The sequence below is a fragment of the Centrocercus urophasianus genome, unplaced genomic scaffold (genome assembly GCF_019232065.1).
Source record: "Centrocercus urophasianus isolate 14NV4802_14NV808 unplaced genomic scaffold, USGS_Curo_1.0 seq_12, whole genome shotgun sequence".
NCBI classification, from domain to species: Eukaryota; Metazoa; Chordata; class Aves; order Galliformes; family Phasianidae; genus Centrocercus; species Centrocercus urophasianus.
In genome coordinates, this window is record NW_024884364.1 from 28,645,375 (window position 1) to 28,789,553 (window position 144,179).

Genomic DNA, 144,179 nt, shown 5'->3' on the forward strand with positions numbered 1-144,179 from the left:
CCTTGGGCTCACAAAGGAAAGCTGACCTTCAGCCCTTGCTAAAGTAAGCAGAAGTCCAGCCAGAGAGGTTTGGAGCCCTGCAAAGCACTACCAGGGTTTTCCTCAGAAAGCCAAATGCCGGCCTGGGAGCAGAAGAGTAACACACAGACTTTGTTGAGGTGTGGTCCTGATGTACTGCGCAAGTCAGTGCCTGTGATGCCCCATCCAACCGGTGCTCATCACACTGTGGTTCTGCAGCACTGAGGCACTCCCTGCTCTGCTTCCAAGGGCAGCTTTCCAGCATCATGGAAAACTGCAGAAGCTGTGGCTTCACATGGAGAGAGAGCAAAATCCCAGCTGGAAAGCTTCAGTCAGAGCTTGCACCTTTGTTAGACAACCAAGCCAATCAGCCTGAGAAACTTGGTTAAGTTCAGAGACAACAGAGCTGCCTCTTCTGGTTTCATTTTTTAACATCTGAATGCTCTGGACACAGCAATGCGTGGTGGCTTTGGAGCTGTATCGTGTTTGAAGGAAGGCCCTGCTCAGTGTGCGGTAGGACGAGCAGACCTCCAGGGGTCCTCCCAACCTCAGCAATTTTGTGAGCCTCCCAACAGCTCTTACCACAGCTCTGATCACAGCACGTGGAGTTGCAACGATTGCAGGTTTGGGCCTTGTGATGCTGCGCGTGTCCCTACCGCTCTGATCTACCCCAAGCAAAAGTTCAAGATGGAATTGTTAAGAATATCCCTTTGGTGAAATGTACATTTCTGAATGAGGGAAAGGCAGGAAGAAGCAGAGCTCCAAAACGGTGACTGGTCAGGGCACTGTGGAAAATTCTGGGCTAGATCCTAAACTACACAAACTGTTGCTATGATAAGAAGCAGAGCTGGTATGGAACAACATAGCTGTGCCCACAGCCCCTGCATGGGGATGGTGCAGCTGTATACTGATTACTGGGGAAAAAAATCCTTCACAACTGGGTTTGACTACACCATTATAGATATTTAATCATAGCTGGCTGGATTACTCTGCCTTCATTGAGAGCTGCTCTCATATACCTAATCCTTGAAATACAACAATAATTGCCTTTTTTTCTTTTTCCTTAAGGAAGTGCCAAATTTCCTATTTTTGCTATAAACTTCCTCAGTTTGAAGGCAATCCCACCATGGTTACTGCACAAGACACACTAACATAATGCGAGGACAAGCACTGTCCTTGACACAGCAGGCAGGTGGCTTTTGGGTAAGGTGCTGCTGTGGCCAGCGCAGGGCAGATGGGACTAGGCTGTTCCCACTACCTCCTGGATTGGGTGGAGGGCAGCTCAGAGCTCCTGCTCTGAATGATGGCTCCTAATCACAGCCAGTCCTTGTGCCATTCCCAATTGCAGTCAGATAATTCAGTTCATTATGGAATTGTTGGGCTTATAGATTGGTAGAGGTTAGCAGGAACTTCTGAATCCATCTGGCCCAACCCCAGCTCTAGCAGGGACACCTCAAGGAGGGTGCCCAGGGCCACATTCGACTGAGGTTTTGAAGATCTCCAAGGAGGAGACTCCACAGCCTCTAGGCAACCTTTGCCAGTGCTCTGTCTGCTGCACAGCACAGGAGTGCTGCCTGATGCCTTGACAGCATAGTCTCCTCCTCTGGCCTGATCAGGTCACACCTTTGCCAGATCCCAGCTGTCAATGTTGTACAAAGCAGGAACACAAGCTACACAAGAGCACAACATCAGCGCTGCCAAAAGCATCAGCTCCAGCTCCCTGCATCCCCTGGGCCTCTCCATCTAGCAGGGGATCGATGTCTACATTCCCTCTGCAGCCTCTCCCTCCACCACACATCCTGTCATGCCTTCTGCTGCTTGGGGAGCCCACAGCAGTGCATGATGTAGGCTGCAAGAAGGAGAAAACAGAGAGGGAAAACAACCAGAAAATCAATTTTAAAATCCACTGGCTGTGTTGGGTTCTGGCCACTCCATGACTTTGCAGTACAACAGCCAACCCACAGTTCCCTGGTGGCTTTTGTCCATGGCTCTCATGCAGTAGAACTAAGCACAAGACCACACTTGCAGAAGTCACAGCAATTCAATGCAGGGGTGAGAAATGACCGTGAGGACCTGCTTCATCTTTCAAGGCAGAGCAGGCCTTCCTCTGTCGCACTCTAAAATGCTCCTTCACAGGGAACCCTCAGTCTGTGCCAAGGACTGCAGTTACATTACCAACTCCCACGATATGCAATATAAATTTCCACTAATCAGAATGGCGATATGGCCACAAAACAAACATTTTAGCCAAGCTGCACTGTATGTGGCCTTTGACAGATAACTGCTTTTCCCTCTAGAAGGGCATGTCTGCTATCAAGCTCCCAGAAATTAGCAGTTTAGAAGGAAGATAAAATGCTTTCACAAACCTAAGAGCAGCGTTCATATCACACAATTCTGATTCTTTGGAGCAGATCTTTAAATGCTTGCAGTCCTGTGCTTTGTTCTAATGCTCTTTCATCTTTTTCCAGTAAGTTCATTCAATTTCAGTTGTAACAAACGAGCGTAGCAGCTCTACGGATGCTATCATGAGTACTATGAGAGCATTGTGTGAGCATTAAGAAGGGAGAACAACAATCAAAGGTATTTGAAACACAATGCAGTTTCTTCTGTGTTAATTATTTCCTATACCAGCTTTTCCTCACTTTAAGAAAGGAAATGACAACACTACAACATAACCAAACGCCCCCCTCAGAGATCAGAGCCCTCCATCTAATATAGCTGAAAAGGATCTTTTTCACTGAAACAATAACTCTCAACGAGTCTTGGAAATGTAACAAAAGTCCTTAGGCTCCTTTGACACAAACGCCAGAGGGCTCTGCTGGGAGGACACTACCAACACAGTGTAGCTTCTTCATGGAAAACTACCTGCTCACAGTTGTGGATGTGCTGTTTAATGAGGGCAATCCAAGGAAATATAGATACTGAGCTGTTTGTTTTTTCATGTTGTCACTGCTATTGGATACTTCTGGTATCAAGGATGTTAAATGAAATGGCCACAAGCCAACAGTGACTTCAGCTGTTTACAGAGTGGGAGTGTACTAACAAACTTCTCGCAATAACACTGATCTGAGATGAAAGCTCTGCTTGCAAGAGGGATTCAGGTGGGTATTTCCGAGCATTCATTCCAATGGATCCAGAACATCTGGGAAGCTTCCTGCCAAGGACACTAATCTCAGAGCAGTTATGACAAAGTAACTGTAAAAAGTTGTTTGCAAATGAAGAGGAGTAGGTAAGTGCCTCCCCTAAGCGTACTAGGGTGCATCAATAAATTACTACCATTGGTTCAGTCATGTCACAAGTGCAATCCCTATGTTATCATAGAATCATAGAACGGCCTGAGTTTCACCAAAGATCACCTCAAAGATCATCCAGTTTCAACCCCCCTGCTGTGTGCAGGGTCACCAACCAGCAGACCAGGCTGCCCAGAGCCACATCCAGCCTGGCCTCGAATGCCTCCAGGGATGGGGCATCCACAGCCTCCTTGGGCAACCTGTTCCAGTGCCTCACCACCCTCTGTGTGAAAAACTTCCTCCTAATATCAGCCTACCAGAACGAAAATTCTCTGGACCATTGCTGGAAAAGAAGGAAGCAGCTCTGCAACAACTCTGAATTGCTAACGAAAAATATAGTCATTTGATAACTCTTTAAAACACATATATAAATACATAGCTGCCCAAAAAAACCTTCAGGGCAAAATCTGTTTTTAAGTTTATGTCTTCAAACACTCATCAACATCCACATGAAACTCACCGAAGGAGAGCACTGTGAGAGACGGGAGATGAGGGAGGGGGGGGTTGTGTCTGTAAGGAGCACTTACAACAAGCAGGAGCTATCAGGAGCTGGCTTAGTAAATTTTATAAGAAATCATTTTTATGATTTTACACCAATTTCAATGAGTGTTACCAATTTTAGTCATGGACTGAGAGCACGCATCGTAACAATGCCAATGATATTAAAAAATGAAGTGTTTTCAGATTTTCTTCTCTCCAAGCTTTGAAGACAGCAAAGGCACACGTTAAGAAAAAAAAGCCATGAGCTGTGGGAATGAATTAAAACCTCTGCAGAATTGTACAGGACTCTTATTTTCATCTGAGCAAGCAGCAGAAACAGGGGTTCTTTTAAAACCTGCTCTTGCTTCTTGCCACAGAGAAATAATTCCAAGTAGATTAAAATATGAGGATAAAATATTGACATACTGATTCTTTTCTTGAAAACATACTATAAATTTGATGCTTGGAAAAAACTACCAAACAACTTCAATCGCTGTAGCAAAACCACCATTAATACCTTACTGAATTACATTATTTCTGGTTTTTTATATTGTAGTTCTCAGCTACAAGTTGAAGAAAACATTGAAGTTGAACTTGATCAAAGTCTCTTCAACGATACTAATAGTAAAGAAAATTGCGATTGCTTCGTAGTAACAGAAAAACATTTAGCAAAGTACTTTGTTATTCTACAATGACTCAAACAAGCAGGGAGATTGAAGCCAGGGTTACTGAGAATTGCAAATCTGGAGAGGAACAAGCAGGTGTTTTTAGTGGACAGTCAATGACCACAGAATTTACTCCCCCCCTTGTTGCACTGGCAGGTTTGGCACTGTAGGAAGCTTCCAGTTGATAATGTGTCAGACATTTGTCTCTGCAACTAAGCCCTTGTGACAAGAGGATTAGGGTGTGAATAAGACCAAAAAAACTAGCAATGGAAAATATCAAATGTGGGTGCAAATTCGGACAGCAAACACAAGCACTCTGTTAGAACTGGGCAGCCCTAGCACCACAGTGCCAAGATGAGGCACCTGCAAAAAAATATTTCAGATTAAAACCTGACATAAACTATGTGCTATGAGCAATCGCCTGTTATTAAGATCGAGGTCACTTGTGAACATAATCTAGCCTGCTCAAGCAGAAGACAAATATACATATGTAGGAGCAACTTGGCACATGGAGTACGATAAAAAACTACAACACCAAACCAGCTGCTTTAGCTGGCTTGCCTTTCTTCACTGCAGAACTGAAAATGACGACTGCTCTAGGTGTGAATGAAGATACCATTGTTGGCTGTAAGTGTCCACAGCCAGGTATGGCTCACCTCTCTTTAAAACACCCAGCTGATCCTCATGTAAGATTTTCAGGGCAGTCAGGCTTTGTGCTGCACAGCTTCTGGCATGAACGCACACCTGCCTCAGTAGAAAAGAATCCCTATTGAGCAGACAGAAATCTAACATGTAAAACTTAATGTTATACATAAAACTTCTCCTTAAATAATTGCTAAGTGGTCAAGTCACTTAAAAATGAGTTTAAAATCAGCTCTGAAGAAATGATTACATAGACCTCTCTTTTAGTACACATTTATTACCTATATTACCTATGAAATATGTTAACATCACATATTCAAAATACAAGTTTCTAATAAAATAATCAACTCAAACAGGATTTATTCCGTTCTTTGCAGAGACAAGTGCTGCTAAAGTTGCATAGAAATGTAAACAGGTATCAAAAATCTAAGGCTGAAACAGGCATCTGCTAAGGAAGTTAGAACTCCAGCTTCTGTCAGAAGAATCTAACACACAGTAACAACCCTCTTTGCAAACCAAACAGTGTAAAGAGGCAAAAAGTGCTTGTGGAGCTTCATCTTGGTCCCCATTTGATGTCTTTCACGCCATGAAATTGTCTTTTCAAAGCATGGCTGTCTGCCCACTCAGCATTTAGAAATGAATCGTCGTCGTCCTCTTCAAGTTTCTATGAACAGAACCAACAGGTTAAGGCAGCGGTAATGAAAGGAACTTGTGCTTAGTCTCTGTGCTACCACAGCTCAAAGACAGTTAAAAATACATTGTTACCTTAAGTTCTTCTTGCTTTTTGTAGTAATACAGCATCATCTGTTTTTGCTCTTCATGGCTAATCAGAGGCTCACGTCCTGGAGCTCCCTGTCCTTTCTGAAAGGGAAAGCATACATTTCTTTCAGATGGTATTTATGATACAAATCATAAAATCATAGAATCATAGAATGGCCTGGGTTGACAAGGACCACAATGATCATCCAGTTTCAACCCCCCTGCTGTGTGCAGGGTCACCAACCAGCAGACCAGGCTGCCCAGAGCCACATCCAGCCTGGCCTTGAATGCCTCCAGGGATGGGGCATCCACAGCCTCCTTGGGCAACCTGTGCCAGTGCCTCACCACCCTCCGTGTGAAAATCTTCCTCCTAATATCTAACCTAAACCTCCCCTGTCTCAGTTTAAAACCATTCCTCTTGTCCTATCACTATCCGCCCTCATAAATCTCCTTCAGGAGAAGCTGCTAAGCAGAGATAGCAAAATCTTTCTTCAGACAATAAAATCTCTCAAATTTAACAAGATTTTCAGGACAGGAAAATAAATGAAAACAGGATTACTGAGTCTGTTCTACTTAAACTTCTGCTCTGAAAGACATCAGAAATCTCTCAGCTTTAAGGCCACTCCCAGTGTCTCAGGATGGGCCAATTCATCTTTAGCTCCTCTTTTAACATAGACTCAAGATGGCTTACAACTTGGTAAAGAAAAACAGCAACAAAACACTACAAATAAAAAATATTTGTTCCTACAAATAAAAGAAAAAACTTTCCAGTCAATTATCTTCATGGAAGAAGTGATGCACGCAGCAGAAAATAGCTGATGATAGCTATTGTCAACAATAGCAAACAGAACAGTTTAAATAAAGATGCCAAATCCCCTATGGAACAAAAATGGTCTGGCTTGCTTTAAATTAGCTCTGCAACTCAAGAATGCAGGCATCCACTGCGAGATAAGAAAAACACCATACTACTTTGCATTCTCTGAAGAGATCCCTCAACTGATTAAACAGTAAGACAACTTTCCTGGAAGCCTGCATTTCGATGGCTCTTCAATAGCCACAGCATTTTTCAGCCAGTCAGATAGAAAAGAGAAAGCAATTCCGGTTTTCCAAATGACAAAAACATGTATCACTTGATGAATCTTTAAGGAATCCAATTACACACTCTTGCAGATTGTAGCCATTCCTGCTTTCCGAGGCAGAGAACCTTTCACTGCCATAAAAGTGAAATGAATCTCAAGAATAATTCTGAGCTATGGGCAAGTACCGCCCATAGGAAACGTCAGTCATCTGATATTCATAAATGCATCCTTTGAATGGGATACACTGAAAGTGAACTGAAAATCCAAAAGTTCTTCCCTTGAGTAAGGCTTTCTCACCTGAGATGAGCAGAACTGCACAGTTCTGCACTACTTTGTCTAGAAAATTGCAAACGGCCCCATCTACTTACTACTTAGTTCTGGTAATGTGAGAACATGACCATGGTGTCAGCTGCCAGCACACACTTAATGACAGCTTTTTGCTAAAGCATCCGGTCTATAAACTGAGGGGAAGTGGGAAATCTTCGCTTCAATTTTTGCTCACTATGTCAGAAGTCAGCTCAGAGCTACGTTCACAAGCTACATGTGTCACCACATCTGTCTGGAAAGTCTGATCTCCTTTACGAAGTTCAGCTGCTTCAGAGCTTTAAGAAGCACAGCTGACAGCACAGCTGAGCAGTACACATGCAGCAGCTGGTTTTTTCCTTCTAGCACTCAGTGAATTCTCACTGATGACTCTGGGATAGCCTATGTTTGGGCCCCAAATATACAACCTGTGTATTCAAAGAAGACAAGTTCACAACGCAACCAAGACAACTTGAGGACCTGCCATCAAGAAACTCAGGGCACCACATTTAGGAAGGCACAGAGTTGCAGAGATTTTCTCTCAATGCACAGACATAAGAGTTAACAAAGGTATTCTGCCTAATGCTCTGCACTGAGATGGAACTGAGAGCCAGTTGAGTTTTTGTGTGTGTTTTAAAGCTTTTCAGGTTGTGTTCAAACAAGTTCTAAGTATGTCTTTGGTGCACTTTCATAAAGTGTTATGGAGCAGGTAATAGGAATTAGAATATTTAACTGATAGGCAAAGGAATTACTAAAAAAATTAATTGAGATATAATAAACTAGAAGCTTAAAAAAAAAAAGATGTTATTTTAAGACACTTAGGCTGGATCTAATTCTAAATCATTTCATACACCTAATAACAGTTCTCTACCATAGAGAATTGGACTGCCAAGAAGGAATAACAAAGAAATCAACTGGTGATACTCACTTTCTGTATCTTGACAATGATGGTGGTTTTCTCATTTCTGCCTACATAGTCAGAAAGCAGCTTTGTTTCTTTCAGCTCTTTTCCTGCCCACCATAACTGCACTTCGGATTCTTCTATGACTTCAAGCCCAGCCTGTGGCAAATAAACAAGGTGAAGGGTGTGCATGGGAGAACTTACTGGGGTGAAGGAGGAACAGACAAGCTATTTAAATTGGGTCCCAGGCTTACTTGAAGTCAGCTTTTATGTAACGTTGAAAATACACTTCATTCATCTTACGACTGCAGCGAAGCTGCTGATGTGCTTTCATGTGAAGTATCAGATAATAATACTTAACAGAATTTCTCACGCACATGGAAACAAATTCACCTTAACTGATAAAGTGGGGAACAACAGCATAGCACAAATGGAACCCAGACACAACATACAACACAAAAACATGACTGCATACGTGAGTTCCTGCCAAGTCTTCCTTATCTTCCAGCTCCATCCTAACTGGATCGTATGGAGGCAATCCCATTGGATACACAATCATCACAGCCCCGCGGAGCTGGTCCAATGCATCTTTCACCATCTCCAGATTAACACACACATTGGCCTGAACTTGTTTCTGAAATACAGGCAGGGGTCATGGATAATTTTTTATACACACACACACACACGTAGACACAGAGATATATGAAGAAAGACCTAGCTTCACAGTGATTTTAAAAGTTTATCACTGGGATATTCGAACACAGCTGTCTACACAGAGATATTAGGCATACAAATATACATATATATGTAAAATACTTCCTAAGTTGTGCAGAGTGCACATAGTAATAAATGTCTGTGGAATACAGGCACTCAGGTATGTACACATATGACTGCAAAAACTGGATGGGAAGCCTTTTGTTCCAAGTACTTGCAATTCACCAACAAGGCTCAAGTCAAATTAAAGTGAGGACTAGAGAAAGGATCCAGAACTTGTGTCTTCAGTAAGATGTGGGGTGAACGTGAGTGAAAGAGTAAAGTCTGGCATATTCATGACCTGAAAGACCCTGAGATTATTCCAAATCAGACTGCCACAGACAAAGGGGGAAAACAACCAACTAACCATACAAGGTGCATCTAGAAAAGAACAATAGAAGCTTTTTCCTCAGTGATTGAACAGTTCCAATTTGTGTGAGACAACAAAAGAGTAAGAGAATGCTGCCTCCTGGTGGCCATTAGTAAGCTCATTAACTGAGTCAAATTGATATCTCAATCTCAGAAGATTAACACACTTATCAGCAATGGAATTGTCAAGAAGGCCAATTCAAGCTCAGAGGCAACACTAAAAATTGATTAACTATCTGCACATGGCTTAAAGCTGTTTTAGACTTCCATACCTATTAATTCCCAGAAGCAGAGGATTGAGAAGAAGAGAAGAAAATAGCTTGAAAGTATTTACCAAAACATTAATCTGATAACAAACGTTCCTGAATTAGCATTTCAAAGTTGTATGAAAGCTGAGACACTATACAGAACATCCACACATTTGGTAAGGTAAGCTGAGACTATAGTCCCATGAAAGCATACTCTCATGCTTACCTTTAAGCACACAAAGTCACAGAGACCGAGTGCACATCTGATTGCTTGTAAAACCAAGGCTTAATCTTGGAGATAAGAGTGTTTCAGTTAGCCACAGGCAACAGTCAAAAGACTGTGTTAGTGAGCAAGAGGTATTTTATTCCAGGAACATCACAGTACACAGTTAAATTTTCACCAGAAAACACGACAAGCATTCACCTAAAGAATGCATCAGTAGCAAATTAGGAGTGTGTGGATGAAATTAAATGCAATTTAATCATTCAGCGAGGTCTCGGCTGCCAGCATTTGCTTGGTGTTTAATACCTGATTCCTTCACTCGTTGAACCAGCTTGCCAGAAGCCATTAAGAAAATCATTAACAGAAGCGTGAGTTTCTGCTAGATTATTCCCATCGCTGCAGGATATTAATCAAAAACTGTTTGCCTTTGCACTGAAAAAAGTCCACTTTTAATTAAGCTGTGTAACTACGCGGCCCCTATTAGGAAAGTCCCATGTATCACATGCTGCTTTGGAAAACTTACCCTAGAGATTAATGCCTTGGCTTCCTCTATGGTCTTTCTTATAACCTGTTGCATTTTTTCATTTGGAGCTAGAAAATAAGAGAGAAGTACTCAATAGTCTATATTTGCTATAAAAACAAGCTAAACAAAGCAAAACTGAAAGAGGGAACACCAACCAAAACACACATACAACTCCCAAAGAATCAAGCAAGCTGCCTGTCCAGGTTATTATCTACTGCAAGCAAATGAAACATTGTTCAGCCACAAAGCAAGAAACATACTCACTGCTAAACTGTAGTCCATTTACCACACGGATGCTTTAGTATCAAGTTTCTTACTAACTTAAGAAACAAAATAGCATTTCTCATGGGCACAGTAAAACGCCGTGTTCCCTGGAGACATCTGACTGATACTGGGAACTTCACCAAAAACAAAAATACTGAGTGAAAAGCAACAGCCATCACCTCACACTCACCACAACCCAAAGCAAGACTCTCTCTCATCTGACTACTGTGGACTGTACTGGCAGATGTGCTTTATGGAATTGCTCAGGTTGGAAAAGACCTTCGAGATCATCAAGTCCAATCTCAACCCAACCATACTTACCTTAACTGATGAAGATACAACAGATGATAAGGTTTTTATGTTTTGTAGTTGTTCCTGTCTCTAGGCTCTGGATTCTGCCCTGGCTTTGAAGGCTTTCCCAACAGTTAGCATTATTCTACCACGCGCAGACTAAAGTTAACTCTGCATAGCAAAAGGGATCATCTCTGCCTCTTGCACAAATAGCTTTAATCAGAAACAACAGCTTGGAGCTTGCTGGCTTTTTTTTATCCTAATTAAAACCTCAAAGTAATTTGCAAATACAATGCACATTTTACATCATAGCTATCTATTTTGACTGCTTTAAAAATTGTCTCCTAGCAAACAAAAATGCAATTAAATCATACTCATTTGCAGCTACACATTTAAACGCATCATTTAATTTGGCCCGCATTTGCATACTGTTCAGTATTATAACTGCTAATATTAAGAAGCTGTCCACCTGCTAACAAATAAATGCCTTACCCAGACTACAAGTCAGAGTGGTCGTATCTTCATGTTAAGGCTGACTGCTAATTTTTGCTATAAGGCCTGACAATGCTCATAACTGTGGTAATTCTGAACACAAATGAGCACTCCAAGGCACGTGAGAGAGGCTCAACCACTTGGCTGAGGTAGGAGGGAAAGCATCCCTGTATATTACAATTCAGGAGAGGTTCAATTTGCTTGGGGAATGTATTGCATTAGAAGAACTATTTACCCCCAAACCCCCAAAAGATATTAAGAACAAGCTACTCGTGGATGTCAAGTCAAAGCTGCATTATTCAAAGATTCCTCCTTAACTGAACCGCCCTGCAACCCATGCCTACAGGGTTGTTGAACAGAGCGCAAGAAGACAGAGCCTCTGCTGCACAGACAGCCTTCATCCTCTTGTCTCCAAAGTGGAGGGGGAGTGGTGCTTGATACATGCACCATGAGTTAAGGCCAGAGTACCTGGAAGAATTCTAGCACTTGTCTGCTTATTTTTGGAATTTACTTCCAAGCGTCACAGTTGTGAAGTTAAATACCATATGTGCTGAAGAGATGTAACATCACTTAGGCTTTTAAATCAACATTACGTTAGGCCCTAATCTAGGATTTAGGTATGTACAGAATCATAGAATGGCCTGGGTTGAAAAGGACCACAATGATCACCCAGTTTCAACCCCCCTGCTATGTGCAGGGTCACCATCCAGCAGACCAGGCTGCCCAGAGCCACATCCAGCCTGGCCTTGAACCTGTTCCAGTGCCTCACCACCCTCTGTGTGAAAAACTTCCTCCTAACATCTAACCTAAACCTCCCCTGTCTCAGTTTAAAACCATTCCCCCTTGTCCTATCACTATCCACCCTTGTAAACAGCCGTTCCCCCTCCTGTTCATATGCTCCCTTCAAGTACTGGAAGGCCTCAATGAGGTCTTCCTGGAGCCTTCTCTTTTCCAAGCTAAACAAGCCCATGTAAATGATAGCTTTGCTGATTCATTGTGAAAATAGGCTATTAAATAGATACCACTTAACAAATCTATGCCTTTAGCATCCTTTGTTCATAGGATGACAGCAGTAATTGGCAAACAAACATTATCTGGCTAATCTGCTGGCCTGATAGATATTAAGTATGCAATTGCTGATTGGTTTTATATTCTTTTCAGGATAGCAAAGCAAAAAGATAGGTTCAGAATCACAATTTCCACATTCGTGATGACATCAGCAAGTGACACCCATCTGTACCATATTTACCATGCCCGTTCCTTCGTCCAATCTCATCCTTCTTGAAGACACTCCCACCACTGGGAACGCATTTTTCTGCCCACTCGTCCTTCAACTTCAGTTCTTCAATCTGCTCATCCGTCAGCCCTTGCATATTGAGCGGTAAGTACGCACCGTGCTCCGCCAGCTCCTGCATCTCTTGGTCAAGCGTTTAGAGCACAAGGTTAGAAATCTGCCTTACTGAGAACACACCGCTTACAAAACCCTCTCAGAAAAACGCGTACGCAGCCAAAGCCCGCACAGAGCCTAGGATTTGAGGCGGGGATCCCCGCTCCCTTGAATTCGGGGACGCGAAGCCCTTCCCGACACCCGCAGGCCCAGAACCCGCACGCAGCAGCGGTGCGGCGGGCCGGTACCTGCGCACAGCCGCTGCACCTTCAGCCTGCCGTTGTAAATGCGGGCGACGAGAGGCGCCAGCTCGGCGAGGCGGGTGCCGCAGGCCGCCTCCAGCAGGAACTGGCTCTCATCGCCGCGCTTCACGTGCAGCCGCACCATGGCGGGGCCGGGCCGGGCCGGGCCGGGCCGAGCGGGGAGACGACGGCGGGACTCTGCGGTGGCTCCGCGGTGGCTCCGGAGTCGCGACGCGCATGCGCGGGGGGCCGTTGGAGCCTCTGCCCGTCTCCCCGCGTCCGCAGCAACGCACGCGCCTCTCTGGATACGGGCGGGGAGACGGCACTTCCGCTTCCGCCCTAGGCGGGGAGGGGGCCCTCATTGGGCCAATCAGGGCGGCGCAGTTGGGGCTGTTCAGTCTGGAGAACAGGAGGATTAGGGGAGGCCTCATTTCTCTCTACAGCCACCTGAAGGGAGGCTGTGGTGGGGTGAGGGTGGCCTCTTCTCCCGGGTAACAGTGATAGGAAAAAGAGAATGGCCTCAAGCTGTGCTAGGGGAGGTATTAAACGTCTGTTGGTCACTTCAAACCTAGAGCTTAGGTTGATTTAAACAAGATACGTTGCGAATGCATTGAAAGAAATAGATTCCTCACATCCTCATTTATTTATCTTTCCATTCTGCAAATTCAAACTCACTAGATATCACCCAAATATGTTTTATCCAGCCTTCTAGCACTCAGCAGTGCAACCTCTAAAACACCAGCAAAGGCAGAGAAAGAAATTAGGGTCAGAACATTTACTGCCATCCCCACCCTCTCTATTACCAAGGCTTACTTTATTGGACCTTCCGTTCCTCCCACCAGAATGCTGTGAGATTTGGTGGAGCAAATGATGTACCTTCCTAAGTGCAGCAGTGCCCCTTCATCTGCCCGAAATGCAGGAAGCGAGGGAGATCTTACGCAGTCATGTTGCAGCAGGGTGAATTAATTCCCATGACGCTGAGGAATGAAGCCATTCATGCTGTCTGCCCCACAAACTCTGAAAGGTCCTTTCCTTCCCAGTGCTTCCACCTGAAACAGTTCTTCATCAATTACACTGCAGTTCCCACTGTAGCCCCACTCAAACCAATCACTTCCAATCAACTTGTTGCTGGTCCTGCACAGAGCCACAGGTGATGTCATTTGATTCAAGGAGCAAACAAAACTGTCTGCAGGAGACGACTCCTCACCCAGATCTCGTTTCCCCTTCCCTGTGTGGTCCCCAGGTTGCTCCCTTCTGGCCTCCTTGATGTTCCTCTGGTTCTCCAGATGGGAGTGGACATCAGTTTCCCAAGCAGTGCTAACACAGAAAAAAATAGTGATCTCTTCCCAGTTTGTCACTATTTCTTTTACATGCTCTTTTACATGACTTAAACAGCACAGCTTCTGCAAGGGAGTAGCTGTGTGTGCAGGCGATGTGCTGCCATGTCAGCCATCTCCCAGAGGCTGCTCTATGGGTCCAACTGGAAAATCACTGAGTATGTTTTCCTGGTGGCAGAAATGGGAGATGTGCAGTCCCTCTTTTATTTCATTCCTATGCTGCTATTTGACATTTTAGAAATCTAGAAAGCAATCCAAGAAAGTCAGTGATGTTCTCTAAGCCATTTAAATCACATCTCTCTCTACAGGATCAAGTGCTCTATCTGTAAGGGAGAGGTTAGATCTAGAGAAGGTGTCTGGATGCAGAATGTAAATGTATGCTAACTTTTAGATTGAAAAAACTAACCTTGAGGGTAGGTAGACCTTACAGAGAGAGCTTGACAGATGGGAGGGCTGGGCAGTCACTGACTACATAGAATTGAACAGGAGCAAGTGCTGGAGTCTGCCCCATGACAGGACATCCCTGGGTGTGTGTACAGACTGGGGGTGATGAGCTGCAGAGCATCATGGAGAAGGATCGGGGGGTTCTGATTGATGGTAAATTGAATCTGAGACAGCAGTGTGCCCTGATAGCCAAAGAGCCAACCATACCTACGTGGTATGAAGATGGTGAAGGGTCTGGAGGGTAAGAATAAGAGGAGTGACTGATGCCCCTTGCTGTGCTCAGCGCAGAGCAGAGGAGCTGAGGGGAGGCCTGATGGCGGCTGCAGCTCCTCGCAGGGAGTGGACGGGCAGCGCTGAGCTCTGCTCTGTGTGACAGCGACAGGGCCCGAGGGAACGGCATGGAGCTGCGTCAGGGGAGGGCAGCTGGGGGTCAGGGAAAGGGGCTGCACCACAGGGCGGTGGGCGGGGAACGGGATGCACGGGGCTGTGGGCACGGCCACCAGTGATGGAGCTCAAGGAGCGTTTGGACAACACTCAGACACAGGGTTTGAATTTTAGGTGGTGCTGTGTGGAGCCCAGAGTTGGACTCAGTTGTTGCAGGTTGCTTTTAACTTGGGATATTCAGTGATCCTATGAAGCAGGAGCCACCATGCCAACAGCCAAGGCAGCACAGTGCACAGAGAAGCAAGGCAGTGGTGGAGACCCTGGGGCCTCCCTGTCTGTGCAATTTGGAGCCTGGCCTCTTGGGCATGGAGCGGGCTGCAGCTGTCCTTCAGCAGCAAAAGGAAAGGCCTAGTCTTTACTGTCAAATTTCTTACACCTATGAGATCATGGAAAATAAGCACTGCATGTGTTAAAAGGCTGTTACCATTCATAGGGTTGAGATGAAAAAGTCATTTTGCCATCCAGTTCAGCTTGAACAAGAGGAGGTACAAAAGTGCCAGTGCAGACAGGACCAACCCTGACCTCAGCAAACACCAGGTGTTAAGCAGCAAACTCATCCCACATTGCCTTGTATCCTGGCCATTTTACCAAGGACTGTGTTTTACATCACGTCCATTTCACAAAGCAGTCAGAGCATTTCCAAGGCTCTGCCAAGTGACTACAGCTGGCCAGGTCTCTGCCATTGCTCTGAAGGAGAGCCAGAGTGATCTCTACCCCAGAGCAACATCTGAGAGCTGCTCTGATAAACAGCGCCCCAGGAAAGTATCCAGCACGAGAAAATAAAAAGGTGAGTTCTTAAGGGCAGTATGTTTATTTGGTTAATACAACACCGCCTTCCACAGGGTATATACGGAATGTTGTACGCCACTGAGTTTCAATACTGCAGTTCTGTAAAGTATACAGCCATAGATATTGTGTGCCACAAGCAATAAAACTGTTACATTTAACAGAGCAGTTTACCACAGGGAACATGGAACTCGTGTGAATGTGTTGAGCGTTTCTATTTTTAATTCATAGTATGTTCAGAACTTCTGCTAGTAATTCTTTTTGTTAATACACGTTACAGTGGTTAGCAATATATATATACACACACTACAGTTTTTGGAGCAGTTCTCGTGATCTTTGCAGTACTTCGCTGTCCATCTCCGTAATCCTGTATAGTGCAGAGGTGCTGTATACCAGGTGCATTTTAGACAGTAGTTTTCAATCACTGTAATTAAATATTCAACAAAGAACATATTTATCACGTAACTCCCACTAGGAAAAAGTTTCCCCCCCAAAATGTTTTGCTAATGTAAGAATATACCAAAACACTGATCACACAGATGTTTATAGCAACAGTGTAAAACAAGGTAATCCACATACCGAAGCACAAAGATTAAAGTAGCACTGCTGTTTAAAATGTACAAGTACTGTTTAATGAGCTGAACAGAAAAAAAAGCACAATATAAAATTCACTATAGTCACTCCTCTATCCAACTGCAGCTCATGGCTAACCAGACGGTGTCAAAGAAAAAGTGGTCTATTTTAATAAATAATCTTTTTAATAGCATTTGAGAATTTTTAAAAAGTACTGTCACTGTGTATTTTGCTGCTATAAATACAATGCTGATACGTTGAGTTTCGGTCACTGGTTTTGCAGAACCAGTTGGCTTGTTTGCAAGTAAAGCCAATGAGCGTAGTAGGCAGGCGTTTGCAGTCCCCCAAGAGATGACAACATTGTGCCACGTTCAGCTTTTGACAGAAGTACACAACTGCATGTAGAAGTTATGTGCCGAGATAGCGTGACTTGTAGGGAGAACGGCAGGGGGCTCTTAGCATGTGTAAGTAGAGCGAAGGATATCAGTTATTTTAAATTGCCTCAAGATAACAAAATATTAGATTTTATGTAACGTTATGCAAGCTTTAGAAAACATAAGAGCACAGAGTTGCCTTTCTATAGCATAATATGCAGAACCATGACTTAGGCTTTGCTAGCCTCAAAGCAGCACCAAACGCGGGACAGTCACCGCCTCTGGGGGATGAAGGGTCACTTGCTCAGCTTAACTGCAAAAGTGACAGAATGATATCATTCAGCTCAGAGAATGTTCTCTTCTTTGAAGGCAAGGTTTCGAAAATACAGCAGTAAGTATAACAGTAGGCAGGAAGGATGCTGGGAGGACAGCCCGAATATGTAAGGTGACTTTCTCCTCTGCTGCTGAACACGACTGCCAGTTCCTTCACCCAGGTCCTTCTGTAGGACAAGAAAGCCCTTCCAACACATGAAAGAAGAGTGGGACGAGCTAATGGCAGTATGCTGTCTGCAACTGGTAAAAGACTGCTTGATTTATCAAAATTCAAGGGGATTTTTTCCAGAGGTTGAGGGAAAACTTATATCAGTTGTTTCCAATTTGTGGAAAAAAAAATATTTTAAAATAGCAGTGAATAAATGGATGATATGGAACAGTAATTCTTCATTAATAATGGTGAATATATGTCACAATAATATTTAACAGCTGAAATGTACTGACACAGAAAATTAAAGTCAAATATTGAATATATTAATATACAAAGTATTGTTTGTATTTTGAAATTAAACTATTCTTGTTGTGCCTCAAATTCAAATATAAGCCTTACAAATCTATGTAGCTTCTGTTATAAATTAAACAACTTCTAAACAATACTTGTCAACATTCAAATCTCAATAAACTTTGGCAGCTCTTTGGTAAATACTTATAAATAGCAATTAACAAAACAGTAAAAAGGGAGTGGGAAGGCTACCAGCAGGGAGCTCCCTTTTTTGAAATTCCACAAAGGGGAACTGAACAGAGAGAGCTCCCTAGGCAAAAACTATTTCCAAGATTGGTATATTTTACTGAGATTAGTAGCTCATCCTTCTTTCTTTTCCATCTATTCAAATACTATTACACTGGGATTTTAATAAACTTCAGATCATTTTTTGTGCTCTACCATATATACATATTCAAAATCTATACACAAATAATAGTGGCTGTTTACGAGTAAAGTTTCAGTGCATTTGACAAGTAATTATTGCACACAGAATAATCTCAAATGCCCAATTATTCTACTGGATAAATGTAGCAACAAATATAACCTCTTATATTTTTTGAAGATCTATCTTTCTGTAAAATCTTGTGTTGGTGACACCTTAGGTGCCAAAGAAGTGAAAGGATCTGCAGGGGATCTGTTGCTGGTTACTCTCGATGGGACAGGAGGTGCAGGCGGTCTTCTTGCTGGCATTGTATAGAAACAATCAGTAGAACTTTTATTCCAGTCATTACCAAAGGTAAAGTCTGAACCAAGAAAAGTATTTTTTTCAGTGCCCAGCAAATCTGGAGATCCAGCTGACTGCCTGGAACCGATTTGCTGAAAATCTGGAACACTTTTAGATGGCTTTAGCTTTACGTGGAAATTGTCATCCTCCTCGTCAAACGTTACCCATCCTTTTGGCTGTACATTTTTTACCATGAGAGATCTACTTCGCAAGCAAAAACTGTTCTCAGGTGCATTAACAGAAAATACAGGCTTGCTCGTATTAGAACTGGGGGGATTTAGAAAAGGGAAAGGATTGAAAGCGGCGTGTCCTTCCTGTGAATGTGAAGTTATTTCAGATTCTTGAGTTTCTGTTCTAAATGGGTTTCCAGCAGTAAGCGTTCTTTCAGTGAATGGATTTGTGCGGTTCAGTCCAGTGACAAATGGATTTGGAGAGCTGCGCGTGCGTTCCTGGGATATGTTCAGGGTTGGAGCAGGAGGCATTGCTGGCATGCAACTTACAGTATTCAAAATATCATTTCTTTGTGTTGCGGAAGGCAACTGCATCGATTCCTTTTGGTTTAAGGTTGGAACAGCTGATGTTTGAGCAGATGTCTGCATCTTTGACACAAGCAGCTGAAATGACAAATCTTCAAAAGGGTCGCTATTTAACTGTGTTTCAAGTTTAGTGCCATAGGTTCCATTTGTTTTAATCTGGAAAGAAAACAAGGTGCTTAGTAATCACATGACCGTCTGTTTTTAAGATTATTATCAACTCCCCATTTCTCATGGGAAAAAAAGAAGCTCTTGGGCTTAAACTGAATCTTCAATACAACTTGGCTGCAACTTGTACAATGTGCTTACTGTAGAATGATTGCTTCTTTTCAGGAACAAAAAAAAAACCCCTTAGCTCCTTCTCCAAAGAAAAGCTTCCTAGTAGCTCAAGTTAACTCCCCAATCCCACAGCTTCATGCAGCTCAGAACCCTGGCCAGAAGCTCTGTTGGATATGGTATTGGAAACTCTTCAAGAAACTTGTGCTATATCCTAAACAAGTGATAACCAAGCACAGATGTAAAAGAAAATCTCTTGTTTTCATTATTGGAGAGTTTCTAACATGGATGTTAAAAGCAATATTTAAGCATCACAATGAAAGAGAAAATTAGTGTTATTAGTGTATGTACTTTAGGCATCTCTATGTAGATGTCTATTTTGTAGGCATCTCCAATATTTCTTGACATATGAAGCTACAATCATCATCCTTGTCAGGAGGGGGAGGGACTTTCTTTTAAAACACATTATGATTTAAAATGGCAAGTTATCATTGTTTAGAATAAAACCAGATGGAGAAGACAGTTTTCTCCTTATCTTTTAAAACCAAACTTTTAAACAACAACGTGATTATTATACCTTGTTTCAACTGTCCAAAAAGGCAGAATATTTATTACCTACAGACTGTGTGAGTCACAACACTGATGGAACAAAGTTTGGAGTTCCACCTTATTAAGCTAAAGCAAAGCAATTAAGGCTGTTAAAATAACTTCTGAGAGTTCCAATATCATGAACAGCTCTGTCACTTTAACACATTACTTTAACATACCAAAACAGTTTAGATCTTTAGCATGAAGATTGTTAACTACTGTTTCACTGAACTAGGATGCTAGCTAAATCAACTGAAATGCAGTATTAAGTAGCCTAACCTCAGCCTTTACAAAAATGTTTTTACTGCATTTCTTTTGTCAGCAGTTTAAAGCACAACTCCATATATCCACTTTCTAATATTAAAAAAAAGGGTGATTCAGTTTAAAGACTCTCAGCACTTACAAAAATATTAAAGTTTTGTGTTGTTATCAGAACAACATTAGTTACATAACCCTCTGGCTTAGTAGTACCAGAGATGTTCTAAAATAGATGAAGCTTAAGGTTACCAAACCATAAACAGAATTATTCATCTTATAAGGATAGAGTGTTTCAGAAAACAGTACTAAAACAAAGACATCAAGTAACAAAGGGGAAATATGTAAAACACTGAACCATAGGATGAATCCAAATTAGATACAGCTTAGCACAAGTTGGTTAAATCCTATGTTCATTCACCAAGTAATCAAAAAGTACAAAATCCCAAAGAAACTATGAATCCCAATTGCTCTTTACTGTAGGCAAAATTTGGTCTGAATAATTCTGGAAACACTTGCTTTTAAATTTTCCACATAACAGCATTTTAATTGTAACATTCAGCTCATTTTACTATGGGTAACAGTAAGATCTCCGTTCTTTAAGAAGTGTGAATCGTAGAATTGCTCAGGTTGGAAAAGAGCTTACAGATCATCAGTCCAACGACGACCTAACCATCCTACCCTAACTCTAACAGCCCTCCGCTAAATCATGTCCCTGAGCACCACATCCAAATGGTTTTTAAACACTTCCAGGGATGGTGACTCAACCACCTCCCTGGGGAGCCTGTTCCAGTGCTTTACAACCCCTTCTGTAAAGAAGTTTTTCCTGATATCCAACCTAAACCTCCCCTTTTGCAACTTGAGGCCACTTCCTCTCATCCTGTCATGAGTGAGAAGAGACCAATCCCATTCTCTGTGCCATCACCCTTCCAAACACCTACTTGTTGGTTTTGTTTTTTTTTTTTTCCCAAATAGACTATGAGCAGCAGATTCAGACTAAACAGCATATGTAAGATCTAACTGTTTCATTAAAGATGATGAAGCAAAATTTTTGCTATGTCACTAGTAAATACAGTTAACACTATCAATTTTTACTGCATTATGAAAAGAAAAAGCAAACTATGGTTTGACAGTCAATCCATTAATGTGGACAGGTGATTTTAATGTGGATGAGACTGCAGATGTATGAAAAGCAGATTCATACATCTTTTCTGCTTGAACAGATGGAGACCACATACAATATTGGTAAATAGGCAGATACCTGTTACCCTGACGGTTGCTCCTGCTTGTGAAAGAGAAACAGACATCAAAGGAAAGAACATTAGGGAGAAAATCCAAGTAACAAAGCAATCTCATATTAAAAATACTTTGTTTTAACAACAACATATTTTCGTGATATGAAAATGAAATAAATCTTCAATTTATTTTACTGTAATATTTATAAACTTCCCCATTAAGAGTTCAAAAAAACAGCTCGAGCCAATTCTAATTTTATTTCCATATGAACATTCATTGTGCAGCTGACTTGTGCTTGTTTGTGAAAATAGTCTATGCAGAAATTTGCATTTGGATGGTCTAATTCTAATCACCCATTAATACAAAAGGCACCACAGCTTCCTTCTGGGAACTGTGTTGATATAACCTTCCAGCTACAGTAAAAGCATTTGAATCTGAAAAACTACAAAACTTCTTGCTCAATCAAAAACCAAAACCGTCTTAATTTAAAATAAATAAATCCTCTCTATTTACAATAACTACTTTGCTCTTTTAATATATTTCTTGGTGACCTATCAAGTCCCAAATATGCATTCTGTATAGAAGCAATTACTTTTATAAAGCAAAAGTTTAGTTTCTTAAATATCACAGTCAAGCTCTGAATCAAAGCACAGGCTCGGAATCCATCGCCCCTCAACAGAGACTACTTTTATTTTAACACCTTTTCTGAGAAAAATCCATATTTGTAAATGGTAATCAAAAATGAAAGAAATATCACTTATCTTACTCTTTTTAAAAAAATGAAAAAAGAAATTAAGAACTCTAAGCTGGAGACAATAAACAAAACTCAAAGTGGGCTTTCCTTGTGACTGCATAGCCTGTGGTAGTCACAGAAGAGTGACTGCAGAGAAAATTATAGCTACCTGAATTAGTTTTAAAGTGTTTGGGATATTATTAACAACACAGCTACAGCGTTAGGCAGCTCAAAAACCTGTTGACAGTGCTTTTAAGCATAATAGTGATTGCTGTAAATGTGCACAGATAAATGTAATTTCACAGTAATTTTGAAAGAGCAGCTTGCTTTCACAGAACTTTCAGAGGTAAAGCTACATTTAGAAGGTGTGCAGCTTTAGCAACACAATGCTGTCTGCTTCTATTCATGACAGTGGTACGTTCTCAAGTACCTTATGCCTACATGTATATTCTCTGCAGTCAAAAACTTCATGCTTTCTAGCAAACTTCACAAGTCCTGATATGCTACGTGTATATTCACAAACATCCTCCTCCTTCAGCCAAAGTTAAAAAAAAAAAAAGTTAACAGGTAAAGAGAGAGGTACAGCAGAAATAAAGGAAGAGCATTTAAAAATGTTCTAATAGAATTCAAAATCATCATCTCAGGGAGGCTGCTGTGCTGTTGTACAAAATAAGTATTGCCAAACAGCTTTTCTGAAAGTGGGCTTCAGGTGTAGAGATGAGGTAAGATGTAAAATGCTGATGTAAAACTTATGTAGTCATAAATATCCACAGCTGAGTGTAGGCTAAAAAAAAAAAACCAACACATTGCCAGGAAAAAAAAAAAAAGTAATTTACTCTTGATAGTAGATGCCACAAATCTATCAGCTTCAATGAATGCACACATTTACACAAGTGGGGATCATCTGGCCTAACACTTGATGCTGCAGAAATTGATACCACTGGCCTTTAGTGAATACGTTTAGACATGACAACATAATTGTACGAACAAGTTGTTCATAAGTTGTCTTAAGAAATCTTAAGTTAAAAGTTTAGTATTCAAGATCTTAGTTATTTACAAGACAACACAAAAGCCACTAAGTATTACTCAACCAGAAGCCGAATTATGGATCCAATCTTATGACCTTTCTCTTTGCTTATTTGTTTGAGTTTCTCATAAATCTACAGCATGCAGTACAAAATGTTAATTTACTTAATAAAAAAAACCAAATAGACTTTTTTTTTTTTTAAACTTACTTGCTGATGTGAAGGAGCAGATTCAGAAGGCAAAGTGTGGGATGATCGACTACGGGGAGGTGGTTGTGGGGGTGGTTCCAGACTTGGTGGGGCACTTGTCTGAGGTGGATGTGATGCCACAGGTATCAAAGGCTCTTGCATCTTTAGTGCAGATGGTGGCTGAGTCACGGGTTGGGCAGGAGCAGCCTGAGGCTTTAGTGGTTCAGGAAGCAATGGGGAGCCTGCAAGTATATTTTCAGTATTGTTCAATGAAAAGAATTGTTATGGAAACTTTAAAAATGGCATGAATGAGAACGTGTGGATGTGGAAGCACCAAACAAAACTGCAGCAAGAATGGCTGCAAGAAAAAGCAGGTATTCTAGATCAGAAGTCAAAAGCCCAGCATATCTCCCTTAAAAATATTACTCCAGAAAACAGAGCCAAAAGATGTGCTATTCTTAAATGTACTTCAGTTACATTTAAGCATATTTTTGATGTCACAATTAGAAAGTGCATTTTTGACACTAGCACACACACAAAAAACCCCCAAAAGCTTTATCTTTTAACTTAGGGAGTGAAACATAATTCCTATGCCAAATAATATGATTATGGACCAACCACTGCAGAGAACAATCTGTGATAAACACCTCTGATCAGAGAGGCTGATAAGCCTAGACCAGAACGCAGCAATCTGATATGAGAGTTTCTCTTGTTGGAATCAACCTTGTGAGCCCAGACTTCCCAGTGCTGCCTACTATCTGGTAAAGGTTTACAATACTGGTTGATGATCAGCACTAACACAGACTCAGATATTGCTGCATTTGAAATCCTTTATTTGTAGTAAAAAATGAAGACGTGTGAAAAATGAAGACAGCAAAACGTTAAAACCAGAAACAGCAGCACCTCTTGATCAAACAGTGACATTTAGATTTAACTTCTAAATGTGTATACATATATATATATATATATATATGCTTTGGAAGAAATAAAACTTACTCCTTGGTGGTTCAGCTGGTTTGGTTTGAGGTTCAGGTGTCGGTCTTCCACCAGAGGGGCGGACATGGCTTTGCGGTGCACTAATAACTCCAGCTCGAGGTGGAATAGTCTAAGAAGGGGTAAAGAGAAAGGACTGTAAATTCAACTTCAGATCTGTAGTTATCTACCAGTAATTGACTCAGGATAATCAAGGGTTGTGAAAAATGAGTTCTTTGATAATAGTAGCTGAGCTATTTTTTCATGCATATATACAACTAGAGAGTATTTTCTCAAAATAGAGGGTTCAAAGCAAAGGATTTTTACAAGTCTTCTGCTTTATATAATATTTACCAGAATAACAACATTTAAATCACCTACTACTTTGTCACAATTATTAACTGAATTTGACCTAAGTCTGTGAAATATTTAAAAAAACAAAACAACAAGAACCTTATTTTGTAAGTATCTTATTTAGTAAGCACACACTGATAACACACTGTGAACACAGGTTGTAGACACTCTCTACCATTTGGGTTGTAACTATAGCCTGCAATTTGTAAACAGCAGTTACAGTTAGGTCTATTTACAGAAGGTCCAAGATATGGATAAGAGACTATGGTTATTTCTTTTAACAAATGTAGGTTTGCTAATTGGAAAAAAATTATTCTTGTTCCCCCGCAAGAAGGATTAGTGAAACATACATTCTGCATCAGCTGAAGACTAGAGTCTTCCCAAAGAAGCTTATATGCCAGGAATAAAATTGTTCTCTCAAAACAAACTAAAAACCTGCATGTGTATTTAAATAGAAACAGGAAACTACTGTAGGTTACAACAGGAGCTGAATGAGTTACTAACACTCGAAAGCCAAATGTAAAGCACTAGAATAAAAACAACAGATTTCAGAAAAAAATAATTATCGCGAGAAAAAATAATTTAAGATTTGTTTCCTCTAGAATTTTGTGTGTGTTATATATTCTCCCACAGAAGTGAGTAACAACACATGCCCTAGAAATGGTTTTCAGAGCTAATCCACAATTCTTTACACAAACATGATCTAAAAATACGCAAATAAACGTCACCACTTGAAAAAAGTATTATACCTTAGGCTACTTTTAATACATGTACATGCTAGATGTACTTTTTCTTATTTCTGAATCACCAAGCTTAGCTGAGTCCATTTAACAATGATCTCATGCTTCATGGCACATAACCTCTGAAATACCTGACTTCACTGTCATTGCCAAGATACGTGTCACCAGGCTTAATTTTTTTGTTTTAATATTTAGAAAGTAGGCAGAATGATTAATTTCCAAAACTCAAATTGAAAGTTACGCACTAAATTGAAGAGAAACTAAGTGTAAAATAATCCTCAGGACCACCTGAAGGGAAACTGAGCACGCAGCGGTTACTGTCCCTGGTCCTGAAAGCTGTGACAGGAAATGCTGCCCAAAAAACCTGAGGAAAGGACGTCACACCAACTCAAATGTGAAAGAGGGTCAAGCTTAAGCTTGAAAAACAAAGCATCTCTTAGCTGTTTTTTGATCTTTTAATCTTGCATCTGTCACAATTAAAAAAACCAAAAACCAACACACCACTAATGTAATAAACTATAGAAATACAAAAGGAAAATGATTTCGCAAAAGAATGCATACCGGTCGAGCAGTAGCATATCCAACAGTTCCTGCACTTGGAAATCCAGTTGAAGGTGGAGGCTGACTACGTACTGGAACAGATATTAGAAACCACTGACTTAGAACATATTTCAAAATCAACTTATTTCTGTATTATAATTAGTACAAAGCATGTGTCTGTATTACCTAAGTTATCTTTTCTTTGTGTTCCAGGACTTTTTTGTGCTTTGAAGCATGGGAAAAAAATCAGATTATCTTTGTTAGATAAGATACAAACAGGCATTACGCAGCAATGGTACATTATCACTAATGGAAACAGGAGCAAAGAGACATTAGTGATTTGAGTTATTACAGATTAGAGTCTATCAATCAGCTAAACTGTTATACTAGTGCACTCTTACCCCACACTGTACCTGTGAAGTAATTTGACCCTTCTAATTGCAAGATAAGTCAAATCACTTCCCGTTTGTTGCAAGCTAAAGATGTTGACTTGTACAGGTACCCTGTGTTCTGAACTTTGCTAGGAGCAGTTGTTTTCTTTGCAGTATATCCTGTAGATACTCTAACAGCAGTCTTTAAAACAAAGAGAACTCTTATAACATACTAATTCAAAAAATCACACGATCAGAAGCGTACATCTGTAATTAAGTGATTCAGCAATCTAAAGGGTCTACACCAAATTTTCTGAACCTACTCTCTTCTCTTATAGGATAAATATACTGTAGCACCAACCTCAACATTTACACACTGGTGCTCATGACAACCTTGTATTCAACATTCAGATTGTGAAGTGCAAGATACGAAAAAGTTACCTTTACTTCAGATAAGTGCACAATTTCTAACAGGTAAAGAGGTTTAGGATTCAGGCTTGTGTTTCAGTTGTCTATTTCCCAGGAAGGTAAATCACCACATCATTTACAGTAACTGGAAGGAATACTCTGTGATACATAAGACACTTTATCAAATCAGCTTCCAGATGACTAGACAATCCTGCTTTCTTAGATCCAGTTAGAATGAGTTTCTGGATCCAGTTCTCAGTAGATACAACTTGTACCCAGAATAACCTGGCTTAGTTCACCTTACTTTGAGAAGGGAGTTGGACTAAGATGACCACTAAAGGTCCCTTCCAACCTGACCTACCCTGTATATATCTTGTGATTTTTGCAATACTGCAGAATGAACCAGCCAAAATTCAATATGGCATATAGGAGTACATTCTGATTAAGACTATATTAGGACTTGCGCTGCCATACCTATGTTTACTACAAAGAGTGAAAACCTCAGACTCTGCTGTCAAAGCTAAAACAGGACCCATTCAGAACCATATGCACATACTCCAACTAGAATCACGCAAGAAAAATGCTTATCATGAATGTACGTCACATACACTTAGTTCCTAGAATTAAATACATACATTATGCTCTTAAAAAAGAAACAAAATATTAAATTATAGGCTAAATTATTTGAACAGAAATTTCTATCAAAACATGAGTATGTAGTTCTTTATGAAAAAATTTAGATTCCTAGTTTAGTTACAGATATAGTATTTATTCCAACAATCAGTCAGTTACATCTTCCTTCAAGAGTCTGACTTGAAGGTAGTCTTGATTAATGCGGTCTAAGTTTTCATTTCATTTGTCTGTAATGGAAGACTGCTTCTATAACAATTCACACCATCACTAATAAAGCAACTCACCCTTCTGAAAAGTATGTTAAATAAAAGAAAAAATACCCTATATAATATGTGCCTTAAACTGTCTTTAGTATCACAAGAACAATATCGCTCAGGTATTAAAACTGAAATTCATTTCTAGAATACAAAAATTGTTATGTTACCTTCTACTTCTCTCTTAGCTACCCCAGGACTGGGAGGAGCTCCAAGACCTTTTCAGAGAAAGAAGAGAAGCTGTACATTGCATAAGAAAAGCAGTAGATTGAGAAAGTAAAACCAGAAAGGATATTCCCCAAGATAGCTCTAAATAATTTAAAAACGGCCTACTAGATTGTAGGTATAGAACTGTTCGGAGCAGCATGGGGAAACCAGACTGATAGGAATTAGAGATCAAATAAGATCATGTTTAGAAACACTTTAAGCTACAGTTGAAAAAGATTTTAATTTCTCCAATATATGCTCTCCATGATCTTTTATAAATTCAAAATGATATTAAATGTAATTCTTGAAATTCTTTTGATTAAAACACATATCTATACTCCAACACTCGAAAGCAAACATACATCACTTATACTCAGCAACATTGCTTCCAAAAATTTGGGAGAATACTATATATTTCCAACAAGACTACATCTGAATGAGCAAATTAATGGAATAAATCAGGTTTGCATTTTTTATAGTGTATTCTATCATACAAAATTATATCGTTTCCAAGCAGCACTCTGTACATCAGAAAGCCAGAATATCTGCAGTTAGATGTTGAAGTTTACACTGAGAGAAAGATTTTTAATCATGAATAATCACACTGAATTATTTTGATTCTGTAATATGATCAGGCACACATGGAGTCCATAAGCTTACATGATATAAACAGAGCAGGGCATAATAAAATCAAATGGTATGAAAGGAGGAATCCTTAAGGCGTGCATATAAGAATAAGTAAAAGTAATATCTGGCAACTCTCAAATGGCTTTAGCATAGATGAGGGGAAGGGAGCTGGTGTTCAAGACTACCTTAAAAGCAACTTTTGCCTTAGCAATGATACAGACTCATGTGTTTTTCTAATTGTGTGCCAATGTGTGGTATCTGCTCAGGAGCTCTTTATGATCTAGAAAGAGTGCCATGAGTTTTGTCAGATATGGGTTGAAGTGTCGCTCCGAGTAGGAAGATTAAAGGCTGCAGATTTGGCTGGTATGTGACTATCTTCAGAGAAGCCAAATATCTGGTTTTCATGTACGTCTGGTTCCAAGATGTTCAATACTGGCACATGATATATTCTGGGTGAGTTCCAGGTTCTGCCAATTAACCTTAGATTTCCATTGCAAAAGTTTCTGACAGTAAACTTTTCAGAGAGAAACAGCACTGCAGAGGGATGAACAAAGAACATAGGGGGACACATAATGGGAAATGTCATTGCTTTCATTTATACACACACACACACGCTACCCAAGGGTGCATTGGGGAAGAAAAGACTGTAGTAACCTAGAGGCTATTAGACCTGCTGACTGGAGAAAAAACAGGGCAGTGGAGAGCATTCCCAAGGAGTACAGGACGCTCCTCTGACCCTATCTGTTCCTTCAAAAGTACTAATGGAAATAGACACAATAAAGCCTCTCTAGGAGCAGGGTTAGGTCTATATGAAGCTCACCTCAGCCCATACTTTGATCAGATATCTTCAGGATTGTCTTGTGAAGTAAATCTTGTTTTATGCAAGATGATTAATAAAGTAAACTCCTTTCAAATGAAGAAATGGGAGGAACCTTTGGCCATAAGCACACAGACATGTGTTCCTATGCCAATGCACCATACAGTTGAGAATTCTAATTGCAGCTTGATACAGTATTTCGCAGGTAAGTATGCTATACAGTTATTTAACAACAGTTTTAAGGAAAGCAGTTTAGTATGATTTATCAAAAATAAATCTGTAACTTTTGCCCTGACATCTTTTATACAGAACTGCATGTTTTGCAAGGATTACATTTACAGATTAGCCTAATGGAAAATAAAGCAACTCCAATCTTTCACTAAATTAAATGCATGGGTATGTATGTATGTGCGTATATACATACACACACAGATATGGGGCCTGTATACATATACAGGCACATATATATAAACAGCTATAGATAGATAGATGGAGGTCCTGCACCTGGGTAGAGCAATCCCAAGCACAAATACAGGCTGATGGGCAGAGAATGCATTGAGAGCAGCCCGGAAGAGAAGGGCTTGGAGGCTGAAAAAGTCTGCATGCATGAGCACGGAGCTCAGAGTGCCTGCTGCATCCTAGGCAGCATCAAGAAGAGCATGGTCAGCAGGGCAAAGGAAGTGACCACTGACTTCTACTCCACTCTCTACTCACATCTGGAGCACTGCATCCAGGTCCAGGCCCCCCAGCACAAGAAAGACATGGAGTTGTTGGAGTGAGTCTAGAGGAGGGCACAAAGATGCTCCAGTCCTCTGATCATCTCTCTTGTGACAACAGGCTGAGGGAGCTGGGCTTGTTCAGCCTTGAGATGGCACCAGGGAGACCTCACTGCAGCTTTCCAGTACCCAGAAAAGGCCTACAGAAAAGCTGGAGAGACTCTTTATCAGGGTGCATAGTGATAGGACAAGGGGTGATGGCTTTAAACTAAAGGAGAGGAGATTTAGGGTAGATCATGCTGTTGCTGAACATTACTTCTTCAGCAAAAGAGGAAGAAAACTTCAATTTTTTTTTAGACTGTAAAAAAATATCTTCTTCAAAATGACTGTTATGTCCCATATTCTAATGTACTCAACATTAGCTCTGTTTTTTGTTTGTTTTTTTTTTTTTTTCAAAAGTGACAGGAAAAATAGAGACGTTGAACTTGAAAGGTTTTTAACGTGTGACTGTAAATATCAATGTACACTCATCAGTATTTGCTGCTTAAGCATGTTTGCTTTTGCATTTTAGCATATTTGCATTTCTTTGCATATCAATCTTGCTACTGTATTTTCTAGGCTTATAATCTTTATTTAGAGGATTAGGATCACAGTGAAGAGGTAACACGTGTTACCCAAATGACTGTATATACTGAAGATATTGTGCATTCTCTCAGTCTTAACCCTGTTTTAATAATTTAAACCAATCATAAAAGACAACTATCAGCCTTTCTTGCATTAATCAGGAAATGTTTGAATGTCACTAATAAAGGGAAAAAAAGCAAAACAGATATTATTAACTTCAAGTAACTGACAATAGCATCTCATTTTAAATATTCCCTAAAAATTTATAATGCAGTACAGCTTCTTAATTTTGAACTATAAACAAGTGAGAGCTTACAGAATCCTCAAAATGACATTAGCAGGCAAAAAAAATCTACGCTTTGCAAACCTCTACAATTAACATGTAGTTTTGGGTGCATTATTACTTAAAATCTGAATTAATTCTGATAAAAAGTATAACCAAATTCTAAAAAAATTTTTGAATGCATACTGAGCCACGAAAAGAAACATGATGGGCGCTGAAGGGACTGAAGCCCTCAGAATACAAGGTTAGAACATAAGGGGAGAAAAAGCTAACATTTAAAATGAATGGCATTTCAGATACCTGAACAATGTTGTTTTGCATTCTATAGAAGTCATACATTTCTACAGTACACAGGGGTATTTTGACAGTGTTTTAGGAGCACACATTCCAGATAAGAGAAACAGATGCCATTTACAGAAGCACTGTGACATTTACACTCTGTTTCCAGTCCTGGGCTAACTTCCTCTGAACTAAGCTCAGGTACTGCTGAAAAGCAAAGCGTCAGTGCCTTATAAATGTAGTCCACGAGTGGAAAACGTGGAGAACAGAAAAAGTAGGATGAGTTTTAAATCAGAATAATATATGAAAAAAGAATATACTACACTCTTTTAAAAGATTGCTAAAAAGCAAGTTTTATGCAAGCTATAACTCTTTATGCAAAATGACATTGGAGAAGAGCAAGAAATGAAGGCTGGTCTTTGCACAACTGACATTGAAACTAGACAAACATGATTGAATCAATGCACACAAGGCTATATAGGACCGAAGTAGTACAAATTGAATCTCACATACGTTGTGCATTATGTACATACTATTTTCTAAAGCTTAAGCATTTCAATTAATTTGAAATATTATGACTTTGGCATAATAACCCCCTATTCTCAATTTAATCTAAGAGCTGTACAAATCTATGGCACAATAGAATGTCATATTTTTAGATTATGTGAAATGATTACTTCTTTTAGAATTGTTTTCACCAAAAAACCTTGTTTCCTACCGAGTGGCAACACCTGAATAGCCATTAAGAAAGTATTCCAGTATTCCAGAGACTCACTGTATCCCATGTATTAACAAACTGATTTAAGTCCCTGCAAGACAGCAGGGCAAGTGTCAAAAATATACAAAGATTAGTTTCAAGAAGCGCTCTGAGAACAGGTGAGTTGTTATAACATACAAAAGCAGATCAAGTTGGAAAAAATAAAACGAAACTGAAGAGCTTATAAGGCCCTCAGCACTATTAAAAGAAAAGGAATTAGGAGAGAATTATTTCAGGATTTTGTTTCTTTGTAAACTTGTATCTCGAATGCCTTTAAAGTAATTGCATAAATTCCTTTGCTAAATTTGTACTGCTGAATTACACGCTAGTTCCAAGAACTATGGATGATGTGTCATGTGTCTAGGAAAGGCTTAAGAGCACATTTGGATACTTGGAAATAGCAAATAAATGATGCAGATGTGAGTGTTCAGCCTAGAAACATATATAGCTCAGTGATTTGTAGTTCTCTGCTAACTGGTGATCATCCAGGGGAAACCTGGCCAGAGTTCAGCAGCAGTTTCAATTTGAGCAATTAATGGATAATCACTCTAAGCAACTACAATCACAACTCAATTCACAATGTGCCTTATCGTGAACAGCAAGGGTAAAAAAAAAAAAAAAAAATCTATGTTTTTCATAGCTACCAACAAGACAGCTTTCATTGAAAAGTTAGTTGGGTATGCTGTGACAAGGACAAAGAACAAGACAGAAACACAGAACAGTGCTAATCTGACTACAGTGTACCAACTTCTGGAGAAATATTGTTTTGCTAAAAAAAATCAACTGTAATTCAGCAGGGATACAAATACTGAGAAATAAAAATTAATAATTTTTAAATACAAATATAATTTCTGCCTTCAGACATCAATATTAAGTATTGTCAAAAGAGACCATTGAAATTTTGCTATATAGTCATACTTGAAAACAATTAAAATCATTACCTCCAAACTCTTTTCTAGCAGGTGCAGGACTCCTACCGCCTTACAGTATTTAAGAAATGAATGCAGCAATAATGAAAAATATCAGTATAATAAGAGGGAAGAAAAAGAATGAGAAAGTTAAAAATGGCAAGGGTCAGTGTGTTAGTAACTATGCTGCCCATATGCTTCTGGACATCCAGTTTCTCTTAACAAAATTGTTTACATTTTCGGATGATCCAGATGAATACTATAATAAGGACTTAGACATGATAAAGTACTGGTGTCAACACCAAAGGAATACAAATCAATGATTACATGTTTCTTTATCTTTTGTATAAAAATTTAAGATGCTATACAAAAATGAATTAAACAATGATTAAACAATGCTATGGGAAGCCCATGTTTTAGAGCTGTAGAAATTAGTTTGTAAGCATTATAAAACTCATTCATTAAATGAAATAGTAATTAAATGGTGCTGAATATTGTTTTACCTCAACATAATTTGGCTAATAAATATCTTATTTAAAAACCTCTGGTGAGGTTGTGTTGAGCCCTAAACCACATGTGCTTTGGGTCTGGAACTTCAAAGCTCATCTCACAGAGCCAAAACAAAATATTTCCAATCTCCCAGTGTGTGTCACCACGTTACCTGATGGTGGAGGTGGCCTCTGTGGTGGAGCAGGACGTGCAGGAGGAGCAACAGGGCGAGGTGGTGGAGGGCGCTTGGGCTCCAAGGTCTGAGAAGTGTCTTTCTGCTGGGTACCAAGTTGAGTTTCATCTGGAGAATGTGACAGAAAACAGTGCAAAAATTAATCACTTGTATTCTATTCACAGTTAAGCTTCTGTAATAATAAATTATTTCCTCAGAAAGAATGGTCAGTTCCCAGAACTGCCAATGCAGCGATACAGATGTAGCACTGAGGTCTGGAGAGAGGGGAAATAAATTAAACCAACAGTGAAAATAAGCTGATTTACGTCTCATGTGCTTTCATAAGTACATGCTTTTCAAGAATGAGGTGGTTTACCCAAGGCTACCTATATGTAAAATGCAATGACAAGAACAGCCTTTTTTATTACTCTAGAAGGGCTATTAAAAATTATCTACAAGCAAGTATTCTGCCACTAGGCCATGCCACTGCCACACCATACAGTAGCTGAGGAAGTTGAGCAACATAATACACACTGTGCAGGGAAACTGGTGGTCCAGGAGTTTTTGCTGGGGCTCGGCTCGGTCTCACTGGGAGTGTGGGTCCATCTGACAGTGTAGGAGACTGACAGGGACTGGAACGTGGTGAGGAGCTTGGGGAGGTTCCAAGGCCAGAGCTTAAGGTTGGCTGTAGGTGCTGAGGAAGGATTTCTTCTACTTCAGCACTATAGTCATCAATGTCACCTAGATAACCATGACCCAGAAAAGAAAAAAGCACGTCAAAATAAGGGAGCTATAGTTACTTATTTTCATAAGAGAGAAAATTATCAACTGACTTTGGATGTGGGATTTTCTGCAAAAAGCCCTCGAGTTTCTCAAAGAATTTGCTCAAGGAAAACACCACCACAAGAAGTGTGACTGGGCAAGGTGCCTTTGGCATCTGCTTAGTGGAAAAACTGTGAGAAAGTACATAGATTAAAAACATGCAAGTGAAGAAAAGCAAACTGCAGAGGTGTGAAGAATGCAAGAGTGATATTCAGCAGCTCAAGGATTTCACTTCAAAAACAATGGCAGGAAAAAAAAAAGAAACAAGGAACTGGAAAGCAGCAGATGAATGCTGAAGATGAGCCAGTTCCAAGGAGCAACAGAGGATGAAGGCTTCTTCATCCAGGTGATACTTGCCTGCCTTTAAAAGGTTCATCAGGTGTTTGTGAGGAGTGGGGTAAGTGTATCAATACTTAGCATGGGACCTCATTAGTCCTGTTATATGGCCCCAAAACAATTGCTCTGTAACCTGAATTTTGATATCCTACTTATAGATCGTCTCCATAAAAACATTAAAGCTGCCTGAATGAAGTGATCCTTGTGACACCACAGGACCAAGTGAAAAGAATAAAAAAAGTGAGAAAATTAGTAAAACTTATGTGTACAGTGCATACAGTGCAAAACGCCATCAGAAATGGCTCAATAACCTGGCAGGATACTATTGGAAATAAAAGCTTTTCAATTACCTGTTTCTGCTAGGTATATGCTTGTTAAATTACAGTGGTATTAAATTAACTAGATTAGATAGAATGATAAGCATTTCAAAAATAGTATTTTATTCCAACAGACCTTCCATATCATAGTCTGCAGTAACCTCAGCGTCTTCACAAAGCAAGGTGGAGCTTGTTGATGAAGGCAGCCCAACATTAATCTTCTCTAGATTCATTTCATCCTCCAAACTTCTGATCCAGTCCGGATTTTTTAAACTTATGTTTATAATCCTTCCTAGTATCTGAATTGTCATAAAGGTACACATAAAACAAAAATTGCTAAAAATAGGGATATTAAAATTCAGCATTCTGCATTAAAAAAAAATAATAAAATTTTGAAAAAAATCACAATTTATCAGAATTTATGGGACCAAACAACAACAGTGACATTTCACAGAAAAATAATTAAAATTTTAACTTTGTTTTTCTAATTAAGTGCATTTACATAGTTTAAACCATAAGGTCCCGAGCAACCTGATGTAACTGTGCATGTCCCTGTTCATTGCAGGGGAGCTGGGCTAGATGACCTTCAGCAGCCCCTTCCAACTCTAATTATTCTATGATTCTATCACTAATTGCAACTATACTTAATGTTTTTCTAAAGTAAACCAGAGAACTTGTCTATCAAGATTTTTTTCTTTTCAGTTAACAGGAAAGCTTCTGGTTTCTTTGTTGTGACAGAAAGATTACTTTTTGTAAAGGAAAATAGATTTCCTATTAAACTATATTAACAAAGTCATTATTAGACTGATAAACAGCCATCGTTCCTCAAAATGATACATGACAATGAGATCCTACAGTACATGGATTGTTGGTGAAAATCTCAGCAGATATGAAGATCCACCTGCAAACATCACCATACAGAATCTAAGTTTGAACAGAAGTGTAGTTGAGTAAAAATTTGAGCGTGAAACCTTATTTATTTATTACAAAAATGAAATTCTGGCCCTAGAGAAGTCAAAGAAAGAGCTGCAGTCACTTAGATATGTCAACGCTTCAATACAGGAACGCTCACTTCTTACAGATAGCAGGCTATAACAGTGATGAACTAGTTCCTGCCACAAATTCGAAGTAAAAGCTGTGGTATACAAATCATAAAAGAAAATTTTTTTTTTCTACATCCTTTTTTGATGAAGATATCCCTAAACATAAGATCTTAGTTTTCCTAATAGCCCTTATCCCAAAACTAAATAAATCTTATGACTTCCTTATGTTGGTTTTTGGAAGACTGTATAAATTCTATGAGGCTATCAAAAGCAGAAAAAAGACTAGATGCAACAGCCTAGTGCAGAACATGAAAATCTTGTAAAAATCAAACCAAAAACAAAGCAGTGCTTAAAAATACTTCTCTTGGTATAAGAAAGTTTAGTAATTTTTACATTACCTCAGTACCATTCAAATTCATAACATTCAAAGCAGAGCTTCCTTCCAAAAACGTTACCCACATCTTGTCTGCCACGAATCTGCAAAGTCCATTGATAAATATTTGGGAAACGATAGGCAACGATCTTTCATCCTACCTACGATCATTCGAAGCCTCTTAGCTTAAAGGTTTGTCAGTGTTCATGTATATATGTGTGTGTGTATGTATATATATACATATATATATGCATACAGGCTAATAAGCTTTAGCAAACAGACCCTTTGGGGGAAAAAAGGCTGAAAAAATTGGTAAGTATTACACAGAAACCACTGTCATTTTAAGATTATGCGACTACAGCTATACAATTCACATTCAAAATTAACTGTGCAGCTAGAAGTTAAGAATTTGTATCAAGCATTCCACATTAGATCAAACTGTGCACTAGGGACTTCTTAGGGTTCTAGAGAAAGTCAATGGGTTCCATTAACAACTAAGTGAAAACAGCAATCACAGGGATCCTCTTTCGTTCAGTTCCTTAAAAACTACTGACCTAATTTGTTCAAAATCATATATATATTAAATTTTAAGTCTAATTTCCAAAGTATGATGCTATAGCTCAAAAATAAAGATGAGAAAGTCTGAAAACTGAACTAATCTTTAGCTCCTATTAAAATCAGAGTTGAAAACTGAACATTAAAAATGAAGCAGATCAGAACTGAAATGCCTACTAAGACACTTAATTCGGAAAATAAAAAGGAAAAACGCAAAGGAATAGAGATTAAGAATAAAAGGCCTTTTTAACCTTATAAGTATAACTTCTCCATAGCTTGCAAATTTTTGAAGAAGATCATCAATCAGGTTATCATCAAAGTAGCTTTCTTCTGCTGAAGAACTTTTGATGGAGACCATTACTGTACCGTCAGGTGGGCCCTGTGTTGCAATCACCTCTTTATAAACTTTCTGTCTCTCTTCTGCTTCAATTTCAAATATGTCAATGTCAATCAATGCCACCACAGGCCTTGGGGAAAAAAAAAAACACCAGAAAAAAAAGGTTGTAAACAGAATTAAGATGCCTTAAAATTAAATTGTCAGTGATTAGGAAGTAATGTATAAAAACAACTGAAACCTATGATCAGATGTCTTCAACTCTGCTCTTCCATAGTGCAACAAAGTACCAGGATTCCATGTATAAGGGACTTTACTGTTATCATGAAAGCTGGCATTCAGAAGATCCAGGTCTTCAGCTACATTCAATATTAATGAAAACAAAAGGGGAAAGATACAGTGATTGCAGGAACATGATAAAAAAATCCAACTAGTAAAAAAAAAAGAAAAAAAGAAAAAAAAGAAATTAGACCAAAACCAAGCATTTTACAAAAAGAAAAAGTTCCTTTTGAACAAGTGAAATGTCAGTAACTATTGTCTGTCTCATGATCCACCTGTTCAGTGTCACTCTTGCGTATTAAAAATTCTGTTAGAAGCCTTCTGCCTGGTACAAAGCCAGGGAGACAAGCTCAGAACTGCTGGCACTATGAATGTCACTAAATAGATTCTGTACACCGGTTAAAAGAATATTTAAAAAAATTTAAGGAAGCACTCAAACCTGATCGGTCAAAGGGCCATTTTCTTCTTCTCCAAAGAATACGATCTGTCCACGCTGGCGTGCGACACTTTTCACTGGTGTCATAGTCATCAGAAAACAGATCATACTTGTATGTAGGAGCAAAGTTTATTTTCCCCTCCAAAAATCCCCTAAAAATCTATAGAAAAAAAAAAACAATTATGTCATGCCAGAAAACAGAAACAGATGGGAAACAGCTTGAAACTAATCAGAGCTCTCTTTTTTAACAGTGAAAACCTTTATAGACATCTCAAAAAAAAAAAAAAAAAAAAAAAGAGGCACTTGATAATACAAATCTTTTTCCAAATTTTATTTAGTGAGAACATTCTACATCTGCCACTATGACTAAACAAAAACCCAGACAGATCATCATTAAATAGAAGTATGTCAACAATTATGTCTTGAAACCCAGACTCCTCAGCAACATACTGTTCCAGCAATATCATGCAGAACTTCAGGCCATCAGGATGCTGTCCACAGCACTTTAATTCGTTGAGTAGTTGCTAATTTGTCAGCAAAGTTGGGAACTGTGATTATATTTTATTTACCTTTCTGAACGTACATAGCACATTCAGAAAGGCAAGTGCCTCATGTGTAAATTAATGAGTTAAAGAAAAAAACAAACAAAAAAACCCCAACAGACTTTAAAATCAATACATCTGACACGATATGAAAGATTAAAGAAATGCTATCACCATTCATTTCCTTCAATCACCTGCCCAGCATGAACAGATAAAGCTGGCCAACATAAGACACTAGAAGGCCAGAAGATTTGCGCGCTCCTGCAGCGTTCAGATTAAACATAAGCTAAGACCCTTTAGTTAATGGAATCAGGTCAACCTACAGTCTATTCTTGCACCACCATTTGACTTGACTATAAACCTAATATGGATCCTATAGCCAAGTCTATATCAAACAACAGAGTGCTTCTCCACTATTCTTGAATGTGACAATGTATTTAAGATACCTGTCCAGAATTTTTCTGATTGATAAGCTGGTCTCCTGCTATAAGGGAATCCCAGTTTTGTTGTCGGATTAGTTCCTTAACCTCCTCATTAGGAATATCTATTCGATAATTAAAGTCACCACACCAAAAGATGTAGTCATGGGAAAAAAGCATCCTTCCCTATAAGAGAGAAGCACACGTTGAAGTTAAAAAATAATCAAGTGACAGAAATTTACTAGTTTCAGGTACAGCTGTTTAGGAAGCATTAGTCTTTTTTTAATCAAACTATTCATTATTTCTATCCGATTTGGACAAGTGTTAGTGTTTAGCATCCATACAGTTAGAACCAACAGCCACAGGTATGTTATTCACACATGCATGATAGGAAAGGAGATAAACACTTTCTATGCAGCTGGCATTTCTAAAGAAACATGAATCATCTGAACTGGATCCCATGAATTCTTCATCTGCTGTCTGTGCCACAAATACTATCCTGAGATCTTCTGGCAGAATATCCTGGCACAAACTGCAAGCTGAAGGGTTTATTATTCAGATTTAATTGCAAATTTTTCAGTTACATACAATTTTTTGAGGCTAGGAACAGACAGAAGAGCTCTTTCAGTACTAAGAAGGCCTAGGCCTTGAGTGAAAATTATTACTTTGTTTTGATTTTTTCATTGCCCTTAAGTAAATCAAAGCAAATGCAGTAAATTAAAACAACAGTATTTACAAAACTGTTTCTGGAAACTCTAAAAATACAATACATTCAAGAAAAACTAGAATAGAACAAGGGTGAAAAATTTAGAAAAAAAAGAAGCCCAATAAAATCACGTCAGTTGTCTGCACAGTGCCACAGAAGCTAACAATTGCAACTTAAGACAGTTTTGTCTCAAGCAAGTTCTGAAATTACTGTTTATTTGGTATTTGATAACTTTTTATGAGAATAAGCTACAGAACTGCATGATCTGATTTGACAATAGTTAAAAAGAAGCTAAGATGAGCTAGCAAAAAAAAAAAAATATCATTCTTGTGTACTGAAAACAGAGCTGTTCCCATAGTTGTTTTTTTTCCCCCCCTCATAATTGATGAACTTTAGTACCTACAAAAATTCTACAACATCTCAGGAATCTCTAGGGTCTCTTCCCAATGCTAAACCTTCAGACCTCTATCTTTTCCATTTGTCATTACTGTGGGAAGCTCTATTTTTCTCTAATCTTCTATTTCAACAAAAATTGTGGGAATTTATTTTTATCTCTGAGACCTCTATAATCCAAGGAAAGTTGGATATTTCTCAAAGGCATTTGGGAAGGCGAGAAAAACAAACTTTTGGATGATACTGCTGATGCATCTCCAAGGGGCTTAATTTCTCAGTTGTTAAGGAATTTGAACACTATTGCTTACCATTGGAAAACTGAGCTTGCGAGCTATTTCTATGAAGTCTTCATTTCTTTCTTTAACTTGTGATTGCCCTGCAGCAAAGTGGCTGCAGACAAAGCAAAGACTGGATGTATGAAACAGCATCCGAATCGCTACTGCTCCTTTATTACCAGTGGCTCCTCCCATGCCAGTCTTTACAGTATCCACAGCAACATCTCTGAAAGAGTTAAACAAACATTAAACCTTCAGATCATAAAATCATAGAACATCCAAAGCTGGAGGAGTCCTACAAGGATGGCTGAGTCCAACTCTGAACTCCACACAGCACCATTTGAAATTGAAATCCTATGTCTGCGAGCACTGTCTAGATCTCCTTGAATTCCTGCACTGGGGGCTGTGCCCACAGCCCTGGGCAGCCTGTTCCATGCCCACTGCCCTCCGGATGAACAGCTCTACATTTGTTTGAGGAGGACTGTATCCCTGAAAGATACTTTGTAAAGGAACTAAAGGATAACAATAGGACCTTATCTTGGGAAAAAATGACATTTCCACGTTGTTATTTCAGCAGTAAGCCACAGAACTGTTTTAAGTAAAAGTCAACAAGCAGGACCATAACACCTCCACTTTTCAAGCCTTCTAGTCAACTGATAAGAAACCTAAAGCTACAATAAAAGAAGTTAAGCAGCTAGTTCTCTCTCATGGAGCCCAACACATTTCTCAGTATACTTGTACATCAGTGTGCAATACCCAACAGTCTGCAGGTGACCCAGCCCTGGGCACAGCTGTGCATTCACTGACCTGATAAAGGGAGCATGCTGGGGCCTGATGAACACAAAGAGGCAGACGCCCACTAACTGCTCGGAAGCCAGCAGCACATACTTGTAATCTCTTGATATGGTCTTCTGCAGTTCTGCAGCCCAGAGCTTCTGATTGGTTGTGCTAGCAGTGAGATTAAAAGTGCCAGTTTTAAAAGAAAAGAAATTAAGCAGGTATTGAGAGTGTTGATCTCATTCAATCACCTTCATACAGTAATTTTAACCAGATCCTGGGAAATCAGGTCAAAGCAAAGCAGTGAATTTGCCTTCTAGCAGAGTTGCAGCCTAGAAGACTGTAGTGAAACTCATAAAACGTTGCCTCACTTTTCAGAATAACATGGACTATTTAGAAACCAGGACTCTTTCCTATATCTCTGAGGCTAGAGTACAGGAGTGAAATTTTTTCTTGGGAATTACCTCCTAGCTTAGAGTTCAGTTAAATTTGGAAAACACACGTCTGTGGTCTTAGATCAAGAAGAAACTTCCTTGAAGACATCATGACTATGGTTCTCAGAGCTAGCATAGGATATACATGGAAAAAAATGACAGATCTAGAAGCACTGCTAACTAGACAGTGCAAATTAGTGGATGAAACAAACTGCCACTTTGTCCTCAGGACAAAAGCTTTTGCAAAGGCACACAGTGCAATAGGCTTTAGATTTTTTTTTTCCCCTGATGAATTTAAGCTTCACAAAAAACAGAAAAACATGCAAAACAGACAAACAAAACAATGGACAAAGAAATAGATCTAGAATATAATCCTAAGATTACATATGATTTCATCACTCATATCATCCAGAACTGACAAAGGTATATTTTCATATCCCACTTCATATCCCATATTGCACCTTTTGCAGGAGCAAAAAACAACACAACCCAAATCCCACAGTAACATATACACGCAACACATGGAATGACAGAGCTAAAAAAAAAAACTATGAATAGATCAAGTTATGCTCAGAAGTTACTTCTGCTTTTGACAACAGCAAAGACTGACAGTATAAGAGAATGCACTTGTTTTATATAGACCAAAATTTGATGCCAGACATTATATAAAGGCATACCAACAACTCATGCTTTTGAAAGGGATTTCACAGAACTCACTGCTCCCAGCACTTAGGATGGCACATAGACTGCAGCATCCACCAGCATCAGAGAGAAATTCTTTCAATGTCTTTAACAAAAAAAACCCCAAAACTCAGAGGCTACTGAACTTTTTCAGCGCAATCCAAATTTCTACCAAGTACTGACTGTTTGGATCCTTGAGATTATTTTGAGTAATCTCAAGTGTTCACAGCTTCACTAACAAAAGCTGAGATGACTCTGCAGTCTCAGCGCAGACACAGGCAGAGAGAACAGGAATACAAAATTAACATAAAATAACCCCAACCTTTACAATCAAGGAGAAAAAATGGCATTATACTTAAGTCTAGCTGCCAGTGGAATTAATTTTGCATAGATTTTATCACCTACCTTGCATTCACAATGTTTCCTGCATTTAACTCCACCATTTCTTCAAATCCAATGGCAAATATGTCTACAGGTTTGCTTCTTCGATCTGCATTTAAATATTGAAAAAGCCATTTGTTGGTTGCGATTAACTCTGGAACCAAGACCTCATATTTTTATTCTAATGTTCACGGTCTAATTAAGAAAGAGAGCTTTCAATTAAAAAAAAAAAAGAGAAAAAAGAGGCCAGACTACAAATCTTACCTTGGAATTCATGAATACCAGCTATGCTTGGTGCATCCAGAAGCCAGTCAGTGAGGGTCTGATTTTTAAAGGCGATACTTCGGAACTGCTTCCCCCCATTGACATTCCACGTCCCAACGCAGACTCGAACTTTCTTCGGTTTTGCATACTTATAAAAGTTTTCACACATACTCTTCAGCACTTTTACAGATGCTGCAAAAACATGTAAACATACGTTATTCTTATATAGGATTTCTTTTTTTTTTTCCCTTTTTTTTTTCACCCAAAAATACTTGGCAATGAGATCTTTTCCTTAAAAAAAAAAAAAAAAAAAGCAATAAAACCATGCATAGACATACAGAAAGTTAAAAAGTGAGAAAGCAAAATAGATGCAGCATTTCACCAGGTGAAGTACATTTGTAGACATTTTATTTGCCTAGGTAGGATACCGACTGAATAAAAGATGGTAATAATTTGTTCAAAATTATATATTATGTAACATATATCTACTCATACATGCTACATATATAGTAATATACATTACTATATGCATTTTATATAGTATGTATATTAGCATAAAATTTAGTCATATGTTATATAGGTATAACATATATAGTGTATATATGTATTACTATACATAACTATATATTTACATTTCTCTATATAGTAATATAAATATTAATATATCATCATATATCACATCCATCATTCTATAGCCTATCTATAATCCCTATGGAAATTTATTTTCAATACATGCCAGCACAGATATCTATCTCATTTACACAGATTGCATTTATGAAATTAGAATCTCATTAAACAACACAACAATTTACAAACAATTTCTTGAAATGAAAAAATGACTGAAGTAGATCCATTCACTAAAACAGATAAGGTAAATTATCTTATCAAAATATGTTCTTTTTAAACCACAAATCCAAATTGCTGTTTAGGTAAGTTGAATCCCTTAAATTCTGTTTTAATGAGGGAAGTAGGCTAGGATTTAAAACTAACTTCTCTGCTATCTCAGCCTTTCTGTGCCTTTTTACTATGTGACACATGGGGAAAAAGAGCAGTGACCTACTTGTAAAGGGCATTGTGAGAAATGTATATATTTAATGCTCAGACACTGAAGTTACAGGGATTTCAAAATTCCCTTCACAGATCTGCATAATAACTATATATATTTTATAAACATATTTCCTGAAATATACAGACCTCTCTCTTTTCAATTATGCTTTTTTTTTCTCTAGTCGAAGTAGGAAAGAAATTGCTTTAGATGTGAACACTATTGCTTGCACTGCACTCAAGCAAAATTAATTTATCTGCTTGTAAGACCATCACGGTCATCAGTTTATGAGAATCATGCAAACTTCATTGGATAGAATTCTTTCCTCTATTGTGTGTTGTCTGGCAAAATGGTCAATTACCAGGCACACTATTGTCACTCAGATCCCCAAACAGGATTTCTAGTGAGCAGTGTCAAATTTTTGTGTTACATTTGTGAATAAATACACTGTTGAATGAATCATATGTTTGTACGTGGGGCAACCACACACAAGAGCCAGCAAACTGACTGGTATCACTGAGAGTATCGCAAGCAGATCGTGTTTGCGATTTAATTTCCTTATCACAGTCCAGGCAAATGAAGTCAACAAAACTGTAAGGAGTCAGCAGAATACCTCACACCTTCATAAGGTTACCACCAGAAGTACCTACATGCTAAGCAACAGTCAAGAAGTCCACCAAATGCTGCAAACACCAACGAGAGTCAAAGAGAGAAATTATCCCAGCACTTGACCACTGAAATGAAACCAATCCAAGAAATGATGCAGCCAGAATGCAGGCAAGTACCCAAATCACCCTACGGGTGAGCTGAACCCAAGGAATACAAAATGGTACCACAGAGAGGCTCTAAAGACAGGCACAAATTAGTCTTTGTAGTGTTCCCAGCAAGTTTAAAAACTGAGCTTGGACTTCTTCACTTCAGCCCCTTTTCCTTTGGCACTAACTTTGAGTTTAAACAGTTGCTCCACATAATTCACATTTCCTATCGCACAAGATCAGATTACTGCCTACTTAACTCGTGGTGCTGTAACGAGTCCCTTATGTGAAAAAGCAGAGTGGAACAGAATGCAATTTCATCAGGCACCTGATAACATGGTTACTGCAGATATGAAATTGATACTGTTACACTAGAAGAACTTCTAAACTGGAGAATGACTCTTCATTCAAAATGAGAATAATGAAGGAAAACCAAGATATTTTCACCCCTTTTTCCAAAACAGTGAGTAAGCCAATGGTTTTTCAGAGCTCCTGAGCCTCCTGCATACATTTATTTTCCTTCACATTTCTAGCTGATTACCCTTTGAACAAAACAGTTGTCCCACTCTACAACACCAACAACCCAATAAATTACATTGTATGTTACACTGTAACAAGAATGTTGTAACTGCTGTTCATACTAAGCAGGTACGCATTTGGAAATCAACTTCACAAAAGAAACATCAATTCAAAATGCAACTGAGCTCTTTTGCTGCGATGTCCAAATTACTGCAGGCATTTTTCACCATATGCAATCTGCATCCAGATGAAGTCCGAAGTAAAATATTATATCAGTAAGTTAAAAAAAAATAAAAAATAAAAAAAAATAAAAAAAACAACATTTACAAGTCCTACTGAGTCTTTGCCATTTATAAGGAGCTTCCGATGTATCTCAACAAAAAAACAAGTCAACAACAACTTCTTAAGTGCTTCTTGCAAGGATGCTCCCCATTCGTTCTGCAGTACATGGGGCACATGGCTACTACCTGAGTATCCAAGTTCCATGGAGACTGTGCAGAAACCCACAATTCCTAAATAATTGTTCAAATAATTTTCCCAGTTTAGTAGCCTCCTGTTTTCACTCCCTCTTCTTTTCCCTTTATTTTCCCAGGTATTGAGTATCTACTTTTTCCCCTCACCTAGAAACTAAGCACCTAAATCTGGCTTCACCAAAATTACTTCCAAAAAGTAACAAAATGAACTCAAAACAGCAGTTTCTGGGTCACTGTGTTAAGTTTTCTCAGCATATAGTAAAATCTGAATATACATTAGGAATTTTGCTTTTTAACTAATATTTTCTAGGAGCAAGGAGGTGATGAAGCTGAGAAGTACTCACAGTCCTCCTTTAAAAATACATAGCGCATACAAATCATCTCTTCAGATGGAGCAGCTCCAAATAGAGTAACCAGACAGAGTTACAACAGAAAGGACAATTTCCACTAGCCAATATCTCATTTTAAGCCCAAAAAACAATGGTCAAGATATTAACTCCTAATCTTGAGACATGATGCTAACTATGATGGTCCCTCTTTGAGTTTTCTCTTCACAGAGAGTTCTACCTAAACAGATGCTCTAATACTTTCCTGTTGCATGCATAGGTAACTGTATCTCAGTAGTTTTGCTTATACTTTTGCTCCACAAAAGCATGTGTCAGCACATTACTTCAGATCATTCTTGTACAACATAAGCCATCACTGGCAGATTAACACAGTCAGTCTCCTGCAAGGACTCAAGCAGGTAGAGCCTTCTAAAGGCAAAGCAACAAAATTACAAATTGTACTAAAGAATTTTTCTTTATATGTCCCCAAAAACCAACCAGTTTGACAAAACAAGAATACTGAAGCTCTCAAATCAGATAAAAATGCAAGTTACTCTACAGCTAGAATAAAGCATTTGCAAAAATAAAACAAAACAAAACAACCAAGAACTGGCTGTATGCTTTTATAATCCAAACCCGAGCACAACTGTAACCTTTTCCACTTCTTGTATTTTCACTTCTCTTGTATTAAAGAGACTTCCTTATATTACAGAATTTTGTGGCATAGGAACGTCAGGTCCAAATGATACAGAGAAAATATGAGCCCAAGACCAACTATTATGCAAACAGGCATAGAAAAAAGCCAGAGAAGAACAGCTACTTGGATATTTACAGCTTAGTTTCTATACTATACCTGATTGTAATGATTGCTCTGAAACTACGGATGCAGTAAGAAGGAAACAAGAAAAGAATTAGTCAAACAGGCAATTGCTTAAAAAAAAAATAATTCAGAGAGAACATGCTATAATATACAATTTATTATACATAACTGTTCACATCAATTAAAGCACATCTTTTATGCGGCAAAATCTAAGAAGTTTCACAACAGTATTGACAAAGTCTCCATTCTTGCCCTACTTATACCTCACCTACTAGAAAATGCAATGACCTTATGCTCTGTGAAGACTGACTCATCTTCTACCACTGACAGGAGCTGCAAATATCAAAAGGCCAGCTTGCATTCACAGAGAAAGTGAGAAGGAACAAGAAGGACTTTCCATTAGCTTTGAGACAAGCTTCTGATGCAGGAAAAGTTACAAAATGAAATCTCATGGTAAAAAAAAAAGTGAGAGGAAAAGACTTTCGGGTTACACATAGTAGTTTAGATGAACACAAGATGTATAGTACAACAGGGCAAGGGTTTTCTTGTATCACTTGCTACTTCCCTGTATGTTTCAAAAGGATGGGACACGACTGCACTCCTGGGGATTGCACAGCCTATGGCTCTGTTTGGAAATGCAGGGTTCTGTGATCTATTGCCCCGTTCTCATCAGGTGAGCTAGATTCAGGTAACCACCTTCCAAACCCCACATGACTGTGCCTAAGCAGAGCTTCTCATTGAAAAATCTCTCTGATTTTAGTGCAGAATGTCACCCATTGCCTGACATATTTTGGTGGTGCACATGTTCATGGGAAAGGTCTCTTTACACACAAAAAGATTTTTTTTTTTGTATGATGGAAACTCATTCTCATTCACCAGGAATTTTCTAATAGCTCCTGTTATTTTAAATTTTCTTCTCTTAGGAAAATCCTCTTTGCTCCTCAGTAGAGGAAACCAAAATGATAAATACAATCATTAAGCACTCTTAAGTTAGCAAAAAAAAAAAAAAAAAAAAAAAAAATGTTTTGCATCTAGTATAGCACCACAGTGAGAAGTTCTTCACTGACATGACAGATCAACTAAAGAAAGACATTCAGCAAACAACCATTTTAAAACATTTTTAAAAACCATTATATTTTAAACATTTTTAAAACAAACCAGGATTTACTTTTCCCCAAAATTCAGCATGTAATTGTCATAGGTAATGCTTACTATAAACGGATCTGAAGGTGTGAACATATCTCACAATCAACTATCTCACATGCACTACTGTAAAGTTTTGAGAAATACACTCCCCAGATATTTTCCTATTAAACCACCAGATATGAACAAAATATGAACAGTAAACAAATTACTGCAGCAGGTTAGTTTGGTAATATTAGTCAAGGAGAAGTAACTTTTACCGTTTAATAAGCCAACAGAACATAAAAAAAGCTATTACACTTTGCAATACTGCTTTGAAACAACAGACTCCATACAGCTTTCTTACACCAACTAGTTAGTTATCACACAGATTAAAATCCTGAAAGACACATACCGCGTAAACTGCTGGTGGTTAAGAGAGCCCGTGCTTTATCTGCTAAATCACTATTTAGGGTATTTCCCAATAACAAAACATCAATGGCCTCCTGCTTGGAGCTATCAAAAAAGTTATTTTGAATCGTTCTGGTCACAGAACGAGCACCATCCTTCAGCTTTCCAGCCTGTTAGGGAGGAATACGTATAAAATATTTTATGTTGGACATTGCTCATAGAAACATCGGCAATATTCAGTAACATTTTTGTTAACCTCATTAATAATTTTTAAATCTAAGACAGTTTCCATCCCTTGCCGTTAAATAAGAGCCTTCTGAGACTACTGTACTATATCCATTTTTTTTTCCCCAAAACGCTAAACCACATACTAACATCTTCAAGGTACATCTAAGAACCAGATGATTACAGTTTATTAAGTAAAATTCTACTGGAAGGGGAATATATATATATACATATATATATATATATTTTTTTTTTCCCCTAAACCCTTAGTCTTCAAAAATTAAATCAATATAATGCCATGTTTAGATCATGATACAGGATTTTGGGCTTTTCCCCAAATTGTGAAAAATGAACGAGCACTTAAGTCCAGGTGTCACGATATGTGAATACGTATGTATGTATACATGAGCATAGTAATTCAGAATTCATATTCTGAAATATCCACGTTACAGAAGGGATAGGTTCAATTTTTTAAGACTTCTCAATGTTTTAAAGTAACATGCAAGTCTCATGCAGTATCCCAGAAGGAACATACACACTAATCTATAGCTACATACGTACCAAGACACTGTCATTGCACACACTGCACACCAGCAGTGCAATGGAATAGTGCTCCAGTAGAACACTGTCTAGCAACCTGAAAGAAGAGTCTCCAAAAGATGTGCTGGTGCTACAAAAGGTAGCTGTGGTCAGACTTATAGAGGATAATGTAAACAGCATGTCATGCAGAATCCTACCCGACTCAAAAGCCAGCAGTGTTAAACTGCGTGCACATCACTGACAATGACTTCACAGGCACAAAAATGTTCTCTGGATTACATGGCTTATCATATCTTATGTACACAAATGTATTTTACCTGCAAAGCATGTGTAAACACATGCTATTGCATGTATGTGAAATATAGATCAGAATCCATCAGGGATGCTGCATGGTATTATAGTATTATTAAAAATGCTTCAAGTTTACAATCTGCATTGTTCATGGAGGTCTCTTAAATGCACGTATAAAAAAAGACAAAAGCTTAAGAAAACTACAAAATCAATCCACTGGTTAGTTCATTGAACTGTGCTACGTAACAAGAAAAGGAATTACTCCTTTATCAAGGATAAGTAGTAGCAGATTAGCAGCATGATTTTGTAAGACGATGTGGATGAAGTGGGGAGCATACCACTGCAACAGAATTTTAACAGGATGCTGCTTGTTTTCTGTCAGAAAATGAACGACTTAAGACATGATCCAAAAAACACACTCACCATTCACATATCAGGCAATTAATTGAAAGGAACCCAGAGAGAGCAAAAGAAAGAGTAGGTAAGGAGTTAGATGTAGTAAGTATTATCATTCTTTAAAAAAGGACTGTTTTTCAGTACATTAACATGCTTAAGGTCAAAATACATTCTCTCCTATCCCAAATTTCCATGTTTTTACTAAGTACTCTTGGATTTTGAAGAATCAAACTGACAAACCTTTCGTTTGAGAAATGAGAAAAATAAGCTGAAAACAAAAATTTAAAATATATTAGCAGAGTGCCTACGAAATACTGAGCAGTGACCTGGTCAAGTTTCACTGAAAGAATGGCAACCAACAGATGGCCTTGCAAGTATTAGAGGTCCTCTTCAAATTGAGGGATTTCTATCTGGGATGCTGCCTTTGAATATACTATAGTTAGTACTATCCTAACAGCTGTATTGTTGGTACTCACTGACAGCTGTACCAGGACTGGGACCCCAGTGACAACGATGGACTATTCTGTATTATTATAAAAACAACAGAGTAAACATACTCTGAGTTTTACATGTTAAAAATTGAAGTGCAAATACAACAAATGCATGCCACAAAGTAAAAATTTTAAGTAGTCTAATGATCACCAGGAACAGTATTAATTTAGGAGAAGAAACAAATAAGGTTGAATGAAAAAATCAGGAGAAGGGGAAACACCCCATAAAGTACTTACTGTAGCTTTCCCGAGGGTCTAGTTGACATAAAGTAAAACTAAATGTTTTGTAACAAAATTCCATTCTATACTAAAACATGAGCAACTACCAAATGAGAAGGCCTTGATGCACCAACTAAGGGCAGAATCAGCAACAAGACCATTTAGTTGTTTTCTTTTAATGTAGCTTACTTGTGATGCCTTCTATTTGTGCAGAGAAAGACCCTGATATGGTTTAAATGAAGAAACAGTGAAAAACAAAATAGCCAACTATGAATACGTAGTACATATGGAAATGAGTTGAACAGAGATCACGTAATGAGAAGCAGTGTATTCTTGAATAAAAGGAATTGTATGAGAAGAGATTCTTGAAGGAACTAAGGGTAATAATAATCATGGTTCATTTTTTCTTTGTCTTGACAAGTATTACGTGTAGAGAATTACAGAAACAAAAAAGCAACATTGTTAAGAAGAGAAATAAGAGAAAGCATTAGGAAATTTGAACCACTCACGCATCAACCAAAACAAAACAAACTGATGAGAAACAGAGCATGACAGTGCCAAGTAGGACAATATTCCATAAAAAGGAAAGCAGAAACAGAAATTGATGGTTTTGGCGGTTGTTATTGTTTTTCCAGTAACTGCAGAACTAAAAAGCAATAGCTAGATGAGCATGCAAAGGAAAAATACCTTACCATAACCTGCTGAATTTTAGCACTGTTAATAAATGCTAAAAGCATGGACAACAATGAGCAGTGAAATACATTTGAAAAACAAGGAGATGCACTGAATGAAACTAAAACAGTAGAAGGCAGAGGTACAGACAGAAAATTGAAACAAAGAGATTAGAGCTGATTTGAATATACATTTTTTAGAGCTATGATCAAAAGAAATCAAAGTTTTGAGCCTCATCCTTTCCTAGAGGGTAGTATCATCTGGGAAGCAGGGGCATGGCTAAGAAAGGATGTACTGACACAAGATCTGGCTGTCAAGATAACCAAACTTTTCTCATTAAACGCTTTTCTTTTTCCCCATTCACTGGCTTATTAAGATTACAACCAAAGCACACTTTTTAAAACAATATTTCTTAAATCCATGAAAGAATCTAAAAAAAAAAAATAAACAAACATTGGAAATTGATGAAGATTCAAATACAATGCACTTTACCTTAGCTTTTCCTTCAAGGGCTCCAGTCCCAGCATAAATTTTACTGACAGAATCTCCATTCACAGACCACATGGATCGGAAAACTTCCTGAAAGCGAGTAACCAGCTGAGGCTTCTCAGCTAATCCTAACACCTCCAGTTGTTTTGTTAGCATCTGCAACAGTTGAAGGCAACATTTGCAAGAGAAAGATCTTTAATGTTTTTCTAATATATTTATTAAAAAGTACATCACATTTTTCGAGCATATATACAACCGCCCCCCCCAAAATCTTTGCTTTATACCCAGACACATAATACTGAACAAATACCATGCCATGTTTAATTGTATTCTATCTGGAGCTTTAGCTTCAGCATTTCACTTTGTTTTAAAAGCAGGTAGAAATACAGGAAAATGTCAACAATCTTAAACATTTTTACCTAAAAACTGCCATATCACAAGGTAGGCTGGCTTTGATTCTGAAGTCTTTCTATTTAAATCTTTTAGAAATAGGACTATTTATGTTTCCCAACATAAAGTGTACTATCAAACACATGAACCTCTATTACCAGAATGCAACATGAACAGAGCTCTGCAATGAGTGAAACTGCAATGGCTGCTATCATTCATTCTGTTTTCATGTGTAATTTTTATCTGACAAACCACAATCTTCACACTTACAGTCAGTGTACTTCAATTCATTTTTTTTTACTGTGCCTTCTACATTGAATGCAATTATATTATAGGTATATATGAAATATAATTGCATTTAAATGTAAAATAATACGACATTTCAAACACAGCATTATGCCCAGGGAAATAGAAATGAACTACTGTTGAACTACTGTACCTTTCCCAAAATCCCAGAATCAAGTTTACTTAGAAAAAAAAAAATCAACTAAGTTTGTTGCTACCAAAATAGTGAAAATAAATACTAATGATTAAAGCTAATGAAGAAGCTGCTTTCAAGTGTTTTAGAACATTTTTAACACCTTGAAGTGTCCGCTGGCAAGGAGAAGGGGCCTAAAATGATGAAGACAGAATTATGCACAGACAGTATTCTGAAGGTTAGACGGGAACAAATAACAGACAGAAAAGGAACTTGTAGAGAGAATTAAAGTAGAAATAAATGAGGAAAAAAATTCCGGGAATTGTGTATTTCATTTTGTTATGTCAGCTGTTTGTCCACGGTTCACAAATCAAGAGAATATATATCATTAAAAAAAAAAAGAAAAAAGATTTAGGGTGGTAGTCTTTTAAAATTAAGAAAGCAGTTGGTAGGACTTAGATTTTTCCTGCTTATGAATGAATTTTAGAATTTTAGCAGAAATCACAGTTTAGCTCTCTTTTTCTCAAGGATAAGTTTGACATACTTAGCCTGAAAAAAAAATACTATTAATTCAGCTCCTTCAAAGGTATTACAAAGGCAAATGTAGAGCTGTAAATCTATGTCTTCTGTGTGAGTACTACACTATACTTTCTATTACACTACAAATCCTACTGCAATATCATTAAAATCCAATAGGTAATGTTTCACAGCGTTTCAATAGCAAGCCAACTTATTGAAGCAGAGCCTGGTAACAGAATTGAATCCCACAGTACAGGTGAACGACACAATCTGACCATAGCCAAAGCTACAACCACAACATCCTTCTACAAAGAATTCACAGCATAGAGATGTGGAAACAAGATGAGAGGACTAGCAGATGCTGGGAACTGTAATCTCTTATGAAGAGCTTCATCTCTTAGAAGAGAAAATGGTTTCAAGCACTAAGAGTGTAGATTTAGATTGGATAGTCTTTCACAGTGACAGTGGTGAGGCATTGGAACAGGTTGCCCAGAGATGTGGTTGATATTCCATCACTGGAGACTTTCAAGGTGAGGCTGGATCAGGCCCTGGGCACCTGATTCTGCTGTCCCTGTTCACTGCATTGGATTAGATGGTCTTCAAAGGTTCCTTCCAACTCTAAGGATTCTGTGACTCTAACAGACTAACTGTGAGTGTTTTGTGAAGGACTACACCACCACTACTTATTCTGTAGTTGCAATCCTCGATCTTAAAAGACAAACTGACACTTAAAGAGCGAAGCGTTTTTCGTAACGCTACGTGACAGTTGTGTAATTGCAATTACTGCACAACTACTGCTTCATCAAACTAAGAGCTGGCTGCCCACAAAACAAGAGAGTACGATGCTATAAATCAAAAGGCCACCTACCATTTATTTTTATTCAGCTATCATGTGGAAGGTACAGCTACTTTTACAGTCTACTTCCTACAGAAGTATCAGGAACAGTTCTGTATCTGGAAATGCACGTTGTTTTTCCTACCTCTAAGCCAAAGAAAGCCTGCACGCTGTTTGTTCTATCCAGACAGTCCAAGCAGTTTGTTCTGACAGTACCACTTTGAGATCTGTGCCAAGGACAACGAGAGACAGAAACAGAAAACAACTGAAATAACTCATTTAATGCACATCATCAGCAGAGACAGGGACATTAAGATCTGAACCAGAATAGTACATCACAGCATTGTCACTGCGTTGTTACTCTCATCTTGAGTGCATTTATAAATGCATCAGCAATAGAAGGTTAGCTACGATAACAGCAGTAATTTTGCAACAGCACTGATTACACAAAAGTAATTAGTTTTCTGCAAATAAGACGAGCCTTTAAGTTTTTCTGCAGTTCTCCTTGCTTTCTTGGTTAAGCTGTTACGCAACAGTAAGTTTCATTTTTAAAGAATCTAGCTAACACATTTTGTAAGAACTTCAGAGAGAAATAATTACAAAAATGATAAACAAAGAAAAAATAAAAAGAACTGTCCTAATAAAAGTAACAACTCGTGATAAAATTAAATTCAATTTCAATCTCTCTTTACTTTTCCTCCCCAAACACGAATGAAAATTAAAACTCTTCCCTTTAGATAGACAGATGACTGATGCCATCAGGATCCCCAAAAGCAGTCCCCTTCTTTGAAAGAAGCCTGTTCATCTTTGCTAAAAAGCTCTCAGAAGGGTCATATTAGGCAATGTTCACATTCTTCTTGGCTGGCTACGAGAATAAACATTTGATGCTCTCCCAGTGATTTATGTTTTTCCTATCTTTTGTCATTCCCGCTACCCCCTTTGTCCAATTAAGTTAGTAAAGGTTGATACATTTACTCAGCTTGAACAACTAATCAGAAAATTGTTGAAAATACTGAAAAATCTTTGCCGAGATTATTCTGTTACTATGTCTATATTTTATTGAAATAGAAACTTGCTATCAGTATTAGAGGGAAAACTCACATTCTACAATGGAGATGATCCATAATCTTCAAGTAATTTTAAAGCTATCACAAGTCACAACCTATTTTGCTGTCAGTCATTTTGAGAGGTGATGATACTATCTGGATCTCTGGCAAGATCGAATAGCCCCACAAAGTGATAGGGCTACACTATTTTTAGGATGTAAAACAAAAGTAAAAAAAAAGATTTAAAAACTTTTGTAAGAATACAAATAGTGTTTTGAGGTGGGGATGTGCTCTAACTACCATTCTACTAAATCTAACCTTCTTCAGATCTACTGAAACCTGCCCCTGCAGGACACAGTCCCGCAGTGAAGTCAGGATGCAGAGCAGCACTGGAACTCTCTCCTCCCCCACTGTATCAGCAGACAGAACCCAGGCCATGGCAACATCCCTTCACTCAATGCTTGTCATGGAAAATCCCACAGAAATGCTCCGCCCTGGTGTTAATTAAATGGAGGAAGGGTGTGAAGGGGAGAAGAGCAGGAACATTGCCTATTCCTAGCCCTGCCCTTTCCTGCTGAGATCTTTGCTCTAGGAAGAAGAAAGGGGAAATAAGGACAAGAATATATGACATACAACATGCACCCCTGCTATCACGGGGTATCATGGAAGTATCCCAATACTTCCACAAGTGCTAGAAAGAATTTATTTCTTTAACAGAAGTTAGAGCTAAAAATATGATAAAATTAGAAATGCGTGACTTAAAGCAAATATCAGCTGCTGAAAATGTTTCTCTAAACTACCTTTGCCTCCTCTTCTACCACTAGCTGTATTTGCTACATCAGCAATACGTTCTTACATGATCTGCAAAAAGCACAGATTGCTGATCAAAACTCAGTAATGAATCTTGCCTACAAGGCTACTGAATAGCTGACCTTTTTTTTTTTTTTCCATAAGGACATTTCAACATACGTTTTTTGCACCTCAGTAAGATGCATTTCTCACATCTCAATATGATGCTTCCCAAATAATAATTCTCCCCAGCTGCAAAACCTTATTTGAAATCCTTTGGAACTCATTTATCTTGGGTAAAGATCACACAATAAGAAGGTATTATATTGTATTATATTTAAAACTCATATGGCTATTGTGAGTGACTCATTTTGTGGAGAACTGAATACGTCAACTGGCGGGAATCCAAACAAATTTCAAGGAAGATAGCACTGAAAAATTGACGTTCACAACAAACTGAAAACGGCATGCTCCATTGCTGAGGAAAATATGAATAAGTTATACAAGGAATGGGAAAAAGCATTCATCCTTCAATCCTATAGGAGCACACTCAAGAAAAAGGACAATTGACCACATTCACAAAATGGTGAATTCAAGAGAACCTGAAATTAAGTCATATCCCACCAATGCTTCAGAGGCTGTTTCCATCAAGACTTTCAGAGCATATTCAGAGCAAGACAAAGTTTTAATAAAATAAGTGATTCATACTTAGTTGCTGAACATTATCATCTTGTATACAGTAGAAATACAATAACATAACCAGAAATATTTTTCTCTTCTGGCTACGAGGTTGAAAGCACCTCAGAACCATAATTTAATTTGAGTAAATACACAGGAAAATAAAAAAGAAAGAAAGAAAGATAATGCAAACCTTTTTACTTCCTTTCCATCAAAATAAAAAAATCCACATTCTAAGAATTTCTGGACTTGAGGCTTAAGCACACTGTGCAGTTTTTCTGCCTTTCCACCTTTAACCATTTGATGATAGTCAAAGTTCACCATTTTTATGTCAGCTGAATGTTCAGATGCTTTTAAGTGGCTCTGGTTTTGTAAATAGAGAAGAAAAGAACATAAATATGCTAATACATGATCACGGAGTAACATAAGTAGAACGAGATTAAACAAGAGGCTAAACAAGAATTTAAACATTTTTAAAGCAGTTTTATTAGATATTCTGTGCCCTCTACGTTGTTTTATCACTATTGTGCAACAAACCATTCAAAACTGACAAGTATTTCACCTTTGTTTCTATTTTTCTCTTGTCACAAACAAGATGCCGTTTTGTTGTTTTGTTTTTGTTTTGCTTACTATACTAGGGATCACCAATCACACACACGACAGCTTCTCCTGTTAAAACATTTCCCTTTACTAAGCCCTTACGCTATACCCACCATTTTAGAAATAACAGACAAAGCAGACAAATAATTTAGATTGCTGTGGAGGACAGTTTGAGTAAAATTTCCCCTTCAGTTCCCTGAAAAATCATAAAACTGTTCACAAAACCTTTGGTGATAGAGGAATGGTAGAGTCATGAGCTGTATTAATACACAGCAATACACATCCGCGAACAATAACATCTCCTGCCAGGATGCCTGGATTCAGAAAAGATGCTAGCAAATGGCCTAAAACATTCAACTACTGTAATACAAAGGGAAAGGGAAGAAGGAAAAGAAAAGCAACACATGGCTGCTGCAATGTTCTCAGGCTTCAAAGAAGGCTGCTCATGTTGGCAGAATCTGAGGACAGCTACGTGACAGTTGTTTTTAACTACCTAGCATGAATTTGTAACACAGGCCAGCTATAGTGAATGCCTTCTGAACAAAAGCTCCAATTTAATCAAAGCAGATTTTAAATTTATATGCAAAATTTGTAATTTTTAAAAAATATTAAGTAATGTACCCCAGAATTCAAAAGGGAAGATTTTAAAAAGAAATACAATATTATGAAAAGTCACAAAGGATCATTTACCAGCATTACAGGGCAAAAAAGATTTCCTTTACAATTAAACCTAACAAGCACAAAATATAAGAATAACTGCAGATCTCTCAATATTGTCTATTTGATAATTTTTCAGCAAAGTCATCAGTCTGCACACAATCAAGCCATAATTGTAAACAGCTTTCAAAAATTCACACTATTTATCTTAAGCAGTACTTTTAGGATAGATACTTCTTTAACTCCATGCAGTAGCTGTTGCTGGGTATACCAGTATTTATTTCATTTTTCAAAGGCTATGTAAAAGCTTCATAGCACACATTCCAATTCCAAGGAAAAGCACCATGAGAGAAAGATAATTCTTACCTGAAAAGCTTTGCTGAGCATGTGCTCCCCTTCTTTTGCCCCAAGTAAATTCACAATAATTTGTTTGCCATATAAATTTTTAAGAGTTCGGAAATGCCTGTTAACAGAAGAACAATTCCACACTCATTTTCTGAAAATGCTCATGCTGAAAATTAACATGACCGTGTGGAACACTGACACAAACATAGTGGAGATTCTAACATCTCCAGCAAGTCTTACATTATGTTATGGCCATATAAGCCAGTATCAGCAATGTAATCCAATAACAGCATATAACAATTGATGGCTCTTTAACTCAGATAATAGCATCAAAAATGTTGTTTGACAAAATGCATGTACTTAAAATCACGATGATGTGAAATGGTCGTGTTAAGAATAAAATCAAAGTATAGATTTTACTTCTACAACAGCAGCTGACAAATATGGATTGTTCACTGTGTGCCTATAATTTTTGTTCTAAATTTAATGAAGCATTTCAATCTTACATTTTTTTTCAAACTTTTCAACAAAGCACTCAAAGGCACAAGAAAACCTGCAAAAGTTTTTGAAAAGATTTCCCAGACACTCTGCTGCTTTGGCGAATCACACTTTCGCATGGGCAAAGCCTCCTGCTTGAAATAATACATCCCAGCACATTGATATATCACTTATCAGAGGTTCGTAACACCTTCACAAAATCTCAAGACATCACCTGTCAAATGCTGGTGCGTTCGCCTCAAAACCCCTTGACATTCTGACACGATGGGATCCCACCTGTAACACAAACATTAAACCATTTGTCATAACACATTTGACTGGTTCTTCCAAGACCACTTAATCCTGAATGTCTAAAGATGGCCTAAAAATTCGTTACGCTATCTAAACCAACTCCCCCAAATTTATTGTTTGCTATGATGAGCATTCTTTTATTGGCTTTCCTGAAGTTTCATTTCACTTTTGTAAAAAGAAAAAAAAAATAAAACAACAAACGTTTTAGAGGGTCTATTGCAACATGCTTATATGCCCAGCTTAAAGAACCTAAAGTAATTGCGAAGCATGAACTTTAAAAAAAACCTCTCTATAAAAGTTATATCCCAATAGTAGTTGCTGATATCCCTATTCCAAGAAAACTGGGATTTAACTATATTGCTGGCACTCGTGACTTCCTGAAAAACCTTACAGAAGAATAATTCAGAGTCTCTGAACCAGTCTCTGAGCATGCTCTTAGATAATCTATTTTGAAACAGCTATTTAAATTAAAACAGAAAATCTCAGAACTTCAAAAACAAAACATCTCAAATTAATGGACATTCAAACTTATGCAAGACAGCATTCAGAGACTCAAAAGTAGCAGATTTGCTATGTTGAATAACAGCATCAACTTGCTTCCAAAGGCAACCTCATCTGGGTAGCTAACTGCAGAAGAGCCTAGAAGTTACTCCATGATGCTTAAGAACACATGGGGAGGAATTATAATTAGATCCATCTCCTGCTTACCTGCAGGCCTGGCTGCTCCCAAAACAATGGAACAGACCCTCGAATCTGGATGAAAGATGACACAGAATCATCTAAATATATCACCTGTTGAGGAAAAAAATCCAACACATAATATTACTAGGCATTAGGGAATGTATGGAGGTTTTAAATTTGTTAGCCTTAGCTAGACATGCAGTAAACAAAATATATTTACACACTGCCTATTCCACCATGCAAAACACCATTTGTTTTCCTCACACTTATTCCTCTTTCAGATTTGAACAATTCATAAGTAGTTCTGGCACTTCTACGCTTCCTGTGGAAACACGGTTCAGAAAGGTTGAGAAAATACTGCAAGATTTTATTACTTGGGCCTGAATGACTTTTGTACTAAGAGTAACTAATTATTTTGAAATCTTGATAGCTTCCTGTAAAGTTTTTGTTTCCTACATCACAAGACCCATAATAGTTGAAATGTAAACCAGTGCACAGAAAATAACAATGCAGCCTACTCAGAACACCTGCACAGATTTTGTGCACCAGAATATGAAATGCAATTGTCTGTTGAGTATAAGGGAAAGGAAACTCAGTGTGATGATGATATGCCACAGACATCTAGTGACATTATTTGAAGGAGGCTTGCGCTGAGAAACCACAGGAACAGCATTCTAACTACACTCCCAAAACTAGATGTGCATGGGCAGAGCTCCAGCTAGATAAAATCCTACTGAAGTCACCTAGGATTTGCAGCGAGTCAATCAAAAATACCTACTCACATGAATACTTTTGCAGGAACAACATCTTGGTAACTAGGTTATCATAGGAAGTGGGCAAAAAAAGTTAAAAGAATGATTTAATGGCTTCCTGCATTTCAGTATAATAATAAGGGCAAGGAAATGCAACCAAATGCAGCAGAATTACAGCGGCTTTAAAGACTACCTTTCTGAGCCATATTAAGTAACCACAGGAATGCTTTTATCTTTCCCCAGGCACCAGGCGACATGTATCTGCCAAAGTCTCTTTTGCTGATGTTTACAATTAGTTCAGGCTAAAAGAAGCACACCTACAGCTCAAGCTAAAAGCAAGTATGGCCACCTACAGCAGCAGTTCAGCTGATGGGTAACACCTACTTAAGCTAGTGAAACTCAGACCCACGCATGCCCTGACCTTAAGCTACACTAAAAACCAAGATCAGCGAATTATGTAACCTACTTAGATCCCTCATTTAGCAGCAAAGGAACTATTTTCATATCTGCTGGTTACAGACTCGATTCATAACCTGTTGGATTTGGGGAAGAAAAAAAAAACATCACCACAAAAACTTACACCGAGCTCATCAAGTGAATGTGCACTGTGTCTGACATACCTGCTCTGTTTCAACAAAGTTAGCAACGTGACCATCATCGTTGGTTCCCCGGACGTTAAACCTGGTCCCTGCTCGCTCACAGCTTAGTCGTGAAATGAGACAAGCCTTTGCCTGCTTGTGAGCTGCATAAATCGTCCTTATCTCCACTCCTCCACACATGAGACGTAACAACCAGTCATCACAGTTCACTCCATAGTGCTTCAAATGTAAATGCAGTGACTGATTCCTATCAGGAAAAAAAAAAATATATATATATATATATGGGAAAAAAAATATATATATATATATACGGGAAGAAAATAAAGCACAGCTCAATTTGTTAACACCAGATGCTAACTTTTTATATCCTATGCCCACTAATACAAATGAGAAAAGGAAAAAAATATGTCATAGTTACATGATGTAATTCTTACTTAAAAATACTTAAAATAGCAGAGTTTACAAGGGAATAGTTTTGATGATGGCACAGTAAGTCATGAATTTTAATGATCCTAAAAAAAACCAAACAACTAAAAAAAAAACCCATAGCATCTGCTCTTCAACTAGAGAGAAAAAAAGAGAAAAAACACTCCAAAGCAGGAACACATTCATAACCAATTGATTTTCAAAACTCTGTAAATATCAGTTTCAGGGCTAGGTGTGGCTGCATTTTATATTGCATATACCTAATTCTAATACCAGTGACTGATGAAACAAAAGGAAGATCCACAATCTGGATATAGCTATACATTAAGTAGTACCCATTAATGCTGTAGTGAGTAAATAGAGCTGGGATTTGTTGGGATTTGGGAGAATTGGTGTTTCACTCTACTGAGGTTTTGTTTTTCTTTGGAAACATTTGTTGTATAAAAGGGAAGTAAAGTTTTCTGTACAGCAAAAAAAAAAAAAAAAAAAAACCACAAAAAACTCTAGTAAGAGAATTGCTGACAGTGCCCAGAAAATTCCACCACAATTGCAAATAAAGTTTGGTGTAATGGCTGAAAGTATTTATTTTAATTGCAGCCTTTTCATTCTAAACTTCTAAGTAAGAAAAAATAAAATAAAGTAAACCTGCAACTTATCAAACACATGACCTGCTTTAAAAAATATTCATTAATAAACATTCAAATCATGTGAATACTTTCATTTTACAAAGAAGTACGTGGATGCATTACAATAGAAGGGTAAGAAAATGAACAACATTCCTCCCTGGGCAACTTGAGACTGGGACTTTTGAATAGAAAAAGCCCACAAGAGCTCACTGAAATGCATAATCAGAATATTTGGTCTTGGAATCTGTGATAATTCATCTTCCTCCTATTAAGAATGATTCTTACTGGGGAAAAAAAAAACCAACAACAAAAGCTGAGAAGTTTTACATCAAGGGACAAAATGCAAGGCCAATCTGATTTGGACAGGATCAGCACACACCACCACGCCTTGAAATACTGACCTACAAACAGCCCTTTTCCAGACACAAAGATACATAGCTAGGATCCCTTAATTCCTTTAAATCTACTTTAACATGCAAGTCGCTGAAGACTGCAACTCATTTTCAGTACTGATACACATATTTGCTTTAACATAACAATCTGATCATGCTCCTCTGTCTGAACAAAACAGTGGCAACAGTATTCCAGGCCTTGCATATTGAATAGAAAAGAGAGCAAACAGATAGTTTTTCACTTGTTGAAAACTATACGTGTGTCCATGACCATTGGAAGGGTCCTGAAGACTTGGTAGCATGCTTTTTAAACAAGACTGAAAAATAGGTGAGCAGAATTTGTTCACCGTTTCTAAAGTTCAGAATGCATCACCAGCATTATTTCATAGAATCACAAAATCATTAAGAATGGAAAAAAATAGTAAGATAATAGTCCAATCATTGACCCCTCCCCACGAAAACATGCCCCTAACTGCCATATCTACATGTTTATTGAATGCCTCCACGCTCTCCCTGGAAAGCCTGTTTCAATGCATAACCAGCCCTTCTGAAAAGAAATGTTTCCTACTGTCCAACCTGAACCTTCTCTGGCACAACTTGAGGCCATTACCTCGTCCCATTGCTATTACCTGCAAGAAAAGCCTGACACCCATCTTGCCACAACCTCCCTTCTGCCAATTGTAGAGCACTACAAGGTCTCCCCCTGAGCCTCCTCTTCTTCATGCTGAACAACTCCAGCTCCCTCAAACACTCCCAATCAAACTTGCACTCCAGACCCCTCACAGCTTCACTGCCCTTCTCTGGACACACTCCAGGTCTCAATACATTTATTGTAGTGAAGAAACCAAAACTGGACCCAGTACACACAGCCTCACAAGTGCTGAATACGAGGGGATGATCACCTTCTGCTTATTGGCAGGAGCAGCAGTATTCCCTTAATCAAGAATTTTGTGTGAAAACCTTGTATCTTATTGAAAGATATTCTGCAAAATGATAGTAAGTTCAGTGGCCAAGCAATGTGTATTGTAGTGTAACACACCTGCTCTGTTTCAGCAAAATTAGCAACAACACAATTATCCATGTGATAAAACTTTTACAGCCCTTCAATACATGAAAACTCATTTGGAAACTACATGTTAAAAACCCCCACCATTTTAGCATCCAGAATGCTCTTAAGATTCAATTTTTGTCGAAGTTCCGTTACTCACTCATTTTAAAGAAAATCAACATACTTATGAAGAACTAAAAGACACCAAAGCTGAAACATCACATCACAAAGACTGTTCAGATCAAAGTATCGTATCAGAAGCAGTAAAAATCTGTCTCATCCAATTAGGAAATACCAAGTGGCCACAGAACATGGTATCACTAAGATCATCATACTTATGTCCTCAGAGTTAAAATGATGCTCTGGAGCTAATTAATATTTGCGAGGCCTACATTTAAGAGCTGATGAAAACAGAGTTGAAGACTTAGCACAGCTTAGTTTGCACACACATACATTAATCTACAGAACGTCTGATCTAAATCTAAAGAACCTCTGATAAAGCACACTGTGAACTCACCAGAAAAACCTGTTGTCAGTGGTGTGCTCCTGCATGCTGCGGTGAGCATTGAGACTAAGATCTAAGCTGACACCAGTGGCAGACCACGCAAAATAAAAGTTGCCTGAATTCAAAACTTTGCGCACTTCTGAAATACGATCTTCATCTGTTGATTCGATTCGTAACGATACGAACTCAGTGGAGGTAACTCGAAAGACTTCAGAGTCTTGAATCTTTCCCACAGACATGCATCCTGTTACTAGAACCAAATAATGCAGCAACGTGTCTCCTGGAAAAGCAAAAAAGGCACATGTAAGAGAATTGATCTTAGACTGTGATGCTGACATATTCACATTCTTCAGTGCACACAATCTGACCCTGACTTGGCTGAGAAAGTTATTAACACGAAGAAGCCATTCTCAACTTCAACAGAATAGAAGGAAACACAAATAGGAGAAACTACGCTGAAAGTAACAGGGATTGCGAAAGAGGAAGTTATTTTTGTCCACTCCCTCATTTCTGGGAGCACTCCAAACTTGCAAGTTACCCTACAGAGACAAAAGTAAAAAGCAAGCACAGCTCCTGTTCTGGAGTTTTGCAGAAGCAACACAGTTTTCTTTCCCAAATGAGAAATTAAAGTTTTAGATAAGCTTACTCACCTAGGTTTAATCTTAATACTCCCAGAAGCCCATATGCATCCATTACTTTGGAGTAGGTATTCTTGATTGTATCTTTTTCTGCAGATGCTATGAAGACAAAACAAAAGGTTTTATGACGTCAAAGACTGCACGCTATGGTGTGGACAATGAATCTGCTCTAAACTGAAAATCCAAGTAAGTACAGCTATAGTGCTAACATACAACTGCAGGAAAGAAATCAGAATTTATGAGCACATGGCATTTTATAGTGAAAAATGAGTATTTGATTTTATGACAATGTATGATACTCCATACTTTTAGGCCCCCCAAAAAGAAACGTGCATAATCCTCAAGTGATAGGTATTAACATTATCACCTCCTAACATAAAAAGGATCAAAACCACAAGCAAATTATTTCCATGAGAATGTTCTTTTGAAATTAAGGTAGTGCTAAATGCTTTTTATTTCTGAATAAATAAATCCATACTCTCCAAGAATAAAAATATGAAATAATATTATTTCCAGATAACTAGATTATCCCAAACATATTTCAATCAGATTTCACTATATTCCAAGGAAACTGTAAGTCTTCTGAGGCCAAAAGATGACAGTATCTAAAATCCAAGTCTTTTTCCACAGAAAAAAATATTGGATTTGTAGGATTTTAGAAGAAATTGAAGTATATCTGCTATTACTTACCTAGGAGTTAATTTTAGTGTACATACTTTAGAACTCTAATCAGCTCTCGGAAAACCAGGCAAACAAGGTTGGCAGTGGAGCCAGGCAACAGCCTGCAGAGCACAGCAGAAACAGGATCCCACCTGTCCTGAGCTGCTGCTCGTGACTGGGTCTGCTCCTGAAGCACAAAGGCTGACAATTCCAGCTGTGCCACTGGATCAATTGAGATTTGCAGGTCATCAAGGATCAGCACCTTCTCCTTCCTCAAAAATAGTAAATTTTCACTTCGATTCACTATCAACACAAGGAAAAGTGTAAATTGAAACACCTGCTCTGGCACAATGTTGTGTCCTATTTCATGTTAGCTATCTTTTCTTTAAAACAGCTGTTGTGAATCTTCCTATTGAGTGTTCCTAAGCTTAGCACAGCACTGCCCATGCACCAGTTTATATGCCTTTTGTTTAAATGTCTGCCAGTTTTTTTAACGGAGATTCTAATCCACTCTATAGATGAAACAATTATTTAACCTCAGTTTGAAATCCAAGCTAGCTCAATATATAAAATGCACTTAAAAAAAAATCCTTCTTCAACTATTTACACTGTATTCTGGAATGTAGAAACAAAGAAAAAGAGAATTGTAGAAGCAGGATTGTTCCCCAAATCCTCATCCACAGTGTTACAAATCACAGCTAATACAAACACACTGCTTACAAAGTGATTTATCAGCATCACCATATTTTGCTTAACTAGAACACTATCAGGATGGGAAGAACAACTCTCAAACTTCCAATCCATTTTTCCATAATGCATTCAGTGAGATTAATGCACTCTTCTGAACTCATCTTTTGGTAGGCAGAAAACCACTGTATTCCTCCGCATTTCAAATTATTAAGGATAGATGAGGTTTTCTTTCCAACTAATATCTTTTTGCAGGGTTTTTCCTTAGGGGAGCTTGGCAGCATTTAACAATATCATAAAACAATGGCTTTTTTGTCTTCTGTGGATTAACTCTGTTTTTCTCATTGCACAGAGCGCCTGTTCTCCTTGCTGAGCCTCAATAAATAAATGCCTGAAGTGAATTAAGTAGCGTGGGCTTTGCAAATTCAGATCCATAAAATAAGCCAAGAGAGACTAATAAAGCAGTAAAAGGTGGCAAAAACAAAGAGAAAATGAAACCAGAAAAACCTACTGTAGCCAGTCAACTATTATTATCTCAGCCAAGTTCCCAGGCACTATCCCAAAGCACCGAGGTTTTATGCTATGGTTTTCAATTACAGTATGTCTGAGTGTGAACTCTTCCACAGTCAGAGCTTAAGTACTTCTCTCTCACGCACTGGCTGATGCTGTCTTTTCTTAAAGCCAAAATTCACGTAAGAAAGTGGCAAATGCCTCAGAAGGTTCAGATCACCCTGTTCTGGCCCTCCTCACCTGTCCCCACATTTCTGCCTCCCAGAACTGGACTTCAAGCACAAGGGGAATTTCAAACACAAGAAATCAGCATCCATGATGCTCTACAAGAAGCAACCTGGATTCTGAAGACCTTTGTTGTGTGAGCTCTGCAGCTTAACTCCAATGCATTTGTACCACCCTCCCCTAAGGCACACAGCTTTATAACACAACTGAAATCCTAAGGCAAGGTCCTCCCTCACTGAGTGAACCAGATGGGTACCAGCTAAACTTTCTACGCTGAGAGGGCAGTCAGGCCTTGTAACAGGCTCACCAGTGAAGTGGTGACAGCATCAAGCCTGATGGAGATCAAGAAGCATTTGGATGATACTCAAACGTAGTGTTTAAATTTTGGGCAGTCCTGTGTGGGGCAAAGAGTTGGATTTGATCCCTGTAGGCCCCTTCTACTTTAAGATATTCTGTGATACCTCTCACTGTCAGCATTCATTAATTTTAAAAGAATTTTGATGTAGGGACAACTGATACTAGCCAGTACACACAACCACTGAAGGGACAACAAATGGTTACCACATAAGCCTCCACAGCTAAACTGTTTCTTTTCCCTTTTGGTTTCTTTTCCTCACTTGAGCTGTGGGGGCACTGTGAGGACCTGCAGCTCCCTGGCAGTCAAGAGTTACAGGCAGGGATCTCACTGCCCCGGGCCCATCCCACTGCCCCAGGCAAGGAGTAAGGCAACTGAGAACAGCTCCAGGTTCCATGAAGACTAGCTGAGGCCAGGCCACGACATCAGCCTGTGGAAGATTTGGGATCAGGCCTGATGAGGGGATGGCCAGGGCCACAGGGATCAGACATGGGTGGGACATCAACATGCCTTGGTAGCCCAGCCCTGCTGCAGCCTTGCTGGGGTAGGGCCTGATGGTCCTGAAGTCTGCTGTGGTGTCCTGAGACCAGCCTGCTGGTCTCCTGACAAAATCCATCTGTGTTATTATTAAAACAGTAGTTGTACATGTGGTTTAGACCAAAAGTCCACTCAGCCATCACGCATTTACAAGAAAGTATTTCCTAAACCAGTGCCTCCACCATTAATAAGCAAAAGCATGAGTTTCATTTCATAGATGCTAAAGGTAAACCGCGCCCCCCCCCCGCCCCCAAAAAAAAAAAAACCAAAAAAAACACAAAACACCAACAAACACAACCAACCAGTCAGACCAGAGTAGATCCAGACTGGAATTTACTATTGACAGCTGCTGCACATAGCATTTCCCATTTCTGATGATGCTTAAGTTAAATCTGTGGGTCTTTATCTCCCCCAGTACTAACAGGCTGAACAACAACAGAAACGCTCTGGAACTATTTGATTTCTCCCTATAACTTTTGAAGATCTGCTCCCTCTCACTTCATTCAGAATGCACAAAACCTTCAGATAATGCTGGATGTAGAAGAGCATATGAAATAAAGTTATGTGGACAAGACTTCATCTTTATAGTACATTGTATCTAGAGTATGCAAAGCCAAACACCACTTCTCTCTACGAAAAGCTGGAATCACCAGCTGCGTGAACTGCACAGAAGTCAAACCAAGGCAAAGCTGAGGCAATCCTGACAGAAGACAACGTTTCCAAGAGTGTTTCCTCATTTCTTCTGCAACATTCTTAACAAATGAGAACATCTCTTCCCAAATGATGGGCTGGCCTGCAGCCATGAGAACCCCTTTGACTTTGAATTATGAGCTCCATACCTTGAAAAACGCACAGCTGATATTAAAATCAGCTCAAAGAAAGCAGAAACTCCTGCAAATTAATGAGCTTACTTCTCTCTCAGAAACAGACCTTTCTATTTATTTATATTTACTTGGATGTAAGCAAATACTGAAGCTATCTGAGCAAAATAAAACAAGCTAAACAAACACTACGAAGAACGAGTCAAGGCATGCAACTTCTGAAGACAGAAATCTGCAGTTAGAATGACAACCTTCATCTGCAATGCAGAAGCTCACAGATTTCTAAATTACAAAGTATGTGGCACTTTACAGTAGACATAACTTAAGTGTCTGCGTATAAAGATGGAAAGAAAATACTATGAGGCAGTATTCTTCTATTACTTGTTATTTAATAGAATAAAAAGACAACAAAACCACAACATCTTTAATGCGGTTTTCAGGTCAAGTTTTAATGCAGTCTTACTGAAAGCCATCAAGACTCTTTGCAGTGTCAAGAGAAAAGGAATAAAATAAGTCATACTTATTAAAAATTAATAGGCCATAGTATTTTTTAAATGGCCATGTCTCACTTGTGTGTATCTGCAATATCGCATCTTATCAGCCAATGACTTCCATTTAAGAAAGGTGACTAACTAAACTGTTTTACAGGGATTATATCAGCTGTCTTACTGCTACACAAAGGAAACTCCATTAGAAACCCTGCCTCTGGGACAACTCCAGGTGCACAATCCATTCTGCTTAACTCCCTTAAAAAAAAAAGTTTCACAATTTTTACAAGAACTGTAAAGCTATGGTCACATTAAGAGTTCTCATTTAGGCTCTCTACAGTTCTTTTCTCAATGGTTCACAAGGTATCACTGACACGTGAACTAGGGCAACAACTTCCAACTAGAACATGGGATACCTCCCGGAATTACATGCAGCTCCTTCAGAAACAGGATCATTCTCATTTAAGTTAGAAGAGGGAAAAGAAATCATGCAGCTGCCACTTTAAAGTGTTCCAAATTTAAAAATGTATGATTTTTTAATTTTTTTTATTATTATTATTCTTTAGCTGAGCATTTAAGATTGAGATTTTCAAGCTTTTTGTCAAATTAGGACAACTAAGATTTCAGTATTTAAATGAAAACTAATAGTTCAATATTACCATATATGGGAGACATTAAAGTCACCACCTTCACTTATAACTCAACCAACTGAAGACCCATTTTGATCCTTTTGATACTTCATTGATGTGAATAGATTCACAGCAAATTGGAAGACAGCTGATATTTAAATCTGTCATAACTAATAGAACTGTTCTGAATTAGAACAATTACTTTTTTCCCCCTTTTACTGACTAATTCAAATTATTAGGTATATTATTTCATTTCAAATAAAAATACAGACAATGCTGTCATCTAGAGATGTCTTCAGACTGAGGGGAGAAACTACCAAATAACAAATCACCTCTACCCAAAAAGGAAAAAAAAAGAAAACAATCCACAGACATTTCCAGATGTTAGCAATTACATTTAAATAATACACAACAAATACAATGTTTGAAATAAGGCAAAAAAGTTTGTAAAAGATTAGCAGATAAAATGAATGGTTGTTTTAAAACTATATTTCAATATTGTGCAAATTTACCCTACTAATAACTTCAGAAAATTTACCTTTTAGTCACTGAAAATTGGGGAAAAAAATAAAATAAAGCTGGCCTACTTAACAGCCTGCAGTTTTTAATCATGCTTGAGCTTTCTGACCCAAGTACATGTTTTTCATTGAAAACAAAAGCTATAGCTTTAATAATCAACAATAATGCATCATTTCTCCCCCCCTACCAACTGCTTCAATTAAAATATACAAAGTATCTTACACAAAGGTGAGCTTTTTGCCTGTATAAGTCAGTTCTACACAGGTTAATTTGTAATACCATGTACAATTACAAGATCTTCCATTTAAATACATGCTAGCATGCAGTAAATCTTCCAACCTATCTCAAATGTAGAGACGTTAATTAGTTTTTCTAAATTATGTCAGAGTAATTTCAGAAGTATGTAAACTAACTTTAACAGCCATTTAATTAGTAAGAACCATCATTCACTGGAAGTCTAGTAGGGCGTAAGCCGAGCCTTTGACTATTGCTCCAGCGCTAACTTTGAAATGAAAACATACTGCACTGAAAAGGGAATGGGGACCAAATTTTTATAGCTCCATTATGCCATTCAAATTCATTATGCCAGACAAAAATTACTGCCTCCACCGATCTCCTGGGAAAATTCTTACTGTAAGTAAAAACTTTTCCAAGCATGCTAGGCTAACATGTTTGGTCTTATTTGAATGATGTAGTTTTGTTGGAAATGCCTGGAAAGTAATAAGCTGAGCATCTTCTCTGCAGATTTGAAAGGAGAGAAAGTTCTGACGACAGGAGGACAGATGACATCTTCCTCCAGCAGCATGGCTGCACTCAGTGTCTACCATCACTGCTGCTTCCCTGCAGCTTCCAAAACATCTTAAGACATTGTTCAGCAGGTAGGTGTAGCCCAGAAGATTACATTTAGTCAAAACAGTAATGAGAGGGAGGGTGGTTATGTGTACGCACACATACACACATATACAAAGACACACAGATGCACTGATATATACATGCAAATATAAAACCTTATTTTGAAGTATTCCATTATGAAAAACAGCATGTAGAGATTTCTAATGAAATAGCCTCCTTCCCTAATTTTAAGGGGATGCGACTCCATTCAAACTGCTGCACTAGCATTATTTGTGAGAAAGAAAAAGAGGGAAAAAAAAAATATCACACAGTTGCATGTTGTGTTACCCCCCTTATGATTATGCACACACATGGGCGGCGCTCAAATATATCTGTCGCTATGTTTCTTTTTTGGGTAGCTCAGTTTCCTAAACCATCACCAACCCAGAGCCTCTTGCAAAATGCTCACACCCCCGTGTGCTGCTGTGGATAGATACAACCTATCTGGTACTTCTCCCAGTGCAGTGCATCAGAGTGTTTGAAGTGGAATGTGAATGGGTGATAGTGCTGGGACACCCGCAGCAGGCGTAGGCTGTGACAGTTCTTCCATTATCTAGCTCCATGGAAAGCTCAGGGTGGGCATGGTGCCTCTTCCTGTTCACACCCGCTCTCTTCTCAGCTTTGCATGGGACCAAACTCCAAAAATGCGCGCAAAGCTGCAGTTCTCTGTGCTCAGGGCTCAGTATTTTCCCAAATGACAGAACATTCTCCTTTACCCATCACAAGCAACAGGAGTAAAAGCAGCTTCCCACTCCTTTTGCTGTGACTCACCAGAGAGGCACAGGGAAAGAGAACACTTTCCTGTTTAATCAATGAAATTTCTGCGGGTAAGGTACCTCATTGAAGACTCCTGTTTCAGAGAATAAATAGACCACCTATTTTACGTGCCAAATAATCAAAAAAACAGATCCTCCAGGTAAATGCTAAACAAAGAAACAGTCAAGCTGCTGACATTTAAAACCGAATGCTCTTACAAGGCCTTGAGAAGCAAGCTGGCAGGATCCTTTCAGACTTCAATATCCTGGGTTAACCTGCTACTAGGAGTGATCTGATCAAAGAGGTACTCAGTATTTTTATGTAAGGCAAGCAAAGTATTTCTCAGAGCTTTTGGTCACACTAACACTGACTAATGCACATCACAAGCAGTGCACAGAGCACTTCCAGCACAGGCATGGCTTGGACTGCTTCCATTTTAAGACTGAATGATTATGCAACAATAACCCCTGTGAACAACCCCTTCTGCCCTCCTCCTTTCTTCTTGAATAACACATTTAGCACAAATACAACACACACTGAAAAGTCATGCAGCATATGAATTGTAGAGCACTGCATACACAGGCCAAACAAAACTCCCTGAATTATCTCGCAATGCTTTGTTGAACGTTGAGGGGGTGAAAGTTAATACCCTTATCCTTCCCTCAGCAAAATGACAGATGGACTTCCACTAAGATGACATTTAAGGCACTGGTAAGCTTGCATTCCTTTCTCTCAGCCCAGTTCAAGTTCTAATTACTGCAATACTGTGCATGCATATTCCAAAAGATGAGGTTCACTGAGGTTCTCAGAACTGAGTCACACGAACCACTTTCCATTCTGAGTGCATTTCACTGGGTTGTACATATGTTATGCATTTTACAGCCAGGCAGCAGCTATTATCAGGCGTAAGGCTAAACAACTAATCTTCAGTATTTAATAAAACCTTTTGAAAAAAAGCCTAAGATCTGTACTGTCATTCTTTGTAGTCCGCAAAGATGTTACTTCCATCAGCAAAACCAAAAGTTTTTAACAATTTGCATTCATGTTGTTCTGGATTTATGCATAAATGACCATTATTCTACCTGTTTACATGGATTTTTTTAAAAACATCTTGAAAATCTTCTCAGAATTTCTCATTAACATTGGCTGAGAAGGTAGGTTTGTACCAACATGCAGAAATTTGTGAGGCTACAGAGTAGAAACTTCCAAGTGGTTTCTGTCCAAAACCAGTCAGAAGTTCTGAGATCAATAAAGAGATGGAGTAGTACTTAACAAACCTTAACCAAGTGCTGATCATTGTACTCCTTGAAACACATATGTAAAAAAAAGTGAAATGCTAGCAGAATAAAAGGAAAATAGTCTAAGTCTGCTATCAAATCAAGGTTATTTCAACCATTAAAAGAACCATTCAGTAAAGAATTTAGGTGCACAGATTAAATGAATTAAAGCAAACTGCCACAGCTTAACACACTGGGAAAATAAGCCCACCTATCAGAGTAAGCAGTTCACGATCTTAAGTTACTGAAAACAGTATTTAGAGTAACTACTTACAACTAGGCATAAATATTTACTGTATTGCAAACTACCAATCAAAATACCAAGGACTACTCTTACAAAGTAGTAACAAGCTATCACTAAGTACAGGACCCAAGAAGAGCTAGGCTTCTGAAATTCTTTTGGGTTTTAATTCCTGATTGATTACAACCCAAAGCATGAGAGAGGACAGAATATAACACAGATATAAATAGTGAATTTCTAGAGAAGACAGTCTACTTATCTATCTGCATTATATCACAGCACAAGAGGTCTTTAACTCATTTGATTTTTTGAGCATAACTTCCATGAATATATTACTTTGAATAGATTCCTCCTTAAGTACCTTAAACAAATGCACTAATTACTAAACATATACTAAAATAAAATCTTTCCATAAATCTTCACAACGTTCTTCCCATACTGTACTGATCTCACTAAGCACGTTCTCTAGTTTCATGCTAAGACACTTACTTCCAGCCCAAACCACACTACACAATACTTTTCAAATACTGCTGGCAAGATAACTTACATATATATAAGAAGAAACTGTATCAGTTAAAAACAATTCTCAAAATACGGGAAGAAAGCACTCATTGTTTTTGACCTGAATAATCATATGAGTTAATTTCCTTTGTAATGCCAACAGTGCTAGCATGTCCCACTGCTAGAATGCTAGACAGATCATGGCAACTTGTCCAAAAGGCACATTAACTAAGGCACAGATTGAGACACAAGCTGGAGAGCGCTAGCTCACTCAGCCGGTACTTGCAGGACACAGGGACAGCCAGGTGCCTCATTAACAGACAACACCACAGCCCACAAACACATTAGGCATACAAACAATTGCAAATACCAAAGATAAGGGAACGTATCTCCAATCCCGCTTTGGAACTCCCACTTCTAAACTTCAGCCTTGCTGTAAGAGGGGACACGCTGCCAGCTCAGCCCACTCTACCCTCTCTGGGCCAGAGCAGCCTATGGGGAGATAACCACCCACCTGTGAGCCCTGTAAGGCTGCAGGCAATGCATCACAACCTCCAGGCACCAGGGTTAACTCATCAAAAACTGATTCTTTCAAAAGAAGTACATCCGCAGTACCCAAGCTTTCCATAAAAATAAAAAACAAGCCTAGGAACTCTTTGCAATCTGGTGCTCAGGCCTTTTTACTGAAGAATACAAACCAAAGTACATTTTTAGACCCTATCAACAGGCTTTGAGGATCTTTTCTGCACTTCTTGTTTCAGAGCCCCCTTTCAACTATGACTTGAAAAAACATGCATTTATCACTGAAAGCATGTAAAAATGACCTTGCAGTGCATGACAACTTGCTCCAAACATTGACTGACGTTATTACGAGACGAACTAACACACAAAGTATGGTGATAGGCTAAAAACAGGTGCAACATCAATTTAAAAATAAAAAAAGCCATGAAAGTCATAATACAAAGTGAGATAACAAACTAAGATGATGTACCATTTAAGAATACAGCACTTCGTAATAAAAACTGCACCACAGATTTTGCTTTTTAATGAGTCATTGTGTATTCAAAGGCAGACAATTGTTCAGAACCAAAGATAAGCAGACACTGACAGTTATTGGAAGAATATTTTGTATACATGACAATACATATTCATGATGAAATCTAATTAAATGTGTAAAATTCCTTCTCCAACAGATAAAGATATGAAACATTTCTTCCATTTAAATCACAAGAATCTCCATTAGCAAATAAAAACCAGAACTGCTGTTTCTTCTTTAGCTGTCATAAATAAAAACAAACAGCTTACGCAACGTTGCCAGCATTTTTACTGTAGTTATCAAAACATAACAACTTACAGAGGACAGCCACAGCTCCAGATTCAAACATGAGACATTCCTCTCTGTTTCTGGCCTCCACTATCACGCTGAACGGGAGCGGATCCAGCTTGTGATAGACACGATATCCTTTACTGAAAGCCATTTTGTCTTTATCGGTGGCAGTCCTGTCCAACACAAGATGATGTTAGTGAGAGCTTCCTGTCCTTCCAGGTACCTTCTGCTGAACAGGTCTGACTTCCATTCTTCCCTAAGAATTTTACAGATCTAACAAGAAAAAGAAAGAAAAAAAAAAGAGACGCTCACTCTTTCTACTTCATGAGACTTGTTTTACCTTATGTTTCAAAGCAAATATATCTAAAGACAGGTTAAAGACAACATGCCAATGTAGCAAAAAAATAATTGCCCAGAGCAGCATAAAGGATTTATTTAAGATCTCCTCCAGAACAACCAGAATTTCTTTTGCAATACCTAAACCAGATTTCTTCTCAGTGAAGCTGAAGACGAGATTCTCCTTTAGTCACCACTAACGCATGAGAGCAGCAGCGACCTTCTGCTGAACACAGAAGGCCAGGAGCTTCAGTTTTACAACGCCTTATGTTCATTCTGACCTTGTACAAAAGGACAGTATATTTCAAACAGTAAAGCTGCTAAGAGGCTTTGGAAGACCATACAGAAACGATAACCTACGCTTGATTTGGCTTTATAAAAGAAAGCGGGGCTCTGGCTGGACTTAAGCCCTCCTGCGCAGCGGCTGACGATTAGAAAATCGCAGCACCGCACGAGACAGACCTCTGACAAGCCGTAAAGGTAACACCTTCTTACGAAGCGACGAAAAAAGCAATAACAAACCGCAGTCCACCAGCAACTCACCCAAACGTTAGGGGCTGAAGCCGAACAAACGCACAGTGCGGAGAGGAGCTGCCGGAAAGCCGCGAGCAGGCTCCCAACCCTTTCCCCAGCCCCATGCCGGTAACCTCAGAGCTGACAGCGGCACCGACCTTCTGTTCTTCTACTACGACACAGCCCGGTCCCGGCCGCCCCGCTCCCTTCCCAAGCAGCCGGCACAGGGCGAGCAGCCCCCGCCCCTCCACCTGCCCGGCGCCCGCGGCGCTAACAGAGCCTCCATCTTGTCTGGCGCCCGCGGCGCCTCCGCAGCTCGACACCCGCGACAGCGACAGCCGAGCAGACTCCTCCGCGTACCGACAGCGGCCCTCGGTGCCGCCGACCCGCCCCGCCGCCGACCCCGCGCCTCCTCACCGGCCGCGCCAGCTGCCGCCCGCTCCGCTCCCTGCCGCGGGAGCCGGCGGCAACCTCACTTCCGCTCCGGCCCCGCCGTCCCTTCCGCATTGCGCCTCCCGCCACCGGAAGTCGGGGAAAGGCGTGAGGCGGGGGCGCGGGGGCTACAGTTACGCTCCCGCTGCCCTGGGGGCAGAGAGGGGGGGGTTCCTGTCAGGACGCGTACAGGGCCGTCGAGCGGGACCCGAGCCCTAATGGACAAATAATACCTCCCATCCCCTCACGCCATGAAGTTCTCTCTTCGCTTTCCCTTAGCATTCTCTTCTTTGAAAGCCGATCGGCTCCACTGCCGGCTCCTTATTTATTACAGCAGGCAGAAATGCCGCAGGGACAGGCTCCTGAATGGGATCGGGATGATGTGCGCGAAAGGTGCGGTGTGGGCATGGCACGTGTCGCTGTGCACTGAGACACGGCTCGAGCCAAGCCTGCTGCTGCATGACAGGCTTCAAAAGTTTCGCCTCCAGACCTTAAACATCGCTTTGGAAATTTCCATCCAGCGTATAAGTGGAGGAGGAGTGCTGCCTCACAGGAGCTCTGCTGAGCTGTGCCGAGTTCTGTTACAAGCTACAGAGACTACAGAACAGATTCGGGAGCTTTGTCATAAAATAAAGAGAAGTGGAATTCACAAAGTCCCGTTTAACTCGCTTAATTTCCTTATAGGACAAGGTTACCCAACTAGTTGACCATGGGAAGCCAGTAGATGTAATATTTTAGCTTCCTGCAAAGCCCAGTATGCTCCTGGACAAAATGTCCAGCGTATAGCTAGGCAAAAATATCACGTGATGGGTGAACACCTAGCTGATGGGCCAGGCTCAAAGGGTTATAATGAATGGGCTTCTGTCAGAATAGTGGCCAGTCACTGGCGGGATTTCACAGGGTTCCATTTGATGGCCGCTTCAATATTTTAATAAACAACTTGGATGCGTGTAGAAATTGAAGGTATACTGGTTACGTTTTTGGACAACACTGAGCTGGGAGGAGCTGTTGACTCCTGAGGGTAGAGAGGCCTTATAGAGAATGCTTGACAAATGGGAGGGCTGGGCAGTCAGTGGCTGCATGGAGTTAAACAGGAGCAAGTGCCAGAGGTAGTTGGCAAGGTATCACTTAAATCTTAAGGCAGAAAATAAGACAATACTCAAGAGCTTTGTTGAAATTTAGGCTATGAAAATATGGGTTTACATATGTGTGAGGAATATCACAGTGAGCCTTGGAGATACATCTATGTATGAAAACATTTAAATATGCACATAAATCACAATAGTGGAGCCAATGGGACAGTCCACATGTATGAAAAATACTGTAAGTCATCACTTGGAGCAGGATTTAAATGGTAGACTCTTGGATTACTAAATATGTTTATCTCTGTTTTATTTCTGTTCACCCATTTCTGAATATTTATGGCAAGATTTTTAATTTCATACAAAAATTAAGTACTCTTGAACAAGAAACAATACTTAATTCTGTGGATAAATCCAACCAATATTGCGTGGCAAGGTATCAAAAATTTAGTTTGGAGTATGATATGCAAGGGAAGACCCATTCTATTGAGTTTCCCAGAAAACCTCACCTGTCCTTCTTGCAGCAATCATTTCCGAAGCCACCTCACAGTTCCCTTTTCTGAACACACCAGACTTTTGCAGGAATGTTTAATTTTCACTGAGGCAACTAACAAACTTGGGGGATTGCTTTTTAGCTCTATCACTCATAAAAGGAGAGTGCAGCCAGCTGAAATGTAGCTCATGAAGCCACTAAACCAAAGCACTATACCATATAAAAACTGCAGGTGCACATCCTCTCTTCCCTATATCTTATATATATATATTTAGTGTTCCTTGTAATACATGTTTTTCGTAGAATAACTCAGAACTAAAAACAGAACAACAGATAGCAAACTTCTGCAGAAAGTGAGAGGCAGCTGAAAGGAAGAAAAAGAGGAACCACATGGCTCCATGTACATGTACAAATTTTCTTCTCACTTTTCCATTTTAAATACTGACGTTTGAATTTGTTGGCCATAATAGCAAAGGACAAGGTTTTTATCTTTGCTAGTGATGACTTTTAGGGAAAAGGTAATTATGTAATACCTACAATTCTACAAAAATAATTGCATCATAAAGTAGTAATGCAATAAAATAATTGTAACCATCCTGTAACATTATCCCGTGCATCAGAATTCAGAATGCCCCCAAATTTTACATGCAGTGTTATACATCTTTCCTGTTTCTAGACAATGCTAACTACTGAAGAGGTTACTAGATCTCAAGAGACCTTGCAGAGTTTTGAGTAGAACTTAGATTGTCATGTCATAAGTGATTTTATTATCTTCCAGGACAGTCTCTGAATATAATTATGTATATTGATTTTGATGGTGAATGCTAAGATAACACAGTCATCCATGGAAGAAGTAATTTTAAAGCAAGCGTGCTGAACTGCTCAATTTTAGAGCAGTCCACTCAACCAAGCAGCAACGTATAACATTTTTGAAGACCATTTCATGACGTGCAACTGCTTTGTTACAAGCATTCAATTTGGGTCAACGCATAAGAGAAATGGCTGAAGAAGGGCAGAAATGGAAGTTATTTTGTTTATAAATGAAACTGCATATCAGTATTTAATCAGTATTTACATGAAGTCTTTAAGCACCAAGGCAATCCTAGCCATTCAAATACATTACTCATCACTCATAACAATACTCTGCAAATTTCTGTGCACTGTTCTCCAAGTATGACATATAAATATGAAAAGGAGAAATTCCTGCAGTGTGCATCAGCTTAAACATCACAGACACACAGCAGCAATGTATGAGAAGGAAGATGGGCTAAGTGCAGTATGACTACCTGGTCTTCTAAGGAATCAATTAAGAAAATGACTACAACCTACCCCGAAAAAAAAAAAAAAAAAAAAAAGATCTTCCATAGCTGTAATTTATAACAAAATTAGAAGGAAGATATTTTCTTCACCTCTTCCTTATTCTATCATTATCCAAACTAGAGCAAAATGCCTCCATTTTTAACAACAGCATTTAAAGTTGTCTCACGGAGACAACTCAAGGTTTGGAGCCCCGGTAGTGATGCACACCTACTGAAGCTGCACTTACACACCTTCAAAAACTTAAATGCAGCTGTATATGCTATATTAGAAAAAAAAGCAAAAATCTGAGATGACAAAAATAGTTAGCATGCGTATTTTTTCCTTTACAACTTAAAGGAATAAAACTTAGCAAGTTGCACTGCAACAGCTCCTTGACAGACGAGTTTATTGAAACAAATTTTAAAAGCAGATATTCTGAATGTACTCCATCAATCTCAGCAGTTCAGAAAAACAATTGTTCAGTGTCCAAATGAAGTGTGCATGTTACAAATTGTACATTTTTAATATATTCATTTATACCACGACATGAGCTTAAAATACAGTTTAACTTCATGTTATTCAGGATGTCAATTTATTGCTATAATTCCCCCCAAAATGTAGGGTTCACCAGTAAAACAGCTCTTAATCCAAGGCCAATTACAGCTGTTAACGTGCCTCAGACCCCAGGATCAAATCATTAGTGTTCCAACGTGGATCACCCTGTTTTAAAGGATTTTCCTTCCGATTTCCAAAAAAATGAAATGCTTTGTTTTCCAAGACTGTATTCTTAGTTGCTATTTAGCAGGAAATGTAACATTTGAATGTTTACTACAGTATAAACACTTCGAATTCTAGGATATAAAGTTTTCTCCACCTTTGCTTTGCTTTGCATCTTCAGCCATACCAATCAGAAGAAACAGATTCCCAATGTCAAGTTATAAAACGGGATACAAACAGTGAACTTAGGCACCAAGGGCCCAGAATTCATTTTCAAGGAGAAAATAGCTCACCTGTGAAAGGTGCTGGGGGATTGGGAAATACTGTAAATTTGCACAATAATCACAAATTTGCATTGTCTGCCCAAATTAAGAAAATAATTGAACACTGATTTGTGTTTTCTCATCTCTTGTTTCTAAGAACAGTCTTAAGAGTTTCAGTCTGAGTGCAGCACAGCTGCTTTTTAAAGGTTTGGTTGCATTTGGAAGCGTCTCTACTATTTAGGCCAAATGATTTTCACAGATTTAACCTGTTAACCAATAATATGATCATTTTATTTTCAAAACAAGTAATTTTTAGAAAAAGGAAAAGCTTTTTCAACAGTAAAAGATCTCCATATCCAGTGTGAAAGTAACACGGTGGTATAAATATATGCACGCATTGCATTACACTTAATATATTACACACATTCCAGTTAGCCATGGAACAACTAAACAAAGGAGTAGATGACAACTAATTGTGGGTACAAAGTGTTTTTGTAAACAAGATTTTGAGAAACTTTGAGGAAAGCCTGATTTCTGGGAGGGTGACTACTTTGGAATTTCATTTTTGCCTCCAAAGAAAGTCAACGTTTTCATTTATTTTAAAGGATGCTGTATATAAGAATGCACTTTGTATTAAAACAAAGATCAATACTTTACAGTTTAAGAAACTTTACATATGTACATAAATTACACACATCAGGAATGGTTTTAAAGCTCATAAGGAGATGTCAGAAAAGTCTATTTTCCTTCTATTAAAATTTTCAACTCTTTTACATTGTGATCATTTGCAACTGTCACAGCATGATCCAGTGCTCGTATACTTGCTAGAAGCTTTATGATCTGCTTTATCTGCTCCCTAAAAAAAAAAATATTTAAAAAGAACAATCATGTAAGAGGAATGACAGAAAAGCACAATATGACAGTACAGCAAATCAGTTTCGGTAACTTTGCATCATCTCCTGTTTGCTAAGTCTGTAAATTAAATTGGTCATCGGCTCAGCAATGAAATTGAAAAGAGGAAATAGGAATTAGTCATTCAATACTAGATGCCGTATAAATTGAAAGAAGTCCTGGATTATTTATGGTACTGTGTGCAGTGAGTCACAGCTCTCTTGATAAATGATTTTTGAGCCAAAAAAAAAAAACCAACCCTTAACAAACAACAAAGAACAAATATGTTTTCACACATGCCTTAGAAAGGTATGAAGCTGGCCACCCACAAACTGCATTTCAGATCCAGCTCAGTCCTGGGAAGAACATTCTACCTCAATGGTCAAGAACAATTTTAGTGTCTTGCAAGGAATGTAGACATGTATTTTCACCAAGTTCCATAAAAAATACTTGTGGTTCAAAATTCATCTTAAAAGTGAAACCAGCTGGTTTGTGAAAAGGCACTCAACTTGGAAAACTAATATCAATAGGTATGGATGAAAAACAGGCTTCCTTCTCTTGAGAAATTAATGCATTTTTCTTTCAAACAACTACACTAGGATTTATATGAACAGAAATGCTGTTCTTTCATTATGCAAAATAATATTTCTGCTGCAGACTTATTTTATGTGCTTAATGGGAACAAAATAACAACTGATACAGAAAAAAAGACTCCTAAACAAGATTTGCCTGCTATACGACAAGGGAAATTCCTGTCCTTGTATTTCAGTGCCGTGCATAAGGATCTAATTCCACTGAGAGCCTCAATAATTGAAGAGTAACTCAACAATGGCCCAGGCAAGTACAGGTATCAAGAGTGACTAATGCAGGTAGCATGGGATCCAAGTTTCAGTTTAAGTAGGTTTTCTGAAACAACAGAACTACTGACCTTGCAACCTCTCCCTGTGCAACAGCACAATAATAAACATTCTTCCAATATGGTTATGTTCATGTGTATCAGTGTAACAGTGTGGATATGAAGTTCACCACTGATTAGACAACCCACCACAAAGCATTTCAGGTCACTTGGCTAGCAGTCACATTCATGCACACATCTAACCCAAGCTTTCAGTTATGCTGGTTATCAGATACAAGTAAAATTGCACTGATCAAGGAGAAAACAGGTTCATCGAGTTGGTTGCATAAGCAAACAAAATTTTTGCACCATATACAAAAGCACAATCTGTAATTCAGGAGCCATTGCGTAGGAGTTTGCAACAGGTTTACAAGGTGAAGCAGCCCAGAACAAGTAACTACAAAATGTGCCACAATCAAGGACATTAAGGAGTACTGCAAAATGCTACGAATGCTTAATGAATTTCAACAGCTGCTGTTTTCAAATACCTTTAAAAATTCACCCCATCTACCATACCACAAAAAAATTTTAAGTTTGTATTCAACAGCCTTCCAAAAGACTTGCAGCAGAACGGAGATACTTACCGGTGGTTGCATACAATTAACAAAGCACAAGTATTGCCACTGAATAATTCAAACTAAGTTACCTTGCATTTCTTTTCTCTACATCAGAGCAACCAATGCTGTTTCTGTAAATTGTATCAGCCAGATGAACAAGGTATCTACAGAAATTTTCTAGCTGCGAAATAGTCTTGTCTCCTTTTAGATTAGCAAACCACTGTTTAGGAAAGCAAGCAATTACCTAGAAAAAACAGGAAAAAAATTAAAAAAACAAGTATCAAAATGTTAGAAGTTTAATGACACAATCTGTTCAGTCAGCAGGTAAGTCTGTGTTTACAAGGCTCAAGTGAATAAAACAGGAACTCTCCCCCCCACCCAAATCAACTCCAAAATTCAAGCAGTAAAACACTGGATCTCTGCAAGTGTAAGACAGCGAAGGTTCTCTCTGTGGTTCATCAACGTTACAATATTAAGATATCAAAACCAAGATTTCAGAGGTAATCTCAAATTTTAAATACATTTTGAATATTTTGTTTGCTATTACTCACACTTTGTGCCTTCTTAATGCTGTCATCTCCATACTCAGAGTTTTGAAAAGCCATAAGAATGTATCTGTTTAGTAGCCCATCTATTGACAGCTCCTGGAGAGTTTTGTTTGAAAGGATTCCATACCACTGGAGAAAGTTTCCTAATAACTGAAAATACAACACAGGGAAAATAATTATTTAAAATTGTCACGACTCCTTAAAGTTAATCAAGTATCTAGAGAGTCTTCAAGTGCAGCAGCATGGCTTAAGTAAAGCAAGGAAAACATGCCTTCTGATAGTTCTAAAAGTATTTAGAATTCATAAAGTAACAGCTTAGAGTGCTATAAACTCTTGTACAACAACCATTATCTCAATGCTCCTTACATTTTGCCCAAGGAATCGTTGAAAAAACCACTAAAGTTTCAAGCCATTTTGATGTCAAAATTTGATGTGAATATCAAGTCAAGCGAGACCTAGCATATGCAACTCAGGGGCAAACTCACAGTCTCTCACCAGTGAGATTCCCAGGCATGCTGTCAGTATACCCCTATTTTCAAGGCACACTGAAACAAAAGGCACAGAAATTGCCTGAAGGGAAGTGCTGGCTAAGCCAACAGTACAGCTGTTATTCTCCAGTGGTATACAGCCTGTGGAAAACTGCTGCCAGCCTTGTAGAAGGGAACACAGCCAGCAGCTTACTGTCGAAGCAGATCATCAGAAAATAATAATAATGGACTTGCTTCCCAGCTTCTATTTCTCATCTTCTTTCAGCAATGCTATCTATACCTGCCTCGCAGTGAGAACTGCATGTGCAGTTCTACATGGCCCATGCTCCAAGAAGTATTTTCAGAAGTGGGCAGCTTCATTCTTAAGAGACACAAGCCATAAGAGAGTTACCAGCACCACTCTTAACAACAACATTCTCATAAATAAGCTTTATGCCCCTTTTTGCTCTAGACAGCATTTAAGAAGTTGACTCTTACTTCAAAGTGAAAGAAGTCAGTGCTGAATGTTTAAAGTAAATTATGTCATTGCAAATGCATTCAAGTATAAGGTTTCCTTCACTTCTAAATAGAAAAAAAACAGATAAAAGTTCTGTTTGCATGACTATGGAATTCAGCAGTTCAATCAACGTCTCAACGGAGCTAAAAAGGAAAGCATAACATTTCCAATAGAAGGATAAAAAATACAACAGTTACAGCTTCTTATAGACCTCTGACAACTCTATAAAGCACCTGCCACATACACAGACATTTTTTTCACTCTTCATCATTTCAAGTAAACTAAGATCAGAACTGCTGCATATTTTACAAATAGCAACATGCCTTCCAGGGGGATACAGAAAACTGTCCATTTATCTAAGTTATTTTCATGAAATCATGAAAATTCTCATGCTACTTAAAGAAATACAGAAAAAAATCCTCTAATTACTACAAAAGTAAATTAAAAACTTTTTTTTTTTTTCCTGACAGATACAATGACATTAAAAAACCTTGGTTGCTGAATGTGCCAAATAAACCCACAGTGTAGAAATAAAAACAATGCCCTTTCACTTGGCAGTCTTTTGAAGAAGGCACAGCATGTTATTGAAGGCTAAGAATCCCACTTCAGAATTCTTTCAACTAGAGAAAAGGCAACTTTCCATCTACCATTTTCCACAATTATGAAGGGGATTTTATTACTGTGCTGACTGCACCAGAAATTTACCAGATGCATTTAGTGACTTACCTTAACAGACGACCAAAACTGACGCTGGAAAAACAAATATGGACCAGAGTTCTTGTTTTCTAAGACACTGCAAAGTAAGAGATTTCTTTAATGAGCAAACATCATCACTTCTGTCTGGAGTTCGTTGACTTCCTCCTTCCCACATAAAGTTCATTTCTGTAAATATCCCCTTCTTCCACTGTGCTCGTTCTTGATAATTCCTCATGATAATTAATTTGCTCCCACATCCAACCAGTGAACCGTACAGAGGTATGGAAAAAACCTTACCAGCTATGGTCAGAAAACACTTGACACGCTAATAGAGAGGTCAAATACCACAGTTGAAAGCAAACTTACTTTTTGGGATATAAGGGCATGAATACGTCATCATCTAATGTTCTCCTCATTCTTAGCAACAGTGCCTTTAAAAGCATCTGAAACAGATTTTTTTTTTTTTAAATAACAGCCAAAGTAATGCTTAGTAGTTAAGCACTCAGAAATTGATTTAAAAACAATAAAGAACATTTGTGATCCTAAAAGTAAAAGGCACACAGACTTGAGCACACACGTGGAATTTTCGAGACATCTGTAATGATTAAACTTTAGAGCTGAAACTTGACAATTTCAATAAATACTGAAAGCAATGAAATTACTTTATCATTAAGCCTGGCCACACGATTAGCTATAATGACATCAGCTGTTTTGTCATTTTTCATCTTCTGCTACCTTCCCTGCGCATGCAAACTTTGGCCAATCTCCCATTACTGTAAAGGCAATGCATTACACACAGAACCTGAACTTGTGACATTAGTTCTTATGTTCACAGAAGAAGAACCACCAAATTATGATTCCCCCCCCCCAGTACATGTGGGAGAAGAAGAAAAGTCTAACTATGTTTAACCTGATCCTTAAAGCAAAAATTGCAAACCAAGTCTTAGTTCATTTGCCACCTCTAATTAGTCAACAGAAAAAGAAACCCCAAACAACTCCTTTTTGACTCTCCTTAAACATGCTACATTTTTTCCAATATCGTGTATTACAAATACACCCAAATTCCTTAACTTACCCAAGATATTTATGAAAAAAAACAAAACAAACTTACTTGTGTATTTTTGTTTTCAGCATTAACCACTGAAGGATATCCATTTACTAACTTTTGTACAATTGCTACCATTCTTGATGTTTGCGTTGTAGAAAAAGGATCCCATATATTTTCAGAAATCACTATTGAAGAGAGAAAAGAATTACTCCATTTTGCAAATGCTCAAATACAGGTAGAAGGACAGTCACTTAGAACAGTAATTTACAAAGCAGTAAAATCTACTGGCGTAAATAAACACCAACTTCCTTCTCCTCCCCCTTTGTTTTTTTTTTGTTTTTTTTTTCTGTTTTTTTTTTAAGATTATACCTGTTAATTTAGGAAGAACAACTCTCTCTACAATAGTAGGTAATAGTGAAATATCAGCATCATCTTTTTCTTGCTCCTGTTCTTCACAGCCATAAAAGAGCAACGATTCAAACCACAACATAGTCTCAAAATCTCGACATTTGCCCTAATAAAATGAATTGAGAAGATATTAGCTTCCTAAACAGACATTTGAAGTCAAGACTTTAAGATAATAGCAATAAAAAAACAACAGCCAAATGAATAAATTCACTGTAGAACCACACAATCACCAAATCATAAGAAAGTGAAAATGGTTAAAGCATGACTACTTTTTTGGGCAGCTGCTGCCTAACTTATTTTAACAACTAACTGCCCCAGAGCAAAATAAGAAGGAAATACGAGAAACAGAGTTCATTGGCACTGCTTTATAAAATGATGTTTCCTGAATTAAAAATCTCTTGGCTTGTACTTTTTCAAACTTAGCAAGATGTATAAATGGGAACAGTGAAGCACAAGAGAATTCTCAAATCTTCATTTTCTATGTTATCTTGCCACCAAATAGCTTCAGCTTTATTTTGCCAACTTAAGAATTCAAATAAAACCAGCATGGGGAAGGGAAAATTTACATAAAGTTTTAATTTTTATGAGGATGCCTTTCACAGATTCTCTAATTTATTCCAAGTAAACACTCTGAATGTTCTCTGAAGAGGAATCTAGCTTCCCTTCCTCTGCAGTCAGAGCAAAGGAGGCAGAAGATCACCTTCTGCAAATATTCTCTTGGTAGTTAAGAAAAAGCACTTCTGAAGAGAGGACAGATTCAGTCATTTGTGACACATTTGCAGAAGGTGCTACAGATGTGTTAAGTTTTGAAAAGGAAGATGACTTTCTGCCTTCTTAGTCTGCTTTCTGAACTTCATTTCTTAGCAAAACAAACTTACACAATTGCACTCGTGTCTCTTGATATACTTCCCACTAAAAGCCAACAGGGCAGGAAAAAGCAAGTTCCTACCAGTACTTTGCAAATAACCTCTTGACTGCAGCAGAAATACGTAAGGAGCTTTCACAGCTAGGAAGAACAATGGGAGGCCAAAATTAGGTGAACTGTTTGTCCTCTCATGGCTACTCCTGACAGCACACACACAAACTGGACATCGAATACTTGCCAGGAACATTGTGTTGCAATTGTGCTGCCCTGCTCCTCCCATGTTCCTTACCTAATTACTGTGTGATGAGTACTATGAGGAAGAGTTGAAAACTGCCAGCCAGAGTTCTATGGGGTACGAAGGGTGGGTGGAAGAAAGAAAGGTATATAATATAGGGACACAGATCACAAGCCCAATGAAAAACAGGCTTCTTCATTCCACTTCTCTTGAAGAAATATCATCTTTAGAATCACATATTTCCCTGAAATATTTTAAAACTCAAATGTATTATTTAATATATGACTTGGTTTTCGGTCTATATTGCTCCCTGAGAAGGTGCCAGCATGTGCTGAATTCCTAGCAGGGAAGAGCTGAATAGAGGGCAATAGTGCAGGAACTCCCCAGAAAAGCACTTCAACCCAAGACAGGTGACCACTTTAAGCTTCAAGCCTACAACGTGCATTTATGAGAAGCATAGGTACAATTCACCTTGCTCTGCAGAGGTATGAAAGAATCACACTATACAGAAGCTTCTGTGAATACTGCGTGCCCAGGACCTTACCTCCAAAGGAGTCCAGACAAGCAGCTGAAGTCTGATTAAAGGGTTGAACAACTTTGGTAAACAGAGGCCAATATAAGCATCTTTGTAGGAAGCAAAGTACTTTGAACGCCAAGCTTCAAACTGGGACTTAATACAATCAATTGAGTAAAAGCTTTCCAAAACATCTTCAAAAACTTTGCTGGATTCTTTCAATATACGGTCTGGTCATGCGGGAAAAAAATAGCAACAGATTAATCACCTATTGCATATACAACCTCTCTCAGACTTTAATGATGACTGGCATAAGCCAACTCCTACCAACATTACAAAAAAAAAACACCACCACAACAACAACTAGTAGCCTTAAATCCTCTAATAATTTTGCCTTAAATAGCCATATGCAGGAGAACAGTGTGGACCTTCAGAGCTACCTTGTTTTGCACCAGTGTTTGGAGCAGGTGATCTCTCAGTACCTTCCAACTCACACTGTTTCACTATTTCATTCAAGTGCACGTGCATGGCATCCTTGAGATGTGACAACTGAATCAGTGCTTCAGACAGCGGGTGCTGGCAGACACCACAACACAACACTTCCCGACATCTCCCAGGGCTAACTCTATTTTAATTGGACATTCTTTGCTGCAGTCAGTTTTAAATGTCCAGTTACAATAGTTAATTGCACACAATAACTACTACACATAACAGGTAGAGAGGAGTCAGTACAAAGTTAGATAACATTATATAAATGTGCTGTTAATGCTGTGATCCAGATAAAAATGCTATGAATAAAGGCAGCGGGGCTGAAGTGCATCTCTCTGTTCCATATTGTTCAGTGATCATTCTGGACAATAAGAAATGCTTCAGAAATCCTTACTCAGTGCTTACTCAGAAACTGACAATACTTGTAAAGAAGAATTTTGTAAATGTGACAAAAAGCCATACAGCCGCACAGAATTTTTAATCCAGATCATTTAACTTGCAAAGTGAATTACAGCACCTAACAACTCTTAAGTAGTTTCTATGTTCAATCAGAGCTCTCTGCCTGCATCTGCAATTTTGGTGACAGGCCAGCAACTAAAGGTGTGATTGTTTGCACTTCTGATGCACTTCTGGACAGTTCATTTAATTGCCTTTTAATCTAGTTATACTTTGGCTCTCCACAACCGCCTACAGCTATGACTTCAGTGCTCTTACTACACACTCAGCAAAAAGAAAGTAATTTTCTTCATGCCCCCGGTTCTCACAGTTTACAAAATAAATGTTCTCGTGGCTGCATCATCCCTCCTCACATATACACGTCCATTTCTATATACATGGCCTATACCAATCTACTTCTCCACATTTCTTCTAATTCGATGAAATTTTCTTTCATTAGTGATAATTGGTTTCAAGGTGAGAAAGTAATAGGATTATTGCTTTGCTACTGCCTTCACAGTTACCTCTAGTATTCTGTTTATGCACAATTAAGGCTACTTTGAGTAAACCAATCATAACACCATGGGGGAAATGCAAAAAGTCAGCACAGAACCTTTCTGCAATGTTTGCAGTCAACATCACTTTCTGTCATCTGCAAAGTTTGCTGTAATAAAAGCTTATAAAATTTTTGTCCCAGCATTTCTGGATACTGATACAGGACTCCATAAAACATGTCATAGAACCATCAGTGTTGGAAAAGACTTCTACTATCACCTAGTCCAGTCGTCAGCCTATCGCCACCATACTCACTGACCACATTCCTCAGTGCCACATCCACAGTTCTTGAATGCCTCTAGAGAAGATGACTGCACCACCTCCCTTTGCATCCTGTGCCACTGCCTCACTGCTCTTCCTGAGAAGAGATTCTTCCTAACATCCAACCTGAACCTCCCCTGGCACATCTTGGGGCCACTCCCTCTCATACTATTTCTAGGTACCCAGAAAAGAGGTGGACCCCCAGCTAACAGCTGTAGTGAACTACAGCCATTGAGAAGCTAATAAGAAATGGTTCTTAAACTTTCTCTGAAATATGGTGAAATACATGTACAGGGTCAACTTTTATTTTTTCTGTCTTTTCTACATTTGATAGTGTAAGGCTTCTTTATCTTTTCTAACCTCGTTCCATATTGAAGTTTGTAATATCCGTTGAAGTTTCCTCATCATCACTGGAAAGGCCTTCAAGGTGATCTGCCATCTTCCCAGTTTGCTCTCTTGCTTGTCTACGACGAGCTCTACAAAGGATCAGCAGTATAATGCACTTATTACATTTTTCCCCCCTATATCATGAACACAGTTATAACTTTAAGTGCAAGGAAATTCAGGTTGAAAATAAATAATAATGAAAATAGCTACCAGTTTGTCACTGCCTCAAACATCCCACTGTGTTGCTGCCTCAAGCAATGGAAGGAAGAGGAACCAGGCAGAACCCACATAGATACCAAATGGGCTTATTATAGTTTCTTAGAAATTCTAAATTAGCATCATCTAATTGTCATTTGTTTTGTACTTCCAGATGCTAAGTTGGGATATGTAGGAACAGCCCTCCCCAGAACACCAGCTGAAGTGTTTTCTTCCCTTCACAGGAGAGGAACAAACAGTGCTATTTATGCTAGCATGCTGCAGTGGAAAACTGCATTTTGAGAACAGGCAAATACTCCTGATGGACAAGAAATCCCAGCACTCTACCTTCTAGCCTCTCTTTCTGCAGTCCGACGCTTAACTTGTTCTTGATAGAGCACTCTGTCTCGTCCAAAAGAATCAAGATTTGGTGCCATGAGCGCTTTATCTGTAAAATTACATCGGTGAAAATTAAAATGCTTTTCTATGATTATATAAATATACTGTAGGCTGTTTCACAAGAGCCCTGTACCTACTTTAAACTAAGTGTAATTTGAAGTAGAAAGTGTAAGATGCATCCAGAAGCCTAGAATCCGCAAATACAGAGGTTAAAAGAGGAAGTAATGGGGTTCAGAAAAATCTCCACTCGAATGTCAAATAGAAGAATCTTTTCACCATACTTCACTCTTGTCCCTCTCACAACAGTGCACAACTATATAGAACTTAGCATTTTAAACAGAAATTGCTGAAATTGAATATTCCCAGACACAAAGAGCTCCTAACATAAACATGTTCACCATGCATCTTCTGAAAATAAAATGAACAAAAAGAAAGATGGAGAAGAGTGACCAGAGTCAGAACATATGATATTCCAGAGTTCTATTCATAATCTCTTTACCTGTATCCTTTGTATTGTCTACAATTTCAACTGCTTCAAAATCTACAGGAAAATGGATCCTCTCCCCTCCTCTTTTTAAGCAGCAATTCATTAAAGATGTTCCTGACAATAGCACAGCTAACAGGGAAACCTGGTTACTCTTTTCAGGTAAATTTTTAGAAGTGAATTGAGTCTCAGTCAGTGCTCAAGTCCACCCCCTAAGATTCAAACTTCAAAATTTAAACACAAGCCTATCCAAATTTCAGGCGTAAGTTCTTTCCTTTTTTTTTTTTTTTTTTTTTTTTTTAAATCAAATGCTGTTATTCAAAGCTACTGGTCTTTACACAAAAATAAAGCAAAACTTGGCAGACCAATCTAAATTAACTTCTATCTCCGTAGTGTTCTGACGCTATATGAAGGAATGCAGATTGCCTATGTCTGCACCACGCAACACATCAAAGGTTGACACTAGTTCACTAATTTCTGTGATAATTTGAAGGAAAGAACTGAACTATTCAAGATGCAGTGCAGTTTATTCTCAAGATTTCCAGATGCTAAATAAGCTCTCTCTCAACAATGACATCTGTCACTATCCCACCACCAAACCGCAGTCCAAAATAGTCAATTTTAGGCTTCATTTAGGAAATCTGTTTAAAAGCGTGCTAGATATCTAGTTCTCACAAGCACTTTTTTATGGTAAAATTGCAAAGCCAACATGTGATGCTTAGGGGCTCCAAATAAAGGAATATGTGTGCTGACCATTCTGTAAAGAGATGACCAACTCTGAGGGCTCAATGCTTTATCACACACAGTAAATGATATCTAATGGTACCAACATTTCAATTCTGGCAACACTGTGACAGAATAGGAAATGGCTTTTATTATAGGATATTAGGTCAGCAACAGGACAGAAAAGAAAGCCATTCTAAAAATGAGGCACTCTCCAAAACAGAAAGAAAACTACTATTAATGTACGTTTCCCATCTTATGGCACACAGAACAAAACTTCCTCCAAGGAATTTATGTTTTCTTCTAAGGTAACAGACCTTTGTAGTGTTCTACATACTTAAGTGATACCACAAGAAAACTCACTGAGACTCTCCCACCTCCACGCTAACGGTAAGCAAGTATTTTAACTAATTTTGAACTGTAATGCATATAAATTTATGTTGTATTAGTCTGATTTTCATCAAGACTCTTCCACTTCCTTTACCAGTTCAGTGTCTGAAATGAAATGTTTCTGCTACCTACAAAGTAGAGCATCAGGTAAAAGCAATCTCTAACCCAATTTCACAGCTTTGTATAAGTTAAATGTAGATGGTGCAGGAAATTTCCAGATTCAAGGAAATAAAAAAAAAAAATCTGACATAAAAGCATGGAGTCACGTGGCACCAGTATGGCCACTGCCACCATGCATACATTTCACAGTGCTAGAAAAGAGGAAACACAGTTAAGAGCAATAGAAAGGAGAGATGAGGTCAGAGTTAGAGTGGCTTTGAATTCAAACCAAAACAGATTAGAGAACTTTTAATCTAAACTTGTTTCTACCTCAAGAGTTAGGATAAACTTCAAGGCAGTCAATATTCTAAACATTTACATTTAAAATTAGCCATAATAAGTAAACAAGGTTGTTTAATGAATAATAAAAACCTTCAAGATGGACTGACTTGAATGGCTTGAAAACTCCGAAGATTCATCTTTAATATCATCTTGTCGTCTTTGGACAAGGCGGGAAGCTCGCTGTTTGTACAGCTGGTGCATTGCAGATTCAAGTTCATTAATCAGAGGCACCTGTAAAAATACAACACACTACGTAATATCAAATCCTCCAGGTGCTTAGCTTTCTGGGGTACCACACTACTCCGAAGCATAGCACTGTCACTGCACTTCTAGCAGCACAAGCTCTTTTGCTTTTAACCATCTGTGTCATTTGGACCAGGAAATATTTCGACTTGAAGAAAACACATGCATTTAACAATGTTGGCAGCTTTCAATCATAACGATCAGTGTTCTGAAAGAAATCAGTATTGACTGAAAGAGGCAAAACACTGAAACAATAATTTCAAAGTGAAATGTTACTTAAAGTCCTCGTTTTCCCTGCTAAGTGCATTTAAATGTTGTTACAAAGCTTATTGTGTAGTCATTGTATCCACTCTGTCTTTAAACAAGAATGTAGCAATATCCTATAGTTTATGTGAAACTAAACTGACTCTACCCAAAGAGGACAAAAAAAAAAAAAAAAAAAAAAAAAAAAAAAAAATCAAATAATCAATCTAACCTACCAAATACCAGCAGGTATTGTTTTGCCATAACTTTCGTTAGTATGCATAGTAATATTAAGTATAGTAAAACAAAATACTGCTGAAATGCAGTAAAACAGTGCATAAACACTTTATGGGAACAGGTAAATCAATAAAACGTTATTCTAGCCTACCATTAAAATCAAAATTGTACAAATAGTGGGAGTTCTGCATTAAGTATAATCTTTGAAGGATACACGCTTCAGTCGGACCTGCTACTTAAAACAAATTAGACTGAATTTCAGGAGCAACAAAAATAGGTGATAGCAGGAATATCCTGACATTAAATAGCAGATTCACTGCCTACTTTTGCAGAATTTCATTTCCTGGCACAAGTTAAAATTAGTCCACCATAAATACTCAAATGCAAAAGAGAATTTTTCATGATCTCTTAATTTGGAAAAGCAAGTCCCATGAGTCAGTTACTGCTGGTATGAATATTTTTATGCCATATCCTCCTTACCTCCAAAACTATGTTTAGTCCAGTCTTCCACCTTAGCTCAGATACTTCATTGCTGCCTACCAGCCAGGATTACTTTTTTTTTTTTTCCCCAAAAAGAGATAAAATCAGAAACTGTTTCCTGACGTAATTTAGAATGTGACTCAGCAGCTATTTAAAAAACTCCTCCAGTAAAATTTAAGACTATGACATTACAGCTGCAAGGCCATTTCAGCTGAGAATGACACACACTTCAGAGGACAAATTAAATGAAAGAAATACTAGCTCTTCGTGGTATAAACTGGTCTGCAGAGATTAAAGGCTGTGAAGTAGCTCAAAATACATGCAATTTTCTTCTGGAGAAAACAAAGCAGAGAGAATGGAGAGAGTAGGAAAAATCCCACTGTTGAAAGGGCACATTCTGAATTCAAGACAATTTTGAAAAAAATAAATAATAATTAAAAAGAAATAATACAGCTTGCCACAGAAAATAGTTTCTTCCCTTAAGTGTGTCAAGGGAATTCTAAAATTGAGAAGTTAAATTACAAATTTTGACAGCATCTCTAGAAGTTCTTCTATACTTGCCTCAAGATAAACAAATAAATAGAATAATTTTAAAAAAAAAAAAAAACACAAGAAAAAACTATGCATTTAAATATCTAAACCCAAAATATTTCCCATTTACAACATAAGAGACTTAGAAGCCATCATTCTTTTATCAGTACTGTGGTTTATGAGTGACTGACAGTTTCACCGACTACAATAGAGCTCTCATTCATTCACTGTTCTTTTGTTTGTTTTTTAAGTTATTAACTTAAATTCAGCAATTTATTTTACATTCTCCTTCCCCCCCTTCCACACACACACATTCACTGTGAACAGTGTGAGAGGAAAAATGACAAGTTCTCTGAACACTTAGCAGACAAGAATCATTTTAACCTAATTTCAATCCCCCTTCCTGATGCAGACAAATTGCTTTTGCAGGTGAAGTAAGAGTTCATCTAATCATGCTAACAAAGACAGGCTTGCAATGATCTGATCTTTTTATATCCCTTACTTTTCGAAAATGAGAAAGTGCAAGGGACACATGACAACTTCCCAGCCTTCTCTGAAGGCATAATTTTGACAACAACTACTTGTGAAGAAGCTAACAGTGATGCAAAAATGTTCCATTTCCTTGGTTTTACCATTTGTGGAGAAAAACATCACAAGATTTGGCATTTCTATTGCTTGTTTCTAGCGATCTTGTAAGACCTGGCCTGTTATAATCTCCATCACACCTTATCAATGAACAAAGCATTTGTAACACTCAGCATTCCTGCAAAATCAGAATAGAGACAAAATAGTCTTGCTTGGCTGGGGTCCCAAAAGACTGAACATGGCACACAGGTGCAGAAATAAGGTTAATCAGAGAAAGAAGTTCTACTTTATGATGTTATCTTTTGTTCTAAAAAACTAAGTCTATGAACATATAAGGAAACTCTGGGGCAATGGACTCTTTTTGGAGAGAACAAGTACACTGTGTGTCCATTTGTGCTTGTTCAGCAAACAATTTCCTTATTCAGACCAGTATCAATGTGAATTTGACTAATAACAATGACCAGACTTCATACAATAAAGAGAGAGCATCAATGCATCGTATTTGAAAGGACAGGGGAGGCCCTGGTTTTACAGATTTAGGATATGTATATACACACATATCCCCAAAGTATTATTACATACATGCACATAAGGATACATTTCTTGTTGCTGTTACATAATATAATCATAATATATAGCTATTATTATTATATACACATTCTATGTTGTAAACACAGATAAATGCAGTTGTTTCAAATATACAGCATTAAGGGCCACAGGCTCTACAGAAAGCTGAAAGTAATTTACGTCTACACTAAAAAAATAAAAATATTTTCCTGCTGCATTTCATTATTATACTTAGTTAAAACCTGATAATCATTTGTTACCTTTTATTCCTTCCTTCTCAGACCCTTTTTGCAAAGAACTTATGATGTCCTGTTGGCTACTTCTGATTTGATAGTAATTTTGTCACGCTAAAAATCCTGAATTCTGAAATAGATTATTTGGCCAAAGAACTGAGGAACACACAAGACATTGTAATTGATGTAATGTGTCTGTTAAACTGTTTGACATCCTAATTTTGCAACTCAACTGTAGATACAGGCACTATAGCAGCCTCTAACTGAAAAAAACACCAAAACATTTCTTAAAACAGCCTTAAGAAGTATGAGATGATAAAAGTCACAGCTTAAGAGTTTGAGGAACTGCATGTGGATACTTTTGGGAAAGTTGGGGGGAAGAGGGTTCAAATATACAATCCTTATAAAACTGGCCACTGGGAAAGCAAAAGGATATTACAAGAAAGCAGCTTTGACAAGCCTAATTGTTAAATTATCAACAGCTAATCTTCACAAGTGGAATTGACTTACTTCCTAGTACAGCTAGATACATAAAACTTTCTGAAGAAGAACTGACACAAACTGTTACACTACTTGTTAACAGTAAACTTTCCTGGTTTTACATGAAGTCTGGAAGACTAAGAGGCGTGGTTTTCACTCAAAACAAGGCATTCCAAAACAATTTGTTTAAAGAAAATATTAGAACAAGATTGTGTGGACAATCAAAGAGAACAACCACACAACAACATATTCATGGTGTTTCAGTTGAGTGGACGTTCTCTTGGACTGGTAAGAGGTCTTTTAAAAAGAAAATGCTGAATACAGGTATCTCAGACAAGGAATATAATTTCTCTTTAATTAAGAATTTAGGCATCTGTGCAACCAGCAAAGATAGAACAGTAAAGAAAAGAAGGGTACCTTCATTACTCCTTAATACCTAGCGCACTAATAGAGACTCAGGAATACTGCTTCTTTTGTGAACAGTACTTTTTATAACTAATTCATTAGCTGGGCAGATTAACTGGTCCAAACATCCTGGGTTTGTCCACAGTTCATAGTTCTTCTCTAGCTTACAAGACAGAAGATGGCAATCTCCCAAAACCATTAATGATGGACAGTTACTAACTGACCAGCAGTCAGAATGCTTCTCTCACACCTAACAAGATAAGTAAGCAGCATCTTTAGCCACTGAAGTAATTCTGGCAGCTAATACAAGAAAAAGATGCCATATTATTGTATTCAAGTCAAGACAATGAAGCCTGTACACTGCTAACTGAGTTTGACAGCTCCTGTATGTGCCTGCATACACATACACACACATACATATATTTAAAAGAAAACTAACTACATTTAGCATAATAAAAGAAAAAAGACTAAGTTCTCAAGTTAGAAACATGCAAGAGTACCATACTACATGATGCACACTACAAGATGTACCTCTTTTAATTGTCTTCAGAAGCTTACAATTTTTCTTCTACAGACATTAGAGCACTAAGAAAGCCATAAAACTACCTGGCGGTAGGAAGCTTACAATACAAAATACAAATGTTTCTTATTGCATTCATAAAACATTCAAAGAACTGGCAGTGTAATTCAGTCATTATTTTTCTTCACCTGCTATCCAACACAGGCCAAAAGCAGCATCTATGTAAAGCTGAAATGCCCTCAAGACAGAGAATCTAAAAACGTTTTTAGGTGATCTGAAGTCACTAATGTGATACACTGTGAAAGAAAGGTTTTTGACAACCAACATTACTTTCCATGATGCTACCTCTTCAACACTTGAATAACCAAACCTTTGTGAGAACATGTTTTCAGAGGACTTTTTGAAAAAATCATGATGTGGTGTTTGGCATGTACTAAGAGACTTTTTTTTTTTTTTTTTTTTTTTAAAAAAAAAAGATGAATGTTTTTACATCCTTACCTTTTCACTGAAACACTCAAGCAAGTCTTGGACATACCCTCGCATTTCTTGCAAAAACTTATACTGTTCACCAATACCCCCAGAAGACCCTTCTAATCTTTCAATTGCCTTGGTAGAGTCCTCTTGACTTTGCTGATGTTTCTCAAACTGCTGCCGATTAGCTTTGTGCAATTCTTTCATAGAGTCCAACCTGAGAGGCAATGGATAAATAACAAATTTACATCCAGAAGTCTCTATCCTTCAGACTGTTGAGATATTAGACAGTGCAAGTACTAAGTATATAAATGGAAATACTGTAAAGAGACATTCTCTTTCTCTTGTCACTTTCTCTCCTCTCTACATAAACAGTGAGGCTAATAATTTAAATTAATTTTCTAGACTATGCTGAGTGCATTAAACTGTTAACTCCTTCAAATTTTTACAGGAGTTGGTAGCACTTACAATACTACTAGGCTAGCCCTACAGAAAAACAGAGAGGAAAAAGTATTTTATGGAGAGAGGGGGAAAAAAAACAAAAACAAATGCAGATGAATTATGGCTCCTACAAAGCAGTTACCTTACTCTACTAACTCGCATTACTAGTGGAGTTTCTAACACTACAATGGGCATACAAACCAATATTGCAGACAAAGTGCAAGTTGTTCATTACTAATAATTTCTCTCCGCAATTGGGATGTTCATTTAGTAGGACCTTTTGTGTAGCTGACAGATTACAACTTCTAAACAAAAGAAAAAGCTTACACTAAAATGTAAATTCCTTGTCTACTGAAGCATAAGATTTTCATTTACAATTTAAAAGAATGAAACCTGCTGACAAAGCTAAACACCTCACTGGCCTTTCAATTCTTGACTATAAGATTGTGTAGCGTCCAGAAGATGCAACTCAGACCTGTCTTCAACAAGATCAATGGTCACACATTTAAAGCTTCACTTCCAGAGAAGCAATCCAGGGAGCCTTTCGAACAAAGTGTCAATGTCATCTTCACTTTGAGCTTTTTTTGTTTGCCTTTTAACATTTTTTTTTTAATGGATGTGCCAGTCAGTACTTTTCCAGCGATGAAACTGTGTTTTCTCGAGACTAAAAGATGCCTGAGGAACAGAAAGCTAGGGGACATGTCTTTAAGTCTAAAAAGATGGTCTGTCCTACCTGTCTTTAAGCTGTTTCTTTACCAAATCAATAGTAATAGGAGTCATCTCATTACTGGGTGTTTTGAAAGGAACTGTATTATCTGTTTTTTGAGACTTGGCTTCCGATGATCCATACGCAGCATAAGTGTATGGAATGCCATATGACGAACCATAAGACAATGTCTGGTAAGTGTTCTGGTAGTACAGATTATTCACTTCAGCAGGCTGACTTGGCTGAACCTGAAGTAGGAGGACATGCAATTGTACTGTGTTAGACTTCAGAAAAGGACACACGTTGTTTCACATCTCAAATGTTATAAAATGAAAATGGTAGCCAGAAACCATCCGTGTGGCAAATTCATGTGGGTTTGACCCTACATCTTCCAATATCTAAGGTCTCAAAAGTGCCTTCTTAAAAGGACAAAGTCTTAACATTGTTATTACTCGAAATGTTTAAAAACTTGCTGTAAACATAAACAATAATTTTAGCCAGCCTACAACTCCTAAAATAACAAGCTATTTTGAACTAGACTAAATTTCACTAAGACTATCTATTAGAATCAGTGTTTTGTTAGGATTCTTCTGAAATGTTTTTTAAAAATGCCATAATCTTCAACTGAATAGCAACTTCACTGTCACAACATATGGCACAGCCTGCTACCAATTCCAATTGCATGTTTATACCACAAGAGAAGATACAGAACCAGAAAACAAGCTCTGTTTACAAACTCTAAAGCCACTGACAAATAGGAACAGAGGTCTCTTCCAAGTGGTGTTGTTCTAGCCCTATTTCAGGCTGCACGTATATGCTGCTTACACTATCAGCATCTATCCCAAACAGAGGAATACAGAAACGGGTAACACTCAATATTTAAAATCTGATCTCTCATTTCTTTTTAAAGAATATCAGAAGTTACAAACTGACCTTCTCAGACAAAACAGCCTTCTGTAAACTACCCTAGTTTATAATGGATTTGGCCAATATAGCAGAAACAAAACAAGAGCAGCTCACAACAAAATACGTGCCTGAGGTATGTTGATTCCTTTCCGTATCTGTTCTTGCTCCCATCTACTGAGTTCCTCATCTTGTTCCCCTGCCACCAGTGCCTCATCATCACTCCCCTCAATACCTGAAGAGAAATGAAACAGATAAAACAGGTAACAAAAACAAATTAACATATTCATAGTAAGGGCCATGAGTTCCAAAACCTAAAAGTCCAAGCTTTGGTGGGAACTTCTCAGTGCATTCTCTCCCTTCACAAGAAATTAAGGATGCTAGCCCATAAATCATTATCACAGAGGTTCCACTGCAAAAACCTAATGGATAAGTTTGCAGCTAACTGTTGGTAAAGCTCTCCAATATTACAGATCTGCTTTCTTGCTATTTTCTCCTTCTCCAGAAGGCCATTTCACTTCTTTGCCAAGAAGCAGAATCTTATATTCAAAAACTGATGTTTTCTTTCGACAACTAGTTGCTAAAACAGTATAGGAATAATACTAATTGCTCCTCAGTGTAAGTTTCTACCAGATTAAATAGTCGCATGCTTCTAACCAAAGGAACAGAATCTGTGCATAAAAGTTTACAAGTAGATTCCATTATGCAGTACTTTTTCTTAAAAAACAAATTAACTACAGACTTCAGTCTGAAAAATGTGTTGTTTAAAAACGTTGAAAGGGTGCACTTGCAATAAAACCAGTGCAAATATTGACCAGTTGTCTCTCTGAGAAGATTTTACCTATTTCCTCAGCAATCTTTTGCCTTTGGGATTTTTCCTTCACTGTAAAAACTATTCTCCTCTTCTCGTCATCATCTTCATCATCACTGGCATCATTTTCATCTTCTCGAACAAGGCGGCTTTTACCTGGTTCACTGTCAACAGGAGTAAAGTCTCCAAGTTCACGAGCCATTTGACGCTTTTTCCTAGCAGCATGAATAAAAGCAGCATCTGGAATTTCTCCTAGAGACAGATGTTCACAGCGTTAACCACCCACTGCAGGAAAACAGGTATTACAACTCCTTATTACTCATCTCTGCCATCCTACCAAAGCACATTAGTAAGTGGCAATAAAAGTAAAAAAAAAAGTAAAAAAAAATAAGTCTATACTCACAGAAACATTTGCAAGCAACGTAAAAGCTACACATGTAAACTTTCAGAGCAATAGCTCTCAGATATGGAATCTTTCCCAAAAGATCTGGCTCTGCTTTCATTAGCTCACACGCTACAATGGCAGAAGCTTGCAGTCCCCTTGGGAAATACTCCTAGAGAGGATGCCTTTTACAGGACCTGACTGTTGCACCAGGAAGAAAAAAACGAGATTCCTCTGAAGTCACTTCCTGTTCTGATATTGCTCCTAACTCTTATTACTTTAAGGGAAACAAAAATCCTCAGCCATTTCAACAGACGATGGTAGCTCAGGGGACAAAGGACACCAAATAAGAAGGGCAACACTCATAAAAAAAACAACCCACAAACCCAGATTTATGAAGGAAAAAAAAGTAAAATCACTAATACAAGATTAATGAAGCTTACTTACTTAACATAAAGAATAGCCCCTGCAAATCTATTTTTTGAAACGTTAATAAATCTTTACCACTACTTTGACTAGTCATGGACAAAAGGTCAAAGTTCATATTCTCTTTATACTTGAAATAAGATATTCTTCTCGAGCTTGCACTATCTCTACAGATGTAATAACATACATACAGTACCCTTCTGCAATTTTCCCTAAAAGGAAAAGTCACTTGGGAATCAACCAGGAAATTATTTTTTCCCCTGAAATGCAGACTCAGAGCATGCAGACGGAGGCTCTATTTGGGGAGCAGGCCATCACCAAGTCAGCTACCAATTAGAAACTACTTCCTCAATTGGATTTCTTTGGCCTCGGGGCTCGACAGAAAAGTTACTAGGTGAAAAAATAGAGGATAACATTTTAGATACCTCACAGACCCGTAACTGAGACATTCAAATTAAAGACAAACGCTGGCTAAAGCATTCATTTAACATACCAGACATACTATGATAACCAACCTGGGCGAAGAACATTCAGCGATGATAGAGCACTTGAAAAAGCCCCACCAGGTTTTGTTTTTTCTTCTTCCTTTTCACTTTCAACTTCCATTTCTTCTTCACCATGTTCGCTGTTTGCAGTCCCATCTTCTTGACCTATGTCCTTAATCTGTCCTGTCTTTTCTAGTGGTGGCTCAACTGTTAAGACAATAAAGCCTACATTTTACTCTTTGGTAAAGGTCACTTGGAGGTATTTTTTTTTAAAGGACTAACATTCTAGGATTCTTAAAATCAAGTGAAAGCAAATTTCTCCATGGGATTACATTCAACTTCCATAAGCTTCAGCTGTATCACTGTGATTTTTAGATAACACTTGTACTCATGGGTTGTAGGTTTCACTCTACCCAAGTAAGTGGTAGAGGAAAACATATCAAGATACTTTACCAATGATTTTCCCAATAACCAACAGCAGAATTACAACAAAACCGAAATCTCAGGCTGTACCTACAAGTTCTAGAAGACCATGTACTGTTAAAAGGTCCATCTGCTCCAATACTTTCATCTTGTCATCTTGATCACCAACTCTGCTCTAAGGTCAAACTGTGAAACGCACAACTGTTGAGTAATCTACTTAATAACAAAAACCATCACATCTCACTCCCTCATTTTTTCCTTTCTGACAAGCTGCTTCGCAAGGACATCCTGTCAAATAAGCACTAGAAGTAGTGCTGAACTAATAATAGGAAGAAAAGAAATGGATCTGACATAAATAGTGCTGAAACATAAACTACTGAAGTCTACTGAGAGTTGTAAAGGCAGCTATCTGAGAAATTTCATCCTTCAGCATTCATTTCTACTGACAGAGATTCAAAGATCTCTATCAGCATCAGAATAGCATTTGTGAGGTTCAACTGAATGCATTCAACATATACTCTAGTAATAATGCTAAATCCTATAGAAAGACAGACAACTCATCCTGAAAACATGTGATCTGTATTTACAATTCTTAATCTTTGCCATTAGAGAAGTTACTGTTAATTTTGCATTTACCATCTGTTGGAGAATTGACCTCTGTTCTAACTTTTGATTTTTCAAGATCTTCCTTGTATTCTTTCTTCAGCTGTTTTACAATCTTTTTGCTGTAACTTGATTTCTTCACTTTGAAAACTTCTTCAGTTTCTTTAAAAGAAAGTTGAAAAACATCACGTCAGATCTGCCAAGAAGTACAGTTAGCTATTATACCTCCTTTGCACGTAGATCTCAAGAAGCACACGAGGAACACAACTTCACGTGATTGCACATTTGCACTACTGTAACAACAAGAGCTGCATATCCTTTCACAAACACTCTTGTCTTCCTTGTTTCCTTAGGGGTCATTCACAGCACAGTCACAGAAAAGCAAGGCAGAAGCTGAAGTATACAAACGTGACCTGCTTTTTATCTGTATTCACTGCTGTTTCAATTTTTATTTTTATTTTTTAAGCAGTGGATTCTTCATTGTGACCACAGACTTAGAAGAAAACGAGAAGCCTCAGCATTTTGCATTAACACTCTCTTCATAGCCACACTTAGGCCAGTATGACTAATGAGTAAGGGAATGACTGGTTTTTGCTGCACCAACAGCTTGAATGCCTGCAGAGCTACAACCTATTGAAAGGTATGCAGTAAGTTTGAAAAAAAAAAACCAACACAAAAACAACATGCAGAAATTCAAAGTTGGATGCAGGAAATTCAACAGCTTTTTCTTAAGTAAATACTATAACAATGCGTTTTCAGTATTCGACAGGTTTTCAAACCCGCAGTTCAGAGACCAGAGAGAGTTCTTTGAAACAAAATATCAAAAGGCACATTAACTCTCCTCTAGCAGAAGATCACAAGACCTCTTAACACAAAACAAGTCTAATCAAACCTGAACTTCTGGGATGCAATGGACTCAGTGGTTTGAAGAGTGCGTTTTTCATCACTGTTTTTAATGTGTAACAACTATTGCCCATCAGTAGATTAGGACATGTGCACAGGCACAGTACCCGTGGCAGGATTACTGCCAGAGCACTGAACAAGTACAGCTATGCTATTTTTCCAAAGTACAGAAAATGTTCAGTCACTTTTCCAACTACTTATGAAGGACAATCTAGTAATCTGTGAGAAAATAACTACAACAAAATACCCATTTCACCCAGAGTCTACTCATAGAACGGGTGATCTGACACATCCACAGAATGGCCAGGGTTGGAAAGGGACCCCAAGGATCATGAATCTCCAACCCCCCTGCCACAGGCAGGGCCACCAACCTCCCTATTTGATACTAGACCAGGCTGTCCAGGGCTCCATCCAATCTGCCCTTGAGCACCTCCAGGAATGGGGCATCCACAGCTTGTCTGGGCAGCCTGTGCCAGCTCCTCATCACTCTCATAGTAAAGAACTTCCCCCTGACATCCACGCGGGATGAAAGCAAACTTGATGCAGAAGGACAGCAAACACCACCCTCCATCAGCACCACAGGCCCGGCGGAACAGGTTGGGTCCAGCGCCTGGAACCATGCAAATCCAGGTCCGGCTACTCCGGACACGAGTGCAGCCAGGAGCTGGAGTCAGTGACGCCCGTGGATCCCTTCCAAGTCGGGGTGCTGTGATAGTAGCTCACCCCGCTAAACCATAGCGAAACCAAGGAGCACATCCCGGTGCCGCCGACGGGGAACTCCCTGCCAGCACATCCCTGTCGCCAGGAAGGCTGGCCGCAGCCCCTCACAGCACACGTTCCTCGGCCACTCCACTGCCTTAAGATAACAGAACCACGGCGCAAATTCAGCCCCGCCACCGCCGCCTCACCCTCCTCCTCGTCCTGGAAGCTGAGCAGGCTGGCGCGGGGCACCTCTTTGTTCTCCCGAGCCCGCTTCTTCTCTTTAGGCCGCCCTGTGGCCGGCAGCCCGTTGCCCTGCGGCGGCGGAGGCGGCGGGGGGGGAAGCAGGGAGGGCGCCGGCAGCGCCCCTAGCCCAGCCCGGTCGCCTCCCATCAGGCCCAGCCCCAGGCCGAGGGCTGCACCGTAGCCCGCGGCGCATGCGAAGGCGGCGGGGCTGCCGGGCAGGGCGAGGGGCACGCAGCCGGGCGGCAGAGGCAGCAGCCCGGTGCCCGCAGCCGCCAGGGCCACGGCGGAGGCCTCGGCAGGCCCTTCTCCTCCGGCCCCAGAGGCCGGCGCCGGCTCCTGAGGCGGCTCCTCATCGCGCTCTTCGTCCTCCTCTTCCGAGTCGTTCCGCTTCCGCACGTTCACTCTCCGCGCCTTGCGGAACATCCCGCCGGGCGCCGACCCCCCGAGCCGCGCAGCGCCGGCACCGGCACCACCCACTTCTGCCGCCCCGCGCCGCGGCCCAGGCCCGGCTCGCCGAGCATGACGGCCGCCGCTCCGCGGCCCACAGCGCCCCCTGTCGGCTGCCGCCCGCCTCCTTCCCCCTGGCAACAGACAGAAACCTCCCGACCATAGAGAGGCGGCGAAACGAGGGTAGAGAGTACCCAGCAGGGAGCGTAGAGAGCAGGGACTAGAGCGACTCGACACGCCGCGTGCCTCTCCCTCCTCCCCTTCTTCCCAATGGGACCGCCTCTGCCGCCATCTTGTGTCGGGAAAGCGGCGCGCGGTAGACGGGGGAGGGGCGGGCAGGGCGCGCGGGCCCTTTGAACTTGTGGCCCGCGTGTCACTGGCCTTCTTGAAAACTCCTTCCAGGTGTAAGTGCTGGAACCTGGGGAGGCCTCTTCATCCTTCCAGGCTGTGAGCAACCTGATGTAGCTGTAGGTGTCCCTGTTCACTGCAGGGGAGTTGGACCAGGTGGCCTTGAAAGATCCCTTCTAACTCAAATGATCTATGAACAAGTAGCCTCCATCTTGCAGCCCCTCTTCTACATGGGAGGAGACACAGAAGGCTTGGCCAGCGTCCCACAGCCTCTAAAAAAGGCTCAATTTCTATTCATTGGCATAGCCTATAATCATACACCATGACTGAAAACTGCCAAACCAGGTTGGATTTCATATATAGAGAATGGAAGCACTGTGTGTAAATATTAGTTACTATAAATGTGATGAAACACCATAAAATGATGATGCGAAGTTTGGGGTGTGATTGAACAGTCTTACACTAATTGTAATGAATTCACTAAATCTAGGGCCCTCACACAGGAAAAATGCAGAGCTTTTGGAGCAGGTCCTGATCAGAGGGCTGGAGCTCATCTCTTATGAAGGAAGGCTGAGGGAGCTGGGCTTGTTCAACCTGAAGAGGAAGTCTCCAGTGCAACCTTGCTGTAGCCTTACAGTGCCAAAAGGGAGCTTATCAGCAAAAGGAAGGCCAACATTTTGCACTGTCTGATGATAGGACAAGTGGGAAAGGCTTTAAACTGAAAGGGGGAGATTTAAGTTAGATGTTAAGTAGTGATAAGAAACATCACAGGCTGACCAGAAAGGCTATGGGTGCCCCATCCCTGGAAGCACTCAAGGCCAGGTTGAATGGGGCCCTGGGCTGCCTGAACTGGTGGCGGGCAGTGCTGTCGACATCAGGGGTTGGAACCAGATGATCTTTATGGTTCCTTCTAACCTAAGCCAGTCTATAATTCTATGAAATTATGTAATTATTTCTGCATTGTGATACTTAATGTACCACTGCAGTTTGTCCAGATGCAGAGAAAAGAAACCTCTGCCAACAGAATTAATAAAGCTCACATTGTATGTGTTATGTACTTTGCTTTGTATTTAGCTCTTTGAATTGCTATGAAGAAATTCTGCAAGCTTCTAAAATAGTGCTTTTGTATGGCAAAACCAAATCAAATGTAAACTGTGAGAATCAGATTCTTGGGATCTGTTGAAGAAAAATGTATGAACTGCAAAGATGAATGCAATATTGGTGCTGTGGATTTCTGCCAATTATGTAACTGAAAGTAGGATTTTCTCTGACTCCTTGAAGATTTCTGCAGTGTTTACTTGTACACAGGAATATGATGTCTTTTATTTGATCATTATTCAGAACACAGCTGTGGCAAGAGTGATCAAAACTTTAATTTACAGCATCAAAAAGCACACAGATCTATTAATGTGATTTCTTCCCAAGAAAGCCAGAATACACATGTCCTCAGTTTCTGCTCTGTGTGTGGATTTCAAACAGTAACCTCAGCAATCATTGCTGCCCAGGCAATATAGTACTGTGTTACTGTGTTATTCAGCACATTTTTTACTAGAGGGCAGCAGAGCATCAGTGAATTAACTGAAAAAGATTTAGGCTTGATTTTTAAGAGAGGATTAATAACATTTAGAAATCAATATATTATGTGTATTTTTTAACAAGAGTATCCTGTGCAGAGTTAATGATCAGTCAGTTTGTGAAGGCAATGTTAGTAGTTTTGCACAGCCAGGATGATTTATATCTTCTATAATCCATACCAGGCAAGTACATGCTCAGAACAACACCCCTGCTCCTAACCTCTGTCACCTCAGCTTCAGCTCCTGACCATGTTGGAACTTGTGACAAAACCATAGAGTGTTCACAAGTAATATTTTTCACCTGTGGAAAAAAAAACTTTCAATTTGTTTTCAAGATGCTGATAAATGACAAAAGTCTGTACAACAGCTGATTGAATAGCTCTCTGAGTTAAATTGAGTTCACTGCTCAGCCCATAAACACCAGTGTCTTTAAATCTGTTAATTTACAATTGCAAATCGACCTGATTTTCCTAGTAGCTATTACACTGTTGATTTCAGTGGCAAAGCCTGTAGTAATGAAGTGTATGTAAAAAAAAAAAAATTGAGTTGTGTTACCTAGCAAAACTGCTCCACCATTGATTATAATTATGGGCAAGGCTTAAAGTTACTGAAACAAATTCATTGGTTCCTCAGAATCTTAATAACTGTTCCCCTCAGTACATGTATTTTATCCCAGATTAAGAGAAAAAAAAAACCCAAAAAATGTAATCCTTTGCTGGCACTGCAATTCTGTTTGGACTTTATTATGCTATACACATTGATTCCAGCCTTAATTGCATCTCACAGAATGTGAATCCTGCAGACATGGGCAAGGAGTAGACTTTTGGCTATTGACATTGTCCTGACGTTTTTCAGGGAATGGCAATCTCTCCCACAGTGCAGCTAATACCTGTTGCCTGAAGCTTTGCCTTACTTATCAGATGAGTCACAGGATGGTTTATTTTCTCCTTTTCTTAGAGAGGAGAGTTTACCATCAGCACAAAAGATGAAATCAACTTTGCTGTATTTGGGGAAAGGAGCCATCTATGGGAAAAAAAACATCTTTATAATCACGGCGTTTTGCAGGGTGACCTCTTGCCCACCTTTTCCCATGATGAACAGAAAATGAGAGTACCCTGCTACACAACTGGGCACCCTCCATCACATACTGAAAATCCACAGATTGCTGGCCATCTCACAAATGCGCCATTAGTTATGCTGAGGTGGGAAGCAGACTGCAAAGCTGCCTTTGCTGTCCTAAGAGGCTCTGTCACCCAGGCTGAGCATGGGGATCCCAGCTCTGACAACTCAGTGGAGGGCAAAGAAAACCAGCACTCTCAGTTTTTCTCTGGTAGCTTGTAACCACCTCAAATCATAGAATCATAGAATCTTAGAATCACAGAATGGCTTGGGTTGGAAGGGATCTCAAGGATCATCAAGCTCCAACTCCCCTACCATAGGCAGGGCCACCCACATCCGCATTTAATTCTAGAGCAGGCTGCCCAGGGCCCCATCCAGTCTGGCCTTGAACACCTCCAGGGATGGGTGATGGGTATTGAACACATATCTGGACAGTCTGTTTCAAATGCCTCAAACCTCACAGCACAGGGGTGAGGCCAGTAAATATTGGCAAGGGATTATTCCCCCTGTGTGCAGAGTACAAATGGCAGTTTTGGCCTCCCTCATTGGAAGATAAGTATTGATCAACCAGAGTGTGCCCAGTGGAGAGTGACCAAGATTGTCAGGGAACAGAGAGTGTGTTCAATTCTTAGCTTACAATGTAAAAGATTTCTAGTGATGCTTTTACCTTGTTTCATGTGTTCTTTGTTCTTTAAGGAAGCGTTTACTGAGTTAGTCAGATGAATCTGTATTACTTCAAACGCTTCCTTGTAGAGTACACAGTCAAAACTTTTCATCCCATAATGGCTCCTTCTGGCCAAACCAAACAGAGTCCCATCTCTCTTTCAGCAGTTTGCCATGCCTTTGGCTGACTGTGCTAGAAAACTCAGTAAATGAATGTTACAACATAACTTTTGTTATCTGAGTTTGAGAAAACATTGGAGTACAGCAGGTTGTGAAAGTGCTCTGTGATACTAGAGACATTTTCCACACTGTATGATTTCAGCAAAGAATATCCATTGAAAAGAGAGGTATCCAGGAAAGAAATGTATACTAACATTTGCCTGTCTTTGTTGTGCATTGTGAGTAGATCTTCTTTTTCATTCTTGCTGCTACTGTAGATGGTTACGCTCTGCTCTGGAAATTGTCCCTTGACCTTATTTTTTACCCGGAGCTTTCTCAGTCCCCAAATGGTCAAGTATTCTGTTGGTAGAGGAGTAGTGCCACAGAAGGAGAGCTTCAAATCCCACACCATTGTGAAGTTGAGGAGCATCTCCAGCACAGAGGTGTCTGTGAACCAAATTGTCAGGTCGCTACTGTAGTCAGTTTTTTCCATGGTAGAAGGCAGCACAGTTCTGCAATTGCACAACAGGTTTGCCAGGCTGTAGTCACAGTCACGGATATCCGCCAAGCAACTGCAGTTGCGAATATTGCTTTCCTTGGTGAAAATTAGTGTATGGTTCTTCTGACTTCCCATAAAACTGTCAGTAATGCATATGCTAAGGAAGCCAGCCAAAAAGAGAGCCAGCCAAAACCAGAAAGTAGAGAAGGCTGTTAGCTTCATTAGTACTGGTGCCAAAATGCCACGTGTCTTCTCCTTTTACACAGTGGATTTTATCGCTTGTCTTTACCTACTGAAAGAAAACAATTTCTTTATTATACTGAAGATGCTTAACTGTTAATACTGCTTTGCTCTTCTTATTTATTATCAGAAGCACTGCTGGATGTAGCATGTATCCTTCAGACCCATGCGGAGCCAACTTGTTTCCATAAAACTTGCTTTTTGTCCATATAAAGCTACATCATTTTCAACATTAACCTGTAAGTTTTGAGATGCAAGGACCATCTCTCACCATCTCTGCATGGCAACCAGTATAGGACAGATTCTGATTGCTCTGGCTCCCTTCATTTACCCTGGTAAAACAAACTAGCACCTGCAGGAATGTCATGGAGCATTGAGCAATTTTTCATCCCAAACAAGGTCCACCTCAAATGGTTGGGGGCAGCACTGGTGAGACTTCTCAGCAACAAGCTCTTGGGTTTTCAGAGCAGCGTTGGATCTTAGCAAACACATTTGGCATATTATTGAATGATGGTACAAGCAGAGGTGAAAAACAGTATTTCTCAACAAAAGATTACAAAATGTTACAAAGTTTGATTTGTCTGTAACTGTTTTGAACTACCAAGAAATGGTAGACCTAAATTTTGACTAAATGCAGCAGGTTCTAGTGAGGGCAACAGTAGGGCATGAATGGGAATGGGAACAGTAGGGAATGAATTTTGGTCCTTAGAATGCGTGAAGATTGCTCCATGTCCAGAATGTGTGTTCAGCACTTCAGATAACATGACAATGCAACTACAATTATGGAAAACATACCAGATAAATAGGAAAATAATAGTATTTGCAATAAAAATATGAATTGTTTTGTTTCTAATATCCAGTCTCCCATCATTAGGCAATGAAGTCTTCTGCTAAAACTTAATGGTAATTTAACAGAAAATAAAGGGAAAAATTGCAACTTAGATTTCAACGCTTTAAGCTGACGAAAATTCAACTGAAGTTATTCTTTTACTGGTGTTACACAAAATACATACATAATTGCATTTTGACCATATAATTTGTGTCCTACTTTCCACATTTTTCATTTATAGAGGATGTATCAACAGGAAATCATGATTTGGAAATGGCCAGAACTTTGGCATCTATAGGAAAAAGAAGAAAAAGGAACGTGCACATGTAGGAAAAAAATGGCAATAAGGAATAACAGACTTTGGGCTGGACATTACCAGCTGGTCCTCTATGGAACTGAGATCTTTAGTTTGTGATAGACAGCTGCATGAAAAAAAGCAGCAACTAAAAATGATTAAATTTCTAAGTAGTAGTAGGTAAGTATAGGGAAAAAAGACAATATGGTTGATTTTCTGCATAAGTCTTTTGCTCCCACTTGCTCATACAACTTGCCTGTTGTATGCAGTTTGGATCCCACTACTTCAGAAAGGATGCCACATGCCTGGAGTTGGAGAAGAGCAACAAGGACAATGAGGTATAGAAGGGTTTCCCTTTAAGTAGGGTGGAACTAGGTAAGATAGGATTCTAGCCAGGAAAAGAGGTAGCTGGTAAACTGCAACAGCACAAATAACGTGGGGATAGTGTGTAGAGATCAATTGTTCTTTGACTTTTCAAGACACTAAGAGTGAGACATCTCCCAGACACACTAGGAGGTGGCTACATGGCTAGGCAGATTTTTGGTCTGACAGATTATGGCCCTCTTGTGCATTCTTACATGTTCTTGTGCAGTGTAAATGTAAGCAAACTGACTCAAACATGATTTCATTCCGTATGTACTCCTTGAATGTAGCACATTGTTTTCTTAAAAGAAGGATACAGACATTTTAATGTTGAAATAAAATATTTAACGCACATTCCTCAGACTTACTGCGGAACATACCAGAAATACCAATCCAACTGTTAGCTAACGTTTAACTTCAAAGGTCAGACACATCCAAGCTGTGACTGTTCTGATATCCTTATTGCCAGATGAATTTGATACCCAGCATCTAAGCCTCTAAGCATAGAATGTGTTGAAAATCCTATTTACTAAACCTTCACACTGTGTTTGCTCAACTCTTCAGCTATGGCTCACAGTTAGGATAAAATAAATCGCAGACACTTTCACATGTCAGTATTATTGGGATTTATCTATTTCAGAGAAAGCATTTGCCAGGAGAAAACCTAGACAAAGTTAACAGTATGAGTGCAAATTAAGCAAACATAATTTTAACTGAAGACTCAGAAATTAAAATGACAATACATTTTCACACTAGAAATGACTGAACTTGTTCATTAAGCAATTGCAGAGAGGTATGTGATAAACACACTTTGATTAAAACTCACAGTGGCTCTGTAGCCTAAGAGTAGTATGTGCTATAGGACTTCTGTGCTGCTGCTGGAAGTTTGTTTTAAACATTATAGTAGCGAAGTCTAGAGCTGTGCAAGGCTGCAAGATAACCTCCAGCAGCAGAGGTACCACTGTGGCTTCTTTTTTTAGTCCAACGCATCGAAGAAGCAGTGTCCAAACTGACGGTGGTTTATTCAAACAAAGTAGCTTATGCATTGGCAGTACTGACTTAACAGCATCTCAAACAACCATGTTTCCATGAAGGGTAGGTGGGGCACCATAACAAGCCCTTCACCCAACTGCACTGTTGCTTTTTTGAAGCTAGCTTTATACAGTCAGCTGACAATTAGACAGCGTTCTAAAATTATGTGCTGTAAATTGTAGTGTTTTTGTAATGTCTTTTATCAGTGGCTGGTCATCTGTTACAGCTGCCACCTCCAACAAATCCACACCCATCTTGGTGAATTGGATAACATAATTCCTGCTTTCCTTCTTTTCCCATCCTTACATGGTCTCGTTTGGGAAATACAATTAGAAGTGGAAGAAAAATAGGCAAATAATACAGCAGGTAAACAGCTACCAAGTCATATTACCCAAACTTGCCATCTGGAGTGGCAGATAGATAAGCACTTAGTGTTTGAGAATGAAGTGAAAAATTAAATCAGCATGTGAGAAAAACTGAAGTTAATAAAAAACTGCCTCAAGTATCACTTAGACCGCAAGGCCCCAGAGGTCCTTCTTTATGCCTGTTTTTTGTCCTAAACATTCACCCAGCTTCATTAAGCAGTGGCAGAGTGTCATCACCCCATTAGAATTCCTGGTGCTTGGTCCTGTTCTCTTCCAAACAGCTGACAATGTTTCTGCCTATTCCTCCAATTCTGCCAATGTAACCTTCCTATTCCTGCATTAAAACACCTCAGAAATGTTTTGAAGTGTAGATTTTGGCTGGAAGAGATCTCAAAGCCCACGCCGCCCCAACCCCTGCCATGGGCAGGGCTGCCCCCCACCAGCTCAGCTCAGCTGCCCAGGGCCCCATTCAACCTGGCCTCAAGTGCCTCCAGGGATGGGGCACCACAGCTTCTCTGGGCAGCTGTGCCAGCGCCTCACCACCCGTAAGTGGTTTTCTGAATTCCACAGCCAGCTACCATCGTGTTTTCCTCTTAAACTCATCTAGAAAAGTATACAATGCCCCTACGTCTGAGCACAGCCTCAGCCGATGCACGTGGAAGGCACAGCAGTCTGTATGTTCAGTAATGCAAAGACTGGAAGAAAATGAGGCCCGGCACATGCAATATGTCCCCCAGCCTGGGAAGGAAGTTCTTCCCCCAAGCTGGGGTCTTTGCTTAGTGGCAAACACAAGCCGCGATGGTTTTAGGAAAGTGTCACATGCTGGAGATAGCAGCAACCTGATTCTGAAGAAAAATGTCGTCAAATGATCTGAACTCAGCTGGTCATCTGTTCATTTTTGCCCTGAGCAGGGGGCCTTTTAAGTGAAAATTGGATTAGACACAGATACTGGAAGAAAACAGTTCTGGTGTGACTGCTTGAACTGCGAATACTGTTACTTGTATATCATCTTCCCAGCACCAAAACCCCATTTCGTAGCACATTATCCCCAAAATTTCCTGGCACAAGTTTCCACCCCCACCTTTTTCTTTACAGGTTCGGATAGCTACAGGACATTTCCAACACCTGCTTAGTAATAATGTCATTTCAGGTTTCTCAATTTGCTTTGATCATTCCAGTAATTTATAAGTTTATTTTATTTTATCTTATTTTATTGCTAATTGCAGATCCTGTGTATGAAGAAAAACTGCAAAAAAGCAATAAAAAGCCTGTGACTGTTGTGTGAGAATGCTACTGTCTCAAGGAAAGTTAATCCTATTCAATGGGAGTCCCCAGCCTATACAATTAATTTCTTCATGGGGTGCTTTCTTCCATTCTCTATTCAGAAAAAAAACTAATTAAAACCCTTCATTGATCACTTGTGTTAGCATGTGCCTGTGTGAAAGTGCTGTATTAAGCAAAGAGGAGCTTAAATCCATATAATCTTGTGCAGCTTGGGCAACGTACACAGAATGAATACCAAAACCACCCAATTTAGACCAAAATAACATGAAAGACTGGATAAAGCCCAAAGCATTTAGAAGGAGAGCAGTGAGGACTGCCTCTCTGTTTTCGTGTTTGCATGCAGGTATGAGAGGGCCATGTAGAATACACTGCATTTCACAGGTCAGGTGGCACTGAGGAGGTGGGTAGAGCAGCAGCAGTAAGAGCTGACATCCTGCACACTTCTGGACTGCAGCATGAACCATGCTTGTTGCTCCTTACTTGAACATGGTTTCTTCTTTTACCTGTACAGCAAAAGCCTGAGCTGCTGTCACTGGGCTGAACAGCCATTGATGTCATGGAGGTGCTGTCACACGTAGGGGAACAAATTCCTTCCTAGCTGTGATAGAAATGCAAGATAAATCAGGCAGTTCTACTGCACTGAACCTGAACAATGCATGAACCCTCAGACATCTTGAGCAGCTGTATGTGTCCCTGCTTCAGTATCAGTCTGGAATAGTTTAATTCAACAAGTCACAGAATTGTTTCAGATGGGAAACCTTAAAGGCCATCTGGTCCAAGTCCCCTGCAATGATCAGGGACACCCACAGTTCCATCAGGTGCTTAGAGCCCCGTCCAGCCTGATCTTGAGTGCCTCCAGGGACGGGGCATCCAAACCAACTCCTGACTTTGTGCTAAGGAGAAACACGGCGTGCATGGATATGTGTTAAAGTGTGAAAATATCTTCTATTTTAATCAATATCATTACTTTCCTATATCTTCCTGGTTCTGTTACTGAATGACCCATCCTTTTTCCATTCATCAGGCTGATTTTGTTTTTGTTTAAGAGAAGCCTCAACAAATACAGTTTCTTTCAGTACTGCAGCTGATTCAGAATGTGTTAAACACATGCAAACTACAATGTTAGGGCTTTTGAGCTTAGCATGATCTTCTCATGGCCTTCAGAAAGCATGTACCCACAAAAATAAAGAATAGACTTGTGTAGTCTTCCCAACAGAATTTTCATAAAACTGGTAATGCTTTGTTTATTCCTCTTTCTGCTGAAGGGCACGCCATTGGGGAATCAGGGGCCACTCTGTCTGAACACCACTGAACCAAGATGAATAATTCAACATCGAAGTGCTGACTGTCATTTTAAAACCACTTTTTAAAATTCTCTGGTATTTGTGTCAAATCGATGCCTTTTTAGAGCAGAGGCATTCACACTGCGTGAGCTTTAGGAAAGAACATTTGATGGCAAATTTTTGGTTGTATCATTTCTAAGCTCCATTTCTAACCTGTCTGGCACGAAAGTTCAAGTTAAGCATTACACTAAGTTAGAGATTTACCAAACCCAAAGAGTTATGCTTAATTCATTAGTGCAAATGGTATACAAAGTGTATTCTAACAATCGAGTTTCTTCTGTTCAAATATCAGACTAAAAAAAAAAAGATGCAAGCAAGCAAAGTCACATGTTAGAAAGACGCAAAGAAGATGGCCATGAAGAGGATGGAGGCTGGAGTCCAGAAGCAGGGTTACCTGGTGTTGGGTGTCTCAGCTCCCACTCACGGGTTGGGACAGAGCATGGTGTCACTGCCAGCAGACTGCAGAGCCACAGAGTGATGGCGTGTTGTTGTGCTTTGTACTCCCTGCATCACCAGCCTGACTTGTAAATTAAACAACAAAATAAAGCACAGGTTCCAGCTGCTCTTCCCCTGACCGTCCTCTGCCAGTGCCTTTCTCAAGACAGTTTTTTAACAGAACACAATGGGAATAATTGACAGCAGAGCTCTGCTGCCTTTGGTGAACGGTTTTCCCAAAGAAGCGTTTGCAAGAGGGAGCAAAACCTTTCCACAGTTCTTTCAGTTTATTATTCATACAGCTATTAATTATTAACTCAGACATATGAGTATAAACAATTGCAACACATCCAAGACAAACTTTGCATAACCTGTTATTTCCCTGTGATTACGAAGCAACAAATCTGAAACGTACCTTCCAGGAAGAGAACATCGGTGACAAGGAAATAATTGTGCTGTGGGAGAAACTGCCTTAGACATGAATACACAAGCTATTAAGCATTCTCCAGCTATTTACCACCCCCTGCTTAGGACAGCACAAAAGCAGCAACTCACTCTTTCTCCTGGTGCCGGTGGAGCATCCGTTCCTGCACCGCAGCCCTTCTGGAGGTGGCGATGTGTGGCACTGAGGTTAATCTGCAGGGCAGGCGGGATGCGGCTCTCCCACTCACTGCTCTCATGTTGCATGGGGCTGGCAGCCCATAGCATTCCCCTGACAAGCAGGAGAGAGCTCCAAGGTCTGCCCATTTCACTATTACCACAGCAGATCCCTACCTGACTTTGCCACCTCCGCTCCTATGCTGCTCCCACACCAAGGGGATTGGCCACGAGGGATGTGCCCTCCCCTGCCTGCTTTCCTGAGGCTGCTTTTATAGGTTTAGAACAGAAAAATGCCTGTCCTCCAGAGCCCCAGGTCCTGCTTCAGAGGCTGTTTGCCCAGTGTGCAGGAGTAAATGGGTGTTACTGATCACAAAGAAACGCATCAAGAGGATCCTAGAAGGGTATGAGACAACATACTCTGACAAGACTCCAGGGAGATCTCATCACAACCTTAAAATACTTGAAGAAGAAGGAGGGGACTGACTTTTTTTGTGGTCTGATAGTAACAGAACAAGGGGGAATGGCTTCAAACTAAAAGAGGGGCGATTTATGTAAGATATGAGGAAGAAATACTTTTCTCAGAGGGTGGTGAGGAGCTGCCACAGCTGCCCAGAGAAGCTGTGGTGCCCCATCCCTGGAGGTGCTCAAGGCCAGGTTGGATGGGGCCCTGGGCAGCTGAGCTGGTGCGGGGCAGCCCTGCCCACAGCAGGGATTGGGGCGGTGTGGGTTTTGAGGACCCTTCCAACCCAAACCATTCTGTGATTCTGTTGTTCTATGATTCTTCTTCTCTTATTGCTAAGTCATGTCCCCAAAAAACAGATTCTGCAACATGCTTGGCACTCCCGTTCATGTCATTTTGGCTCTCACAGTACTGCAGGGCTGGACTCTAAACCTGTATTTGTTTCAGAGCCAGGCTGAGAGATAGGTATCAGCCTTGCCTGGGTTCAGCTCTCTTTTACACACTCACAAGTGAGCCAAATGCCTTTTGTCCAGAAATGTTCCTACTCATTTCCAGAATCTTTCAATACGTCATCACGGGTGATGGTAATGTGTTCCCAGCTGTGTGCAAAGTGGACTGGTACAGGAGCACTTACATAAGATAACTGATAACTTTTGCCATTTGTCTTTGAAGGAAGGTAAATATACCTGTTAGCTCTTCTGCATATGCTTGTACATATACACACCTTCCTGAGCCAAAGGACTCCTCTGAGTTTCACCATTCCTCCCGGGAGAATGTGAATGCCTGACACTGGGGTGTTCTTTCCCATAACCCTGGGCATCATTTTCCAATGAATGTGAAGGGAATTCCTATAATGTATCAAGAAAGTCTACAGCCTCAGGTTGATAAAAATAAACAGCAATTCTGTAAAAGGCTCAGTAACACACTGGGTATAGACGAGAGCATGCATCCTTCACTATGGGATAGCATAGCATTCCATATGATGACATAGAGTAACAACAAACAGGTGCATTACATGTATACATTACAGCAGTGTTAAAACCATAAGAAAACGCAAACCGAACATGATTCACAATGATAAATCAATGCTTGCTCCTAAGTTAACCCCTACGGTTGGTGCAGCATCACCTTCAAAGTGAATGGGGTATTTTGTCCTGTTGCCAGCAGATAAACATTTCTAAACAAACAAGCACCCAGACTTCCATGCTTGGCAGCAATCAGTGTTCATCTGAACCCACCAGACAAGAACCGTGTGCCCATAAGTAGTGGTGACTTTCAACAGTCTGCAGTGGGGTGTGCTGTTGAGTAGGGCGGTTGTTTTTATCATGGAGATGGTTGTCCACTGACTGCTGAAACGAAACCTCTGGCTGATGGCACCATTCAGGTACTTGGTGACTGTGTCTGATATACGGTCCTCCCCTGTCTTGTCCTGCCCTCTCTGCACACGGCCAAGCAGCACTGTAGTGCAGTGGAAAGGGAAGGGACAAACAGCAGGTTTCCTTCTGGATTTCAGCTTATAGCTGGCCTGACTTAGATGGATAACAAGTCAGAGTGATTAAAGATGCACTGGTATGAGATCACCTGCACTTTCAACATTGCAGTGGAATGGAGTGTCTCCAGAGAAAGGCAATGAAGGCGAGAAGGATCTGGAGCACAAGTCTGATGGGGAGCGGCTGAGAGAACTGGAGTTGCTCAGGCTGGAGAAGAGGAGGCTCAGGAGAGACCTCATCGCTCTCTACAGCCACCTGACTGGATGTTGTGGCGAGGTGGGGATCGGCTTCTTCTCACGGGTACCAGCCATAGGAGAGGTGACGCCCCCCAGTTGCCCAGGGGAGGTTCGGGTTGTGGCAGCAGAGGGCGCTCTCGGCCCGGCGCTGCGGGCCCGCTCCGAGCCGCGGGCAGAGCTGTGGGGCGGGGGGAGGACGCTGTGACCGGGCTGTGCCTCAGAGCCCGGAATTGCCCTCCGGAGATCCTGGTTCGAGGAGGATTCTGAGCCGACCTGAATGTAAAGGCGGGATTTCTGCTAGAGGGGCGATGGAAGGGCCTTATGCCTTGTTGAGGAGAACAAAGCAGCAGGTGCTTAAGGCTCAGTGGTTCCAGTGGCAGTTAAGAAGTGGGCTGGGGCAAGAGGGAGGCATTCCAGTGCAATTTTGACCGTGTGGCCACCTGTACAAACTTCCAGGTTTTGAGGCTTTGTTTATCTTTTCTTTCTGAATTTTCCTAAAGTGCTGCGAGTTCACCTCTGAAGTAACCAACCTCATTCCTGACAGTCTTTTCTGTACATTGCTGTTTTGAAATGGAACACTGCAAATGGCTGTGCCTTTTACTGAAGAGCGGTCCATAACCATCTTTACCTGTAGATGCAGCACAGTTGACTCGAGCATGATGTAGGATTTATGTAGTGCATTATTCCCTTTGTGTCGCACTTTCCTCGGTTCACTCAAGGTAAGAGTGGCATTTAGATAGTGTGTATGTGGAAAAAGTTTACTGCTAGAGTGGCAGAGCACTGGAACAGGCTGCTCAGAGATGTGTCTGTCTCTGGAGATATTCAAGACCCAGCTGGATGCTTTCCTGTGCAACCTGCTGTAGGGAACTGCTTTAGTGGGGATTGGACTCGATGGTCTCCAGAGGTCCTTTCCAAGCCCTGTGATTCCATGGTTTATTTCTTGCTGAAGATGCAGCCTGTTTCCTACTTCAATTATTCCTAGTTGGAACCCCCTGACTAACTGATTTTCCCATATTCACTGGCCACGCCAAAGCAAGGCACCACCCCGTGACAAGGACAGCTCCTTGCTCAACAGAGGGGAAGAAATATTAGAACAAAGTTTTTAAGATCTTGGTCTAGTCAATCAGTTTGTTCAAATGCTCAGGGCTCTACATCAGATGAGGCTGTCTGAATCCAATACCGGAAAAGCTTCCACCCAAATCTTGTCCTTCTGTGCAAAGCAAAGGGTTTTCGTTAAATTGGTGCATTCAGGCTTTAAAAGAGCACGCAGAGGAAAGAAGCACACAACGGGTAGAGAAGCAGCACTTCTGATCTGTGTCTGCTCCTACCACCTATGCATCAGCATTACAGATCCACCCAGGACAAAAAATTGAGGAGCTGGTAGATGATCGGAAAGTAGAAAGTTTTTCTTACTCACAGGATCTCACTGATGCGCTTTATTTCTGGAAGACATAGGGCATCAGCTGGCTGATACTTCACAGCAACTCATTTTCTACAAGTAAGAGACCCCAGTAGGCAAATATAAACATTTTACAGGCACTGGACTTTATTAACTCCCAGTTGCAATCTGTGGAGAGTAAAACCACTAAAAAGCTATTAAAAAATCCTAGAAACTGAACATCATGCTGTCTGTGCTACAGTTAGTGGAGTCAAACACACCCAACTCACAAGGCTGTTGCTACTCCAACGTGTTATCGGTTCCTTGAACTACCCCTTCATACAGCCTTCATCAGCTTGGTTACTAATACAACAACTTCTCCATTTCATTCTTTCTAATCTGATTATGTCTTTTTTTTTTTTTAACCTAACATGGTGTCCAAATTTGATAATTATCTCAAATTGTTTCCAGAAATATTGACATAAACCTTCTGAAGTTGGTTTGTATTATTTTAAGTTGTCACCTTTCGAGAGGCAGCAGTCCCTCACACTTTTACTTGGCAAGTTGTTTAAAGCCTAAGTGACTCCATTAGCTTAAATTTATTGTCCAGATCATTATTTTGCTATCAGAGAATATACTGGCCCTACGCACACCTGAAATTCTTTCTCTGAAATTGTTTAACTTTTTTAATCTGTGTAACTTTATATTTTGATGCCTGCAGACTGTGAGAGTTCATATGGTTTGAGAACAGCGCAGGCCACATTTTTCCCTTGTCTTCTCCTTTAATGATTGAACTTTCCTGAGTGCCTTGTGTGGCTAAGCTCCCTTGGGAGCTCAGCACTTGTATTTGGCAGCATAGCTTAGCCAGGATTGTGCCTGACTAATCTGGTGGTCTTCTAGGATGGAGTGCCAGCATCAGTGGATGAAGGAAGAGAGAGTGATGTTGTCTTCCTGGATTTGTGCAAGGCCTCTGACAGTGTTCCATATTACATCCTTATTTGTAAAGTGGAAAGTTATGGATTTGAAGGCTGGACTATTAGGTAAATTAAGAATTAGCTGGATGATCGCAGCCAGATTGTTGTGGTCAGCGGGCCTAAGGCAAGGTGGAGGCCAGTGACAAGCAGTATACGCCAGGGCTCTGCCTTGGGCTCAGTGTTGTCCTGCATCTTAGTCAGTGGAATAGATATTGAGTAGCAGGACATTTAGGTTAGATGTCAGGAGGAAGCTCTTTCCTCAGAGGGCGGTAGACGCTGGCACAGCTGCCCAGAGAAGCTGTGGTGCCCCATCCCTGGAGGTGCTCAAGGCCAGGTTGGATGGGGCCCTGGGCAGCAGAGCTGGTGGGGGCAGCCCTGCCCACGGCAGGGGTTGGGGTGGTGTGAGCTTTCCAACCCAAACCATTCTATGATTCTATGATATTCCCATGACAACCCTTCTGGCCTTCCTGGCAGGACAATATCTGGGCAATAGGGCACCATTGAAAGATTTCACAGCAGTGTTGGGGTGTTAGAGAGGGTGAGAGAAGAGCTTAGGGAATAGGGGCCATCATCTCATGGGAAACAGCTACTTTTCTCCTAGGATGAATTGTATCTTACAGTTTAAAACCTAGTTAAGCATCCTAGGCAATGCAAGAGCTTGTGGACAACAAGGAAAAAGGAGAAAGGTGAGAATAAGAAACACCTGAGTAGGAATTTTATATCAGGATCCAGGCACACAAGAGTTAAGTGTTGAGTTAATGGGTGTAGCTGTGCTGTAGGTTTTGGCCTCTGACACCTGGATGGGTGATGCATCTGCATTTTCTTGGACTGAAAATAGTTTAAAAAAACCCACTGCTTAACATGAGAATTGCAGTAGCAAGCTGTATTCATGTGGCTGGAAGTATGTACCATATGATATTCCTATTCTCCATTGGAATAAGTCTTAATTACTCCCAATAATGCATACCCATTTATGTGGCTTTTAATAATACCATTTTAAAGAGAATAGTTTTACAACTGGATAAGCTCACAAGTGACAAAGTCAGCAGAAGAAATCCTGCCTTACTTGAGTTGGTGGGGACTTAAAAACACGAAGAGATTTAAGGTAGGTCCAATAAGAGAACATAAGGCACACCAGGCTGCAGGAAAGTGATCAGAGCTTCCAGCGAGTCATATAATTGATAGTTACCGTGAAGCTTAACAATTATCTAAAATGCTGCCCTTAAAAATGAACGTTTGGAAATGTGCCAGATTGTGAACTCCAATGTTTATGATCAGACAACGCAGGCGATGCTTTCTTTTAGAAAGTGGGCACAATGAGAAACAAATGACAAAAGCATTTGATTTCATGTGTGTGGTCTTCATCAAATTAGCAAAAAATCCTCTGAGGGCAGGATGAGAGTTTGTGGGCATCATGAAAGAAATTTATTTTTAAAAGGATCTTGAAAGAGGGCTGTATGAATGGCTGGGGGAAAAGAAATAGTCTGATTGGGCAGTATACAGACAAATTAGAGGAGTTATTACTCATTTGTATCTTCATCTTTGGTAAGCAGGCCTGTTCTCTGGGAAGAAAATTTCTTTGGAAGATTGGTTACTATGAAAACAAGGGCTGTTAGTGGAGTCCTAAGTGCACCACTCAAAAAAGTGGAGTCCCCACACGTATCTGTTCTCATATGGATATCTGGGCCAGCATTTGGTCAGCAACATTATAGTTTATTCTTAATGCAAGAAGCAGACTGGATTAGTATATGCTATAATTCAAACTTGCCTTCTTTTCCTGGGGTAGGAGCAACCTGGCACTGTGAATGACCATCACTTGCTTCTGTGTTGTTAGAAAAAGTGTTTTTTTTGTGGTTTTTTTTCTTTTTCTCGTGTGTGTAAGCAAAGATAAATACTGACGGGCAAGCAAATAAAGATGCCAACAGGTGTCCTTTGTACACAGTGCTGCTCAATGTTTTGCATTTAGCCAACTACACATGTGCTGGCACTTTTGGTTGTTTATTTTTCCAATTAGTTCATCTATTCTGCATGCAGTGGGTATTTGAAGAAATATCTAAGAAACTTGGTTGAATCCGAATCCAGTGCTGTGAACTGCAATGAATGGTCCCCAGTGGGACATCTTCTGCTTGAAGATGTGGCTCTCAGGCTCATGATCACACCCATCTTTAACTCAACTTTTTAGACAGCAAATGCGTGATCAAAACAGTGGTTAGTCAAGCAGACCTTGCCACTTTTTAGGTGAACAACTCAAACAAATAAAATTAAATGGAATTAATTTTATTCATTTCTTCTGCATTCTCCATCGAGAAGCTCTTTTTTTGGAGAAAGAACAGTTCTCCTGAAAAAGATCACAGAAGAGAGGATGATTTTTCTTGTTTCAAAGTACATAGAATATTGTAATGTTTTAGGCTTTTGTCATCTAATTATCAGAAATAAAGGCTTCCACCTTTTCCAGTTGTGCATTTGCATTCCTAATAGCATGTTGCCATGGCAAAATCTTATAATCCTTGACTTCCTTGATGAAAACACATCCTTAGAGGAGCATAGGAAAAAAAAAATAGGGCAGCGTCCAGGTTTTCTCGCTCTGATGCAGTGAGTTCTCCCCTCAGGTAGGCAGCACAGGGGGCAGCGAGGCAGCTGGTAGCCTGGGTCCTTAGGCTGAGGCCGCCCAAAGCCATTTTCATCTCTGTGACACTTGGGGATCACATCCCGTGCAGAGCACGCGGAGGTGGCATGTCCTCGATGGAAGGGACAATAGAGGGCTGGATGTGTCAAAGGGAATCAAGCTGCAAAAAGCTGGAGAAGCTGCCTATTGTCCCCAGCTCGTGCTATTAAATGTGGGATTAAGGAGGAAACAGCCCCCTGGCTCATTGGGCCCATTCAAGAGAAGCTTGTTCCAAAATTTTTTGACAGGGGTGGCTTCTATTCAGAGCCCTGGCTGATAGCACTGGCCACACAAAGGGGCTTTAGGAGGTTAATTAAAGCCAGGTAATGGAAAGAATTGAGTACTGACACTTCACAAATGCCTCCGTAGATCCAAAACAAGAGAAAAGACATATGGTAGGAAGAGCAACCTCCCGGCTGCCACCCGCTCACTTGTCCTAGCCGCTGATTGACACTTGGTTATTTCTTGGGTGAAACTGAACATTAGCAGTTAGCTCCTATTTTTTTGCTGCTCAACTTGAGCAGGACTGGCAGCCCCACAGAGGTCTGCAGCCCCTGCAAGCCTCAGTACTCCCAGATGGTCCCTAAAATACTCCTGTACGAGCAGATGGATAAATCTTGTCACATCCTTCTCATTCTCATCAGTGTTTCTGCCTTTGTCACTCCAGATGAGAGCAGGCAGGATGACCCAGCACTGAGGATGTACAAAGGGTTTATCTCTGAAGTTTCTCTTCCTCTGTGACTTGAGTGCTGCTGTAAGTGCAGCATGTGGTTACCTGGTTCTACAGCTCCCCAGTCTGGAGTGATTGAGCAGAAAAGAAGGCTAGCCACAAAATACCACACATTTATGCCAGGCTTACCAAGACGTGAACTCTTTGGGAAAATCAATCAGAAGCTTTTAGTATTTATAACGGGAAATTTCACATGTGTATTACACATGTATAGGTGTTTAATAGGTGTTTGTTTCCTTTTCTTTTTCCTAACGATTTTGGGGGGGGGGCCGCCGGGGAAATTCCCTTTTTGGATCTTCTACAGCGAATTTAGCTCTAGTTAGAGCTAAATCAGCCATTCCAAACTTTTCTGATACTGCCACTATTTACAAAGTGAGCACTTTCTGTGATTTGGCTGCTGAAGGACATTGTATTTCAAGTGTGGTCTCAGCTCCTAAATTCAGAAGAGCTACACTAACTAGTCATGAATATTACCGCCTGGAAAGGGGTTCTATTCTGGAGATATTGACAGACAGACAATTTGCTGTAAATCAACCTGGGCCACTAGCACGCAGCATAACAGCTACTTCACAGCACTTTGTTTGCAAGTGGGCTCTTACACAGCAGTAAATGTGAAACAAATGTCCCTTCTTTGTGGGATCAGCAAGTGTCCTTCCTCCTGACTGGGGTTATGAGAGTAAGAGCACAGTTGTAAGCACTTCATGCAAAATAACTGGTGTTCAGTAAGGTCAGACCACATCACCTAGTTTGCTGCTCTGTGCTTATAAGCACTGGATGAGGCAAAACTTGCTTGGAAGAAGCCATCCTTACTGTAGCAAATGAGTGACACGCTGCCGAAGGTAGAAACCTGTTATAAAATCCTGCCTGCTACTGAATGCACTTACCAAGCAGAAACTAAAGATCCTTAAGCAGTCTGAACAACAAGCTGCTTTAGGCATAGTGCTCCTTTCCGGATTGCAGGAAAAACCGTCATTCACCCTGGGGACTTAATTATATGGTAGATCCCTCCTGTTGCTCCTCCTATCCCTCTTGTGAGAAAGGCTGAACAGTAGGCATCTGAGCACTGCAAGTGGCCTGTTTGCCTCCTCTCTGCCCTTGCTTTCTTCCACTTCTTTAGAAAAGCAGAAGGAAAGAAGTGCTGTAAGCCAGAACAAGGTGCAGGGACCATGGCAATAACCATGCAGATGTGTATGCCTGGTGCACACAGGTGAGGGAGGGACTGTTTGCCTCTGCTTTGGTCACATGAAAACCCACCTGTAATACCTCATCCAGACCTGGGGCCCCCAGCACAAGAAGGATGTGGAGCTGATGGAGTGGGTCCAGAGGAAGGCATGAAGATGATCGAAGGGCTGGAGCACCTCTCCTGTGAAGACAAGCTCAGGGAGCTGGGCTTATTCAGCCTGGAGAAGAGAAGGCTCTAAGGAGACCTCATTGTGATCTTCCAGTACCTAAAGAGAGTGTTCAAGAAAGCTGGAGAGGAACCTATTACAAGATCTGGTAGTGATGGACCAAGTAGAAATGACTTCAAACTAAAAGAGGGGACATTTGGATTAAACATCATAAGGGAGAAACTTTTTACTAAGTTGCTGATGAGGCACTGGCACAGCTACCCAGAGAAGCTGTGGTGCCCCATCCCTGGAGGCACTTGAGGCCAGGTTGGATGGGGCCCTGGGCAGCTGAGCTGGTGGGGGGCAGCCCTGCCCATGGCAGGGGTTGGGGCGGTGTGGGTTTTGAGGCCCCTTCCAACCCAATCCACAGAATCCAGTCTTAGCACAGTAAAATGTTTCCATCTCTTAACATTTAAACAAATGCAAATGATTGCACAGCAACTCCACCCCATGTACGGTTTGCTGCAAGTCTCCTCCTGGCAAGGCAGCTGCATGGGGGTATGACATTTCACTCCCTCCCTGATCCAGCCACTTGGGTCTCTCTGGGCCAGGAGGGCAGTGTCTTGGGGCTGGAGAACAACACAGCAGCCAGTCCAAAGCGCCTGAGTCAACAGTTGCCCATGCACCTCTTCCTGCAGCCTTGCTGGCAGGTAGGTGGTGGCAGAGGGGTAGTTGCTGTGGGCGTGTGAGGGTGGCTGATCAGAGGCTTTGAGGCCATTCAGCTCAAGAGGATTAGTCACGGTCCAGCAGTGACAGGGTAAAGACCAACTCAGTGAAACAGAGTTCATATGGCATCATGAGTCTGCTAACAGAAATGTGTCTTCCTGGTAAAACTCCACACATGGTTTCTCTCTGCATCAGACTGTCCCAGCCCATGGATGTCTGCAAAAAAGACATTTTGTTATCAGCTTGGCAGCCCCCTCACTGTAGAGTGACCCACTGCCTCCACAGCGCCCACAGGGCAGGTGGCACCCAGGCCCAAGCCTGCCTGCTCAGAGGGGGAAAGTAAGGCTGTGGAAGTAAATGTATAGATAGCACCCAAAGGACGTGTCGATTTCTCACTATTTTCTCATGCTTATATTACTACGATTAGTTTTGTGATATTTGTGAGGCTTGGCAACAGTAATGTGTGATAGTTTGTATTACAGGGAAGCCTGAGGGCTGTCAGAGTACAGCTTGGCTTTCTGGTTAAAATATTCAAGTACTATTTCTACTAAACTGTAGGAATCCATCCCCATGCCCTTTTGTTTGCATTAACGGCCAAGAGCTGCCTGTGCTTCTGTGATCTACACTCAGACCTTTGGACATGGTTGCATGTCACCAGTGGCAAAATGCTCGCTTGCTGCTTTTTCACACCTTACCCCCATTTAATTTAGTGGGAGGTTGGTCTGCCTGAGCAGAGCAGGGCTTGAGCAGTGTGGGAGACAGGCAACATGTGCTCTGCCTCACTTCAACCTGAGCTTTCCTCATTTTCTGGCTTCCTGACATAAGGTTTAGTGCTAACTCAGGTGTGTCTGCACAGTGCTATGGCTTGTCCCAAACTAGGAGTAATCCTATGATGCTAACAGAGGCCTTTTGCATCTTTACTCATTTTTATTTCCCTTGCTTGTGAAATACAATAGTCTTGTGTAAAAACTGTTTCATACTTACCAAGCTTTAAACTGTTTAAACCAGAATGGTGAAATCTGTGCAATTCATGGAGCTGTCTCTGTGTTGGCAGTTAACTTCCCATCACAGTTTAATGATGCAAAAGCTGGAAGATATACCAAAGCACACTAAAACCATGCCATCTCATGTATTTTCCTCCTCGCCTTTCTCCTGTTTGCCTTATTCAGTAAAATGAAAACAAGGGAATGAGGAAAAAATATTAGTAGTGCCAAAGTAGCAAAGTCAAGCCACAAAAGTGGGCAAATGCAAATAGCTGGGATTCTCCACCAGAACGGGTTGGCCATGCTACGTTCAAAACTGCCATTTTTGTTGCTAGAATATCCAGATTTCCTAATAGCACCCAATTTCCTGCAGTCAGAGCAGGCAATGGCAGCAACACCATGATGGCAGCGATGGTACCAGCTGGCTGCAATGTAACTCAACGTTGCTCCTGTTGGCCACAGGTGATATCCAGAGGATCCTTGCTGGTGTCAGGGCTGTACTCTGCTGTCCTGTGCATGCATTTTGTTGCTGCCCTGAACTTGACATTTCCTTTCTTTATTTGCTGTGACAATCTCTGCAGTGCTCATATGTGAGGGACAAATATTAACGCCCTTCCCAGCAGCGACCAGAAGAGTCCGGCTGATCTACTGTTTAGCAATGGCTTGCAATTAGCAGGTGCCTCTTTACCAGGCCAGCTGCAGGAGAAATTAATTAAATTTAATGGATGCTGGTTTTGATTTGAAACCCCCTTCTTTTTTTTTAAACTTCAGGAGGAAGCAATTAATCATAATGTATGTGATGGATGAAAAAATATATGAAAATCACATAGGAAAATGTGATCCACACTGATCTGCAAATTCAACATAAATCTGCATTTTACTTTAATAGGAGGAAAGTACTTGCTTATTGTCTAATCATTCTGATTCCCATTTTGCCTGTGGGGATCCCATATGCCATTCCATCATAGGTAAAGTCCTGCTTGTCTGACATGTTCTGATTCTTATAAGAAACCAAAAGAGAATACAACCAAAGAACTTGCACTGGTTTGTGTTTTGTATTTACAAAGCAGCAACACAAAGCCACCAAGTTCAGGCAGCAATAGATGTGTTAGAGTTCATCCAAACCTCAGGAATTCCTATAAATTTAAATAATTTTCCCATTCTGAACAAGAACAGAAACTTAAAAGCCTGAGAACTTTTACAAAGCCAAGTCCAAACAAATACCAGCTCAAATCACCACAGTGTGTTTCAAATTTATATTGAGGGTGAGACGTTTTGTGTGTTGGTGTATGACAATAAATGAATTTGATATGGAATGTTTTGGTCCATATTGCTTTACCTGGTCCTAGGCTCCAGCACCCAAACAGCCTGGCAATATGCATTAAATAACCCAGTAAGAGGAAGCAATTGCCTGCAAACCAGTAGAGCTCCCGCTATTTGGTTCAGCTGGGAGCAAACAAATAAGTTATGCAGTCTTTGTCCTAAAAACTGATATTCAGAGTGGTTCTCCTCCTTTATTTGGATGGTTCTGTTAGGAAGAATAACAGATTGTAATTTTACTGAAAATAAACTTGCAAAAAGAAGGAAATTGTTATTATTTATAATTCATAAGTCACCTCTCACCCTAATAGTCAGATATCAGAAAGCTGGGTGGAAGTCTCCTCTCTTATAATTTAGCATTTCTGCTTGGTTTTATTGGTGATGAAAGGCCTGATCCAGCACCTGGTGAAGCCTGTGGGGATCTCTCCTTTAACTTGAGCTGCTGTCCCCCAGGCTTTAGATCTTTCTACGTGGACTTAGAGAGTCACAGAACGGTTTGAGTTGGAAGGGACCCGTAACGCTCACCTAGTCCGACCTCCATGCAATGGGCAGGGACATCCACAGCTTCATCAGGTGCTCAGAGCCCCATCCAGCTTGACCTTGAGTGTCTCCAGAGACGGAGAATCCACCAACGCTCTCGGCAACCTGTTCCAGTCTCTTGCCATCCTTACTGTAAAAACCTTTTCCTTATATCCAGTTTAAATCTCCCCTCTTGCATGAGGGAAGCTGGGGGCTCTTGTGTGACAGCCCAGTAATTTATTTTGAAATCATTGCTGGGTTCACCTCCAGCCTCACAACAGAGCCCTGGCTGTGTCCCTTTTCCCATCCCAGCAGCTGGGCAGTGCTGGCACCTCCGCACCACCCGCTTGTCCCCCAGGAGGAGCGTGCACAGTCTGACCCCTACACCGTGATTAACTTCCACCTTGCTCCACTGAGTACAGAGAAAGGAAACACAAGGGTTTGCCTTCAGCCCAGGGGGAGAAATCATCCGCCCCGGCCTTTTTTTTCCAGCCAGTGATGCAGAGAGGGAGGAGGAAAAGGGTCTTTTGGAGGCTCTCTTTTTCATCCAAGAGTGAGTCGACAATTAAAGCTGACTCGCTTATTCATTAGATCACATTAAAAAAAAACCCACGCAGAGCAAGTGGTGGGGGAACTCTAAATAAATTTGGTGCACTCTTCCCTCATTCATCAATAGTTATGACTAGTCAATGTGCTCAATTTGTAAGCTAACTGCTTCTGAAGTAGAACCATATGGTTGCATTAAAACATCTTTTTCGTGCTTAATTTGAGGCAATGATGCACCCTAATCAGCTGTGTGAGGATGAGACCCGTAATTGATGAATAATGAATCACGTGCTCTTGCTCTGATTGCAGCATCACCAAATTAATCCTTTTAATCACTTGAAATTGAATTGTTTTGCAAGACGAGGTTTGTTTTAATGGCCAGATCATGGCACTGCAGGTGGATGGGATGCATTGAGAAATGCTGTGCTCAGCAAATGCCTCTCTTCTGCAAATTCTTTAGGGCACAGAAAACATCCAGAAGAAGTCCTGTCACAGCCTGAAGGATAAAAGTAGCCGCAGGGGCTGAGAACACTTGGTGGCAAGAAGATGTTTCATTTTCTGCCAGTGTCACCACATCAGTGTGGTCAACACTGGACATCTTTTGACTTTTAAATGAATTTTGATATTCTGGGGCTCTGTGGAATACTCAAGTATGAGGAGAGCTCTGCTGATTGCCCCCATCAAAACAGAACAGGACACGATTGGGGAGACCTGATAGCAGCCTTTCGATATCTAAAGGGGCAGTAAAAGACAGACTTTTTGGCAGGATCTGTTGGGATAAGACAAGGGGAAATGGTTTCAAACTATAAAAGGGGAGATTTAGACTGGATATTAGGAATAAGGTTTTTATGGTAAGATTGATGAGGCACATGAACAGGTTGCCCAGAGAGGCGGTGGATGCCCCATTTCTGGAGACACTCAAGGTCAGGCTGGACGGGGCTCTGAGCAACTGATGGAACTGCGGGTGTTCATTGCAGGGGAGTTGGACCAGATGGCCTTTTAACATCCCTTCCAAATCAGTTCCATGATTATATGATTTTATGATCGTTGCTGGTCATTCTCCTTGCAGCTACCTGTGTACCAAAACAGCAAGAGAAGACTTCACTGCATGTTTAAATTAACATCCTTCCTTGGATTGGGACCGAGACTGAACTTACAACAATATTCTAAAGTTACATTTAATCAAAGAAGATACTTGTGTGCCAGCACTTCAAGTAAGTTAAAAAAAAAAATCAATAATGATTTGTCTGGTGTTCATTATAACACTGAAACATTAGCACTGTGTTATTTTTCCATTGCTACCTCCAAGCCTTTCATACAGAGGCTGAATTGATTATTCCTATCTGTCAGAAGCATCCAGCTCTGGCATTATTGACCTCATACAGTTAATTGCACAATTATCTTTCAACTCTGCAATGAAGTGCTGCTTATTCTTATGTTTTGAATTTTAAAAATCTTACTGTTGAACTCCTGTGCATGGACCTCTAGCTGCAGCTGAATTAAAAAAAAATAATCATATTTTCCCTTCTTCCTCACACTAATAAAAGCATAAAATAGTGATGCCGGGCTGTACTGTCTTTCCATTTCTAATGGCCACACAGTTTACAAATTGATATTGTGCTTTTAAAAGCACAGTGCATAAACACTGTACATACGCTGCTAGTGATGCCTACTGATCCTGGGAAACCTACAAATTAGACGTTAATTTACATCAAGAGGATGTGAATGCTTTAAATTAAATGATGAAAGACTCAACAACACTGGCATGGAAAACAGTTACAAAACGTTGCTGTGACTCAGTGTAACCAGGGTGCTTTGGTGCACTGTCCGTCCTCATATACAAAAATCCCTCAGTCTTCTCTCATTAATGTGATACCAGGCAAAAAAATCTACACAATGCTATTTATCCTCTACAAAAGCGGGGATACATTTAACTTTTAGCCTCCACAGCGTTTTGAAGGATGACCAGGTGTCCCAGGGCTATAGACTTTCAGCTGGTAAGTCTCAGCCCTGTGTTTTCTGAAGGGTCTGCACACTGAAGAAGGGAAGGTTCATTGTTGGGGCAGACAATTTTAGACACTGTGCTTTGATTTTCAGAAATTCTGGGTAACTGCGGTTTAAAAAGTGGAGGGAAGGCGCTTGTTGATAAGGCTTTAATAAAGTGCATTCCTCCTTATTTTCCAGGAGACTGTCAGCTCTCAATAGCACTATCATTTTCTTAAGATACTTTCATCTAAAACTGTACTACAGTGCCATTAGAGCTGTCATTCTGCTACCAGACCTCCATAAGGACACAGTCTTCTGTCCTTTCCAAAATGCAATAGCTCCTTTGCTACCCTATTGCAATCCTACACAATTCCAGTTTTTTTGCCATCAGTCAGCATTATCCTAGTCTTTTCTTTTTTCTCTATTCGGTTCATTCGCTCCCATCCCCAGCTCCATTCCCTTCCCACCTAAGTCCCTGTACTTCACATAGAATCATTAATGTTGGAAAAGACCTCTAAGATCATCCAGTCCAACCATCAATCCATCACCACCATGCCCACTATGTCCCTCCTGCCTGATCCACCCTGGGAAGCTTCTTGCATTGTCGTGGATCAGAACACTTCTTGTTGTGGTGCTGAGTGGAAGTTGGGTGCTTTCTCCATTGTGTGAGGTTCAGATCCAGTTCTATTAATCTCTATCATGTGTCTGAGCTGCAGCAGTACAGCTGTAGCCCAGATTTTTGCAGCCATCTCAGGGTATATCATTTTATGGGCCCTTGCTCACCTCCATTCCTGAGCAGAGGCAGTGTGTTTTGAAAACAGTTACTTGTCATTGAAACGTCTGTCGGATGAGGCTCGCAAGTTATTTCAGACACGTCCTGAGATTATCCTTGTTTGTTACTTTAGGAACATATTTGGCTGGCTATTTTGGGGCTTTGTGGAATGACGGTCATTATGTGATATTGCAGGCAGCTATTATTCCTGCTCCAGCTTTAATAAATGCATGGCAGATTTAATAAAACCAAGCCAGATTTAAAGTGTCCCTCTGGTGATAAATCACCTGGTAAAAATTTTCCACAATGCACTCTCACTCTGGGATTTCTTCTTAGTTCAATTCATTAGTCAAAATAAGTCACCCTACCTTATGAAAATCAAACTGTTCTCACCCAGCTCAAGCATCGTTTCTGAACAAAGGAGATCATAAATCTAAATAGCGATAGTTAATGATCACTGCAATTAAAAACTTACAAAATATTGCAAACGGTTTCAATCAGCAGGTCTCAGAGAGAATTTAAATGCGTTCTGCAAACCCGCAAATCTGGGAATTAATTTGATTGGACTTTCTGCTGCTTTGAAAAGAAGCAGCTCGGGGTGCTGGCAAAGCCAGGTTGCCCTTTGCCGAGTGTCAGAGCGGGCGCTTCTCTGTCCACCTTCTCTTTTTCCTTTCTCTTTTCCTTTCTGCGGCAGGGAGGGGAGGAAACACTCCTAAAACAAACTAATTTTTGGTCATTTCATTCCTTTCGCAAACAGTTTGAACACTGGGCAATTTGTACTGACAAATCTGAGCCATTAAGAGATGGGGGACCCTAAATCCACATGCACACAAGCAGTAACTGTTTGTATGCCAAGCTGTTTGTAAGCCTGATTTGACAGCACTGGCTATTCATTCCTTTGTCCCTCGCCGGTCTCACAGCGCTAACCTGCATGGGTCTTGGGGTATGGGAGCTCTAAACCTTCCTTCCACCCCCGTATAATGAACAGCCCGTTTCATTAGGAGGACAATTCCCCCGGCCAACCCAGCCCAAACAACTTATTTCACGATCTGTGAGTAGAATTAAGCTTGGGGGGAGCGGGGAGGGGGTGGGAGAAGGTGAGAGGCGCACAATGTGCGGCGGGGGATGGAGGGGGCCCCGGCCCATCCAGCGGCTGCTGTGGGCCAGCCTGCCAGGCTCCCGCATGCAGATCAGCGGATTAGGGGGTCCCCGGCACAGGGTCAAGTGTCTGGAGGGGAGCTGATAAACACCCCAAACCTGGCAGCAGATTTTCCTTTCTTCCCGCTCCACTTGTGAAGTGTTGGAGCAAATCTCCTGAATGGTGGCGGAGTTTACTTAGGGGCCTTTTCTTCCAGAAGACACTCCATCCATTTTCTGAAGCCTGTTCCAGGCAGTCTCTGACATAAATTTACTACGCATCCTGCACAAAAACCTTCCCCCGCCCCCTCCCAGACTCAGCCCTGGCCTTTGTCTCAAGGTGTGTGAGTGGGGAGAATCCGCCACGCGAAAAGCAGCACCAGGCCCTACGGATTAAGTGGAGTGCTTGGAAGGTTGTCTGAACAACTGACTTTTCATCTTAAAGAAAGTTATTTCTTTTTTCCTTGCAGACAGCTCTACTTTCCAAAAAATATATATATTTTAAGAAAAATTGCTAGGCTGGGAATCAGCCAGTCTGTGTACACAGCACCAGTGAGGCTGCATCTCGAGTGCTGTGTTCAGTTTTGGGCCCGAGACCCTGGAATGTCTCCAGAGAAGGGCAGCGAAGCTATGAAGGATCTGGACCACAAGTCTGATGGGGAGCGGCTGAGAGAACTGGGATTGTTCAACCTGGACAAGAGGAGGCTCAGGAGAGACCTCATCAATCTCTACAACCACCTGAGAGGAGGTTGTGGTAAGGTGGGGTCTGTCTCTTCTCTCAGGTAACAGTGATAGGATGAGAAGTAATGGCCTCAAGTTGCGCTAGGAGAAGCTCAGGTTGGGTATTGGGAAACATTTCTTCTGAGCAAGAGCAGTGCTGCAGTGGCACAGGCTGCCCAGGGAGGTGGTGCAGTCACCGTCCCTGAGGTGTTCAGGAGCCGTGTGGATGTGGCACTGAGGGACGTGGGCAGTGGGCGTGGGGGGTGGGCTGGTGGTTGGACTGAATGATCTGAGAGGTCTTTTCTAATCTTAATGATTCTATGATTCCATAAATCTGGCTGGGGAACAGCTGTACCAATACCGGGCCATGTTGTCCCTCTTTCTGCAGAGACTGCTGAAGGAGAGCAACCTATTTGTCACTGTCACCTAACACACACAGCTCCCACTAAGGAAAAGGGAACTCCACCAAGAAGGCATGAAATAGATTGAAAATACTGAAAAAAACAGGCCAAGGCTTGCTCCTGCACCACATGCTGGAAAGCTTCCTCATCAGTCTCATGAAGAAGGTCACCACACAGGCATGGGATGATCCCAGTTTCTGGATGTACGTGACAGGCTGTTCTCCATTCTACATGGGATTCTCAAGGTGAACTTTTTTCCAAAGTCAAAAAGAAAGATTGGTGGAGGGGAAAGTGCCTGACTCTGTGCCACCCACCTGGCTTCCAGCACCACCCTGCCCTACTTCATGGTGCTCAGGGTGCTCCTTAGCTCCTTACACCCATCTTCACTCTCCTCACATCTGTATATGACAACTCTCTGTTGCTCCATTTCTCCCCTTCCCTTGGCCTGGATCCTTGCTGTAGGTGCTGGTGCCTGCAAAGAGACCCTAAAGAAGTGCATAGAGATCTGAGATTGCAGGAAGCCTGGATGACTTCCACTCTTCACAGATGACTACAGCTGCAGAGGAGGCCAAACCTCCTGACATCACTCTGTCAGTGAAGAGGCACCACAGGAATGGCCACATTTTTATTTTTCTCCTTTTTTTGTTTGTTTGTTTGAAAGACCATCTCCCCTGCAATCTACAGCAGAAAGCTACAGAACAAACTACCCCTCAGTGAATGCATCATACTGTTGTTGCATGCCTGCTGATGTGCAATTTTCCACAGCAGCTGTGGGACTTCCTCAGCACCTGGGAATGTATTAGGAAGCTTGTGTTACCAACTGCAACGTTTACAGGCTGAGTAGTAACCATTCCTTCTGCACTCATCTGTGGCTGCGCTCAGGCTACTGTGCCCTGAGACCACATCATTACTCCACTGAATGGATCAACTGGTCTGAATCTATGCATGCTGTTCTCATAGATCACAGAATCATTAAGATCAAAGGCCACTAAGATCATTTAGTCCCCTCATTTAATCAACTTAGTGACATCTGCAAATTTACAGAGGGTGCATTCAATCCCCTTTTCCAGATCATTGATAACAATATTAATAGGATGGAACACAATACCGATCCCTGGGGAACACCACTTATGACATGTCACCAGCTGGATTTAACTCCTTTCACCATGTTGTTCAACCTTTCAGGCACCCCAGAACTGTGAGCATGCAGTTTGGCTTCCAAAGCATTTCTGTTTCAGGTGGCCACCTATAGGAATGCCACCCTGTTCTTGGAGGGGGATGAGGATGGCTTTTACTCCAGTGCTTTGGACAGAAAGGCAGTGCTTTACCTAAATGATAGCCTGGCTGCTTGACAGGTGAAGAGACCTCCTCCAAAACCAGTCCCAGCAAGGGCTAGAGGAAGAGTTTCTGTGTCAGAGGCAGGTTTTGTGCAGCTAAGTGGGCTAAGCATGCCGACCACATAGAAGGAAAACCATTAGAAGAAAACAGCTTTGATGGCAAGTGTGAGATGCATACAGGTCAGAGCACATAATGAGATAAACTTTAACTTGAAACTAATTCTTGAGCTTATTATACTGAAACGGCTTTGGAAAAATCACTTCACATGGACATATTACATTCTCTAAGGTAGCACTTCTAACTACCACTAAGCCAAAGAGGTTATTTTCCTCTCTAATGCTTTCATGGATTAGAAAAACGTGTTCCAGTTAAGTCGTGCTACCCATGTGGAGGTTATATGTAATTAAATTCTATCGCTGAGATTACCAATTATTAGATTATATATCTATTTTTTAAAAAAGCAAGCATGTTTTTGCTTTTGTGACAAGGGGCGGCTTGAAGAAAAACAGCAGTATGTGCAAAGAATCTCTAAATAACTGATAAATAGGCTTAAGTTATTTAAACTGGCATCACAAGTAGCTTAAGCAGTATGTTTTGTATATCTAAATTTCTAAATACCTGTAGTATATTTGTAAACATGGCAATCTAACATTTTGCTGAACAGCACATTCACATTCAAATTACCATAAATGAGGATTTAACAGCTGATTGCACAGTGTGAATGATAGTAACTAATTGTTAGAGAGAGAGAGTTGTAAAATGATGGTTCTAATGTGATCACAGAGAAGTGAGGTGCCTTACAGCAAGAACAGGGGAATTTTTTGAGGCTGTGGTCTCCATCAGGGGAGACAAATGCCACCGAGGGTGACGGCAATGTGGGCAGAGGGGAACATCAGAGGAATGAGACTTGGAGAGCAGGAGTGAGCGCAAGTGGCGGCGTGAAGTCTTTCTCCAGCAGGCCCCTACCTCCTTTATGGCAGGGATCAATGGGATTCCTGGCTATTGAATGCTACTCCTCCTGGAGGATGCAATTGTTGGGAGGCGTGGCTCATTTCAGGCATTTAATCTCTGCTGAATGGAGGCTGTGTTACTCCTTTTGCTTGTGGGCCAGGGAGCGCAGGCAGCTGGTCAGTGGGAGGCAACAATGACAGCAAGTGGGAGCAAGGGCTGGGCTGCGGGTGTCTGCATCCCCCCTGCAGGATGTTCAATCCTGTACCCTGCCCTTGGCTTCCTTGTGGGTCTTGTCCTCATCTGGTAGTGGAGACCTGATGGACACATGTCACCTTCAGGCACTGATTTCAATCTCCATAGGGCACTACCAACACCTTTGTCCCCAGCGTGGGCACCCAAGAGGAAGATCACTGGAAGGGACCTGTGTTCACCTGGGAGCTCTAATAACTCCTTGAAGAATCCCTCTTCTCTTCACGCTTCCTCAGTACTCACCACAAACACGTCCCACCACCAGAGTGAGAATTTAGCAGTAGGGCAATGTCAAAATTCCTGTCTGGGAGAAAGTTTCTCAGTTATATTTGGGTTAAATTTGTCCAAATGCAATCATAGAATCATAGAACCTTCTGAGTTGGAAGGGACCCTTAAAGGCCATCTGTTCCAACCCCCCCTGCAATGGACAGAGAAACCTACATCCTGTGGTTTCCATCAGGTGCTCAGAGCCCTGTCCCCACTGATCTTGAGCATCTCTACAGATGGAGCATCCACCACCTCTCTGGGTAACCTGTTCCAGTGCCTCACCAGCCCTGTGTAAAAATGTCTTCCTTATATCCTGCCTAAATCTCCCTTCTTTTAGTCTTCACTCAGGGCCACCATGTGTGAGGGCTATTCCAAAAATAATGCCTTCTATTTTATCATGTCAGCTTACAAAATCAAGGTGAATGGTGGTGATATGGCAGTAGAAGCTGAACCTTCCTGCCTCTGTTCTATTGCATGTTGTTGCTGTGTGACAGATAGCAGTGGGGCAGTTTGACAAAATCACATCTGACATGGGTGTATGTATAAAGAAAAGGTGTGAAACTGAGTTCCTCCATGCAGAAAAAATGGTATCCATTGACATTCATCAACACCTGCTGAACGTTCATGGAAACCAAGCACTGAATGTGAGCACAGTGAGGGGTGGGTGATGTATTTCAGCAATGGTGACAGCAACATGGAAGACAAGCCACGTTCCAGATGGTCATGCACAGCTGTCACCACAAAATGAAGTCTCAATCAGCTCATCTGCACAAATCAGTGTATTACCACTAAAGAACCGTGTACAGAACTGAACATCTACTTCAGTGCATTGGAAATGTTGCTGGCAACATTGGAGTATCACAAAGTTTCTTCCAAGGGGGTCCTGTGATTTCTCATACAGGAACAGAAAGAACATCACATGCAAGTTTGCCAGGATTCTTGAACCAATACCATGCGATCCAGGAAACTGTCACTTTGGGCCTCATTACTGGCAAGATGTGTTGTCACCACTAGAACCTGAGGTCAAAACTGCAGTCCATGGAGTGACGACGTGTGAACTCCCCGTTGAAGAAGAAGTTCAAGATGCAACCCTCAGTGAGCAACGTGATGTGCGCTGTCTTCTGAGATAGGACAGGGGAGATCCTTCTGGATTTCCCGGAACCCAGACTAACCATCAGCTTTAACAGCTACATCACGACAGTGACTAAGCTGAAGGCTCAAACCTCCAGAGTCAGGCCAGAGAAGAAGACTACCTTTCTCTTGCAACATGATAACACCAGGTACCACACCAATTTGAAGACCCATGGAGCACATTGCTGATCTTGGTTGGGGTGTCCTATCGCACCCATCGTATAGTCCAGCTTTGGCATCTTCTGACTTCTGTCTCTTGGAGCCAGTGAAGGACAGACTGCAGGGGCAACGTTTTCCTAGCAACGACGTCATCATAGAGCAGTGGTCACCTCCACTGCTGCAGATTTTTATGAGTGCAGCATGCAGGCTCTTGGGCACTGTGGACAAAAATGCATGGCTGATGGTGTTGACTATGTTGAAAAAGGGTGTTTCGTAGCTGAGAATCTGCTCTATCAAACAGTGTTATTTTGCTCTTTGTATCTGTTGTAGTTTCCATGGAAATAAATATGAGACACTACTTTCAGTGTGACCTATGTGTAACCAGGGAAGGAAATCTTGACCCCTGACTATTTACCATTGCTTGTTGAATATTTATTCGGCTTACTGTTCCAAACATTACTCATGGACTCTGGATAGACCACAGAGAAACCCTGATTTGCTTTCTCCCTCACCAGCTCCAGCAAAAACTAGTGAAAATGCTCCCAAATGAAGCTCAGCTGCACTTGCACAGTACAAGGGACAAGCATTCAGCCACTGGGAACACCTTTGGTACTCTGTTTCCTTGAGCAACTCCTAATTTCTTGGCAGATCTGCAAAGGAGCTGATGGAGGCAATCAATTTCCCGAACTCAGAATCCTGGATGGCTGGAAACTTGACAGTGTCTGTGCTCCCCTTGGTGCCTCTGCCTTGGATGGTTTTATGCAGTGTTTTTATGCTATAAGCTCAGCACCCCATCATAAAAGCCACTTGTCAGGCTGTCTCAGCAAGGGATAAAATTACTGAATATATTGTAGGTTTCTTTTTTTTCTATCAAGAACTCCTTATAGTATAACCCTATAAGTAGCAGCATTCAAAAACCCAGCTACTGCAAGGGTGATTTTTGCTGGAAACATTGACTTTGGGAGATCTGCTGGACAAAAATAAAATAATTACCAGAGTCAAAAGCTTTAAGGAGACCTCCAGTTTCCAATAAGGACATTTTAACACGCCTAAGATTTGGGCAAATGGGCAAAATGTTTTCCACAAAGTCAAATCATTGAGACAGGAGTTGGATTTGATGATCCTTGTGGATCTCTCCCAGCTTGGGATATTCTATGATTCTATGAAATGTCTAAATCAAAGAAGCATCAGAGTTACTTAAGGAATTATTTATGGTATAAAAAAGAGAAAGGAACTTTAAAGAACCCCTTGATGCTTCTTTGCTCAACACTGGTGTGTTAAACAGCCAGAAACCCACAATAAGATCATTCTATCTGCCACGAGTGAAGGAGAGTGTCGCTGGGGTTAAGTGGCCCCCCCATAAGTCTTCCTGGCAGCGTGCGGGATGATCGGCGCTCAGTGGCTCATGAGACAGCTTGCTGCTGGTTGCCATCTGCAGCTGGCCTGGCTTCATGTGGAGTGCTGAGGCCATGAGGTGCAGCTGACACCGCGCCGGTGGCCCTCGGTGGCAACAATGGCAGCACTCCAAAGTGAGGAGGGCGGCCCCGGCGTGTTTAGCACTGTAGCCTCCTTGAAAATAATGAGAGCTGAGTTCTTTGTGGGCCCAGGGCTAAATGGGCGTAGTAAATCTTGTCACCTTTAACTTCTGTGTCCGGGGAGCCTGATGCTCTTCGCTCATTTCTCAGATCCTAAGCATCTTGTCCAGAGAAAGGTATGGTAGTACCTTATCACAGCACAGTGCTAAATCACTGTGTGCACACTGTTATTTGGTATCCTCCTAATCTCCTCCCTGTATGTCTATAATGTTTAGCCTTATTAAGGGCTTACAGCCTTATCTTAATTTTCCTGCAAACCAGATGCATTTAATGATATTCATTTCTATTATTTTCCCAGCTGTACATTCTTTTGCTGGTTAATCTTTGCTACCATGTAGTTTGACAAGGGCTATGTGGATGCATGTAGACTTCTTTCTAACTCTTAAAGGAAAAAGAAGGCTGTGTTTTATAATTCCAGACTTCTGCAGAGGCACTACAGCTAGCTGGCATCTCTCCTAGGTGGGTACAATCATGGTGAGAAACTCAGCTCTGTCCCAGAGGAGCCACTCCACCTCCAGCACAGGCCATAGGGGAACATAGGTGGATAATGATATGTGGATCACCAAGGGGTTCATAGAATAGAATCATAGAATTGTTTGAGTCCAAAGGGACCTTTTTGAGATACTCTGGTCCAACTCATCTGCAATGAACAGAGATACCTACAGCTAGATCAAGTGTCCAGAGCCCCATCCAGCCTGTGTTAAATCAAGCTAAGCCTAAATCAGCGCTTCAGTGATGATGTAGCAAACAGCAACAGGTGAAACGGACTCCTGATGAGTGAGAAGCAGCATCCTCTGATCTTTGAGGTTTTTATTTTGAGGTCATGTGACTCCCAGTGGGGATTTCTGCAAGATGTGTCCTCCTTTCTGCTAGTGTTGCCCACAGTCAGTTTCAGAATGACCCAAGTTTAATCTGAAGCCTGTCCTGCACTCCTGCTGCACACTGAAGCCTAACAGGTGTGGTTTAGTTAACTGAGAGGTTGTGCTTTGACCAATGGAGTGTATTTTCACATTAATGAAAAAGCCTAAGCAGTTACTAGATTTGTGATATGCTGCCTCAAAAAATGAAATTTTACAGCATTTTAGAAAAAAAACCAACAAAACGAATGTATATTTTATCTCATTTCATTTTATCTTTTTAGGTAGAATCAAACAAATGTGTTTTCTTCTGTCCTAATTTTCACAAACTGTTCTGACAGAATATAAATTGAAAAGAAGAAATACTGCTCAAGGTTTTTGTGATCTTTTAAATTCGCAACTGAAAATGAGAGTGGATAACAAAATACCTCAAGGTGTATTTCTAACCAGAGGTGCCTCCTTTCCTCTTTCCTCTCCAGGTACAATGGGGAAAGAACACTCATTTGCTTCTCTATCCCATCAGATTTAACATGCTTTGGAAAAAAAATTTTGTCTTCCATATGTTACGACGCCATAAAGCGTATTTCAATCCCTGAGCTTCACAGAATGCTACTGCTACTACTGCTACATCCCTCCTTCAGATTCAGACCCAAGTATAGTGAAGTTTGTCTATTCTTTCTTCCCAGGTACAGGAATGGAAAGGATAATTATCAACTATATATTTTGATTTGGGGCAAAAAAGAGGGACTGAAAACACACTTGAACAAGAGTCCATATACTCTGTGACCCCCAACTGATGGCAGGACAGGGCTCAAGGCCATCTGCCCCAGCTTCTCCCGACATCTGCTGCCCTAACTGGCCGACCTGAGGATCCTAGTGAGTTACTATTAATTATTGAAGGCAGCATTTTCAGTACTGGCTTCTTTAGTGAGGGTCAGCGCAATGTCCATTCAGTTGCAGACACGCTGCAAACTAAATGCATGACCCCAGTCAAAGTTCATTGTAGAGACACAGATCTGGGCCGTGACCTCAGAAATAGCTCAGCCTGTTTTGCAAGGAGGACAAGGGCATAGAATTACTGACGAGAATAAAGTTACTGTCTTCAAAATGGGTGTCCATATAGATCAGCAACTGTTACCATTAAGAAGTGGAAAGATTTCTGAGGGTGACTGACATCACCTCCCCTGCCTATAGATTTTCTTGAGTGAGCCTTTCACCTGCAGTGAGCACTGGGTCATCTTCCTTTCAGCATCTAAAGGGAGTCTATAAGAAAGAAGGGGACTTTCTTAGAAAGGTCTCTTGGGACAGAACAAGGGGAAATGGTTTCAAAATAAAAGAGGAAACATTTGGATTGGATATAAGGAATAAGTTGATAAGGACAGTTAGACAGTGGAACAGGTTGCCCAGAGAGGTGGTGGATGCCCTGTTCCTGCAGACACTCAAGGTCAGGCTGGATGGGGCTCTGAGCACCTGATGGAACTGTAGGTGTCCCTGCTCATTGCAGGGGAGTTGGGGATGGCCTTTAAGGGTCCTTTCCAAATCAAACAAGTCTATGATTCTATGATCTCATCGAGTGTGCCAACCATGGGACAGCAGCATCCCGCGTCCCCAGGGGGGCAGCAAGACACTGGGGAGAGCCACAGTGCTGACATCGCTGCCCCTGAGGTAGAACAGAGGCTGCCTGTGGTTTCCCACAGGCATCATGTCCCAGCTCAGGTAAGCAAACTGCAGATTCGTGCCTGGACATGGAGTGTCAGATGGCACAGAAAAGGGCAGCAGGGGCACTGCCATCCCCGTGCACTTTTGCCTGCTGGGTGCAGCACGCTACCGAGAACAAAACCAGGCACTGAAGCAAAGACAAACTGACATTTCCAAATGCTCACTGCAGCATTACTCTTAGAAAAGCCTCGGGATCAGGAAAACTGGAAACACCCCTCTGAGAGTGCAGTGCTTCTTGCTCCTCCCTTGTGCTGGTACTTTTGGCTTTGACTAAGTCTACCAAAAACTGTGCTTTCTAAACGTGTTTAAATCTACTTTTTGTTGTTGTTGTTTTGTTTCACCTTTCTTTTTTTTTTTTTTTTTAATTTTGGTGAGTGTTACAGAAGAGGTATGCAGGTTCACTACAAGTGTCTGATATGGTTCAACCATAACAGAGACCTCAAGGGTCACCTGGGAAAAAGTTTCCCCTTGTGCTCCATGGAAATTCTGCACACTGAGTGCAAAGAAACATGAGCACTAATCCTTTAGGATGCACAGCAGCCCATAAACCTGTTGAGCCTCAGGAACAGAAGTACACAGGGTAGTGCCCAATGGAAAAAGAGTAGGGTGATCATTATATCCATGGCAACAAGGACATTTAATTAATGAAAAGACAAGCCAAAAGACTGGCTGTGCCTCTTGGGACAAAAAAGGACAGCAGAACACAGATAACAGCTGGGCTGGGAAAGCCCTGACCATCTCATTCTCCCACTGAAGGGGACTGGTGCAGCATGGGACAGAGGGCACAAAGGTGGAACCTCCAAGAAGTGAAATGAGACTGCAGCATGGTGGGTGCAGTGCTGCCAACAGCAGGGAAAGCCAGGTGAGAAGATGTACTGAAATGATGCAGGAGAAGGTTCTGCCCCCACTGGAAACCTTTCTAGCCTGGAAAATTAGGCTATGACCAATAATTACCCTTTTTTAATTTTAAGAAATCATGATTATTTTGAAAAATCAAGATTTTCTGTTTCAGGCTAATTGGTGCTTTCACATTTCTGATTTTTGTCTGTAAGAAAACCACACAGACACTTCTTTCACTGCTGTTATTTTTCCCACCTATGCCTCAAACTGACAGGATGACATCAGCAATTTTCATGGATTCCTGCTTGGCAAATGCCATGAATAAAAATAGTGCATAGCTTAGGAAAGAAACAGAAACTAGCAGACAAATCTACACGATCCGCATGCCCCCTTTAATAATATATCCTGCCGCAAAGCACATCAAGTGACAGTACAGCCCCTGCTGTAAGATTGGTTGAGGAACCTGCACAAAAAAAAAGACAGTTGGCTTCTGTCAGTTTTGGATTTGCGTCAGACTGGTATAGCAAGTGGTTGCAAGTGCACAGTATGCATGTACATGTAAGCTATAGGCCCTTACAAGATATATCTTGGTCTTTGGTCTTACAGGAGATTGTGATTTTGCAACCTGAAGTTCTTGTTAACAACCTGAATCATGCATCTGGTATGATAATATATCTAAATTGATAAATATCTGCAGTGACAAAATCAATCAAGTTGATTTTGCTGCTGTTTTTCTTCTAGAGGAAAAATCCCAGTAATGCTGGATTTGGCCCTTTAGAAACTTCAATGGGCGTAGTGGTGATGAGTTGATGGTTGG

General features: G+C 40.2%; 4 protein-coding genes across 15 annotated transcripts; all 4 read right to left on the reverse strand.

Moving 5' to 3' along the window:
- Nucleotides 1–5,354: 5,354 nt before the first annotated feature.
- CFAP298 (cilia and flagella associated protein 298) lies at nucleotides 5,355–13,074 on the reverse strand. The gene is made up of 7 exons (XM_042810909.1): nucleotides 12,936–13,074; nucleotides 12,550–12,717; nucleotides 10,254–10,321; nucleotides 8,613–8,771; nucleotides 8,165–8,296; nucleotides 5,861–5,956; nucleotides 5,355–5,759 (listed from the first exon to the last, which is right to left on the reverse strand). Exons 1-7 carry the CDS (start codon nucleotides 13,072–13,074, stop codon nucleotides 5,649–5,651), a joined length of 873 nt encoding a protein of 290 aa, XP_042666843.1. The 3' UTR covers nucleotides 5,355–5,648.
- Nucleotides 13,075–15,942: 2,868 nt separating this feature from the next.
- On the reverse strand, nucleotides 15,943–76,064 carry SYNJ1 (synaptojanin 1). Of its 9 annotated transcripts, none has more exons than XM_042809660.1 (31): nucleotides 75,999–76,064; nucleotides 74,760–75,005; nucleotides 64,321–64,407; nucleotides 63,683–63,950; nucleotides 60,695–60,920; nucleotides 59,350–59,433; nucleotides 58,565–58,626; nucleotides 57,874–57,970; nucleotides 56,444–56,613; nucleotides 53,883–53,964; nucleotides 51,579–51,731; nucleotides 48,257–48,422; nucleotides 42,782–42,973; nucleotides 42,542–42,626; nucleotides 41,052–41,192; nucleotides 40,278–40,470; nucleotides 38,898–39,056; nucleotides 37,913–38,069; nucleotides 37,436–37,553; nucleotides 37,112–37,327; nucleotides 36,331–36,409; nucleotides 35,026–35,188; nucleotides 33,949–34,155; nucleotides 33,415–33,543; nucleotides 32,787–32,825; nucleotides 27,706–27,753; nucleotides 26,056–26,094; nucleotides 25,891–25,961; nucleotides 24,260–24,368; nucleotides 23,285–23,505; nucleotides 15,943–19,120 (listed from the first exon to the last, which is right to left on the reverse strand). In XM_042809660.1, the coding sequence occupies exons 2-31, from the start codon at nucleotides 74,881–74,883 to the stop codon at nucleotides 18,269–18,271; spliced, it is 4,737 nt and encodes a 1,578-aa protein (XP_042665594.1). In that variant the 5' UTR covers nucleotides 74,884–75,005; nucleotides 75,999–76,064; the 3' UTR covers nucleotides 15,943–18,268. The 9 variants fall into 9 exon arrangements, with proteins under 9 accessions (XP_042665594.1, XP_042665595.1, XP_042665596.1 ...); XM_042809661.1 differs by having other exon boundaries at nucleotides 74,760–74,905; nucleotides 75,999–76,058; XM_042809662.1 differs by lacking the exon at nucleotides 75,999–76,064 and adding an exon at nucleotides 75,942–75,974 and having other exon boundaries at nucleotides 74,760–74,905.
- A 3,212-nt stretch (nucleotides 76,065–79,276) lies between these two features.
- PAXBP1 (PAX3 and PAX7 binding protein 1) lies at nucleotides 79,277–104,753 on the reverse strand. Its single transcript, XM_042809889.1, has 18 exons — nucleotides 104,254–104,753; nucleotides 102,476–102,604; nucleotides 101,447–101,623; nucleotides 100,154–100,375; nucleotides 99,444–99,547; nucleotides 98,437–98,657; nucleotides 97,290–97,479; nucleotides 92,375–92,498; nucleotides 90,179–90,278; nucleotides 89,609–89,724; nucleotides 87,539–87,738; nucleotides 85,856–86,000; nucleotides 85,550–85,671; nucleotides 84,805–84,881; nucleotides 84,469–84,535; nucleotides 82,762–82,908; nucleotides 82,300–82,454; nucleotides 79,277–80,723 (listed from the first exon to the last, which is right to left on the reverse strand). Exons 1-18 carry the CDS (start codon nucleotides 104,711–104,713, stop codon nucleotides 80,606–80,608), a joined length of 2,874 nt encoding a protein of 957 aa, XP_042665823.1. The 5' UTR covers nucleotides 104,714–104,753; the 3' UTR covers nucleotides 79,277–80,605.
- Nucleotides 104,754–106,434: 1,681 nt separating this feature from the next.
- On the reverse strand, nucleotides 106,435–116,095 carry CUNH21orf62 (chromosome unknown C21orf62 homolog). Of its 4 annotated transcripts, none has more exons than XM_042810821.1 (2): nucleotides 115,841–116,095; nucleotides 106,435–109,388 (listed from the first exon to the last, which is right to left on the reverse strand). In XM_042810821.1, the coding sequence occupies exon 2, from the start codon at nucleotides 109,319–109,321 to the stop codon at nucleotides 108,644–108,646; it is 678 nt and encodes a 225-aa protein (XP_042666755.1). In that variant the 5' UTR covers nucleotides 109,322–109,388; nucleotides 115,841–116,095; the 3' UTR covers nucleotides 106,435–108,643. The 4 variants fall into 4 exon arrangements, with proteins under 4 accessions (XP_042666755.1, XP_042666753.1, XP_042666754.1 ...); XM_042810819.1 differs by having other exon boundaries at nucleotides 106,435–109,391; XM_042810820.1 differs by lacking the exon at nucleotides 115,841–116,095 and adding an exon at nucleotides 115,245–115,564.
- Between the last annotated feature and the right edge of the window lie 28,084 nt (nucleotides 116,096–144,179).

Bases quoted from the DNA above. Each gene is read 5' to 3' on its own strand.
- CFAP298 (XM_042810909.1), bottom strand. From the start codon at position 13,074: ATGGTGCGGCTGCACGTGAAGCGCGGCGATGAGAGCCAGTTCCTGCTG. The intron at 10,322-12,549 runs GTAAATATGGTA...CTTATTTTCTAG, and splicing joins TGGACGAAGGAACGGGCATG to CTCCAAATGAAAAAATGCAA. The intron at 5,760-5,860 runs GTAACAATGTAT...TTCTGTTCATAG, and splicing joins AAAAGCAAGAAGAACTTAAG to AAACTTGAAGAGGACGACGA.
- SYNJ1 (XM_042809656.1), bottom strand. From the start codon at position 75,706: ATGGGGCTGGGGAAAGGGTTGGGAGCCTGCTCGCGGCTTTCCGGCAGC. The intron at 58,627-59,349 runs GTAAGCAGGAGA...TTTGTGTTACAG, and splicing joins GGGAGCAGCCAGGCCTGCAG to GTGGGATCCCATCGTGTCAG. The intron at 34,156-35,025 runs GTCTGTTGGAAT...ATGGTTATCTAG, and splicing joins TGCAGACTATGATATGGAAG to GTGACATTGATGACTATAGT.
- PAXBP1 (XM_042809889.1), bottom strand. From the start codon at position 104,713: ATGTTCCGCAAGGCGCGGAGAGTGAACGTGCGGAAGCGGAACGACTCG. The intron at 90,279-92,374 runs GTCAGTCCATCT...GTAATTTTACAG, and splicing joins GGAGTTTTCAAGCCATTCAA to ATAAAGCGCTCATGGCACCA. The intron at 82,455-82,761 runs GTGAGTAATAGC...TGTTTTTTCTAG, and splicing joins GCATTAAGAAGGCACAAAGT to GTAATTGCTTGCTTTCCTAA.
- CUNH21orf62 (XM_042810821.1), bottom strand. From the start codon at position 109,321: ATGAAGCTAACAGCCTTCTCTACTTTCTGGTTTTGGCTGGCTCTCTTT.